This window comes from Rutidosis leptorrhynchoides, chromosome 2 (genome assembly GCF_046630445.1).
Source record: "Rutidosis leptorrhynchoides isolate AG116_Rl617_1_P2 chromosome 2, CSIRO_AGI_Rlap_v1, whole genome shotgun sequence".
Taxonomy (NCBI): domain Eukaryota; kingdom Viridiplantae; phylum Streptophyta; class Magnoliopsida; order Asterales; family Asteraceae; genus Rutidosis; species Rutidosis leptorrhynchoides.
The window spans coordinates 276,559,958-276,704,136 of NC_092334.1; the positions used below are offsets into that span (position 1 = coordinate 276,559,958).

Genomic DNA, 144,179 nt, shown 5'->3' on the forward strand with positions numbered 1-144,179 from the left:
ACTCGGGGTTCTGCACCAAATTTTGCAACAAGTGTAAAAGAAATGGTCATAGCGCGGCGAAGTGTGAGGTCTACGGACCAGGGGTTAATAGAACGAAAGGAACAAATGGTGTCGGAACGAGTAATGGCGGAGCAAGTAGTGTCGGAGCAAGTTATGCCAATGTAGTTTGTTATAAATGTGGAAAACCAGGCCACATTATTAGAAATTGCCCGAACCAGGAGAACACGAATGGACAAGGCCGTGGAAGAGTTTTCAATATTAATGCGGTAGAGGCACAGGAAGACCCGGAGCTTGTTACGGGTACGTTTCTTATTGACAATAAATCTGCTTACGTTTTATTTGATTCGGGTGCGGATAGAAGCTATATGAGTAGAGATTTTTGTGCTAAATTAAGTTGTCCATTGACGCCTTTGGATAGTAAATTTTTACTCGAATTAGCAAATGGTAAATTAATTTCAGCAGATAATATATGTCGGAATCGAGAAATTAAACTGGTTAGCGAAACATTTAAGATTGATTTGATACCAGTAGAGTTAGGGAGTTTTGATGTGATAATCGGTATGGACTGGTTGAAAGAAGTGAAAGCGGAGATCGTTTGTTACAAAAATGCAATTCGCATTATACGAGAAAAAGGAAAACCCTTAATGGTGTACGGAGAAAAGGGCAACACGAAGCTACATCTTATTAGTAATTTGAAGGCACAAAAACTAATAAGAAAAGGTTGCTATGCTGTTCTAGCACACGTCGAGAAAGTACAAACTGAAGAAAAGAGCATCAATGATGTTCCCATTGCAAAAGAATTTCCCGATGTATTTCCGAAAGAATTACCGGGATTACCCCCACATCGATCCGTTGAATTTCAAATAGATCTTGTACCAGGAGCTGCACCAATAGCTCGTGCTCCTTACAGACTCGCACCCAGCGAGATGAAAGAACTGCAAAGCCAATTACAAGTACTTTTAGAGCGTGGTTTCATTCGACCAAGCACATCACCGTGGGGAGCTCCTATTTTGTTTGTCAAGAAGAAAGATGGTACATTCAGGTTGTGTATCGACTACCGAGAGTTGAACAAACTTACCATCAAGAACCGCTACCCACTACCGAGAATCGACGACTTATTTGATCAACTACAAGGCTCATCTGTTTATTCAAAGATTGACTTACGTTCCGGGTATCATCAAATGCGGGTGAAAGAAGATGATATTCCAAAGACTGCTTTCAGAACACGTTACGGTCATTACGAGTTTATGGTCATGCCGTTTGGTTTAACTAATGCACCAGCTGTGTTCATGGACCTTATGAACCGAGTGTGTGGACCATACCTTGACAAGTTTGTCATTGTTTTCATTGATGACATACTTATTTACTCAAAGAATGACCAAGAACACGGTGAACATTTGAGAAAGGTGTTAGAAGTATTGAGGAAGGAAGAATTGTACGCTAAGTTTTCAAAGTGTGCATTTTGGTTGGAAGAAGTTCAATTCCTCGGTCACATAGTGAACAAAGAAGGTATTAAGGTGGATCCGGCAAAGATAGAAACTGTTGAAAAGTGGGAAACCCCGAATACTCCGAAACACATACGCCAGTTTTTAGGACTAGCTGGTTACTACAGAAGGTTCATCCAAGACTTTTCCAGAATAGCAAAACCCTTGACTGCATTAACGCATAAAGGGAAGAAATTTGAATGGAATGATGAACAAGAGAAAGCGTTTCAGTTATTGAAGAAAAAGCTAACTACGGCACCTATATTGTCATTGCCTGAAGGGAATGATGATTTTGTGATTTATTGTGACGCATCAAAGCAAGGTCTCGGTTGTGTATTAATGCAACGAACGAAGGTGATTGCTTATGCGTCTAGACAATTGAAGATTCACGAACAAAATTATACGACGCATGATTTGGAATTAGGCGCGGTTGTTTTTGCATTAAAGACTTGGAGGCACTACTTATATGGGGTCAAAAGTATTATATATACCGACCACAAAAGTCTTCAACACATATTTAATCAGAAACAACTGAATATGAGGCAGCGTAGGTGGATTGAATTATTGAATGATTACGATTTTGAGATTCGTTACCACCCGGGGAAGGCAAATGTGGTAGCCGATGCCTTGAGTAGGAAGGATAGAGAACCCATTCGAGTAAAATCTATGAATATAATGATTCATAATAACATTACTACTCAAATAAAGGAGGCGCAACAAGGAGTTTTAAAAGAGGGAAATTTAAAGGATGAAATACCCAAAGGATCGGAGAAGCATCTTAATATTCGGGAAGACGGAACCCGGTATAGGGCTGAAAGGATTTGGGTACCAAAATTTGGAGATATGAGAGAAATGGTACTTAGAGAAGCTCATAAAACCAGATACTCAATACATCCTGGAACGGGGAAGATGTACAAGGATCTCAAGAAACATTTTTGGTGGCCGGGTATGAAAGCCGATGTTGCTAAATACGTAGGAGAATGTTTGACGTGTTCTAAGGTCAAAGCTGAGCATCAGAAACCATCAGGTCTACTTCAACAACCCGAAATCCCGGAATGGAAATGGGAAAACATTACCATGGATTTCATCACTAAATTGCCAAGGACTGCAAGTGGTTTTGATACTATTTGGGTAATAGTTGATCGTCTCACCAAATCAGCACACTTCCTACCAATAAGAGAAGATGACAAGATGGAGAAGTTAGCACGACTGTATTTGAAGGAAGTCGTCTCCAGACATGGAATACCAATCTCTATTATCTCTGATAGGGATGGCAGATTTATTTCAAGATTCTGGCAGACATTACAGCAAGCATTAGGAACTCGTCTAGACATGAGTACTGCCTATCATCCACAAACTGATGGGCAGAGCGAAAGGATGATACAAACGCTTGAAGACATGCTACGAGCATGTGTTATTGATTTCGGAAACAGTTGGGATCGACATCTACCGTTAGCAGAATTTTCCTACAACAACAGCTACCATTCAAGCATTGAGATGGCGCCGTTTGAAGCACTTTATGGTAGAAAGTGCAGGTCTCCGATTTGTTGGAGTGAAGTGGGGGATAGACAGATTACGGGTCCGGAGATTATACAAGAAACTACCGAGAAGATCATCCAAATTCAACAACGGTTGAAAACCGCCCAAAGTCGACAAAAGAGCTACGCTGACATTAAAAGAAAAGATATAGAATTTGAAATTGGAGAGATGGTCATGCTTAAAGTTGCACCTTGGAAAGGCGTTGTTCGATTTGGTAAACGAGGGAAATTAAATCCAAGGTATATTGGACCATTCAAGATTATTGATCGTGTCGGACCAGTAGCTTACCGACTAGAGTTACCTCAACAACTCGCGGCTGTACATAACACTTTCCACGTCTAGAATTTAAAGAAATGTTTTGCTAAAGAAGATCTCACTATTCCGTTAGATGAAATCCAAATCAACGAAAAACTTCAATTCATCGAAGAACCCGTCGAAATAATGGATCGTGAGGTTAAAAGACTTAAGCAAAACAAGATACCAATTGTTAAGGTTCGATGGAATGCTCGTAGAGGACCCGAGTTCACCTGGGAGCGTGAAGATCAGATGAAGAAGAAATACCCGCATCTATTTCCAGAAGATTCGTCAACACCTTCAACAACTTAAAATTTCGGGACGAAATTTATTTAACGGGTAGGTACTGTAGTGACCCGAACTTTTCCATGTTTATATATATTAATTGAGATTGATATTTACATGAATAAATGTTTCCAACATGTTAAGCAATCAAACTTGTTAAGACTTGATTAATTGAAATAGGTTTCATATAGACAATTGACCACCCAAGTTGACCGGTGATTCACGAACGTTAAAACTTGTAAAAACTATATGATGACATATATATGGTTATATATATAGTTAACATGATATTATGATATGTAAACATATCATTAAGTATATTAACAATGAACTACATATGTAAAAACAAGACTACTAACTTAATGATTTTGAAACGAGACATATATGTAACGATTATCGTTGTAACGACATTTAATGTATATATATCATATTAAGATATATTCATACATCATAATATCATGATAATATAATAATTTAAAATCTCTTTTGATATTATAAACATTGGGTTAACAACATTTAACAAGATCGTTAACCTAAAGGTTTCAAAACAACATTTACATGTAACGACTAACGATGACTTAACGACTCAGTTAAAATGTATATACATGTAGTGTTTTAATATGTATTCATACACTTTTGAAAGACTTCAAGACACTTATCAAAATACTTCTACTTAACAAAAATGCTTACAATTACATCCTCGTTCAGTTTCATCAACAATTCTACTCGTATGCACCCGTATTCGTACTCGTACAATACACAGCTTTTAGATGTATGTACTATTGGTATATACACTCCAATGATCAGCTCTTAGCAGCCCATGTGAGTCACCTAACACATGTGGGAACCATCATTTGGCAACTAGCATGAAATATCTCATAAAATTACAAAAATATGAGTAATCATTCATGACTTATTTACATGAAAACAAAATTACATATCCTTTATATCTAATCCATACACCAACGACCAAAAACACCTACAAACACTTTTATTCTTCAATTTTCTTCATCTAATTGATCTCTCTCAAGTTCTATCTTCAAGTTCTAAGTGTTCTTCATAAATTCCAAAAGTTCTAGTTTCATAAAATCAAGAATACTTTCAAGTTTGCTAGCTCACTTCCAATCTTGTAAGGTGATCATCCAACCTCAAGAAATCTTTGTTTCTTACAGTAGGTTATCATTCTAATACAAGGTAATAATCATATTCAAACTTTGGTTCAATTTCTATAACTATAACAATCTTATTTCAAGTGATGATCTTACTTGAACTTGTTTTCGTGTCATGATTCTGCTTCAAGAACTTCGAGCCACCCAAGGATCCATTGAAGCTAGATCCATTTTTCTCTTTTCCAGTAGGTTTATCCAAGGAAATTAAGGTAGTAATGATGTTCATAACATCATTCGATTCATACATATAAAGCTATCTTATTCGAAGGTTTAAACTTGTAATCACTAGAACATAGTTTAGTTAATTCTAAACTTGTTCGCAAACAAAAGTTAATCCTTCTAACTTGACTTTTAAAATCAACTAAACACATGTTCTATATCTATATGATATGCTAACTTAATGATTTAAAACCTGGAAACACGAAAAACACCGTAAAACCGGATTTACGCCGTCGTAGTAACACCGCGGGCTGTTTTGGGTTAGTTAATTAAAAACTATGATAAACTTTGATTTAAAAGTTTTTATTCTGAGAAAATGATTTTTATTATGAACATGAAACTATATCCAAAAATTATGGTTAAACTCAAAGTGGAAGTATGTTTTCTAAAATGGTCATCTAGACGTCGTTCTTTCGACTGAAATGACTACCTTTACAAAAACGACTTGTAACTTATTTTTCCGACTAGAAACCTATACTTTTTTTGTTTAGATTCATAAAATAGAGTTCAATATGAAACCATAGCAATTTGATTCACTCAAAACGGATTTAAAATGAAGAAGTTATGGGTAAAACAAGATTGGATAATTTTTCTCATTTTAGCTACGTGAAAATTGGTTACAAATCTATTCCAACCATAACTTAATCAACTTGTATTATATATTATGTAATCTTGAGATACCATAGACACGTATACAATGTTTCGACCTATCATGTCGACACATCTATATATATTTCGGAACAACCATAGACACTCTATATGTGAATGTTGGAGTTAGCTATACAGGGTTGAGGTTGATTCCAAAATATATATAGTTTGAGTTGTGATCAATACTGAGATACGTATACACTGGGTCGTGGATTGATTCAAGATAATATTTATCGATTTATTTCTGTACATCTAACTGTGGACAACTAGTTGTAGGTTACTAACGAGGACAGCTGACTTAATAAACTTAAAACATCAAAATATATTAAAAGTGTTGTAAATATATTTTGAACATACTTTGATATATATGTATATATTGTTATAGGTTTGTGAATCAACCAGTGGCCAAGTCTTACTTCCCGACGAAGTAAAAATCTGTGAAAGTGAGTTATAGTCCCACTTTTAAAATCTAATATTTTTGGGATGAGAATACATGCAGGTTTTATAAATGATTTACAAAATAGACACAAGTACGTGAAACTACATTCTATGGTTGAATTATCAAAATCGAATATGCCCCTTTTTATTAAGTCTGGTAATCTAAGAATTAGGGAACAGACACCCTAATTGACGCGAATCCTAAAGATAGATCTATTGGGCCTAACAAACCCCATCCAAAGTACCGGATGCTTTAGTACTTCGAAATTTATATCATATCCGAAGGGTGTCCCGGAATGATGGGGATATTCTTATATATGCATCTTGTTATTGTCGGTTACCAGGTGTTCACCATATGAATGATTTTTATCTCTATGTATGGGATGTGTATTGAAATATGAAATCTTGTGGTCTATTGTTACGATTTGATATATATAGGTTAAACCTATAACTCACCAACATTTTTGTTGACGTTTTAAGCATGTTTATTCTCAGGTTATTATTAAGAGCTTCCGCTGTCGCATACTTAAATAAGGACAAGATTTGGAGTCCATGCTTGTATGATATTGTGTAAAAACTGCATTCAAGAAACTTATTTTGTTGTAACATATTTGTATTGTAAACCATTATGTAATGGTCGTGTGTAAACAGGATATTTTAGATTATCATTATTTGATAATCTACGTAAAGCTTTTTAAACCTTTATTGATGAAATAAAGGTTATGGTTTGTTTAAAAATGAATGCAGTCTTTGAAAAACGTCTCATATAGAGGTCAAAACCTCGCAACGAAATCAATTAATATGGAACGTTTTTAATCAATAAGAACGGGACATTTCATCATCATCATCATACCTAAGCATTATCATCTCGGCATCATCATCATCATCATCATATCTCGGCATCATCATCGTCATACCTAAGCATCATCATCTCGGCATCATCATCATCATACCTAAGCATCATCATTTCTGGTTCGTCATTATCTTCATCGTTACCCTCATCATGAATGAATAATCTTCATCATCACTCACGGCATCATCATCTTTGTATATCATCCCTCATCATTGTAATACCGTCTCTAATCATCTGTTACATTTATCACTGTGATTGTTAACATCACTGTCGAATCAACCCTATTTCTTCATCGTAATAGTGGTCATCACTGTCACTGTTCATCATCACCTTCGATGAATAGAAACAGTACAATAACAATGGTGCTCGAGGGGTTATAGTGTTTTGAGATGGGGGAGAAAGAATGAGATAGAAGAAGGAAGAAGTGGTGGTGAGGTAGATGGGTGACGGGTTATGGTTTCACGAAGAAGGAAAAAATCGAATTAAGAATGGTGGTGATCGGTGGTCTAGTGGCAACGGTTGTGATGGTTCTCATCTGGTTACAGCCGTCATAATATCATAATGATGGAAAATGCAAGTTGCAGAAAGAAAGTAAAGAAAGAGAGAAAGAAGGTGGCGGTTGAGATGGATGTTCATGGTGTAAAAATTCCGGTAGCAGGTGGTGGAGGTGGCTGCAACTGGCGGCGGCGGCTGAGGATTGCTGGTGGTAGTTTGTGTGTTCTCAAGCTCAACACTTGTTATATATAAATATACATATAATATAATCTGTTTATATATATACATAATATGAAAATAAGTAATTATAATTAATAATAATAAAGATATTATATTGACTAACTATGTGGTGGTGAATGAAGACATCAAACAGCAAAGCAGCCGTGTACCTAACTTATTTCTACCGACACTTCACGGGGTGTGTTCATTGCTAAACAGTTAACGTTTAAAAAAAGTCCCTAAAAATCTCAAATTTTTAGATTAAACATATTTAATTATTTCACTCATTACCTGTGTGAAACCTGATCAAAAAGGTTCAAAAATTATTTATTTTCTGTTCCGATTTATATGTACGGAGTACTAATATTTAAATTTAAAAAGTAAAAAATATTTTTATCAAATCAAAAATCTCCGTAATTAATTTACAGTCTAACTTTTATCTTAATCATTCCTGAACGTGCATTATATCTATATTAAAACTATCAAAACGTCAACCGAGTTTTACTGACGTTTACCAATTAAGCTCGAAATCATTCATTTTCCATTCTCTCTCTCTAAATATAATCAGTTTTAAATAAAAAATCTTTTCACATAAATATATATCATATAATTGTAAACAATTAAATTTAATATTATTTTAAATATTTACAAGTACTATTTATATACATAATTATATACATATATATTTTGTAGTAGTAGTTTTCATTATAACGCATATTATTTTACATATTTACTTAAATTGAATTTTTACTATTCCAAATTATTATATATACTTATTTTTATATAATAATAATATATATTTATTTACAAACAAATGTTCGTGAATCGTCGGACATAGTCAGTGGTCAATTGCATTCATGGAAAATAGTTCAAACATTTTGATACTCGATTTAAAAGACTTTGCTTATCGTATCGAAACTATATAAAGGTTAAGTTTAAATTTTGGTCGAAACTTTCCGGGTCGTCACAATGCATATCTTATACCTTATCTCAACCGCAAGTGTAACTAATTCAATATTCAACCTAACCTGTCTAAGGGCAATATCAAAAGTACAAGCATGCATAATCCTAAATACTCGAGCACTAGTCAGGGATACACTATTAGTATGTAAAAGTTAAATTATGAGTACTCACGTATCAATATTGAGATTCAATATTGCAGGAAAGGTACGTAGACGCAACGGAAATGATAAACACTATATTGACCTCACGAGCATACCCATGAACCATACTCAATCACCTCCATAGCTATAACCCATAATTTCCTTAATCCTATCCTACTCGAAAAACAATTTTGAAATCACTCGGACAGCACTCCGTCGTAATATCTTATGTATACTAATAATATCTTGTAATAATACGGAGTAAATATATATATGTAAATCGATTGAGAGAGTTTAGAGAAAAATATTTTCAAGTTTCTATGAAATAATAAAACCTATTGAATTCTATTTATAATAGATTTTTGAATTATTAAAGTGAATTATTAAAGTATGAATTATTAAAGTGAATTATTAAAGTATGAATTATTAAAGTGAATTATTAAAGTATGAATTATTAAAGTGAATTATTAAAGTTAAAGTAAAGTTAAAATAAAGTAAAGGTAAAGTTTAAGTATAGTAAAAGTATAAAACTATGTACGTATAATACGCGTATAAATATATATAATATTAATTTAAATCGTTATATATATTTAATAAAATAAACTATAAATATCGTTATCTTTATCATACTAGTTAAGTAATGAGTTGTCAAAAGTGGTTCTAGATATTTATAAAAGTTATATAGGTTTTAATAATAAAGTTCTTTTCAAAATGAAAACGTTTTTGTACGTTTAAAACTAAATAGATCAATCGAGTCTTTATGAGATTCAATCTTCCACTATCCTTTTTCTAGTTCTCAATGATTGACAATTTGTTCTTATTTATAAATCACTTTACCATTTTCCGAATATTGTTAAAACGGAAAGATTTCTCAAATCAACGTGGGCCTTTCAACAGAGACTTGTAATCATAATTCAATATATCTGATAATTCAATCATTTGATCTTATCTTCTAATTCCATTGATAAATATTTTGAAACAGATACAATCATATAAATTATTTAATCTAATATTTTGTTTACGTTTCAAGTTATAATATATATACACATATACATATATAATCATATTCGTTTAATGGTTCGTGAATCGTTGGAACTTGGTCGAGGTTGAATGAATGTATGAACATAGTTTAAAATTCTTGCAATTTAACTTAACAAATATTGCTTATCATGTCGGAAACATATAAAGATTAAAGTTTAAATTTGGTTGGAAATTTCCGGGTTGTCACAACATTAATGCTAGAACCAGTATCGGCTAATCCAATAATAGGAATTGGACCACGAATTAAGCAAGGAACTTAGAATTCCCCTAGATTAGTACGCATAACAGGAATTTCAGGTGCTGTATATGGGTCTACGGGATCAATTGTGAATGAATAAAAAGGGCGGAAACCTTTTTTTCTTCTTTCTTTCAACTATTTCATAGTATCAGCTAACCAATCATCTTTATCTTCACACTTCGATTTTTCAGATTTTTCACTAGTAACTTCATCACTTTCATCAGCCCTTTTATCAACCTCTTCTTCCTTCTCATCAAATAACTCATGCATAAAGATTACTTCATCACGATCAAGACCTCGAACTTTAGCATCTTTTAACTTATCTTCTTCATCAGTATTCAACATGTATATTTCTTGATCATATTCTTCTTCTACCATTTCAAACTCCCATAAGTACCTTAAACCAGGTTCATAAATATCAACCTTATTCACTTCTCTAATCACATTCACCTTTTCAAAACGACCTTCCTTAGAAACTTCAGATTCAGCAGGAACTTTTCCCTCGAAAAGTTTGAACAACTTAACAACATCGCGTTCTAAGTTTTGAATGGACTCTTGATGATTATTTTGCAATTGGGAAAGTTGAGCCTTTATGTTATCATTAGATTCATTTTGATTCTTGATGAAAGTTAGGATGCTTTCTTCAAGATTAGACTTTTTTTCAGTTTGAGCATTAGAAAATGAATTTGGAATGAAGGGTGTTCTAACAGGAAAGAAACCAGGTGGATTTTTATTATTAGTAGAATATGGAGTATTATAATTATTACGGTAGTTTGGGTTTCCTTGAAATTGATTCACATATGAAACGTTCTTAACTTGCTCCATACTAAGACTAGAAATACAATATTTAGTAGCATGAGGACCTTGGCATTTTTCACAACCTACCTTTATCATATGCATTTATTTGGTAAGCTTTTCAATTTTCCTTCCCAAATTACCTAACTGCACATTCATAGCCTTAACCATATCTTCAGAATCATAACTAACAGATTTAACCTAACGAAATGTATAAGTCTTGATGCCATTCGTGGGAATGAGCAGCTAACTTATTGATTAATGTTTTAGCTTCTTCGGCAATTTTACTCATGATGTTTCCTCCAACAGATGTATCAATCTCTCTTCTTGTAGCTATATCACAACCTTTATAGAAAGTAGTTACGTTTTTAAACTTATCCAAACCATGTTGTGGACAACCCCTAAGCATTTGACCAAATTGAACCCAAGCAGAATAAAGAGACTCGTTAGTTTTCTGATGAAAATTAGCAATTTCAGTTTGAAGGGTGAAAGTTTTGGATGCGAGAAAGAAACGAGTTAGAAATTTTTCAACCATAGTATCCCAACTAGTAATATCTCCTTCTGGTAACGAGTTTAACCATTCTTTAGCTTCATCATTTAGTGACCATGGAAAGAGACGAAGATAGATGACATTACTTTCCACATTATTAATGTTAAACAGATTACAAATATCTTTAAAATTCCGAATGTGAGCATTAACATCTTCCTTTTCAGTACCCCTAAATTGGTTATCCTTAAGCAAGTGAAAGATGGGACCTTTAATATCAAAGTTTTCTTTTATAAGAGTAATAGCGTGACCTAATCCTTCCCAACCTGCTTTCATTAACGCTTCCATTGAATCAGTAGTCATTTCAGTTTCTGAACCAAAAAGAGATACCAAATTAGAATCAGGACTAGACGGTGGACTAGATAATGAGTTATCATTAGAAGTAGTTCCTTCATCGAAATTTAATTTCTTAACAATATTCGAATTCTTAGAAGGTTTAAATAATATATCGGGATTTGGTAACATGTTTTGTAAGATGGATTTCTTGGATCAGGTATTCATGTGATCTAAAATCATAAAAAGAAATATTTTAGGAGAAAATGTTTTAGACCTAAAAGGACATATATAATTTAATTTTAAATTTATTCTAATTCCTTTCCTTAGATTTAGGAAATATGTTAGTTTACTAATAAATTTTAAATTGATAATAATAAATATTAAGGACATAATTAATAATATAAAAATTAAATAACAACTTTTATCGCATAACAACGAATAATCAAACATACATGGCCTATTGAATCTCTCAATACTTAAGTGACCCGTCAGCGTCTAGGTTCGAGCAGGAGCCTTTAAATCGGAACCTCAGCAACCCTCCCCTAAAGGAAGACAGTCATCACCCATTTTCAAGAAATATCAATAAACAAAGTATATCCAATTTTCGTATTTACCCCGCTCCCCGGCAGCGGCGCCAAAAAATTGATGTGTCAAAAATGCGTGCAGTGGTGCTTAACTTATCTTTCAACCTTTAAATTTATAAAACTTTTATTTAATACACTTTAACACCCTAACGAGCAACAAAACCCGATCAGATGTAGTATTTTAGGTTATCGTCCCAAGAGAGCGTAGATGCGGAAAATAGTTGTTTATTATATAGTTTAATCCTTATTAAAGAACTAAAGATAAATTTTTATGTCTTTTATAGGATAAATTCTTATCTCTTAGGAAAGAGATGATTTTAAAAGATAAAAAAATAATAAAACAAAACAAGGAATTGAAGATTCAAAATAAATAATTAAAAGTAAAAGCAGTTACATGAACGAATAACTCATACGGGAATCATATTAGGCAGGTTTCATAACTTATATTAACACAAAGCAGAATAAAAATCATAGACCAACTATTATCCCTTAATAGGCTAAGCTAAGTGTTGCATATCATTCAATAGGTAGGACTTAAAGCATATGCTAGACACGTGATGTGCATGACTAACATCTCAATTCTTCATTATTAATTCAATTAATTGATACATATTAATCTTGTGATGAGGATCAACATGCAAATAGACTGAAAAATTATATACGCTATTAAACACCAAGTAGATCAACTCAAGTTACTAGCTGAAAGTCAATTACTACTAAGTTCTCATGCTATCATTAATTAAACAAATCCAAACAAAGGTTCTTCGATTAATCCTAACAATATCAAACTCTATTATATAAGCGTAATCCCAATCAAACAAGTTTATCACTATTATGCTGTTTAACCTAGTTGCATGCAATTCAATATAAAAAGTTTGATGGACTAGATCTAAACAAGTAGCATGAATCGAATAATAGATCATCGGATCAAGTACTAATCAATCTTAAAAATATGTTATTTAATCATTAACCATGGCAAACAAGTATATTAAAGCCTAACATATTCAAAACTATTCAAATATCATCACAGAAACTTGACCATATAGATCTGGAACACAACCAAAAACTGTACGGATAAAGCACACGAAGTCGGCGGCTTTGTTCCAGCCAAGTCGGCGGCTTAGACTGGTGAAGCCGGCAGCTTCATCTGATTCCCAGATGAAATTTAGTTTTCGTGCACGTAACCACTATGAACGTTTAGCTCATAGCAGGAGACGAACAGAAACGATTAAAGTAAATAAAACATATTAAACAATAAAGTAAAGGCTGAATCATACCTTAAAAAGGTAGATGAAAAGAACTTGAATAATCAACTTGAATGATTCTTGATTACAATGAAAAATAAATCTAATCTGAGGGTTTTAGAGAAAACCCTAAAAAACGAAACTAAACTTAATTGTATAGAGTTGTACATTAAAAACTGTAACAGGAGCCCTCTATTTATACTGTTTAAAAATTGGTGGACAAGCCGGCGGCTTCCTTGGGTCGGTGACTCCTATTACAAGTAAACCTTGATCCGCAATCATAAAATGCATAACCGTCATAATTAAGCTTGCGTCTTTGATGGCAGGCCGGCTGATTTGATAACAGGCTGTCGGCTTTAGTGATCTGGTAATCTTTTTGATTTGTTTATATTTTAACTTGAACTTGGTCGACAAGTCCAAAAATCGGGTCCCTTAGGCCGGCGGCTTCAGGGTGAAGCCGATGGCTTTATCTGTATTTTGCTTGATCAACAAGTTCATCCAATTCTTGAGCAATTCTAGAAGATTCTGGCACATTCACTCCAAAGTTGGCAACTTCATTGAACCCTGGCCGGCGGCTTTATAGCCTTTTCTGCAATTTTCCTTGTTTTTGATCCCGTTTGATACATAAATTTGATAAAATTGTTAGAATACCTTTTTTCCTATTTTACCCATTTTAATGTGTTTTAGGACTTAAAATGTCTTTAAAATACTAAGTTAACTCCTTAAAATGTTATCAAAAAAACTGTATAATTTAGGAGTTAATTTTTGGGTTTTCTAGTTTGTAAGATAAAGTAAAGTAAATGCGATAAAATTTGTAATTCAGATAAGGTTAAAACAAGTGCATACTACTTCATTAGTTACTTTGCCGAGATTATGGAATGCTGGCTCATGAATAGGTAGTGACCTTGTACACATTATACTGTAAGACATGTCACTAGGTAATGCGTTATGTAATGACCCGAACTTTTCCATGTTTATATATATTAAATGAAATTGTTATTTACATTATTAAGTGTTTCCAACATGTTAAGCAATCAAACTTGTTAAGGCTTGATTAATTTAAATAGGTTTCATATAGACAATTGACCACCCAAGTTGACCGGTGATTCACGAACGTTAAAAATTGTAAAAACTTTATGATGACATATATATGATTATATATATAGTTAACATGATATTATGATAAGTAAGTATCTCATTAGGTATTTTAACAATGTGTTTTATACCTCAAATTGAGTTTATTGAATTAAGAAACTCGAAACGATATATATAACGATTATCGTTATAACAACGTCTTACTAAATACATATGAATCATATTAAGATATTGATACACTATGTTTAATCATGATAAATGATAAGTAAACATGTCATTAAGTGTATTAACAATGAACTACATATGTAAAAACAAGACTACTAACTTAATGTTTTTGAAACGAGACATATATGTAACGATTATCGTTGTAACAACATTTAACTATATATATATCATACTAAGATATATTAATATATTATAATATCATGATAATGTAATAATTTAACTTCTATTTAGATATAATAAACAATGGGTTAACAACATTTAACAAGATCGTTAACCTAAATGTTTCAAAACAACATTTACATGTAACGACTAACGATGACTTAACGACTCAGTTAAAATGTATATACATGTAGTGTGTAACATCCCGCCTTTTTCAGTCAACTTTTCCGTTTAACTATTTTAAACTCCGTTATATGTTTATAACATCTTCCGTTAATACGCGTTTCAATTATCTTGTTTTAGGTAATTTAACGCACCCGATTGCAACTTGAGGGACTTGTTTCGCCAAGACACCAAAGTGGTGACTAGCCACTTGACTAGTCAAACTCTTCCACCTCATTTCTTCATTTAATTTTTCCTTTTCATCTAATACTTCCACCATTCTTTAAATTCATCAAAAAGCAATTCCTCATCCAAATTCGTTCAAGAAGGATTCGATCAAAACAAATTACATATTTGAACTCCTCGTGATCTCCTCTTCGATTCCATACCGATTTCATCAAATTTGGGTAACTTTCTAAAATCACTAATATTATGTGTTCTTGAGATTTTTGAGTTAAAAGGTTGTTAATTAGTGTCTATGGCTCAAGTCTAGTATGATTATGTGTTTTGTATGCTTGTTCTTGCTATTTTGATGTAACTAGTTCATATTGAAAGTTCACATGCTTAATCTTGAATTTTGAGTGTTCATATGTTGTTTGATGCTAAGAGTTCATGTTTTAATCTTATTCCTAGTGTTACTAGCTTCGTTATGATGTATGGTTTGGTTAAAGAAACCTTCTAAACTTGATTATGAAATTTGGTGAATTTGAGTTAGGGTTTCATGAACTAGAAATGGACTTTTGATGCTTTAAATGACACGAAATGCTAATTGTAAGTGTTAGGTTGTGTTGTATGCTTAATTACCTTCGAAACGGCATATTGTTCATGTAATTTGGTTACCAAATTATTAAATGGAATTTATGACTTGTATGCATTGAATGAGGAACATTAATTGTGGTTTTTGGTTGTTGTAAGTGGAAATTTGATTGATGATATGTGTTTAGTTGCATCCCTCGTCAAAATACCTTTCCAACGATGTATGATAGGCATTATAAGTGTTTGCGGGTCAATTGTTGTGTTAGAATTGGTTTTGGCTCGTGCATACTTGTGGAAAAGCAGAAACAGACCTGCCCAGTGGGTGGCGCTGCGCGCCCCTATACCTGCGCGGCGCGCCAATAGGCCTGGCCAGAATCTGCTCAAATTGTCCCATTTCACGCGAAATGTTTGACTAGCTATTGACCTCCGATTCACATGAAACTTGTTTTAATACACTTGTATATGAATAATTAGCATAGAAAAATAGTCCGGGACCCGACCCGAACATGTTGACTTTTTCGTTGACTTTGACCCGACCAAGTTTGACTTTTTGTCAAACTTAACCAATTAATTATGCAATCTTTCTAACATGATTCTATACTTGTATCTTGCATGAAACTTGACAATTTGCTTCACATGCTACATAATCGAGTCGTGTCGAGCCATAGGACAAATTGAACATCTTTGACCCTTCGTGACTATCGTTATTGATACAACCTATTTGTTTAGGTCGAGACTAGAATTGTTCTTTGCACGTTTACTTGTTGAAGTACTATTACACTCTTGCAATCAAAGGTGAGATCATAGCCCACTCTTCAAACACTTTTATACTTTAAAAATCGTGGGATGAGAAAACATATACAATACATACTTACATATACTTTTCATACTTTAACGTTTTGAATACTATACAAAAGCAAAGATACATACGAGTTAGAACGAAAAGCCTCAAGTCCAATTATCATTAGTTACACTTGTAGGGTGTAAGCGAGAAATTATGTTGTGTGGCCATGCGGGTTTAACGAACCCTCATTCGAAGGAATGAAACGTTCTTTCAATGTATAGTGTAGGTTCTAACACTATTATGCAGAAGTAAGATTCAGTTAAGCTTGATAATTGGGTGCTCGTGATACAAACACATCTTTTGAGATGTATACGCTTGATAAACGTTTTATACTAAACCTTGTGATACAAATATACTTTATGCATACAACTATGATTTCACCAACGTTTTCGTTGACAGATTCTCTATGTTTTCTCAGGTCCTTGAACTTAGGTGATGCATGTTTCCGCACCTACTTTTTGATACTTGCATTGGATGTCGAGTATATTGCATACGTGGAGCGTATTTTGGCTACTTTAAATTGTGTCGCATGTGTTTCAAACAAACTTTAACCATTGTTATGTACTCGTTATGGGAACTTCTTTTGTAAACATTGAAACATCCTTTTATGAAATGAATGCGACATATTTTCGGTCAAACTTTGTTATAAAGACCTACGACACATGTAATGGGACCATACGTAGATGACGCCGTCATTTGACGATTTGTCGGGGTCGCTACAAGTGGTATCAGAGCCTTGGTTGTAGGGATTTAGAGTTCATTGGTGTCGACCCTGAGTCATAGGGTACATTGGTGAGTCTAGACTACAACCGGCATATAGACTTGACATAGGAATTACTTGGCAAATTGTGCATTTATACTCTAACTCTTCTACTCATATCTACTCTTATTCTATCTAAATCTTGCGTTGTATAATTTAATTGACACGCCACCTTGACTATATGATGTAATGTCGAATGCACATATGAATTAGGGTAATATAATTCCCGGAAATTATATTACGGTGACTCATATGAACATACCGACATTATGACATAAAGAATTTAAGGCGAGTCAAGGATAATTTTCTCTTTATCTTTATTCCATATCACGGTTAGTATTATTTAGAATACTAACCAACGGTATTCTTTTGTTTTGAAGGAACAATGCCTCCTCGCCGTGTACGGCGCAATGAAACTCCCGAACAAGCTTTGCAACGCATGATAGCCACCGCCGTGGATGCGGCCATGGCCGGTCACTCGTCTAACAACAACAATAACAACAACCATGTCATAACCCGTCCTTAACCATAAGAACGTGTTAGATAACGTATGATTTCATTGCGAGGTATTGACCTCTATATGCGACATTTTTAAAAGAGAAACTGCATATATTATACATTACAAACCATAACCATTATTTTTGTTACAAGCTTTAGACAATAAAAAGATGATTATCGTTTAGCGATAATCTTCGACTTACAAACTTTACATATAATGATAACAACACGATTTCGAGCATATTTTACAACACAAATCCTTGGGTATGCAGTTTTATTTTTGACACAAATATGCGTACGCAAGATCCTGCTCAAATTCAACATTATGCAGCGGAAGCTTTAGTAATCTCCTGAGAATAGACATGTTTTAAAAGGTCAACATAAAGTTGGTGAGATATAGGTTTAGTGCCGGCAGCAATATATATATATATAGACCACAAGATTTCGTATATAAACAGTTTAATAAAAATATTCTAAGTGGTTGAGCACTTGGTAACCATACTTAACATTTAATCACGTCGCATATTCCCTTTATTATGAAATCTTACTACACCGTACCAAGTGTAGTCACGAAACGAAGTACTGTGCAACCGTTGAATACTGGTCGTCCAGTCCGGTTGGGGTTGTCAGGCCCGATAGATCTATCAACAGGATTCGCGTTTACAATACCGCTGTAAATAACAGTTACCAAGCTACAGGGAAGTATGCCAGTGGTACAACTCAATGTAGAATATATTTTTCAGTTACTTGTGTCCATAACGTAAAACATAAAATACATGTATTCTCATCCCGAAATATTTAGAGTTTAAAAGTGGGACTATATACTCACTTTCGTCTTGAAGATATATATATAATTTGACTTGGTCTCCGGTTGATATCACGAACCTATCCATATATAATATATCAATACCTTTTCTTTTTAAACAAACATCACATATATATACTTGTTATACTTTTAATACTTTGAATAATTCCTTAGTCCGTAGTTAGCATTTCGTTGTTAGTAATTCAATTTTAATGGTTCATTTGTAGATGTTTAATATACCCGCAATGAAATAAATAAAACCCCCAACGAAATAAATAAAACCCCATCGTATATGTATTGGTCGAGATTAATCTTGACCCACGGTACCGGTGTTGTCAAATGACGTGTTGCGTACATAAAGTACCGGTGTTGTCAAATGACGTGTTGCGTACAAACATGGGATCTTATGATTAATCTTCTCGTATTGTTTATGGGTGATCCTGAACCATATAAAATTGAATTATAAGTACATATATATAAAATATCATGTTATCTTAGAAAGATGTGATTTTATTTAATTTTTCCCAATTAATCCCGAAGTTAAACAAGTCTTGGATAACCAATTTTGTTTCGGTCATAGTTTCTTCGTTACCAATCTGTTTTCGTTGATTCAACTTGCCATCTCCTTGGATCGAGTTCCTCTTTAAGACTATGAACTGAAAATACCTTGGTTTGTATTCAAAATCACACGGCATAGGTGAAACTTTAGTGAAACTTATGAAGTTAAACATTTTCCTTTATGTAAACAACCTTAAATGATTATTTTTCTAAAAATACTTATACTTTGAATTAAATCATGAAATTTTTATGTGTTATCATATTCATATTAAAAATCATTTTTCCAGAAGATAAACTTCCAATTCAAAGTTTAAGATGGTTTTTAATTATCCAACCCAAAACAGTCCCCGGTTGCACTCCGACGTCGTAAAAACAGTTTTTAAGGTGTTCTTTGAAAAACCAAGTTATACCTTGTTAAATTAGCATGTAATTAAGTTATATTACAGGTCTTGAAGTATTTTAAAAGTTAAGTTAGAAGGATCTATTTAGTTTGCAAACAAGTTTGAAAACTTTCAAACTATGTTCTTGTTGTTAAAATTTTATACCACAAAATAAGATAGCTATATATATATGAATCGAATAAGGTTATGAACATAGTTACTACCTCAAGTTCCTTGGACAAGGTTGCTGTAAAAGAGGAGTAAGAACCTAGAACCAAAAGGGTGATGGAAGTGGATGAAAGATTGGAAGTAAGTTGGTGTTCTTGGAAGGATTTCTTGAAGTGTTTTTGTAAGGTTTTCTTATGAGGTTTAAGTGTTGTTTTTGAAGCTAAATGATGGGAAAAATGCTTGGAGATGATCAAGTATGAAGTTAAGAGTATTTTGAGAGAGAAATGGAAGTGTAAGTATGAGAAAATGGGGTGAAGAAATGGTGTGCATGCATAAAAACGTTTTTAGGTTATAAAGGAAAAAAAAGATACCTAACTTTGTTTTCTTGCTAAATAATTCATGCTACTTGACAAATGGTTGGTTCCACATGTTTCTTAATCATTTAAGGCTGCTAAGGAGCAGATTTTTATTGGTATATACCAATAGTAAATACATCTAGAAGCTGCGTATAATACGGGTACATATACTCTAGGTATACGTATAGAAATCTTTGAGGAAACGGAACGAGGATTCAAATATAGCTATCTTTTGTAAATATACTTATATTGTTTTATGTATGTAAGCCCTTTAAAAGTGATAAAATACATATCTATACGATGCATGTATAAGTAATATAGGTTATAAGTATTTACGTCGAAAAACATTACGTATAGTTATCGTTTTGAAAACTTAAGTTAGTAGTTTTAAAATATACTTATAACTTATTGTTATTAATACAAAATGAGATATTAAAACATTCTTAGATCATGTTAAATATGTATATATACATATATATACACAAACGCATAATTATCATATGTTATATGGTTCGTGATATCATCGGTCAAACTAGACGGTCAAACGTTGTGTAAACTCTTTTCGGAAATATAAATCTCGACAATTTGGATTGCTTATCATGTTGGTAAGGTTTAATTTATGTAAATATTAATCTTATAAGTATAGAACGATCGAAAAAGTGCGGGTCGTTACATTACCTCCCCGTTAAATAAATTTCGTCCCGAAATTTTAAAATTGTACCTATTTTGCGTCATCGAGAAACAAGTGTGGATACTTTTGTTTCATCTGATCCTCTCGTTCCCAAGTAAACTCAGGACCTCTTTGAGCATTCCAACGAACCTTAACGATCGGTATGTTGCTCTGCTTGAGCTGTTTAACTTCACGGTCCATGATTTCGATTGGTTCTTCGATGAATTGTAGTTTCTCATCGACATGGATTTCTTCAAGAGGAATGGTGAGATCTTCCTTTGCAAGACACTTCTTAAGGTTCGAGACGTGAAAGGTATTATGTACTCCGGCGAGTTGTTGCGGTAACTCGAGTCGATAAGCTACCGGTCCAATGCGTTCGATGATCTTGAACGGGCCTACATATCTTGGGTTCAGTTTACCCCTTTTTCCAAAACGTATCACACCTTTCCAAGGTGACACCTTTAGCATAACCATGTCACCGATCTGAAACTCTAATGGTTTCCTTCGGACATCGGCGTAGCTCTTTTGGCGACTACGGGCTGTTTTCAATCTCTCCTTGATTTGTACAATCTTCTCAGTCGTTTCGTGTATGATCTCGGGACCCGTTAATTGTCGATCTCCTACTTTATTCCAACAGATAGGAGATCTACACTTCCTTCCATACAATGCTTCGAATGGCGCAGCTCCAATGCTCGCATGATAACTATTATTATACGAGAATTCTGCTAACGGTAGATATTTATCCCATCCGTTTCCAAAATCGATCACACATGCCCTGAGCATGTCTTCAAGAGTCTGAATTTTTCTTTCACTCTGCCCGTCGGTTTGCGGATGATATGCGGTACTCATATCCAAACGAGTTCCTAGTGCCTCCTGTAGTGATTGCCAGAACTTTGAGGTAAATCTACTATCACGATCAGATATAATGGAAATAGGTATTCCATGCCTTGAAACAATTTCCTTTATATACAATCGTAATAGTTTCTCCATTCTATCTGTTTCCTTTATAGGCAAGAAGTGTGCAGACTTGGTGAGACGATCAACAATCACCCAAATGGTGTCGTATCCCCAGGCAGTCTTTGGTAACTTCGTGATGAAATCCATGGTAATACCATCCCATTTCCATTCTGGGATTTCTGGTTGTTGAAGTAATCCTGACGGCTTTTGGTGTTCTGCTTTGACTTTGGAACAAGTTAAACACTCCCCAACATATGTTGCAACGTCTGTCTTTAAATTAGGCCACCAATAATGCGTCTTAAGATCTTGATACATCTTTCCAACTCCAGGATGTATCGAGTATCTTGTCTTATGTGCCTCGTTCAATATCAACTTCCTTAATCCACCCAACTTCGGTACCCAAATACGGTTTGCAAAATATCGAATTCCATCTTCCCGTATAACGAGTTGCTTCTCATACTTCTTCATTATTTCATTTCCTATATTTTCTTTAGTAAGTGCTTCTCGTTGAACTTCTTTGATTTGTGAGTTGAGATTCATGCGAATTTTTATGTTCATCGCTCGTACTCGAATTGGTTCTCGTTCCTTTCTGCTTAAAGCATCGGCCACCACGTTCGCCTTCCCGGGATGATAACGAATTTCACAATCATAGTCGTTTATTAACTCGACCCACCTACGTTGCCTCATGTTCAGCTGTTTCTGATCAAAAATATGTTGAAGACTTTTATGATCAGTAAACACAGTGCATCTAACCCCATATAAGTAGTGTCTCCATATCTTTAACGCAAACACGACTGCTCCCAGTTCTAGATCATGCGTCGTATAATTCCGCTCGTGAATCTTCAATTGTCGAGATGCGTATGCAATAACTTTCTTTCGTTGCATAAGAACACAACCAAAACCTTGTCGCGAAGCGTCACAATATATTTCAAAATCATCGTTCCCTTCAGGTAACGATAAAATAGGCGCCGTAGTTAACTTCTTCTTTAGTAATTGAAATGCACTCTCCTGCTCAGAAGTCCATTCATATTTCTTCCCTTTTTGCGTTAACGCTGTCAACGGCTTAGCTATTCGGGAAAAATCTTGAATAAACCTTCTATAATAACCGGCTAAACCCAAAAATTGATGTATCTGCGTTGGTGTCTTAGGAGTCTCCCATTTTTCAATGGCTTCAGTTTTTGCTGGATCAACCTGAATTCCTTTGCTACTAACAACGTGGCCAAGAAATTGAACTTCTTTCAACCAAAAAGCACACTTAGAAAATTTAGCATATAGTTGTTCTTTTCTCAACAACTCTAATATCAACCTTAAATGCTCTTCATGCTCTTGCTCACTCTTGGAATAGATAAGAATATCATCAATGAAAACGATAACAAACTTATCTAAATACGGACTACAAACTCGATTCATGAGGTCCATGAATACAGCTGGCGCATTCGTCAATCCAAACGGCATAACCAAAAATTCGTAATGACCATAACGTGTCCGAAAAGCAGTTTTCGGTATATCTTCTTCTTTGACACGTAATTGATGATAGCCCGACCTTAAGTCAATTTTTGAGTACACACATGATCCTTGGAGTTGATCAAATAAGTCGTCAATTCTCGGTAGTGGATACCGATTCTTGATAGTTAACTTATTTAATTCACGATAATCTATACACATTCGGAAAGATCCGTCTTTCTTCTTGACGAATAAAATTGGAGCTCCCCACGGTGAAGTACTTGGTCGTATGAATCCACGATCCAGTAATTCTTTTAACTGACTCTGAAGTTCTTTTAACTCGGACGGTGCAAGTCTATATGGAGCACGGGCAACCGGTGCATGTAACGACCGCACTTTTTCGATCATTCTATACTTATAAGATTAATATTTACATAAATTAAACCTTGCCAACATGATAAGCAATCCAAATTGTTGAGACTGATATTTCCGAAAAGAGTTTTACACAACGTTTGACCGTCTAGTTTGACCGATGATATCACGAACCATACAATATATGATAATTATACGTTTGTGTATATATATGTATATATACATATTTAACATGATTAAGGAATGTTTTAATACCTCATTTTATATTAATAACAACAAGTTATATGTGTATTTTGAAACTACTAACTTAAGTTTTCAAAACGATAACTATACGTAACGTTATTTGACATAAATACTTAAGACATATAATGTTTATACATATATTGTATAAGTAATGTATTTAATCACTTTTAAGAACTTAAATACATAAAATCATATAAGTGTATTCACAAAAGATAGCTATATTTGAATCCTCATTCCATTTTTCACAAAATTTCTATACGTATACCTAGAGTATTTGTACTCGTATCATACCAAGCTTCTATACGTATTTACTATTGGTATATACACATCAAATCACCACCTAACCAGCCCTTATTCATGCCTTATGTATAAGGTAATTACTTTTGAATCATTGCAAGACTAATTACAAAAATACAAACTAGAATTTTGTCATGTTATCCTTAAAGATCACATTTTTAGGAGTATATATGTATCATCATTTTTGATTCATTTTTACTTCAATCTCTTAACTAAAAACACACACTCTTTCTTACTCTCTAAACTCCATAACAATCCAGCAAAGTTCCATAAAGATCTAGCTTCAAAAACCATACTAAAACACCATAAGAAAACCATACAAAAACACTTCAAGAAAACCCTCCAAGAACACCAACTTACTTCCAATCTTTCATCCACTTCTATCACCCTTTTGATTCTAGCTTCTTACTTCTCTTTTACAGCAACTTCATCCAAGGAACTTGAGGTAGAATCTATGTTCATAACCTTATTCGATTCATATATATATAGCTATCATATTTTGTGGTATACAAGTTTAACAACAAGAACATAGTTTGAATGTTTTCAAACTTGTTTGCAAACTAAATAGATCCTTCTAACTTAACTTTTAAAATACTTCAAGACATGTAACATAACTTATTTATATGTTAATTTAACAAGGTAAAACTTGGTTTTTCAAAGTATAAGTATTTTTGGAAAAATGGTCATTAAATGATTTTGTTGTAACAAAAATGTTTAACTTCATATGTTTCACTAAACTTTCACCTATGCCGTATGATTTTGAATACAAACCAAGGTATTTACAGTTCATAGTCTTAAAGAAGAACTCGATCCAAGAAGATGGCAATTTGAATCAACGAAAACGGACTTGTAACGAAGAAACTATGACCGAAACAAAATTGGCTATCCTAGACATTTTCAACTTCGGGATTCATTGGAAAAATTTACATAAAATCACATACTTCTAAGATAACATGATATTTTATATATATGTACTTATAATTCAATTTTATATGGTTCAGGATCACCCGTAAACAACACGAGAAGATTAATCATAAGATCCCATGATTGTACGCAACACGTCATTTGACAACACCGGTACTTTATGTACGCAACACGTCATTTGACAACACCGGTACCATGGGTCAAGATTAATCTCGACCAATACATATACGATGGGTTTTTATTTATTTCGTTGGGGGTTTTATTTATTTCATTGCGGGTATATTAAACATCTAAAAATGAACCATTAAAATTGAATTACTAACATCGGACTGCTAACTACGGACTAAGGAATTATTCAAAGTATTAAAAGTATAACAAGTATATATTTATAACGTTTGTTTAAAAATGAAAACATATTGATATATTATATATGGATAGGTTCGTGATATCAACCGGAAGACCGAGTCAAATTATTTATATCATCAAGACAAGAGTGAGTATATAGTCCCACTTTTAAACTCTAAATATTTCGGGATGAGAATACATGTATTTTATGTTTTACGTTATGGACACAAGTAACTGAAAAATATATTCTACGTTGAGTTGTACCACTGGCATACTTCCCTGTAGCTTGGTAACTAATATTTACAGCGGTATTGTAAACGCGAATCCTGTTGATAGATCTATCGGGCCTGACAACCCCAACCGGACTGGACGACCAGTATTCAACGGTTGCACAGTACTTCGTTTTGTGACTACACTTGGTACGGTGTAGTAAGATTTCATATTAAAGGGAATATGCGACGTGAAAATGTTAAGTATGGTTACCAAGTGCTCAACCACTTAGAATACTTTTATTAAACTGTTTATATACGAAATCTTGTGGTCTATATATATATTGCTGCCGGCATTAAACCTATATCTCACCAACTTTATGTTGACCTTTTTAAAACATGTCTATTCTCAGGTGATTTCTAAAGCTTCCGCTGCATCATGTTGGATCTAACCAGGATCTTGCGTACGCATGTTTGTGTCAAAAATAAAACTGCATATCCGAGATGTTGTATTGTAAAATATGCTAGAAACCGTGTTGTTATCATCATTTGTAAAGTTTGTAAGTCGAAGATTATCGCTAAACGTTAATCTTCTTTTTATTGTCTTAAGCTTGTAACAAAAATAATGGTTATGGTTTGTAATGTATAATATATGCAGTTTTCTTTCAAAAATGTCTCATATAGAGGTCAATACCTCGCAATGAAATCATACGTTATCTAACGCGTTCTTATGGTTAAGGACGGGTTATGACATGTGGTATCAGAGCGGTGGTCTTAGCGAACCAGGTTTGCATTAGTGTGTCTAACCGATAAGTCGTTAGGATACATTAGTAAGTCTGGACTTTGACCGGGTCTGATTTAAAAACCATTGCTTATCATTGTTGCTTAAAATTTATATGTAAATATTATGTAGTACTAATGGGTTAGTTGTTGTATGATAGATGTCGGGCTCAAAACTTGTTATCACATTCAGCGACTCCGAACCAGAATCTTCAGATGGTGTTCCAGTCATTAACCTATCCGATGACGAAAATAATATCTTTGGGGAAGACTCACAAATTCCGGATGAACCAACTATAGAGAACCCGGAAAGTGAACCCGAGGAGGAAAGTGAACCCGAGGAGGAAAGTGAACCCGAGGAGGAAAGTGAACCCGAGGAAGAAATACAGGAAATTACAAAGGACGAGTTCGAACTAGGAAAGAAACGAAAAGCTAGTGAATTAGAAAATCCAAATCCCGAGTTTAATGAGAATGAAGTGGCACCAATTCCACTCAACACTACCACCCCTATCCCCGCTATTCCTATTAGTGCTATCCCCGCATCTAGTTCTTCGGCACCTCAGCCAAAACGTAGGGAGACAGCTAGGATTCGCGTTGGGGGATTCCCTGGACATAAATGTTTTGGGAAATAGACCAAACGATGCGCTGCCAAATTAAACCATGGAATCAAATAATGTTTTGTATAATATTATTAGTGTGGTTTGTTTAATGTTCGATGTAAGATAAGCATATGTAAAATAGCGAAGTATGAAATGCAATAATTTTCCATGGTTAAGTATTATTTAGATTGTAGTAATTGGTTCTGTACTAAGCTATTAAGTATGAACATTAACGGGTAGGTACTACCCTAGATATAATTATAAAACGCTAATAAGAAGAAAAGGCTTTTATAATAATACCTGGTTCATATTATTAACAAGCTATAAATGTACTATAAATACACACTACATCTATAATATTCCATGTGAATAATTATTTTCTTTCATTAGGAAATGGCGCGATTGAATCGAATGACGGAACAAGAACTCGAGGAACTCATCAACCAGCGAGTGAACGACAGAATGTTATGGGTTGAGGCTGCAAGAGCTGCTGCAGTTAACCCAAATCCTCGTGTAGGATGCTCCTACAAGACGTTTCAAGCTTGCAAGCCCTCATCATTCAGTGGAACGGAAGGACCGATCGGTTTAACCCGATGGATAGAAAAGATGGAGACGGTGTTTAAAATCAGTGGTTGTGATGAAAAAGACATGACCAAGTTTGCATCGTGCACTTTACAAGATAGTGCACTCACATGGTGGAAGAATTATGTGAAGGCGGTAGGAGGAGATGTAGCTTATGATACTCCATGGGAAGAATTCAAAGCGATGATAATCACCGAGTATTGTCCAAGGAATGAGGTTATTAAGTTAGAAGATGAGTTACGAAGTTTGAAGGTGGTTGGTACTGAAATCACCAACTACAATCAGCGATTCATGGAATTGGTTTTACTATGTCCTGAATTGGTTCCAACCGAAGCACGGAAGATTGAAATGTACAAAAGTGGTTTGCCCAAGAAGGTCAAGGCAAACGTTACGGCGTCGAAACCTAAGACAATTCATGAAGCTATAACCATGGCGAACGAGTTAATGGATCAGGTCATTCTGGATAAGAATGCATTCACTACTGAGGTGAAGGTATCAAGTAACAAAAGGAAGTGGAACGGAAATTATGATCGAGGTTACCAACAGCAATCTTTTAAGAAACCAGAAACCCCGAAAGGTGCGGGTAGCGGTTCAGGCTTTGGTTACAAAGGACAAAGTCCTTTATGCAACCGTTGTCACAAACATCACTTTGGTTACTGTAGTGTGTTGTGCACCAATTGCAATCGACAGGGACATCTTGCTGAAGATTGTAAGGCTCTCGTTACAAATGCAAATGGTAACAAGACTCCTGCCACCAACGCAAATAGAACTGCTTTGGCTAACATTACTTGTTTTGGGTGTGGAAAACAAGGTCATTATAAGAGTCAGTGCCCGAATCCAGAAAAGAATGGCGGACCTGCACGTGGAAGAGCGTTTGTTATTAATGCTAGAGAGGCACGAGAAGACCCGGAGCTTGTTACGGGTACGTTTACCATTAATAACTTATCAGCATCTATTTTATTTGATACTGGCGCCGATAGAAGTTATGTGTGTAGAAATTTTTACACTAAATTGAATTGTTCATCATTACCTCTAGATGCTAAGTACTTGATTGAGTTAGCTAATGGTAAACTAATTAAAGCCGATAAAATTTGTCGTGGTTGTGAAATAAATCTAGCCGGAGAAACGTTTAAAATCGACTTAATACCCGTAGAATTAGGAGGTTTTGATGTAATAGTCGGCATGGACTGGATGTCCAAAATAGGAGCGGAAGTTGTTTGTGCCAAGAAGGCAATTCGTATTCCTGGTAAGGATAAAATACCGGTGATGATTTATGGAGAGAAGGGTAATTCAAAGCTAAAACTCATTAGCTGTTTGAAAGCCAAGAAGTGTTTAGAAAAGGGATGTTACGCTATTTTAGCACATGTTAATAAAGTCGAAAAGAAAGAAAAGTGCATCAACGACGTGCCTGTGGCAAGAGATTTTCCTGAAGTTTTTCCGGAAGAATTGCCGGGATTACCTCCATTTAGATCGGTAGAATTTCAAATAGATTTAGTACCAGGAGCTGCACCAGTGGCTCGTGCTCCATATAGACTTGCACCGTCCGAGTTAAAAGAACTTCAAAGTCAGTTAAAAGAATTACTGGACCGTGGATTCATACGACCGAGTACTTCACCGTGGGGAGCTCCAATTTTGTTTGTTAAGAAGAAAGATGGATCTTTTAGGATGTGTATAGACTATCGTGAATTAAATAAGTTAACTATCAAGAATCGGTATCCACTACCGAGAATTGATGACTTATTTGATCAATTGCAAGGATCATGTGTTTATTCAAAAATCGACTTAAGATCGGGCTATCATCAACTACGCGTCAAAGAAGAAGATATTCCGAAAACTGCTTTTCGGACACGTTATGGTCATTACGAATTTTTGGTTATGCCGTTTGGATTGACGAATGCGCCAGCTGTATTCATGGACCTCATGAATCGAGTTTGTAGTCCGTATTTAGATAAGTTTGTTATCGTTTTCATTGATGATATTCTTATCTATTCCAAGAGTGAGCAAGAGCATGAAGAGCATTTAAGGTTGATACTGGAGTTGTTGAGAAAAGAACAACTTTATGCTAAATTTTCTAAGTGTGCTTTCTGGTTGAAAGAAGTGCAATTTCTTGGTCACGTTGTTAATAGCGAAGGAATTCAGGTTGATCCAGCAAAAATTGAAGCCATTGAAAAATGGGAGACTCCTAAGACACCAATGCAGATACGCCAATTTTTGGGTTTAGCCGGTTATTATAGAAGGTTTATTCAAGATTTTTCCCGCATAGCTAAGCCGTTGACAGCATTAACGCAAAAAGGGAAGAAATATGAATGGACTTCGGAGCAGGAGAACGCATTTCAAATACTGAAAAAGAAGTTAACTACGGCGCCTATTTTATCATTACCTGAAGGGAACGATGATTTTGAAATATATTGTGACGCTTCGCGACAAGGTTTTGGTTGTGTTCTTATGCAACGAAAGAAAGTAATTGCATTTGCATCCCGACAATTGAAGATTCACGAGCGGAATTATACGACGCATGATCTAGAATTGGGAGCAGTCGTGTTTGCATTGAAGATGTGGAGACACTACTTGTATGGGGTTAAATTCACTGTGTTTACTGATCACAAAAGCCTTCAACATATTTTCGATCAAAAACAATTGAACATGAGGCAACGTAGGTGGGTCGAGTTAATAAACGACTATGATTGTGAAATTCGTTATCATCCCGGGAAGGCGAATGTGGTGGCTGATGCTTTAAGCAGAAAGGAACGAGAACCAATTCGAGTACGAGCAATGAACATAAAAATTCGCATGAATCTCAACTCACAAATCAAAGAAGTTCAACAAGAAGCACTCAATAAAGAAAACATAAAGAATGAAATAATGAAGAAGTATGAGAAGCAACTCGTTATACGGGAAGACGGAATTAGATATTTTGCAAATCGTATTTGGGTACCGAAGTTGGGTGGATTAAGGAAGTTGATATTGAACGAGGCACATAAGACAAGATACTCGATACATCCTGGAGTTGGAAAGATGTATCAAGATCTTAAGACACGTTATTGGTGGCCTAACTTAAAGACCGACGTTGCAACATATGTTGGGGAATGTTTGACTTGTTCCAAAGTCAAAGCAGAACATCAAAAGCCGTCAGGGTTACTTCAACAACCAGAAATCCCAGAATGGAAATGGGATGGTATTACCATGGATTTCATCACGAAGTTACCAAAGACTGCCTGGGGATACGACACCATTTGGGTGATTGTTGATCGTCTCACCAAGTCTGCACATTTCTTGCCTATAAAGGAAACAGATAGAATGGAGAAACTATTACGATTGTATATAAAGGAAGTTGTTTCAAGGCATGGAATACCTATTTCCATTATATCCGATCGTGATAGTAGATTTACCTCAAAGTTTTGGCAATCACTACAGGAGGCACTAGGAACTCGTTTGGATAAGAGTACCGCATATCATCCGCAGACCGATGGGCAGAGTGAAAGAACAATTCAGACTCTTGAAGATATGCTCAGGGCATGTGTGATCGATTTTGGAAACGGATGGGATAAGTATCTACCGTTAGCAGAATTCTCGTATAATAATAGTTATCATGCGAGCATTGGAGCTGCGCCATTCGAAGCATTGTATGGAAGGAAGTGTAGATCTCCTATCTGTTGGAATGAAGTAGGAGATCGACAATTAACTGGTCCCGAGATCATACATGAAACGACTGAGAAGATAGTGCAAATCAAGGAGAGATTAAAAACAGCCCGCAGTCGCCAAAAGAGCTACGCCGATGTCCGAAGGAAACCATTAGAGTTTCAGGTCGGGGACATGGTTATGCTAAAGGTGTCACCTTGGAAAGGTGTGATACGTTTCGGCAAAAGGGGTAAACTAAACCCAAGGTACGTAGGCCCGTTCAAGATCATCGAACGCATTGGACCGGTAGCTTATCGACTCGAGTTACCGCAACAACTCGCCGGAGTACATAATACCTTTCACGTCTCAAACCTTAAGAAGTGTCTTGCAAAGGAAGACCTCACCATTCCTCTCGAAGAAATCCATGTCGACGAGAAACTACAATTCGTCGAAGAACCAATCGAAATCATGGACCGTGAAGTTAAACAGCTCAAACAGAGCAATATACCGATTGTTAAGGTTCGTTGGAATGCTAGAAGAGGTCCCGAGTTTACTTGGGAACGAGAGGATCAGATGAAACGAAAGTATCCACACTTGTTTATCGATGACGCAAAATAGGTACAATTCTAAAATTTCGGGACGAAATTTATTTAACGGGGAGGTAATGTAACGACCGCACTTTTTCGATCATTCTATACTTATAAGATTAATATTTACATAAATTAAACCTTGCCAACATGATAAGCAATCCAAATTGTTGAGACTGATATTTCCGAAAAGAGTTTTACACAACGTTTGACCGTCTAGTTTGACCGATGATATCACGAACCATACAATATATGATAATTATACGTTTGTGTATATATATGTATATATACATATTTAACATGATTAAGGAATGCTTTAATACCTCATTTTATATTAATAACAACAATTTATATGTGTATTTTGAAACTACTAACTTAAGTTTTCAAAACGATAACTATACGTAACGTTATTTGACATAAATACTTAAGACATATAATGTTTATACATATATTGTATAAGTAATGTATTTAATCACTTTTAAGAACTTAAATACATAAAATCATATAAGTGTATTCACAAAAGATAGCTATATTTGAATCCTCATTCCATTTTTCACAAAATTTCTATACGTATACCTAGAGTATTTGTACTCGTATCATACCAAGCTTCTATACGTATTTACTATTGGTATATACACATCAAATCACCACCTAACCAGCCCTTATTCATGCCTTATGTATAAGGTAATTACTTTTGAATCATTGCAAGACTAATTACAAAAATACAAACTAGAATTTTGTCATGTTATCCTTAAAGATCACATTTTTAGGAGTATATATGTATCATCATTTTTGATTCATTTTTACTTCAATCTCTTAACTAAAAACACACACTCTTTCTTACTCTCTAAACTCCATAACAATCCAGCAAAGTTCCATAAAGATCTAGCTTCAAAAACCATACTAAAACACCATAAGAAAACCATACAAAAACACTTCAAGAAACCTTCCAAGAACACCAACTTACTTCCAATCTTTCATCCACTTCTATCACCCTTTTGATTCTAGCTTCTTACTTCTCTTTTACAGCAACTTCATCCAAGGAACTTGAGGTAGAATCTATGTTCATAACCTTATTCGATTCATATATATATAGCTATCATATTTTGTGGTATACAAGTTTAACAACAAGAACATAGTTTGAATGTTTTCAAACTTGTTTGCAAACTAAATAGATCCTTCTAACTTAACTTTTAAAATACTTCAAGACATGTAACATAACTTATTTATATGTTAATTTAACAAGGTAAAACTTGGTTTTTCAAAGTATAAGTATTTTTGGAAAAATGGTCATTAAATGATTTTGTTGTAACAAAAATGTTTAACTTCATATGTTTCACTAAACTTTCACCTATGCCGTATGATTTTGAATACAAACCAAGGTATTTACAGTTCATAGTCTTAAAGAAGAACTCGATCCAAGAAGATGGCAATTTGAATCAACGAAAACGGACTTGTAACGAAGAAACTATGACCGAAACAAAATTGGCTATCCTAGACATTTTCAACTTCGGGATTCATTGGAAAAATTTACATAAAATCACATACTTCTAAGATAACATGATATTTTATATATATGTACTTATAATTCAATTTTATATGGTTCAGGATCACCCGTAAACAACACGAGAAGATTAATCATAAGATCCCATGATTGTACGCAACACGTCATTTGACAACACCGGTACTTTATGTACGCAACACGTCATTTGACAACACCGGTACCATGGGTCAAGATTAATCTCGACCAATACATATACGATGGGTTTTTATTTATTTCGTTGGGGGTTTTATTTATTTCATTGCGGGTATATTAAACATCTAAAAATGAACCATTAAAATTGAATTACTAACATCGGACTGCTAACTACGGACTAAGGAATTATTCAAAGTATTAAAAGTATAACAAGTATATATTTATAACGTTTGTTTAAAAATGAAAACATATTGATATATTATATATGGATAGGTTCGTGATATCAACCGGAAGACCGAGTCAAATTATTTATATCATCAAGACAAGAGTGAGTATATAGTCCCACTTTTAAACTCTAAATATTTCGGGATGAGAATACATGTATTTTATGTTTTACGTTATGGACACAAGTAACAGAAAAATATATTCTACGTTGAGTTGTACCACTGGCATACTTCCCTGTAGCTTGGTAACTAATATTTACAGCGGTATTGTAAACGCGAATCCTGTTGATAGATCTATCGGGCCTGACAACCCCAACCGGACTGGACGACCAGTATTCAACGGTTGCACAGTACTTCGTTTTGTGACTACACTTGGTACGGTGTAGTAAGATTTCATATTAAAGGGAATATGCGACGTGAAAATGTTAAGTATGGTTACCAAGTGCTCAACCACTTAGAATACTTTTATTAAACTGTTTATATACGAAATCTTGTGGTCTATATATATATTGCTGCCGGCATTAAACCTATATCTCACCAACTTTATGTTGACCTTTTTAAAACATGTCTATTCTCAGGTGATTTCTAAAGCTTCCGCTGCATCATGTTGGATCTAACCAGGATCTTGCGTACGCATGTTTGTGTCAAAAATAAAACTGCATATCCGAGATGTTGTATTGTAAAATATGCTAGAAACCGTGTTGTTATCATCATTTGTAAAGTTTGTAAGTCGAAGATTATCGCTAAACGTTAATCTTCTTTTTATTGTCTTAAGCTTGTAACAAAAATAATGGTTATGGTTTGTAATGTATAATATATGCAGTTTTCTTTCAAAAATGTCTCATATAGAGGTCAATACCTCGCAATGAAATCATACGTTATCTAACGCGTTCTTATGGTTAAGGACGGGTTATGACAGTGCAGCTCCTGGTACAAGATCTATTTGAAATTCTACAGATCTAAATGGAGGTAATCCCGGCAACTCTTCCGGAAATACTTCAGGAAAATCTCTTGCCACAGGCACGTCATTGATGCACTTCTCTTTTTCTTTCTTTTCGACTTTATTAACATGTGCTAAGATAGCATAGCACCCTTTCTTCAAGCACTTTTGAGCTTTCAAATAACTAATGAGTTTTAGCTTTGAGTTACCCTTCTCTCCATAAATCATTACTGGCGTTTTATTCTTACGAGGAATGCGAATTGCCTTCTTGGCGCACACAACTTCGGCTCCTATTTTGGACATCCAGTCCATGCCGATTATTACATCAAAACTTCCTAATTCTACGGGTATCAAATCAATCTTAAATGTTTCTCCGGCTAAATTTATTTTACAATCACGGCAAATTTTATCGGCTTTAATTAGTTTACCATTAGCTAACTCAATCATGTACTTAGCATCTAGAGGTAATGATGAACAATTCAATTTAGCGTAAAAGCCTCTACTCACGTAACTTCTATCGGCACCAGTATCAAATATAATAGATGCGGATAAGTTATTAATGGTAAACGTACCCGTAACAAGCTCCGGGTCTTCACACGCCTCTCTAGCATTAATAACAAATGCTCTTCCACGTGCAGATCCATTATTCTTCTCTGGATTCGGGCACTGGCTCTTATAGTGACCTTGTTTTCCACACCCAAAACAAGTAATGGTAGCCAAAGCAGTTCTATTTGCATTGGTGGCAGGAGTCTTGGTACCATCTGTATTTGTAACGAGAGCCCTACAATCTTCAGCAAGATGACCCTTTCGATTACATTTGTTGCATACCACATTACAGTAACCAGAGTGATGTTTGTGGCATCGGTTACATAAAGGATTTTGTCCTTTATAACCAAAGCTTAAACCACTACCCGCACCTTGCGTGTTTTCTTGTTTCTTAAAAGATTGTTGTTGCTTACCTCGATCATAATTTCCATTCCACTTTCTTTTGTTACCTGATACCTTCACATCAGTATTGGATACTTTCTTATCCATGATGACCTGATCCATTAGCTCGTTTGCCATGGTTATAGCTTCATGAATTGTCTTAGGTTTCGATGCTGTAACATTTGCCTTGACCTTTTTGGGCAAACCATCTTTGTACATTTCAATCTTCCGTTCTTCGGTTGGAACCAATTCAGGACATAGCAAAACTAATTCCATGAATCGCTGATTGTAGTTGGTGATTTCAGTACCAATAACCTTCAGACTTCGTAACTCATCTTCCAACTTCCTAACCTCGTTCCTTGGACAATATTCGTTGATTAACATTGTTTTGAATTCTTCCCACGGAGTATCATAAGCTACATCTCCTCCTACAGCCTTCACATAATTTTTCCACCACGTGAGTGCACTATCTTGTAAAGTGCACGATGCATACTTGGTCATGTCCTTTTCAACACAACCACTGATTTTAAACACAGTCTCCATCTTTTCTATCCACCGGGTTAAACCGATCGGTCCTTCTGTTCCACTGAATGATGAGGGCTTGCAAGCTTGAAAAGTTTTGTAAGTGCACCCCACACGAGGATTTGGGTTAACTGCAGCACCTCTTGCAGCCTCGACCCATAACATTCTGTTGTTCACTCGTTGATTGACGAGTTCCTGGATTTCTTGTTCCGTCATTCGGTTCAATCGCGCCATATTCTTCTATAAGAATGAAAAGAAAATAATTATTCACATGGAATATTATAGATGTAGTGTATATTTACAGTACATTATAGCTTATTAATAATATGAACCAGGTATTATTATAAAAGCCTTTTCTTCTTATTAGCGTTTTATAATTATATCTAGGGTAGTACCTACCCGTTAATGTCCATACTTAATAGCTTAGTACAGAATCAATTACTACCATCTAAGTAATACTTAACCATGGAAAATTATTTCATTTCACACTTCACTATTTTACATATGCTTATCTTACATCGAACATTAAGCAAACCACACTAATAATATTATACAAAACATTATATGATCCCATGGTTTAATACGGCAGCGCATCGTTTGGTCTATTTTCTAGAACGTTTAGGTTCAAAGAATCGCTTAACGCTTATCCTGGCTGTCTGCCTATATTTTGGCTGTGGGGCTGAAGAACTGGATGCCTGGATAGAACGAATAGGAATAGCGGGAATAGGGGTGGTAGTGTCTAGTGGAGTTGGTGCCACATCATCCTTACTAAACTCGGGATTTGAATTTTCTAATTCATTAGCCTTTCGTTTCTTTCCTAGTTCGAACTCGTCTTTTGTAATTTCCTGTATTTCTTCCTCGGGTTCACTTTCCTCCTCGGGTTCACTTTCCTCCTCGGGTTCACTTTCCTCCTCGGGTTCACTTTCCTCCTCGGGTTCACTTTCCGGGTTCTCTATAGTCGGTTCATCCGGAATTTGTGAGTCTTCCCCAAAGATATTATTTTCGTCATCGGATAGGTTAATGACTGGAACACCATCTGAAGATTCTGGTTCGGAGTCGCTGAACGTGATGATAAGTTTTGAGCCCGACATCTATCACACAACAACTAACCCATTAGTACTACATAATATTTACATATAAATTTTAACCAACAATGATAAGCAATGGTTTTTAAATCAGACCCGGTCAAAGTCCAGACTTACTAATGTATCCTAACGACTTATCGGTTAGACACACTAATGCAAACCTGGTTCGCTAAGACCACCGCTCTGATACCACATGTCATAACCCGTCCTTAACCATAAGAACGTGTTAGATAACGTATGATTTCATTGCGAGGTATTGACCTCTATATGCGACATTTTTAAAAGAGAAACTGCATATATTATACATTACAAACCATAACCATTATTTTTGTTACAAGCTTTAGACAATAAAAAGATGATTATCGTTTAGCGATAATCTTCGACTTACAAACTTTACATATAATGATAACAACACGATTTCGAGCATATTTTACAACACAAATCCTTGGGTATGCAGTTTTATTTTTGACACAAATATGCGTACGCAAGATCCTGCTCAAATTCAACATTATGCAGCGGAAGCTTTAGTAATCTCCTGAGAATAGACATGTTTTAAAAGGTCAACATAAAGTTGGTGAGATATAGGTTTAGTGCCGGCAGCAATATATATATATATAGACCACAAGATTTCGTATATAAACAGTTTAATAAAAATATTCTAAGTGGTTGAGCACTTGGTAACCATACTTAACATTTAATCACGTCGCATATTCCCTTTATTATGAAATCTTACTACACCGTACCAAGTGTAGTCACGAAACGAAGTACTGTGCAACCGTTGAATACTGGTCGTCCAGTCCGGTTGGGGTTGTCAGGCCCGATAGATCTATCAACAGGATTCACGTTTACAATACCGCTGTAAATAACAGTTACCAAGCTACAGGGAAGTATGCCAGTGGTACAACTCAACGTAGAATATATTTTTCAGTTACTTGTGTCCATAACGTAAAACATAAAATACATGTATTCTCATCCCGAAATATTTAGAGTTTAAAAGTGGGACTATATACTCACTTTCGTCTTGAAGATATATATATAATTTGACTTGGTCTCCGGTTGATATCACGAACCTATCCATATATAATATATCAATACCTTTTCTTTTTAAACAAACATCACATATATATACTTGTTATACTTTTAATACTTTGAATAATTCCTTAGTCCGTAGTTAGCATTTCGTTGTTAGTAATTCAATTTTAATGGTTCATTTGTAGATGTTTAATATACCCGCAATGAAATAAATAAAAACCCCAACGAAATAAATAAAACCCCATCGTATATGTATTGGTCGAGATTAATCTTGACCCACGGTACCGGTGTTGTCAAATGACGTGTTGCGTACATAAAGTACCGGTGTTGTCAAATGACGTGTTGCGTACAAACATGGGATCTTATGATTAATCTTCTCGTATTGTTTATGGGTGATCCTGAACCATATAAAATTGAATTATAAGTACATATATATAAAATATCATGTTATCTTAGAAAGATGTGATTTTATTTAATTTTTCCCAATTAATCCCGAAGTTAAACAAGTCTTGGATAACCAATTTTGTTTCGGTCATAGTTTCTTCGTTACCAATCTGTTTTCGTTGATTCAACTTGCCATCTCCTTGGATCGAGTTCCTCTTTAAGACTATGAACTGAAAATACCTTGGTTTGTATTCAAAATCACACGGCATAGGTGAAACTTTAGTGAAACTTATGAAGTTAAACATTTTCCTTTATGTAAACAACCTTAAATGATTATTTTTCTAAAAATACTTATACTTTGAATTAAATCATGAAATTTTTATGTGTTATCATATTCATATTAAAAATCATTTTTCCAGAAGATAAACTTCCAATTCAAAGTTTAAGATGATTTTTAATTATCCAACCCAAAACAGTCCCCGGTTGCACTCCGACGTCCTAAAAACAGTTTTTAAGGTGTTCTTTGAAAAACCAAGTTATACCTTGTTAAATTAGCATGTAATTAAGTTATATTACAGGTCTTGAAGTATTTTAAAAGTTAAGTTAGAAGGATCTATTTAGTTTGCAAACAAGTTTGAAAACTTTCAAACTATGTTCTTGTTGTTAAAATTTTATACCACAAAATAAGATAGCTATATATATATGAATCGAATAAGGTTATGAACATAGTTACTACCTCAAGTTCCTTGGACAAGGTTGCTGTAAAAGAGGAGTAAGAACCTAGAACCAAAAGGGTGATGGAAGTGGATGAAAGATTGGAAGTAAGTTGGTGTTCTTGGAAGGATTTCTTGAAGTGTTTTTGTAAGGTTTTCTTATGAGGTTTAAGTGTTGTTTTTGAAGCTAAATGATGGGAAAAATGCTTGGAGATGATCAAGTATGAAGTTAAGAGTATTTTGAGAGAGAAATGGAAGTGTAAGTATGAGAAAATGGGGTGAAGAAATGGTGTGCATGCATAAAAACGTTTTTAGGTTATAAAGGAAAAAAAAGATACCTAACTTTGTTTTCTTGCTAAATAATTCATGCTACTTGACAAATGGTTGGTTCCACATGTTTCTTAATCATTTAAGGCTGCTAAGGAGCAGATTTTTATTGGTATATACCAATAGTAAATACATCTAGAAGCTGCGTATAATACGGGTACATATACTCTAGGTATACGTATAGAAATCTTTGAGGAAACGGAACGAGGATTCAAATATAGCTATCTTTTGTAAATATACTTATATTGTTTTATGTATGTAAGCCCTTTAAAAGTGATAAAATACATATCTATACGATGCATGTATAAGTAATATAGGTTATAAGTATTTACGTCGAAAAACATTACGTATAGTTATCGTTTTGAAAACTTAAGTTAGTAGTTTTAAAATATACTTATAACTTATTGTTATTAATACAAAATGAGATATTAAAACATTCTTAGATCATGTTAAATATGTATATATACATATATATACACAAACGCATAATTATCATATGTTATATGGTTCGTGATATCATCGGTCAAACTAGACGGTCAAACGTTGTGTAAACTCTTTTCGGAAATATAAATCTCGACAATTTGGATTGCTTATCATGTTGGTAAGGTTTAATTTATGTAAATATTAATCTTATAAGTATAGAACGATCGAAAAAGTGCGGGTCGTTACAAACCACAACAACAATAACCAAGGAGCCGGTAACGCTAGCGAAGGGTGCTCCTACAAAGCTTTCATGGGGTGCAAACCCCACACTTATGATGGAACCGGGGGACCGGTTGTGCTTACTCGTTGGTTTGAACAAACCGAGGCCGTCTTTAGCATAAGCGGTTGTCGAGATCAAGACAAGGTCAAATACTCCACCCACACTTTCTCCGGAATTGCTCTAACATGGTGGAACACCTATGTTCAATCGGTGGGTACCGATGAAGCTCATGCCCTCTCTTGGGCCGATCTAAGGGAAAAGATGATTGTTGAATATTTTCCGCGCGAAGAAACCCGAAAGCTTGAGGAAGAACTAAGAGCTTTGAAAGCGGTCGGAAACGATCTTAAAGCTTATAATCAACGCTTCGCCGAACTATCCTTGATGTGTCCTAATCTTGTTAACCCCGAATCTCAAAGGATTGAGCTCTACATGATCGGTCTTCCAAAAAGCATCAAACAAGGGGTGATGTCATCCAAACCCGCTACTCATCAAGCCGCTATGAACATGGCCCGCCAATTAATCGAAACGGTTGACGAAATCGTAGTGCCGGCTCCTAAGGCCGAGGACAAGTCGGGTGGCAACAAAAGGAAATGGGAAGCCACTCCATCAACCAACTACAACAACACCTCCACCAAGAAGCCTTACAACAACGACGGCAAGAAGGGTTATTCCGGATCTTTACCGTTCTGCAACAAGTGCCACAAACATCATTTGGGTGAGTGTGGAAGGCCGTATTGCGTCAAGTGTCACAAGAGTGGCCATTCGGCCCATGAATGTAGAAACACCGCTCCCGTTGCTTAAAAGGGACCCAATGCACCAAGACCAGGTGTTTGTTATGAATGTGGCCAACCAGGTCACTATAGAAATGCATGCCCAAAGAAGAAAGCCAACCCCAACAACCGAGGCCGAGCCTTCAACATCAACACCGAGGAAGCCCGGGATGATAATGAACTAGTCACGGGTACGTTTCTTCTCAACAACACTTATGTTACTTGCTTATTCGATTCGGGTGCCGATAAATGTTTTGTGTCTAAGACTTTGGCTCCTACTCTTTGCACTCCACCACACCCCTTAGATACTACTTATTCCATCGAAGTGGCCGACGGAAAACTCTTAAGTGCCGACACATATTACCGGGGGTGTACTTTAAACATTTTGGGTAATGAATTTGAAATTGACTTGATACCCATGGAACTATGGAGTTTTGATGTAATAATCGGTATGAATTGGATGGTCAAAAATAAATCTCACATTCTTTGCGATCTTCACGCAATCCGAATTCCTATCGAGAATGGTGAACCATTGATTGTCTATGGCGACAAAAATTGCACCGGACTCAATCTCGTTTCGTGCCTTAAAGTTAGAAAACTACTACGTAAGGGTTGTTTCGCAATTCTTGCTCACGTTAAGAAAGTCGAGGCCGATGAAAAGCACATCGATGATGTGCCGATTGTTAGTGACTTTTCTGATGTATTTCCCGACAAATTACCGGGTCTTCCACCTCATCGACCGGTTGAATTTCAAATCGATCTTATTCCAGGAGCCGCACCCGTAGCGCGTGCACCGTATAGACTCACTCCATCCGAATTACAAGAATTGCAAAGTCAAATCCAAGAGCTACTTGACCGTGGTTTCATTCAACCTAGCCATTCACCATGGGGCGCTCCGATTTTGTTCGTCAAGAAGAAAGACGGATCCCTACGAATGTGCATTGATTATCGTGAACTAAACAAATTGACGGTTAAGAACCGATATCCCCTTCCTCGCATCGATGATCTCTTTGATCAACTACAAGGTTCTCGTGTATATTCAAAAATCGATCTCCGTTCGGGTTATCATCAACTAAGGGTTAAGGGGGAAGATGTCTCCAAAACCGCTTTCCGGACTCGTTATGGTAGTTGTGAATTCCTTGTCATGCCTTTCGGTCTCACTAACGCACCGGCGATGTTCATGGATCTCATGAACCGCGTGTGCAAACCTTACCTCGACAAATTCGTTATCGTGTTCATCGATGATATTTTGGTCTATTCTAAAAGCGAAGAGGAACACAAAGAACATCTCCGACTCGTGCTTGAACTCTTAAGAAAAGAACAACTCTATGCCAAGTTCTCCAAGTGTGAATTTTGGTTGAAGGAAGTTCAATTCCTCGGTCATGTTGTAAGTGATCAAGGCGTTAAAGTCGATCCCGCGAAAATCGAAGCCATTAGTAAATGGGAGGCTCCTACTACTCCTACTCAAATTCGTCAATTCTTGGGTCTCGCCGGATACTATCGTAAATTCATCAAGGACTTTTCCTTAATCGCTCGCCCTTTAACCGCGTTAACTCACAAGGACCGAAAGTTCATTTGGTCATCCGAACAAGAAACCGCTTTTCAAATCTTGAAAACTAAGCTAACCACCGCTCCTATCTTGTCACTTCCCGAAGGCAATGATGATTTTGTTGTATATTGTGATGCCTCGAAAAACGGTTATGGGTGTGTACTAATGCAACGAAAGAAAGTCATTGCTTATGCCTCTCGATAACTCAAGGTTTACGAACGAAACTACACGACACATGATCTTGAACTCGGTGCCGTCATCTTTGCACTTAAGCTATGGAGACATCATCTTCTTGGTACCAAGAGTACCATCTTTACCGATCACAAAAGTCTCCAACATATCTTCGATCAAAAGCAACTAAACATGAGACAACGAAGGTGGATTGAGACCTTGAACGATTATAATTGCGAGCTTCGTTACCACCCCGGGAAGGCAAATGTAGTGGCCGATGCCTTAATTAGAAAGGAAAGAGCGGTGCCTCTTCGTGTCCGAGCTTTGAATATCACCATCCACTCCAACCTTAATAGCCAAATTCGGGTAGCCCAAGATGAAGCTCTTAAGGACAACAACATCGCATGCGAACTTTTAAACATTCTCGTCTCCCGATTCAAAGTTAAGGAGACCGGACTTCGATATTACGCCGGAAAAATTTGGGTGCCTAGATATGGCGATCTACAAAACCTCATCCTAGACGAAGCCCACAAATCGCGATACTCGATTCATCCCGGCGCCAATAAGATGTACCATGACCTTAAAGAACAATATTGGTGGCCGAACATCAAAAAAGAGGTTGCTAGATACGTCGCCAAATGTTTGACTTGCGCTAAAGTCAAAGCCGAACACCAAAGACCGTCCGGGTTACTTCAACAACCCGAGATCCCGCAATGGAAGTGTGAAAGGATCACGATGGATTTTATCACCAAACTACCGAAAACGTCGGGTGGTTATGATACAATTTGGGTCATTGTTGACCGCCTCACCAAATCCGCGCACTTTCTCGCCATGAAAGAAACCGACAAAATGGAGAAACTTGCACGAATTTACATTAAAGAGATTGTAGCCCGACACGGAGTACCGTTATCGATTATCTCCGACCGAGATGGTCGTTTCGTTTCTAGATTTTGGCGTACGTTACAAGAAGCGTTGGGAACGCGTTTGGACATGAGCACCGCATATCATCCCCAAACCGATGGGCAAAGTGAACGTACAATACAAACCTTAGAGGATATGTTACGAGCCTGCGTTGTTGATTTTGGAAAAGCTTGGGACAAGCACTTACCTCTCGCCGAGTTCTCTTATAACAATAGTTATCACGCGAGTATTAAGGCCGCACCTTTTGAAGCGTTATATGGTCGAAAATGTCGCTCTCCTCTTTGTTGGGCCGAAGTGGGTGACGTGAAAATTTCCGGGCCCGAACTCATTCACGAAACCACCGAGAAGATTCTTCAAATCCGAGATAGGCTTCGGACGGCCCGGAGTCGTCAAAAATGCTATACCGACAAAAGACGCAAAGACCTCGAATTTCAAGTCGGTGACCGCGTCATGTTAAAAGTCGCACCTTGGAAAGGTGTCATCCGTTTTGGGAAACGTGGGAAACTAAATCCGCGGTACGTTGGTCCTTTCGAAATCTTAGAGCGTGTTGGAACCGTTGCGTATCGTTTGGATCTTCCGCCTCAATTAAGCTCCGTCCATCCTACTTTTCATGTATCTAACTTGAAGAAATGTCTTGCCGAGCCCGATATCGTCGTTCCTCTCGAGGAACTTACTATTAATGACAAACTCCATTTTGTGGAGGAACCGGTTGAAATTGTGGACTACGTCGAGAAGGAATTGAAACAAAGCCGGATCCCGATTGTTAAGGTCCGTTGGAACGCCAAAAGGGGACCCGAGTTTACTTGGGAAAGAGAAGATCAAATGCGAAAGAAACACCCTCATCTATTCCCGGTTCCGAAAACGTCAGATTCCGAGGAAGAAACAACGACCACTACGCCTACCTAACTTTCGGGACGAAATTTCTTTTAAGGTGTAGGTAATGTAACATCCCGCCTTTTTCCGTCAACTTTTCCGTTTAACTATTTTAAACTCCGTTATATGTTTATAACATCTTCCGTTAATACGCATTTCAATTATCTTGTTTTAGGTAATTTAACGCACCCGATTGCAACTTGAGGGACTTGTTTCGCCAAGACACCAAAGTGGTGACTAGCCACTTGACTAGTCAAACTCTTCCACCTCATTTCTTCATTTAATTTTTCCTTTTCATCTAATACTTCCACCATTCTTTAAATTCATCAAAAAGCAATTCCTCATCCAAATTCGTTCAAGAAGGATTCGATCAAAACAAATTACATATTTGAACTCCTCGTGATCTCCTCTTCGATTCCATACCGATTTCATCAAATTTGGGTAACTTTCTAAAATCACTAATATTATGTGTTCTTGAGATTTTTGAGTTAAAAGGTTGTTAATTAGTGTCTATGGCTCAAGTCTAGTATGATTATGTGTTTTGTATGCTTGTTCTTGCTATTTTGATGTAACTAGTTCATATTGAAAGTTCACATGCTTAATCTTGAATTTTGAGTGTTCATATGTTGTTTGATGCTAAGAGTTCATGTTTTAATCTTATTCCTAGTGTTACTAGCTTCGTTATGATGTATGGTTTGGTTAAAGAAACCTTCTAAACTTGATTATGAAATTTGGTGAATTTGAGTTAGGGTTTCATGAACTAGAAATGGACTTTTGATGCTTTAAATGACACGAAATGCTAATTGTAAGTGTTAGGTTGTGTTGTATGCTTAATTACCTTCGAAACGGCATATTGTTCATGTAATTTGGTTACCAAATTATTAAATGGCATTTATGACTTGTATGCATTGAATGAGGAACATTAATTGTGGTTTTTGGTTGTTGTAAGTGGAAATTTGATTGATGATATGTGTTTAGTTGCATCCCTCGTCAAAATACCTTTCCAACGATGTATGATAGGCATTATAAGTGTTTGCGGGTCAATTGTTGTGTTAGAATTGGTTTTGGCTCGTGCATACTTGTGGAAAAGCAGAAACAGACCTGCCCAGTGGGTGGCGCGGCGCGCCCCTATACCTGCGCGGCGCGCCAATAGGCCTGGCCAGAATCTGCTCAAATTGTCCCATTTCACGCGAAATGTTTGACTAGCTATTGACCTCCGATTCACATGAAACTTGTTTTAATACACTTGTATATGAATAATTAGCATAGAAAAATAGTCCGGGACCCGACCCGAACATGTTGACTTTTTCGTTGACTTTGACCCGACCAAGTTTGACTTTTTGTCAAACTTAACCAATTAATTATGCAATCTTTCTAACATGATTCTATACTTGTATCTTGCATGAAACTTGACAATTTGCTTCACATGCAACATAATCGAGTCGTGTCGAGCCATAGGACAAATTGAACATCTTTGACCCTTCGTGACTATCGTTATTGATACAACCTATTTGTTTAGGTCGAGACTAGCATTGTTCTTTGCACGTTTACTTGTTGAAGTACTATTACACTCTTGCAATCAAAGGTGAGATCATAGCCCACTCTTCAAACACTTTTATACTTTAAAAATCGTGGGATGAGAAAACATATACAATACATACTTACATATACTTTTCATACTTTAACGTTTTGAATACTATACAAAAGCAAAGATACATACGAGTTAGAACGAAAAGCCTCAAGTCCAATTATCATTAGTTACACTTGTAGGGTGTAAGCGAGAAATTATGTTGTGTGGCCATGCGGGTTTAACGAACCCTCATTCGAAGGAATGAAACGTTCTTTCAATGTATAGTGTAGGTTCTAACACTATTATGCAGAGGTAAGATTCAGTTAAGCTTGATAATTGGGTGCTCGTGATACAAACACATCTTTTGAGATGTATACGCTTGATAAACGTTTTATACTAAACCTTGTGATACAAATATACTTTATGCATACAACTATGATTTCACCAACGTTTTCGTTGACAGATTCTCTATGTTTTCTCAGGTCCTTGAACTTAGGTGATGCATGCTTCCGCACATACTTTTTGATACTTGCATTGGATGTCGAGTATATTGCATACGTGGAGCGTATTTTGGCTACTTTAAATTGTGTCGCATGTGTTTCATACAAACTTTAACCATTGTTATGTACTCGTTATGGGAACTTCTTTTGTAAACATTGAAACATCCTTTTATGAAATGAATGCGACATATTTTCGGTCAAACTTTGTTATAAAGACCTACGACACATGTAATGGGACCATACGTAGATGACGCCGTCATTTGACGATTTGTCGGGGTCGCTACATAGTGTTTTAATATGTATTCATACACTTTTGAAAAACTTTAAGACACTTATCAAAATACTTCTACTTAACAAAAATTCTTAAAATTACATCCTCGTTCAGTTTCATCAACAATTCTACTCGTATGCACCCGTATTCGTACTCGTACAATACACAGTTTTTAGATGTATATACTATTGGTATATACACTCCAATGATTAGCTCTTATCAGCCCATGTGAGTCACCTAACACATGTGGGAACCATCATTTGGCAACTAGAATGAAATATCTCATAAAATTACAAAAATATTAGTATTCATTCATGACTTATTTACATGTAAACAAAATTACACATCCTTTATATCTAATCCATATACCAACGACCAAAAACACCTACAAACATTTCATTCTTCAAATTACTTCATCTAATTGATCTCTCTCAAGTTCTATCGTCAAGTTCTAAGTGTTCTTCATAAATTCTATAAGTTCTAGTTTCATAAAATCAAGAATACTTCCAAGTTTGCTAGCTTACTTTCAATCTTGTAAAGTGATCATCCAACCTCAAGAAATCTTTCTTATTTATAGTAAGATATCTTTCTAATACAAGGTAATACTCATATTCAAACTTTGATTCAATTTCTATAACTATAACAATCTTATTTCGAGTGAAAATCTTACTTGAACTTGTTTTCGTGTCATGATTCTGCTTCAAGAACTTTCAAGCCATCCAAGGATCCTTTGAAGCTAGATCTATTTTCCCCATTTCCAGTAGGTTTATCCACAAAACCTGAGGTAGTAATGATGTTCATAACATCATTCGATTCATATATATATAACTACCTTATTCGAAGGTTTAAACTTGAAATCACTAGAACATAGTTTAGTTAATTCTAAACTTGTTCGCAAACAAAAGTTAATCCTTCTAACTTGAGTTTTAAAATCAATTAAACACATGTTCTATATCTATATGATATGCTAACTTAATGATTTAAAACCTGGAAACACGAAAAACACCGTAAAACTGGACATACGCCGTCGTAGTAACACCGCGGGCTGTTTTGGGTTTGATAATTAAAAACTATGATAAACTTTGATTTAAAAGTTGTTCTTCTGGGAAAATAATTTTTCTTATGAACATGAAACTATATCCAAAAATCATGGTTAAACTCAAAGTGGAAGTATGTTTTTCAAAATGGTCATCAAGAAGTCGTTCTTTCGACTGAAATGACTACCTATTACAAAAACGACTTGTAACTTATATTTCCTACCAAAAACCTATAATTTTTATATTTAGATTCATAAAATAGAGTTCAATATGAAACCATAGCAATTTGATTCACTCAAAACGGATTTAAAACGAAGAAGTTATGGGTAAAACAAGATTGGATATTTTTTGATTGTTGTAGCTACGGGAAATATTGTAACAATTCTATACAAATCATATCCTAGCTAACTTATTGATATTGCTTTAAACATACATATATTTCGACACAATATCATTTTATATTTCATCGACTTTTACCGAAACGAAGACATTCAAATGCATAATTCACGAGAAAGACGGCAAAAGTAAACGCGAGCTTGAAGTTTGAAGAAATGATAATAAACGACGGGTTTTAACCAAATATATATCTAGATAATGTTTATCCGAATGAAAGTCCAAAATGATCGAAGAAAAAGAGTTCAAATGAAAGTTCCAAGTCAATATACGTCAACATGGGATCAACAAAGAACAAACGCAAAAATAAAAAAATAAGAAAAGTTCTGTTTCAACTTACGCGGATCGCGTATATAGCCACGCAAAATGCGTAATGTTTTTGCTCCTACGTGGACCATGTACCACCTTACGCGAAACGCGTAATGTCAAGACCAGATTCAGATTCAATTTCACATGGGACGGTTGCTTTTTGGATTTAATATTACAACTTTACACTTTACAGAATTAAAAGAGGAATATTACAGTGCAAGGATTGGCCACCTACGACTTCTCAAGGATATACATACGGAGTACTGTTACACAAGAGAGTATGCAAAAATAATATACAGAATGGTCAGTACACAAATTCATACAACATACAGATACACATATTTTGAAAAGTACACAGAGAGAAGAGAGGGATCATCATATAAATTAAATTACTAGTGTTTTTAGTTCTTTAAAAGTACTCATATCATTTTTATTTTCAGTTCCAAGGTTCACTATTTAGGATAGTTTCAATATTAAGGGTGTATTGTTCGTGATTAAGAGTATTATTGTGCGAGTGCAAGGGTGTTGTTATTGTAATTTTTCTACCGTTTGAAGTTAATGAAAGTGAAGATTTTCGTAAGTTTATCCTATTAAAATTATCGTTATCAATTTTTATCGTTATTATGATGTTTGCATATTTATATTTTTATGTTTACCCTAGTATAATGAGCAGCTAAATTTCCCTAGTGTTTGCTTAGATGTAGAGCCCCTAGTGAAATGGATTGTTATCAATTGTAAAAATTAAAATGTAACTTAAATATTTTTAACATTGAGCCTAATTAAAAGAACCATTATTATGTATTTGGATATTTAACCCTTGTCACTTAATTTATTAGATTCCAATAACGAAAGTTATTTTTATTTATATAAGTTAGGCTTCAACATTAACAGTGATTTAGACGAACTTATGAATAATTTACTAACACTAAATTAGAAATAAAGTTCGGTGGTTTGGGTAATATCACTAGTTACATAATAGTGAAATTGTAAAAAGGGAAACCGTTATGATTTGGGTTTTGGCGAAAGTCAAAACTGGGTTGGGTCTTAATTTAAATACTTGGGAAATAGTAACTATTTAAATAAGATCCGATGAAAATTAGACTTAATTTAGCTAGTTGAAACTTCATTTATTCGAAAGAAAAATATAAAGTTTTATACTAAACATTTTAATAGTGCTTAAACTTAAAACAATCCATGGATTTAGAGGTGAAACATTTAAGTGAACACTCCTACTTATATATTGCAAATAATTATATTTGTTATTTATTTACGTATTATTATTATACAGCAAAAATAGAAAAAATATAGTCAATGTACATCAGTTTAATAGTTACTGTTTTGTCACATCGAATTTAACATACGCGGACCGTGTAGATATATACACGAAACGCGTAGCTTCTAAAATATACGCGAAACGCGTATATAAATACGCAAAATGCGTACGTATTGTTATACACTGTTACAAATTTTTAATTAAATTCCAAAGTTTAAATCAAATCTTTTATTATTATTTTAAAGTAATTAATTTACAATTAGTTTAATTATTATAATTATCTTTAATCCACCTTTAATTTAATTAAAACTTATTATTTAGTTAATTTAAGTTAATTTGTATTTTATTTTATTGTTTAAAATAAATTCTTAATCATTTAGTTTTATAAAAAATTATTGTTATACTTATTACCATTTAATAAAATATTTCTATCACAAATAATATAGTTTCAATTAGTTCACTTTTAAGTTAATAATTATAAATCATGTAATCTTGTAATTTTAATTAATATGTAGTTCAATTAAATTAAGATTAAGTTATATTCTATTATTATTATGCTAAATATAAATTCCTAATCCAAAACCCCCTTTAAATAAGTTTAACTTCAAAGACTATTAAAAACCATTAACACTCCATCTCCCTGTGGAACGAACCGGATTTACCAGCAAACTAAACTACGCGGATAGGACTAGTTGCCTATATATGTGTGAAATCAACCTGAATTCATTAAAACACCATATATACAATAAAACAATTCGTGTAACAAAATAACTCAAATCCGTTCATAAAATAAAGGTATTGTTTCACCACATCAACTTTTTGGCGCCGCTGCCGGGGAGTTGGCAGTTAAATAAATAGATAATTTTTCTGATTCGTAGTAGTAGTTGGATTTGTACGTGGACTGGTTATTGGAGCCAAACAGTACTCAATTATATTGGGACCAAACGAATCATGCCCCTCTGCTGCATTTTTTGGCTATTCGAAACGTTAGCAAAAACAGAAGGAAAATCTTTTTGTTTAAAGGTTTTTATCATTGTTTTTATGTTATTCGATCCTTTTGAAGGAATTCAATTCTTAAAAAAAACTTTAGGTGTTGTGATTCCATAATAGAAATTAATGCATTAATTTACGTTCATCCAACACTGAATTAACTCCTTCATATCCTGAACCCGAAAGAGAATTTCACGAACACTTAAGAGCTCAAGAAGTAGAATCTCTTGCTGAGGATTTAGAATCACTTTTATTGGATTCTAACTCTGAACCAGTTATTCAACCAATCATAGAGCCAGTTATTAAAGAATAAGAAGAAGAAGAGATGACTGCTACAAATCAAACGATGGAAGCATTAATGAAAGCAACAAGAACAGGTCAAGGCCATGCAATTATTCAATCTACGATGACTGACGGTTTTGAAATAAAAGGTCAATTCTGTGATGACCCGGGAATTTCTGACCAAATTTAAAACTTAATCTTACTATGATTTCGACACGATAAACAAGGTTTGAAAAGTGGAGTCTTAAGAATTTTGAAATGTTTTCATATATTCATTTGACCTTCGACTGTTTTCAACGATTCACGAACAACTATTTGTAAATAGATACATATATATATAGTGTATATATATTCAAGTGTATATTATATAGTTAGTAAAACATTACGTAAGTAACAAATTGTAACATTAAAAATATTAAAAGTAACTACAACTTAAAATATAGTTACTATATTATTGTTATTATTATTACCTTCATTATGATTAAAAATAAATATTAATATTAATATGAATATTAGTATTATTAATATTATTATATAATATATAGATATAAAATTTTACACATTTAAATTTGTTATATTATTATTAATAACATTATTGTTATCTTTATTAATATCATTATTATTAAGCATTATTATTAATGTTATTAATAATATTATTATTACTAAAATTATTAAAATCATTAAAATCATTGTTATTGTCATTAAAATACAACTAATATTATTAACATTAATATTATTAATATTATTATTAACATTATTATTAATAATTATCACTAGCTTGTTAAATAATATTATCATTACTATTTTTAGTATTATATTAAAAGTATTATCTTATTAATATACTTTTATATTTACTAATATTTAAAATCAAGACAGATAATTACATGCTTGGTTTGTCTCACATCTTTGTCAATTTTTATTCTTTCTTCACTATCTACTACAATCCAATATGAAATCAAACAGATACCTATGCTGGAATTCATTACCTATCAACATCTCTATCTATCAATCACTTTATTATGTACGATTTACATGCATACACTGCATTTGACAAACATATAAATATCATCCAATATTTCTTGTTATCCGTCTCTTTCTCTATCTTTTTTTAAACCCACTTGCAAATGTAACTTTCATTTATGTTTCACCATTTAGCCATCCCCTAAATTATACATATACACTTATGCACAAAGATTAAAAACCACAACTTACATCCTACATCTATTATTCAATCACAACCCACTAGAGAGCATTTCATCTCATCTCAATTATTGTCCAAGGGACCAACACAAACTTATCATCTTTAATTAGTTTTGTTTCAAGTTGTGAACCATCATCACCATAACTTCCCTTTTACTTCCTTCATCTCCCTCTGTTGTGATACAGTGACCTCCACTGCAACTCATTATCACCACCATATCCATCAACCATAACTACCACCTCCAACCATCGATATCTTAAAACCACCATCTCATCCCCTTTAGTCACCACCCTCATCATTACTCAGAGACACCACTCAGTTACCTTCTGCTTTACTTCTGTCTCGAACAAAATTGCTGCAGATTGTTGCAGCCATACTGTGTCATCACCATCCAGCCAACAATCCAAACACCCAAAACGTCAAATCCTTTTACTACTACTTCTAATTTTTCTGTTTACAGACCGAAACCCACTTGTACTAGGCTGCTGCAGTTAGTTTCTGTTACAGCTATTATAATTGTTTTACAACGGCTGTTATTTTGATCATTATACGATGGTTACCCCTTCCATGATCCCCATTCTAACGAGTCAAGCCAAACACCACCACAAACCAATCATTGTGTCTATTGCACACTTGTTCTTGTGGACCAACAACTTCTAAACCAAACTCACTAGGTGAATTGCCACTACCTTATTTCCTTAATTGGTCGATAGGTAATAAACAAGAAAACCCACCTTTTTGTTTTCACTTAATTCACGAAACTAAACAACTGTTTTTTTTTGTTTTTTTTTTTGGACCGTGTTATATCCTATGAATCAAACCGACACCCATTTAAATGTTGGTGGTAATCACAGCTAAAAGATTGATTGAGTAAAATGATAATGATGATGGGACGACGTACATGCTGCTACTGCTATTATTTCTGTTTCAGCTACAATCCACCGAAACCATTTAACTGTTGTTGCTTCCTCTCGTGACCTCAACAACCACCTGCAAACAACCATCGGTGAGCTACTATACTCTCATTTCACTGTTTCCTAATCACAACACCAATCTATCCCCTCAAATACAATCAATTTGTATAATTCAACAAAATCAACAAAATTGTAACCATGTATATAAAATTCAACATAATCAATTCAAATACGAATAAATTAAAAATTACTCGAATTATGTACATAGATCTGTAATTGTATATATTAATTGAAAAAGAGAATCAAACCCTGCGTTTACTGATGATGAATGATGATGATGATGGTAACAACGATGTTACGATGATGATAAGATGAGATTAACGATGTTACGATGGTCGATGATGAGAAAAATTACGCGTGATTAGGGTTGTTTGCTGCTAAAAAAAATATTAGGTTTCATCGAATGAAATTGGTTTATGTTCCGTATGAACTCCAGTACCCTTTGTATCGATCAGTTAATTAAAACATAGAGTGGGCTGGTGGATCTAATTACCTACAGTAATGGATATTTAAACTTGGACTCCTTTAACACATAAATAGGCTAAACTATTGGACTCCTTAAAAACGTTAATGGACTTAATTGACATTTAAGGTATTATTATTATTATTATTATTATTATTATTATTATTATTATTATTATTATTATTATTATTATTATTATTATTATTATTATTATTATTATTATTATTATTATTATTATTATTATTATTAGCTCTACCATTATTAATATTATTATCATAACTATTACTATTATTATTATTATTATTATTATTTCTAAATCTAATTATTATTATTATTATTATCATTACTTTAGTATTATTATTTTTTTACAAACAAAAGATATCTAAATAAAAAATACATATTTTTTTACATATAACATAAGTATACTAATATCAGATTTTTAAAATATTAACTAATATTATCTACATTAATATCACATTTATTAAAGTATATATCTCATATAGGCATTATGACAAATAATAAAGATTAATATAATGAAAAATAAGGATATTAATCTATATATATCTATTATGAAAAGTATATATATATATATAAATATATATATATATACTTGTTGATCAATATTACAAAGTTGTAATATATACATGAATATGAATAATATAGGTTCGTGAATTTGAGGCCAACCCTGCATCGTTCAATATCGTCATGTGTATTTTTACTACAAAATACAATACTGTGAGTTTCATTTGCCCTTTTACTCTTTACAGTTTTGGGCTGAGAATACATGCAAATGCTTTATTAACTGTTTTACAATATTTTTATGCGTGAGTTTCATTTGCTCCCTTTTTACTCTTTATATTTTTGGGCTGAGAATACATGCGCAATTTTTATAAATGTTTTACGAAATAGACACAAGTAATCGAAACTACATTATATGGTTGAATTATCGAAATCGAATATGCCCCTTTTTATTAAGTCTGGTAATCTAAGAATTAGGGAACAGACACCCTAATTGACGCGAATCCTAAAGATAGATCTATCGGGCCCAACAAGCACCATCCAAAGTACCGGATGCTTTAGTAATTCAAAAATTATATCATGTCCGAAGGAGGATCCCAGAATGATGGGGATATTCTTATATGCATATTGTTAATGTCGGTTACCAGGTGTTCAATCCATATGAATGATATTTTTGTCTCTATGCGCGGGACGTATGTTTATGAGAAATGGAAATATGAAATCTTGTGATCTATTAAAAATTATGAAATGATTATTTATGTTAAACTAATGAACTCACCAACCTTTTGGTTGACACTTGAAAGCATGTTTATTCTCAGGTATGAAAGAAATCTTCCGCTGTGCATTTGCTCATTTTAGAGATATTACTTGGAGTCATTCATGACAAATTTCAAAAGACGTTGCATTCTAGTCGTCGCGTTCATAAAGTTTATTATTAAGTCAACTATAGTTAGATGTATTATGAAATTGTATGCATGCCGTCAACTTTCGATGTAAAGGAAAGATTGTCTTTTTAAAAATGAATGCAATGTTTGTAAATGTATCATATAGAGGTCAAGTACCTCGCGATGTAATCAACTATTGTGAATCATTTATAATCGATATGGAATTCGTCCGGATGGATTAGGATGGGTCTTCACAGTTGGTATCAGAGCGGTGGTCGTAGCGAACCAGGTCTTGCATTAGTGTGTCTAACTAGGAGTTGTTAGGATGCATTAGTGAGTCTGGACTTCGACTTAATAGTTGTTAGGTTACTTTAAGGAGTCTGGACTTGAACCTGGTCTGCATGTCAAAAGTTTTGCTTATCATTTCGTGTCGAAAATTACCTGCTTATCATTCTTATAGAATCACTTGCTTATCATTCTTACTCTAGACACGTTTTACTGCATTGACTGCATGAATAGTGTATAGACAAAATTCATATCTTAGCATATTTGCTACTTCATATCTTAGCGTATCTGTTACTGTAACTTTGTCTGACATATTCCTTAGATTCCTCCGTAACTTATGGGATTTTAGTATTATATATGCATATGTAAATTATGTATTGCAAGGTACTAATCTACATCCTATAATCTATTTCTTATCAAAAATTCTTCATCTGATTGTACGAGATAAATCCCTAAACTAGTTCGAGTCCCTCAGATTCGATAGCTATTCCGATAGTTATTCCGACAGCTATTCCGACATGGATATTCACCTAAGCTCTGAAAGCGATGTCACCAGAATGAATCAATCAATCAGCCATTCACAATTCATCTGATGCATTCGTAGTTGACTTAATCAATGGAGACACGAAGAAGGCGATCCTTTTCACTAACCAAATTTATCTCTTGGCAATGAACCTGAGGCACTTATCAGGGAACCAGTTCGAAACACCATATTTACCCTCAATTCCTGGATACCTCGCAATGATTATATGATATCCCAAAATCCCCAACCTTATTCATCCGCTTGTTCCAACCGACAATCATCTCGGAGTAATAAAAGAAGCCAAGGAGCTTCGCGCTTGAGTAATCAATCTAAAAAATATGGTGCAAAACGTACCAGCTTCAGCAACATCACCGACACCCACAGTACCACCAACATCAATACCAGTACCATCAATGATCCACGTCTCAACATCTCCTTCTTTACTTTAAGTATGATCTTCGTTCTACGTATCGTTCTACCTCATTTATCTTCGTTCGACATGGCGAATATGTAATCTCTAAAGTTTTAGAGATTATTTACTCTAGTTCCAACCAAAAAGCAAATGAGTTTAATATCATATTAACTCATTAAATCCATGAATACATCTGAAGAAAATATATATGTATATATGTTTTCATAAAGTTTGTAATTAAAAATTCTCTTGTACAAACTGTTAATGGTGAAAATATTTTAACGGGTAGGTAATACCCGAAGAATATTTAGATATCGCATTAATAAGTTACACTGTATATTCTTCGAATCTGATTTAACAGTCATTTACTATCCTACTTGCAACCACATCTATATGAATCCGTTCATCACATAATAACCATTTTCATTCAATTTCATATTTGGATTTTGACCTATCCGAATCCGACAAGTGGCATAATGAAGAAAACATTGGACAAAATAAAATTTGTTAGAAATAAACAAATTAACTATGAGAAATTTTGTTAAGAATCCACGCTAACTGTTCCTAGCTAATTGTTCCCAGCTAAATGATTACACTTTATATATCGCAATTTAATTATCGCAATTTACATTCTCGCAATTTTTATTTATCGTTATTTAATTTCTGTTATTTATTTTACGCACTTTAACTATCGGGACACGTATACAAGGTTTTGACATATCATATCGACGCATCTATATATATAATTTGGAATCACCATAGACACTCTATATGCAGTAATGATCGAGTTCTCTATATAGGGTTGAGGTTGATTCTACAATAATATATATAGTTTGAGTTGTGATCGAGTCTGAGACGTATACGGGTCACGATACGTATTAATTAATTCGAATATTATATATTAAAATATATATGAATTATTGGACTGTCAACTGTGGACTAACGATTGTGGACTAATAAAATTGGACAATTAAAATGAATTAAAATATTGATTATGATATATGAAACTAAACAATTCTTCAAGTTGCCACTTGATTTCATCTTAAACCTTAATTGTGTCTTGACTATTCCAATCTACATTCAAACTTTCATAATTCTTAAAAACACCTCAATCGATAGGATGAATCAACCGCACTTCATCTACGGAAGAAAAGATTTACGCATATAGTTATGCACCTGAAAAATTCTAAGAACCTGTATAAATGTATAACACGTATATGTGCTAGCTCCTTTGGCATTGTTATTACCGAAAATATTTTTCAAACTCTTTCCAAATTGGCCAATTTTGTCACAGCTTCAACAAGGCAACCTCGAATTTTCGTTCAAAATAACCTTATTAATACCGTGATATATGTAGTGACCCGAACTTTTCCATGTTTATATATATTAATTGAGATTGATATTTACATGATTTAATGTTTCCAACATGTTAAGCAATCAAACTTGTTAAGACTTGATTAATTGAAATATGTTTCATATAGACAATTGACCACCCAAGTTGACCGGCGATTCACGAACGTTAAAACTTGTAAAAATGACATGACGATATATATATATGGATATACATATGGTTAACATGAGATTATGATAAGTAAGTATCTCCATAAGTATATTAACAATGAGTTATATACATATAAACAAGACTACTAACTTAAGGATTTCGAAACGAGACATATATGTAACGATTATCGTTGTAACGACATTTAAATGTATATATATCATATTAAGATATATTAATATATCATAATATCATGATAATATAATAATTTAACATCTCATTAGATATAATAAACAATGGGTTAACAACATTAATTGAGATCGTTAACTTAAAGGTTTCAAAACAACACTTACATGTAACGACTAACGATGACTTAACGACTCAGTTAAAATGTATATACATGTAGTGTATTTAGATGTATTAAAATACTTTTGGAAGACTTCAAGACATATATCAAAACATTCATACTTAACGAAAATGGTTACAGTTACTTTCCCATTCTTTTCTTTCATCAAGAATTCTAGTCGTATTTTTACCCGTATTATACACAGCTTCAAAACGTACTTACTATGGGTATATACCAATAGGAACTAGCATGGGATTCCACTCTTGATTATGTCATGTATGACTAATCAATTTTAACTTCTACCATGAGCTAGTCAACTAACTAGAACTCCTTTTAACCCCACTCACCACTCACCAATTAACACTCATCATTCACTCCATTTCACTTTCAATTCTCTTTCTAATTCTCTCTCAACACACCCACACTATTATGAACGTATTTTTCCAGTAGTTAATCATCATCTTCATCAAAAATCACTTCAAGAATCAAGCTATAATCATCATAGGAAGAACACTTCAAGAACACTTCAAAAATCCCTTCAAGTTTACTAATTTACTTCCAAGCTTTCTAATCCATTCCAAGTAATCATCTAAGATCAAGAAACCTTTGTTATATACAGTAGGTTATCTTTCTTATTCAAGGTAATATTCATATTCAAACTTTGATTCAATTTCTATAACTATAAACTATCTTAATTCGAGTAAAAATCTTACTTGAACTTGTTTTTGTGTCATGATCCTACTTCAAGAACTTTCAAGCCATCCAAGATCCTTTGAAGCTAGATCATTTCTTGTCACTTCCAGTAGGTTTAACTACTAAACTTTAGGTAGTAATGATGTTCATAACATCATTCGATTCATATATATAAAACTATCTTATTCGAAGGTTTAAACTCGTAATCACTAGAACATAGTTTAGTTAATTCTAAACTTGTTCGCAAACAAAAGTTAATCCTTCTAACTTGACTTTTAAAATTAAGTAAACACATGTTCTATATCTATATGATATGCTAACTTAATGATTTAAAACCTGGAAACACGAAAAACACCGTAAAACCGGATTTACGCCGTCGTAGTAACACCGCGGGCTGTTTTGGGTTAGTTAATTAAAAACTATGATAAACTTTGATTTAAAAGTTGTTATTCTGAGAAAATGATTTTTATTATGAACATGAAACTATATCCAAAAATTATGGTTAAACTCAAAGTGGAAGTATGTTTTCTAAAATGGTCATCTAGACGTCGTTCTTTCGACTGAAATGACTACCTTTACAAAAACGACTTGTAACTTATTTTTCCGACTATAAACCTATACTTTTTCTGTTTAGATTCATAAAATACAGTTCAATATGAAACCATAGCAATTTGATTCACTCAAAACGGATTTAAAATGAAGAAGTTATGGGTAAAACAAGATTGGATAATTTTTCTCATTTTAGCTACGTGAAAATTGGTAACAAATCTATTCCAACCATAACTTAATCAACTTGTATTGTATATTATGTAATCTTGAGATACCATAGACACGTATACAATGTTTCGACCTATCATGTCGACACATCTATATACATTTCGGAACAACCATAGACAATCTATATGTGAATGTTGGAGTTAGCTATACAGGGTTGAGGTTGATTCCAAAATATATATAGTTTGAGTTGTGATCAATACTGAGATACGTATACACTGGGTCGTGGATTAATTCAAGATAATATTTATTGATTTATTTCTGTACATCTAACTGTGGACAACTAGTTGTAGGTTACTAACGAGGACAGCTGACTTAATAAACTTAAAACATCAAAATATATTAAAAGTGTTGTAAATATATTTTGAACATACTTTAATATATATGTATATATTGTTATAGGTTCGTGAATCAACAGTGGCCAAGTCTTACTTCTCGACGAAGTAAAAATCTGTGAAAGTGAGTTATAGTCCCACTTTTAAAATCTAATATTTTTGGGATGAGAATACATGCAGGTTTTATAAATGATTTACAAAATAGACACAAGTACGTGAAACTACATTCTATGGTTGAATTATCGAAATCGAATATGCCCCTTTTTATTAAGTCTGGTAATCTAAGAATTAGGGAACAGACACCCTAATTGACGCGAATCCTAAAGATAGATCTATTGGGCCTAACAAACCCCATCCAAAGTACCCGATGCTTTAGTACTTCAAAATTTATATCATATCCGAAGGGTGTCCCGGAATGATGGGGATATTCTTATATATGCATCTTGTTAATGTTGGTTACCAGGTGTTCACCATATGAATGATTTTTATCTCTATGTATGGGATGTGTATTGAAATATGAAATCTTGTGGTCTATTGTTACGATTTGATATATATAGGTTAAACCTATAACTCACCAACATTTTTGTTGACGTTTAAAGCATGTTTATTCTCAGGTGAATACTAAGAGCTTCCGCTATTGCATACTAAAATAAGGACAAGATTTGGAGTCCATGTTTGTATGATATTGTGTAAAAACTGCATTCAAGAAACTGATTTCGATGTAACATATTTGTATTGTAAACTATTATGTAATGGTCGTGTGTAAACAGGATATTTTAGATTATCATTATTTGATAATCTACGTAAAGTTTTTTAAACCTTTATTTACGAAATAAAGGTTATGGTGTTTTAAAAATGAATGCAGTCTTTGAAAAACGTCTCATATAGAGGTCAAAACCTCGCAACGAAATCAATTAATATGGAACGTTTTTAATCAATAAGAACGGGACATTTCAGTTGGTATCCGAGCGTTGGTCTTAGAGAACCAGAATTTTGCATTAGTGTGTCTTATCGAGTTTGTTAGGATGCATTAGTGAGTCTGGACTTCGATCGTGTTTACTTGAAAAATGATTGCTCAACAAATTTTGTTGGAACTATATATTTTTAACATGTGAATATTATGTGATATATTAATCTCTTAACGCGTTTGATATTATGTGATAGATGTCTACCTCTAGAACAAGTCCCATTGACTCACCTAATAATAATGAAGAGTCAAATGTAAATTGGAATGATTCGTGGACTGATTCACAAGTTCCCGAAGAGGAACCGGAAGAAGAGTCGGAACCAGAAGAAGAATCAGAACCGGAAGAAGAATCGGAACCGGAAGAAGAAATAGAACCGGTGGGGGAAATAATAAAACGGTTAAGTAAAAGAAAATCCTCAACCAACCGACCAAGGTTAATTATGGTCAATGGTGTTTCCGCTAAGGAAGCAAAATATTGGGAGGATTACCAATTCTCCGATGAATCGGATTCTGACGAGAATTCCGATGATGTTATAGAAATTACCCCAACTGAATTTAAAAAGGCAAAAGAAAATAATAAGGGAAAGGGCATAAAAATAGAGAAATCTAATTCCAACCCCGACGAACTTTATATGTATCGTCAACCCCCGAAGTCCTTAAGTTGTAACAATGACCCGGGAACCTCTAAACCACCAGGTTTTTCTAAACCAATGTGGAAAATAACAGCTAGTATTAGGGGAACATCATATATCCCTAGAAACTTGGCAAAACGAACCAAAACCGAAGAAGAAGAAACGAGCGAGTCGGAATAAGATAGTTGTATTCGTGTGGTGTAATATATGTAATATAGTGTGCTTATGCTTTATGATATATGTAAAAATTGCTTGTATTAATAAGTATTTTTTTTATGAATCTAACTCTTGTCTATTTTACAGTAAAAAAACACAAAATGGATAGACAACCCAATATTTTAAGAGACTTACCCGGAGACATGATTGATGAAATCTTGTCTAGAGTCGGTCAGAATTCTTCGGCACAACTATTTAAGGCGAGATCAGTTTGTAAGACATTCGAAGAACGTTCCAAGAATGCCTTGGTTTATAAAAGGCTTTCGTTCAAAAGATGGGGGATATCACATTGGGAAATCCATAAGTTACGATGTGTTTACTTTGACGCATATATTGCGGGGAACCCAAATGCTATTTTACGCAATGGGTTAAGAAATTATTTTGACTCAATATATCAGAATATTGGACTTCGAGATTTAGAAAAAGCGGCTAACATGCAACATAAAGAAGCATGTTATGCTTACGGATTAGTAATGTTCGCTTCTCACCAAAGTGAGAACAAGAACATCGGCCTACAACTATTAAACAAAACGTTCCCACAAGTGACGGAGTGTAGTGACCCGAACTTTTCCATGTTTATATATATTAATTGAGATTGATATTTACATGATTAAATGTTTCCAACATGTTAAGCAATCAAACTTGTTAAGACTTGATTAATTGAAATATGTTTCATATAGACAATTGACCACCCAAGTTGACCGGTGATTCACGAACGTTAAAACTTGTAAAAACTATACGATGACATATATATGGTTATATATATAGTTAACATGTTTTTATTATAAGTATGTATCTCATTAGGTATTTTAACAATGAGTTATATACATAAAAATGAGACTATTAATTTAAGAAACTCGAAAACGATATATATAACGATTATCGTTATAACAACGTCTTACTAGGTACATATGAATCATATTAAGATATTGATACACTTGGTTAATTATGTTAAATGATAATTAAATATATTATTAAGTGTATTAACAATGAAATACATATGTAAAAATAAGGCTACTAACTTAATGATTTCGAAACGAGACATATATGTAACGATTATCGTTGTAACGACATTTAACTGTATATACATCATACTAAGATATATTATATATCATAATATCATGATAATATAATAATTTAACATCTCATTTGTTATAATAAACAATGGGTTAACAACATTCAACAAGATCGTTAACCTAAAGGTTTCAAAACAACATTTACATGTAACGACTAACGATGACTTAACGACTCAGTTAAAATGTATATACATGTAGTGTTTTAATATGTATTCATACACTTTTGAAAGACTTCAAGACACTTATCAAAATACTTCTACTTAACAAAAATGCTTACAATTACATCCTCGTTCAGTTTCATCAACAATTCTACTCGTATGCACCCGTATTCGTACTCGTACAATACACAGCTTTTAGATGTATGTACTATTGGTATATACACTCCAATGATCAGCTCTTAGCAGCCCATGTGAGTCACCTAACACATGTGGGAACCATCATTTGGCAACTAGCATGAAATATCTCATAAAATTACAAAATTATGAGTAATCATTCATGACTTATTTACATGAAAACAAAATTACATATCCTTTATATCTAATCCATACACCAACGACCAAAAACACCTACAAACACTTTCATTCTTCAATTTTCTTCATCTAATTGATCTCTCTCAAGTTCTATCTTCAAGTTCTAAGTGTTCTTCATAAATTTCAAAAGTTCTAGTTTCATAAAATCAAGAATACTTTCAAGTTTGCTAGCTCACTTCCAATCTTGTAAGGTGATCATCCAACCTCAAGAAATCTTTGTTTATTACAGTAGGTTATCATTCTAATACAAGGTAATAATCATATTCAAACTTTGGTTCAATTTCTATAACTATAACAATCTTATTTCAAGTGATGATCTTACTTGAACTTGTTTTCGTGTCATGATTCTGCTTCAAGAACTTCGAGCCATCCAAGGATCCGTTGAAGCTAGATCCATTTTTCTCTTTTCCAGTAGGTTTATCCAAGGAACTTAAGGTAGTAATGATGTTCATAACATCATTCGATTCATACATATAAAGCTATCTTATTCGAAGGTTTAAACTTGTAATCACTAGAACATAGTTTAGTTAATTCTAAACTTGTTCGCAAACAAAAGTTAATCCTTCTAACTTGACTTTTAAAATCAACTAAACACATGTTATATATCTATATGATATGCTAACTTAATGATTTAAAACCTGGAAACACGAAAAACACCGTAAAACCGGATTTACGCCGTCGTAGTAACACCGCGGGCTGTTTTGGGTTAGTTAATTAAAAACTATGATAAACTTTGATTTAAAAGTTGTTATTCTGAGAAAATGATTTTTATTATGAACATGAAACTATATCCAAAAATTATGGTTAAACTCAAAGTGGAAGTATGTTTTCTAAAATGGTCATCTAGACGTCGTTCTTTCGACTGAAATGACTACCTTTACAAAAATGACTTGTAACTTATTTTTCCGACTATAAACCTACACTTTTTCTGTTTAGATTCATAAAATAGAGTTCAATATGAAACCATAGCAATTTGATTCACTCAAAACGGATTTAAAATGAAGAAGTTATGGGTAAAACAAGATTGGATAATTTTTCTCATTTTAGCTACGTGAAAATTGGTAACAAATCTATTCCAACCAAAACTTAATCAACTTGTATTGTATATTATGTAATCTTGAGATACCATAGACACGTATACAATGTTTCGACCTATCATGTCGACACATCTATATATATTTCGGAACAACCATAGACACTCTATATGTAAATGTTGGAGTTAGCTATACAGGGTTGAGGTTGATTCCAAAATATATATAGTTTGAGTTGTGATCAATACTGAGATACGTATACACTGGGTCGTGGATTGATTCAAGATAATATTTATCGATTTATTTCTGTATATCTAACTGTGGACAACTAGTTGTAGGTTACTAACGAGGACAACTGACTTAATAAACTTAAAACATCAAAATATATTAAAAGTGTTGTAAATATATTTTGAACATACTTTGATATATATGTATATATTGTTATAGGTTCATGAATCAACCAGTGGCCAAGTCTTACTTCCCGACGAAGTAAAAATCTGTGAAAGTGAGTTATAGTCCCACTTTTAAAATCTAATATTTTTGGGATGAGAATACATGCATGTTTTATAAATGATTTACAAAATAGACACAAGTACGTGAAACTACATTCTATGGTTGAATTATCGAAATCGAATATGCCCCTTTTTATTAAGTCTGGTAATCTAAGAATTAGGGAACAGACACCCTAATTGACGTGAATCCTAAAGATAGATCTATTGGGCCTAATAAACCCCATCCAAAGTACCGGATGCTTTAGTACTTCGAAATTTATATCATATCCGAAGGGTGTCCCGGAATGATGGGGATATTCTTATATATGCATCTTGTTAATGTCGATTACCAGGTGTTCACCATATGAATGATTTTTATCTCTATGTATGGGATGTGTATTGAAATATGAAATCTTGTGGTCTATTATTATGATTTGATATATATAGGTTAAACCTATAACTCACCAACATTTTTGTTGACGTTTTAAGCATGTTTATTCTCAGGTGATTATTAAGAGCTTCCGCTGTCGCATACTTAAATAAGGACGAGATTTGCAGTCCATACTTGTATGATATTGTGTAAAAACTGCATTCAAGAAACTTATTTTGTTGTAACATATTTGTATTGTAAACCATTATGTAATGGTCGTGTGTAAACAGGATATTTTAGATTATCATTATTTGATAATCTACGTAAAGCTTTTTAAAACCTTTATCTATGAAATAAAGGTTATGGTTTGTTTTAAAAATGAATGCAGTCTTTGAAAAACGTCTCATATAGAGGTCAAAACCTCGCAACGAAATCAATTAATATGGAACGTTTTTAATCAATAAGAACGGGACATTTCAGTTGGTATCCGAGCGTTGGTCTTAGAGAACCAGAAAATTTGCATTAGTGTGTCTTATCGAGTTTGTTAGGATGCATTAGTGATTCTGGACTTCGACCGTGTTTTCTTTAAAAATGATTGCTTAACATTTTTGTTGGAAACTATATATTTTTAACATATGAATATTATGTGATATATTAATCTCTTAACGTGTTTGATATTATGTGATAGATGTCTACCTCTAGAACAAGTCCCATTGACTCACCTAATAATAATGAAGAGTCAAATGTAAATTGGAATGATTCATGGACTGATTCACAAGTTCCCGAAGAGGAACCGGAAGAAGAGTCGGAACCGGAAGAAGAATCGGAACCGGACGAAGAATCGGAACCGGAAGAAGAATCGGAACCGGTGGGGGAAATAATAAAACGGTTAAGTAAAAGAGAATCCTCAACCAACCGACCAAGGTTAATTATGGTCAATGGTGTTTCCGCCAAGGAAGCAAAATATTGGGAGGATTACCAATTCTCCGATGAATCGGATTCCGACGAGAATTCCAATGATGTTATAGAAATTACCCCAACTGAATTTAAAAAGGCAAAAGAAAATAATAAGGGAAAGGGCATAAAAATAGAGAAATCTAATTCCAACCCCGATGAACTTTATATGTATCGTCAACCCCCGAAGTTCTTAAGTTGTAACAATGACCCGGGAACCTCTAAACCACCAGGTTTTTCTAAACCAATGTGGACAACGACGGCTCGTATTAGGGGAACATCATATATCCCTAGAAACTTGGCAAAACGAACCAAAATCGAAGAAGAAGAAACGAGCGAGTCGGAATAAGATAGTTGTATTCGTGTGGTGTAATATATGTAATATAGCGTTCTTATGCTTTATGATATATGTAAAAATTGCTTGTATTAATAAGTATTTTTTTATGAATCTAACTCTTGTCTATTTTACAGTTTAAAAACACAAAATGGATAGACAACCCAATATTTTAAGAGACCTACCCGGAGACATGATTGATGAAATATTGTCTAGAGTCGGCCAGAATTCCTCGGCATAACTATTTAAGGCGAGATCAGTTTGTAAGACATTCGAAGAACGTTCCAAGAATGTCTTGGTTTATAAGAGACTTTCGTTTGAAAGATGGGGGATATCACATTGGGAAACCCATAAGTTACGATGTGTTTACTTTGACGCATATATTACGGGGAACCCAAATGCTATTTTACGCAACGGGTTAAGAAATTATTTTGACTCAATATATCCGAATATTGGACTTCGTGATTTAGAAAAAGCGGCTAACATGCAACATAAAGAAGCATGTTATGCTTACGGATTAGTAATGTTCGCTTCTCACCAAAGTGAGAACAAGAACATCGGGCTACAACTATTAAACAAAACGTTTCCACAAGTGACGGAGTCGGTAATTGGGGTAAGAAATGAGGTTTTTAGATTATTACGGGACTGTTGGACATTACGTAACCCTCGTCCCTTTGACGACGTTACAACACGCTGTCTTATCAACGGCCATAACGGTTATGTTGCACAAGACCAAGGATGGGAAGTAGTCCTAGTAAAACCAGAATGCATGACTTGTTTCTGGACGTATGAATTACGTGTCTTTATTGCCTTTGCTGAACGACTTGTGTACTAGCTAGAATTATCTTCACAACTATCTTGTATCAAAGTTATTGTGTGCTATATTTCATGCTTTATGTAAAATAAGCGGTATTGTAAGTTTGTAAAATATTGTATAAAAGTTTGAACGCGAAATATTATTATAATCAGTTTTTCATATAGAATTGTAGTAGTTGAATTGTATATTAGCTACTAAGTATGAACTTAACGGGTAGGTACTACCCGAATTTAAACTTATAAAATGCTAATATGAAGAAAAAGCTTTTATAAATGAGTTCATATTATGCTACGAAATACTATTAACTACTCTTAATATTCTGTATGATTAACTTGTTCCATTTGACTATTTTGAAGGAAATGGCACCGACTACTCGACACACCGTGAATATGAATGAAGAGGAATTCCGTACTTTTCTAGCTTCAAACATAGCCGCAGTACAGGCTGCGCTACATACCAACAATAACCTTGGATCTAGCAGTACAGGAAATCGTGTAGGATGCACCTACAAAGAATTCACTGCCTGCAAACCTTTGGAATTTGATGGAACCGAAGGACCGATCGGATTGAAACGGTGGACCGAGAAGGTCGAATCGGTGTTTGCCATAAGTAAGTGTACTGAAGAGGACAAAGTGAAGTACGCTACGCATACCTTCACAGGTTCTGCGTTAACATGGTGGAATACCTATCTAGAGCAAGTGGGACAAGACGATGCGTACGCACTACCGTGGTCAGCATTCAAGCACTTGATGAACGAGAAGTACCGTCCCAGAACCGAGGTCAATAAGCTCAAGACAGAACTTAGAGGGTTACGAACCCAAGGATTTGATATTACCACGTACGAAAGACGATTCACAGAATTGTGCCTATTGTGTCCGGGAGCATTCGAAGATGAGGAAGAGAAGATTGACGCATTTGTGAAAGGATTACCGGAAAGAATCCAAGAAGATATAAGTTCACACGAGCCCGCCTCTATACAACAGGCATGTAGAATGGCTCACAAACTAGTGAACCAGATTGAAGAAAGAATTAAAGAACAGACTGCTGAAGAGGCCAATGTGAAGCAAGTCAAAAGAAAGTGGGAGGAAAACGGGGATAAGAATCACCAATACAACAACAACAGCAATTACAACAATAATCGCAACAATTATCCCAACAATCGCAACATCAATCGCAACTACAACAAACGGCCCAACAATAACAACAACAACAACAGCAACAGCAACTACAACAATCATCCCAACAACAATAATAACCGCAACAACAACAACAATCAGAAGCAGCTATGCCAAAGGTGTGAAAAGTATCACTCGGGGTTCTGCACCAAATTTTGCAACAAGTGTAAAAGAAATGGTCATAGCGCGGCGAAGTGTGAGGTCTACGGACCAGGGGTTAATAGAACGAAAGGAACAAATGGTGTCGGAACGAGTAATGGCGGAGCAAGTAGTGTCGGAGCAAGTTATGCCAATGTAGTTTGTTATAAATGTGGAAAACCGGGCCACATTATTAGAAATTGCCCGAACCAGGAGAACACGAATGGACAAGGCCGCGGAAGAGTTTTCAATATTAATGCGGCAGAGGCACAGGAAGACCCGGAGCTTGTTACGGGTACGTTTCTTATTGACAATAAATCTGCTTACGTTTTATTTGATTTGGGTGCGGATAGAAGCTATATGAGTAGAGATTTTTGTGCTAAATTAAGTTGTCCATTGACGCCTTTGGATAGTAAATTTTTACTCGAATTAGCAAATGGTAAATTAATTTCAGCAGATAATATATGTCGGAATCGAGAAATTAAACTGGTTAGCGAAACATTTAAGATTGATTTGATACCAGTAGAGTTAGGGAGTTTTGATGTGATAATCGGTATGGACTGGTTGAAAGAAGTGAAAGCGGAGATCGTCTGTTACAAAAATGCAATTCGCATTATACGAGAAAAAGGAAAACCCTTAATGGTGTACGGAGAAAAGGGCAACACGAAGCTACATCTTATTAGTAATTTGAAGGCACAAAAACTAATAAGAAAAGGTTGCTATGCTGTTCTAGCACACGTCGAGAAAGTACAAACTGAAGAAAAGAGCATCAATGATGTTCCAATTGCAAAAGAATTTCCCGATGTATTTCCGAAAGAATTACCGGGATTACTCCCACATCGATCCGTTGAATTTCAAATAGATCTTGTACCAGGAGCTGCACCAATAGCTCGTGCTCCTTACAGACTCGCACCCAGCGAGATGAAAGAACTACAAAGCCAATTACAAGAACTTTTAGAGCGTGGTTTCATTCGACCAAGCACATCACCATGGGGAGCTCCTGTTTTGTTTGTCAAGAAGAAAGATGGTACATTCAGGTTGTGTATCGACTACCGAGAGTTGAACAAACTTACCATCAAGAACCGCTACCCACTACCGAGAATCGACGACTTATTTGATCAACTACAAGGCTCGTCTGTTTATTCAAAGATTGACTTACGTTCCGGGTACCATCAAATGCGGGTGAAAGAAGATGATATTCCAAAGACGGCTTTCAGAACACGTTACGGTCATTACGAGTTTATGGTCATGCCGTTTGGTTTAACTAATGCATCAGCTGTGTTCATGGACCTTATGAACCGAGTGTGTGGACCATACCTTGACAAGTTTGTCATTGTTTTCATTGATGACATACTTATTTACTCAAAGAATGACCAAGAACACGGTGAACATTTGAGAAAGGTGTTAGAAGTATTGAGGAAATAAGAATTGTAAGCTAAGTTTTCAAAGTGTGCATTTTGGTTGGAAGAAGTTCAATTCCTCGGTCACATAGTGAACAAAGAAGGTATTAAGGTGGATCCGGCAAAGATAGAAACTGTTGAAAAGTGGGAAACCCCGAAAACTCCGAAACACATACGCCAGTTTTTAGGACTAGCTGGTTACTACAGAAGGTTCATCCAAGACTTTTCCAGAATAGCAAAACCCTTGACTGCATTAACGCATAAAGGGAAGAAATTTGAATGGAATGATGAACAAGAGAAAGCGTTTCAGTTATTAAAGAAAAAGCTAACTACGGCACCTATATTGTCATTGCCTGAAGGGAATGATGATTTTGTTATTTATTGTGACGCATCAAAGCAAGGTCTCGGTTGTGTATTAATGCAACGAACGAAGGTGATTGCTTATGCGTCTAGACAATTGAAGATTCACGAACAAAATTATACGACGCATGATTTGGAATTAGGCGCGGTTGTTTTTGCATTAAAGACTTGGAGGCACTACTTATATGGGGTCAAAAGTATTATATATACCGACCACAAAAGTCTTCAACACATATTTAATCAGAAACAACTGAATATGAGGCAGCGTAGGTGGATTGAATTGTTGAATGATTACGACTTTGAGATTCGTTACCACCCGGGGAAGGCAAATGTGGTAGCCGATGCCTTGAGTAGGAAGGACAGAGAACCCATTCGAGTAAAATCTATGAATATAATGATTCATAATAACCTTACTACTCAAATAAAGGAGGCGCAACAAGGAGTTTTAAAAGAGGGAAATTTAAAGGATGAAATACCCAAAGGATCGGAGAAGCATCTTAATATTCGGGAAGATGGAACCCGGTATAGGGCTGAAAGGATTTGGGTACCAAAATTTGGAGATATGAGAGAAATGGTACTTAGAGAAGCTCATAAAACCAGATACTCAATACATCCTGGAACGGGGAAGATGTACAAGGATCTCAGGAAATATTTTTGGTGGCCGGGTATGAAAGCCGATGTTGCTAAATACGTAGGAGAATGTTTGACGTGTTCTAAGGTCAAAGCTGAGCATCAGAAACCATCAGGTCTACTTCAACAACCCGAAATCCCAGAAGGGAAATGGGAAAACATTACAATGGATTTCATCACTAAATTGCCAAGGACTGCAAGTGGTTTTGATACTATTTGGGTAATAGTTGACCGTCTCACCAAATCAGCACACTTCCTGCCAATAAGAGAAGATGACAAGATGGAAAAGTTAGCACGACTGTATTTGAAGGAAGTCATATCCAGACATGGAATACCAATCTCTATTATCTCTGATAGGGATGACAGATTTATTTCAAGATTCTGGCAGACATTACAGCAAGCATTAGGAACTCGTCTAGACATGAGTACTGCCTATCATCCACAAACTGATGGGCAGAGCGAAAGGACGATACAAACGCTTGAAGACATGCTACGAGCATGTGTTATTGATTTCGGAAACAGTTGGGATCGACATCTACCGTTAGCAGAATTTTCCTACAACAACAGCTACCATTCAAGCATTGAGATGGCGCCGTTTGAAGCACTTTATGGTAGAAAGTGCAGGTCTCCGATTTGTTGGAGTGAAGTGGGGGATAGACAGATTACGGGTCCGGAGATTATACAAGAAACTACCGAGAAGATCATCCAAATTCAACAACGGTTGAAAACCGCCCAAAGTCGACAAAAGAGCTACGCTGACATTAAAAGAAAAGATATAGAATTTGAAATTGGAGAGATGGTCATGCTTAAAGTTGCACCTTGGAAAGGCGTTGTTCGATTTGGTAAACGAGGGAAATTAAATCCAAGGTATATTGGACCATTCAAGATTATTGATCGTGTCGGACCAGTAGCTTACCGACTTGAGTTACCTCAACAACTCGCGGCTGTACATAACACTTTCCACGTCTCGAATTTGAAGAAATGTTTTGCTAAAGAAGATCTCACTATTCCGTTAGATGAAATCCAAATCAACGAAAAACTTCAATTCATCGAAGAACCCGTCGAAATAATGGATCGTGAGGTTAAAAGACTTAAGCAAAACAAGATACCAATTGTTAAGGTTCGATGGAATGCACGTAGAGGACCCGAGTTCACCTGGGAGCGTGAAGATCAGATGAAGAAGAAATACCCGCATCTATTTCCAGAAGATTCGTCAACACCTTCAACAGCTTTAAATTTCGGGACGAAATTTATTTAACGGGTAGGTACTGTAGTGACCCGAACTTTTCCATGTTTATATATATTAATTGAGATTGATATTTACATGATTAAATGTTTCCAACATGTTAAGCAATCAAACTTGTTAAGACTTGATTAATTGAAATATGTTTCATATAGACAATTGACCACCCAAGTTGACCGGTGATTCACGAACGTTAAAACTTGTAAAAACTATACGATGACACATATATGGTTATATATATAGTTAACATGTTTTTATTATAAGTATGTATCTCATTAGGTATTTTAACAATGAGTTATATACATAAAAATGAGACTATTAATTTAAGAAACTCGAAAACGATATATATAACGATTATCGTTATAACAACGTCTTACTAGGTACATATGAATCATATTAAGATATTGATACACTTGGTTAATTATGTTAAATGATAATTAAATATATTATTAAGTGTATTAACAATGAAATACATATGTAAAAATAAGGCTACTAACTTAATGATTTCGAAACGAGACATATATGTAACGATTATCGTTGTAACGACATTTAACTGTATATACATCATACTAAGATATATTATATATCATAATATCATGATAATATAATAATTTAACATCTCATTTGTTATAATAAACAATGGGTTAACAACATTCAACAAGATCGTTAACCTAAAGGTTTCAAAACAACATTTACATGTAACGACTAACGATGACTTAACGACTCAGTTAAAATGTATATACATGTAGTGTTTTAATATGTATTCATACACTTTTGAAAGACTTCAAGACACTTATCAAAATACTTCTACTTAACAAAAATGCTTACAATTACATCCTCGTTCAGTTTCATCAACAATTCTACTCGTATGCACCCGTATTCGTACTCGTACAATACACAGCTTTTAGATGTATGTACTATTGGTATATACACTCCAATGATTAGCTCTTAGCAGCCCATGTGAGTCACCTAACACATGTGGGAACCATCATTTGGCAACTAGCATGAAATATCTCATAAAATTACAAAATTATGAGTAATCATTCATGACTTATTTACATGAAAACAAAATTACATATCCTTTATATCTAATCCATACACCAACGACCAAAAACACCTACAAACACTTTCATTCTTCAATTTTCTTCATCTAATTGATCTCTCTCAAGTTCTATCTTCAAGTTCTAAGTGTTCTTCATAAATTTCAAAAGTTCTAGTTTCATAAAATCAAGAATACTTTCAAGTTTGCTAGCTCACTTCCAATCTTGTAAGGTGATCATCCAACCTCAAGAAATCTTTGTTTCTTACAGTAGGTTATCATTCTAATACAAGGTAATAATCATATTCAAACTTTGGTTCAATTTCTATAACTATAACAATCTTATTTCAAGTGATGATCTTACTTGAACTTGTTTTCGTGTCATGATTCTGCTTCAAGAACTTCGAGCCATCCAAGGATCCGTTGAAGCTAGATCCATTTTTCTCTTTTCCAGTAGGTTTATCCAAGGAACTTAAGGTAGTAATGATGTTCATAACATCATTCGATTCATACATATAAAGCTATCTTATTCGAAGGTTTAAACTTGTAATCACTAGAACATAGTTTAGTTAATTCTAAACTTGTTCGCAAACAAAAGTTAATCCTTCTAACTTGACTTTTAAAATCAACTAAACACATGTTCTATATCTATATGATATGCTAACTTAATGATTTAAAACCTGGAAACACGAAAAACACCTTAAAACCGGATTTACGCCGTCATAGTAACACCGCAGGCTGTTTTGGGTTAGTTAATTAAAAACTATGATAAACTTTGATTTAAAAGTTGTTATTCTGAGAAAATGATTTTTATTATGAACATGAAACTATATCCAAAAATTATGGTTAAACTCAAAGTGGAAGTATGTTTTCTAAAATGGTCATCTAGACGTCGTTCTTTCGACTGAAATGACTACCTTTACAAAAACGACTTGTAACTTATTTTTACGACTATAAACCTATACTTTTTCTGTTTAGATTCATAAAATACAGTTCAATATGAAACCATAGCAATTTGATTCACTCAAAACGGATTTAAAATGAAGAAGTTATGGGTAAAACAAGATTGGATAATTTTTCTCATTTTAGCTACGTGAAAATTGGTAACAAATCTATTCCAACCAAAACTTAATCAACTTGTATTGTATATTATGTAATCTTGAGATACCATAGACACGTATACAATGTTTCGACCTATCATGTCGACACATCTATATATATTTCGGAACAACCATAGACACTCTATATGTGAATGTTGGAGTTAGCTATACAGGGTTGAGGTTGATTCCAAAATATATATAGTTTGAGTTGTGATCAATACTGAGATACGTATACACTGGGTCGTGGATTGATTCAAGATAATATTTATCAATTTATTTCTGTACATCTAACTGTGGACAACTAGTTGTAGGTTACTAACGAGGACAGCTGACTTAATAAACTTAAAACATCAAAATATATTAAAAGTGTTGTAAATATATTTTGAACATACTTTGATATATATGTATATATTGTTATAGGTTCCTGAATCAACCAGTGGCCAAGTCTTACTTCCCGACGAAGTAAAAATCTGTGAAAGTGAGTTATAGTCCCACTTTTAAAATCTAATATTTTTGGGATGAGAATACATGCATGTTTTATAAATGATTTACAAAATAGACACAAGTACGTGAAACTACATTCTATGGTTGAATTATCGAAATCGAATATGCCCCTTTTTATTAAGTCTGGTAATCTAAGAATTAGGGAACAGACACCCTAATTGACGCGAATCCTAAAGATAGATCTATTGGGCCTAACAAACCCCATCCAAAGTACCGGATGCTTTAGTACTTCGAAATTTATATCATATCCGAAGGGTGTCCCGGAATGATGGGGATATTCTTATATATGCATCTTGTTAATGTCGATTACCAGGTGTTCACCATATGAATGATTTTTATCTCTATGTATGGGATGTGTATTGAAATATGAAATCTTGTGGTCTATTATTATGATTTGATATATATAGGTTAAACCTATAACTCACCAACATTTTTGTTGACGTTTTAAGCATGTTTATTCTCAGGTGATTATTAAGAGCTTCCGCTGTTGCATACTTAAATAAGGACGAGATTTGGAGTCCATACTTGTATGATATTGTGTAAAAACTGCATTCAAGAAACTTATTTTGTTGTAACATATTTGTATTGTAAACCATTATGTAATGGTCGTGTGTAAACAGGATATTTTAGATTATCATTATTTGATAATCTACGTAAAGCTTTTTAAAACCTTTATCTATGAAATAAAGGTTATGGTTTGTTTTAAAAATGAATGCAGTCTTTGAAAAACGTCTCATATAGAGGTCAAAACCTCGCAACGAAATCAATTAATATGGAACGTTTTTAATCAATAAGAACGGGACATTTCACGGAGTCGGTAATTGGGGTAAGAAATGAGGTTTTTAGATTGTTACGGGACTGTTGGACATTACGTAACCCTCGTCCCTTTGACGACGTTACAACACGCTGTCTTATCAACGGCCATAACGGTTATGTTCCACAAGACCAAGGATGGGAAGTAGTCCTAGTAAAACCAGAATGCATGACTTGTTTCTGGACGTATGAATTACGTGTCTTTATTGCCTTTGCTGAACGACTTGTGTATTAGCTAGAATTATCTTCACAACTATCTTGTATCAAAGTTATTGTGTGCTATATTTCATGCTTTATGTAAAATAAGCGGTATTGTAAGTTTGTAAAATATTGTATAAAAGTTTAAACGCGAAATATTATTATAATCAGTTTTTCATATAGAATTGTAGTAGTTGAATTGTATAATAGCTACTAAGTATGAACTTAACGGGTAGGTGCTACCCGAATTTAAATTTATAAAACGCTAATATGAAGAAAAAGCTTTTATAAATGAGTTCATATTATGCTACGAAATACTATTAACTACTCTTAATATTCTGTATGATTAACTTGTTCCATTTGACTATTTTGAAGGAAATGGCACCGACTACTCGACACACCGTGAATATGAATGAAGAGGAATTCCGTACTTTTCTAGCTTCAAACATAGCCGCAGTACAGGCTGCGCTACATACCAACAATAACCTTGGATCTAGCAGTACAGGAAATCGTGTAGGATGCACCTACAAAGAATTCACTGCCTGCAAACCTTTGGAATTTGATGGAACCGAAGGACCGATCGGATTGAAACGGTGGACCGAGAAGGCCGAATCGGTGTTTGCCATAAGTAAGTGTACTGAAGAGGACAAAGTAAAGTACGCTACGCATACCTTCACAGGTTCTGCGTTAACATGGTGGAATACCTATCTAGAGCAAGTGGGACAAGACGATGCGTACGCACTACCGTGGTCAGCATTCAAGCACTTGATGAACGAGAAGTACCGTCCCAGAACCGAGGTCAATAAGCTCAAGACAGAACTTAGAGGGTTACGAACCCAAGGATTTGATATTACCACGTACGAAAGACGATTCACAGAATTGTGCCTATTGTGTCCGGGAGCATTCGAAGATGAGGAAGAGAAGATCGACGCGTTTGTGAAAGGATTACCGGAAAGAATCCAAGAAGATATAAGTTCACACGAGCCCGCCTCCATACAACAGGCATGTAGAATGGCTCACAAACTAGTGAACCAGATTGAAGAAAGAATTAAAGAACAGACTGCTGAAGAGGCCAATGTGAAGCAAGTCAAAAGAAAGTGGGAGGAAAACGGTGATAAGAATTACCAATACAACAACAACAGCAATCGCAACAATTATCCCAACAATCGCAACATCAATCGCAACTACAACAAACGGCCCAACAACAACAACAACAACAACAACAACAGCAGCAACTACAACAATCATCCCAACAACAATAATAACCGCAACAACAACAACAATCAGAAGCAGCTATACCAAAGGTGTGAAAAGTATCACTCGGGGTTCTGCACCAAAGTTTGCAACAAGTGTAAAAGAAATGGTCATAGCGCGGCAAAGTGTGAGGTCTACGGACCAGGGGTTAATAGAACGAAAGGAACAAATGGTGTCGGAACGAGTAATGGCGGAGCAAGTAGTGTCGGAGCAAGTTATGCCAATGTAGTTTGTTATAAATGTGGAAAACCGGGCCACATTATTAGAAATTGCCCGAACCAGGAGAACACGAATGGACAAGGCCGCGGAAGAGTTTTCAATATTAATGCGGCAGAGGCACAAGAAGACCCGGAGCTTGTTACGGGTACGTTTCTTATTGACAATAAATCTGCTTACGTTTTATTTGATTCGGGTGCGGATAGAAGCTATATGAGTAGAGATTTTTGTGCTAAATTAAGTTGTCCATTGACGCCTTTGGATAGTAAATTTTTACTCGAATTAGCAAATGGTAAATTAATTTCAGCAGATAATATATGTCGGAATCGAGAAATTAAACTGGTTAGCGACACATTTAAGATTGATTTGATACCAGTAGAGTTAGGGAGTTTTGATGTGATAATCGGTATGGACTGGTTGAAAGAAGTGAAAGCAGAGATCGTTTGTTACAAAAATGCAATTCGCATTATACGAGAAAAAGGAAAACCCTTAATGGTGTACGGAGAAAAGGGCAACACGAAGCTACATCTTATTAGTAATTTGAAGGCACAAAAACTAATAAGAAAAGGTTCTATGCTGTTCTAGCACACGTCGAGAAAGTACAAACTGAAGAAAAGAGCATCAATGATGTTCCCGTCGCAAAAGAATTTCCCGATGTATTTTCGAAAGAATTACCGGGATTACCCCCACATCGATCCGTTGAATTTCAAATAGATCTTGTACCAGGAGCTGCACCAATAGCTCGTGCTCCTTACAGACTCGCACCGAGCGAGATGAAAGAACTGCAAAGCCAATTACAAGAACTTTTAGAGCGTGGTTTCATTCGACCAAGCACATCACCGTGGGGAGCTCCTATTTTGTTTGTCAAGAAGAAAGATGGTACATTCAGGTTGTGTATCGACTACCGAGAGTTGAACAAACTTACCATCAAGAACCGCTACCCACTACCGAGAATCGACGACTTATTTGATCAACTACAAGGCTCGTCTGTTTATTCAAAGATTGACTTACGTTCCGGGTATCATCAAATGCGGGTGAAAGAAGATGATATTCCAAAGACTGCTTTCAGAACACGTTACGGTCATTACAAGTTTATGGTCATGCCATTTGGTTTAACTAATGCACCAGCTGTGTTCATGGACCTTATGAACCGAGTGTGTGGACCATACCTTGACAAGTTTGTCATTGTTTTCATTGATGACATACTTATTTACTCAAAGAATGACCAAGAACACGGTGAACATTTGAGAAAGGTGTTAGAAGTATTGAGGAAGGAAAAACTGTACGCTAAGTTTTCAAAGTGTGCATTTTGGTTAGAAGAAGTTCAATTCCTCGGTCACATAGTGAACAAAGAAGGTATTAAGGTGGATCCGGCAAAGATAGAAACTGTTGAAAAGTGGGAAACCCCGAAAACTCCGAAACACATACGCCAGTTTTTAGGACTAGCTGGTTACTACAGAAGGTTCATCCAAGACTTTTCCAGAATAGCAAAACCCTTGACTGCATTAACGCATAAAGGGAAGAAATTTGAATGGAATGATGAACAAGAGAAAGCGTTTCAGTTATTGAAGAAAAAGCTAACTACGGCACCTATATTGTCATTGCCTGAAGGGAATGATGATTTTGTGATTTATTGTGACGCATCAAAGCAAGGTCTCGGTTGTGTATTAATGCAACGAACGAAGGTGATTGCTTATGCATCTAGACAATTGAAGATTCACGAACAAAATTATACGACGCATGATTTGGAATTAGGCGCGGTTGTTTTTGCATTAAATACTTGGAGGCACTACTTATATGGGGTCAAAAGTATTATATATACCGACCACAAAAGTCTTCAACACATATTTAATCAGAAACAACTGAATATGAGGCAGCGTAGGTGGATTGAATTATTGAATGATTACGACTTTGAGATTCGTTACCACCCGGGGAAGGCAAATGTGGTAGCCGATGCCTTGAGCAGGAAGGACAGAGAACCCATTCGAGTAAAATCTATGAATATAATAATTCATAATAACCTTACTACTCAAATAAAGGAGGCGCAACAAGGAGTTTTAAAAGAAGGAAATATAAAGGATGAAATACCCAAAGGATCGGAGTAGCATCTTAATATTCGGGAAGACGGAACTCGGTATAGGGCTGAAAGGATTTGGGTACCAAAATTTGGAGATATGAGAGAAATGGTACTTAGAGAAGCTCATAAAACCAGATACTCAATACATCCTGGAACGGGGAAGATGTACAAGGATCTCAAGAAACATTTTTGGTGGCCGGGTATGAAAGCCGATGTTGCTAAATACGTAGGAGAATGTTTGACGTGTTCTAAGGTCACAGCTGAGCATCAGAAACCATCAGGTCTACTTCAACAACCCGAAATCACGGAATGGAAATGGGAAAACATTACCATGGATTTCATCACTAAATTGCCAAGGACTGCAAGTGGTTTTGATACTATTTGGATAATAGTTGATCGTCTCACCAAATCAGCACACTTCCTGCCAATAAGAGAAGATGACAAGATGGAGAAGTTAGCACGACTGTATTTGAAGGAAGTCGTCTCCAGACATGGAATACCAATCTCTATTATCTCTGATAGGGATGGCAGATTTATTTCACGATTCTGGCAGACATTACAGCAAGCATTAGGAACTCGTCTAGACATGAGTACTGCCTATCATCCACAAACTGATGGGCATAGCGAAAGGACGATACAAACGCTTGAAGACATGCTACGAGCATGTGTTATTGATTTCGGAAACAGTTGGGATCGACATCTACCGTTAGCAGAATTTTCCTACAACAACAGCTACCATTCAAGCATTGAGATGGCGCCGTTTGAAGCACTTTATGGTAGAAAGTGCAGGTCTCTGATTTGTTGGAGTGAAGTGGGGGATAGACAGATTACGGGTCCGGAGATTATACAAGAAACTACCGAGAAGATCATCCAAATTCAACAACGGTTGAAAACCGCCCAAAGTCGACAAAAGAGCTACGCTGACATTAAAAGAAAAGATACAGAATTTGAAATTGGAGAGATGGTCATGCTTAAAGTTGCACCTTGGAAAGGCGTTGTTCGATTTGGTAAACGAGGGAAATTAAATCCAAAGTATATTGGACCATTCAAGATTATTGATCGTGTCGGACCAGTAGCTTACCGACTTGAGTTACCTCAACAACTCGCGGCTGTACATAACACTTTCCATGTCTCGAATTTGAAGAAATTTTTTGCTAAAGAAGATCTCACTATTCCATTAGATGAAATCCAAATCAACGAAAAACTCCAATTCATCGAAGAACCCGTCGAAATAATGGATCGTGAGGTTAAAAGACTTAAGCAAAACAAGATACCAATTGTTAAGGTTCGATGGAATGCTCGTAGAGGACCTGAGTTCACCTGGGAGCGTGAAGATCACATGAAGAAGAAATACCCGCATCTATTTCCAGAAGATTCGTCAACACCTTCAACAGCTTAAAATTTCGGGACGAAACTTATTTAACGGGTGGGTACTGTAGTGACCCGAACTTTTCCATGTTTATATATATTAATTGAGATTGATATTTACATGATTAAATGTTTCCAACATGTTAAGCAATCAAACTTGTTAAGACTTGATTAATTGAAATATGTTTCATATAGACAATTGACCACCCAAGTTGACCGGCGATTCACGAACGTTAAAACTTGTAAAAACGACATGACGATATATATATGGATATACATATGGTTAACATGAGATTATGATAAGTAAGTATCTCCATAAGTATATTAACAATGAGTTATATACATATAAACAAGACTACTAACTTAAGGATTTCGAAACGAGACATATATGTAACGATTATCGTTGTAACGACATTTAAATGTATATATATCATATTAAGATATATTAATATATCATAATATCATGATAATATAATAATTTAACATCTCATTAGATATAATAAACAATGGGTTAACAACATTAATTGAGATCGTTAACTTAAAGGTTTCAAAACAACACTTACATGTAACGACTAACGATGACTTAACGACTCAGTTAAAATGTATATACATGTAGTGTATTTAGATGTATTAAAATACTTTTGGAAGACTTCAAGACATATATCAAAACATTCATACTTAACGAAAATGGTTACAGTTACTTTCCCATTCTTTTCTTTCATCAAGAATTCTAGTCGTATTTTTACCCGTATTATACACAGCTTCAAAACATACTTACTATGGGTATATACCAATAGGAACTAGCATGGGATTCCACTCTTGATTATGTCATGTATGACTAATCAATTTTAACTTCTACCATGAGCTAGTCAACTAACTAGAACTCCTTTTAACCCCACTCACCACTCACCAATTAACACTCATCATTCACTCCATTTCACTTCCAATTCTCTTTCTAATTCTCTCTCAACAAACCCACACTATTATGAACGTATTTTTCCAGTAGTTAATCATCATCTTCATCAAAAATCACTTCAAGAATCAAGCTATAATCATCATAGGAAGAACACTTCAAGAACACTTCAAAAATCCCTTCAAGTTTAATAATTTACTTCCAAGCTTTCTAATCCATTCCAAGTAATCATCTAAGATCAAGAAACCTTTGTTATATACAGTAGGTTATCTTTCTTATTCAAGGTAATATTCATATTCAAACTTTGATTCAATTTCTATAACTATAAACTATCTTAATTCGAGTAAAAATCTTACTTGAACTTGTTTTTGTGTCATGATCCTACTTCAAGAACTTTCAAGCCATCCAAGATCCTTTGAAGCTAGATCATTTCTTGTCACTTCCAGTAGGTTTACCTACTAAACTTGAGGTAGTAATGATGTTCATAACATCATTCGATTCATATATATAAAACTATCTTATTCGAAGGTTTAAACTCGTAATCACTAGAACATAGTTTAGTTAATTCTAAACTTGTTCGCAAACAAAAGTTAATCCTTCTAACTTGACTTTTAAAATTAAGTAAACACATGTTATATATCTATATGATATGCTAACTTAATGATTTAAAACCTGGAAACACGAAAAACACCGTAAAACCGGATTTACGCCGTCGTAGTAACACCGCGGGCTGTTTTGGGTTAGTTAATTAAAAACTATGATAAACTTTGATTTAAAAGTTGTTATTCTTAGAAAATGATTTTTATTATGAACATGAAACTATATCCAAAAATTATGGTTAAACTCAAAGTGGAAGTATGTTTTCTAAAATGGTCATCTAGACGTCGTTCTTTCGACTGAAATGACTACCTTTACAAAAACGACTTGTAACTTATTTTTCCGACTATAAACCTATACTTTTTCTGTTTAGATTCATAAAATACAGTTCAATATGAAACCATAGCAATTTGATTCACTCAAAACGGATTTAAAATGAAGAAGTTATGGGTAAAACAAGATTGGATAATTTTTCTCATTTTAGCTACGTGAAAATTGGTAACAAATCTATTCCAACCATAACTTAATCAACTTGTATTGTATATTATGTAATCTTGAGATACCATAGACACGTATACAATGTTTTGACCTATCATGTCGACACATCTATATACATTTCGGAACAACCATAGACACTCTATATGTGAATGTTGGAGTTAGCTATACAGGGTTGAGGTTGATTCCAAAATATATATAGTTTGAGTTGTGATCAATACTGAGATACGTATACACTGGGTCGTGGATTGATTCAAGATAATATTTATTGATTTATTTCTGTACATCTTACTGTGGACAACTAGTTGTAGGTTACTAACGAGGACAGCTGACTTAATAAACTTAAAACATCAAAATATATTAAAAGTGTTGTAAATATATTTTGAACATACTTTAATATATATGTATATATTGTTATAGGTTCGTGAATCAACAGTGGTCAAGTCTTACTTCTCGACGAAGTAAAAATCTGTGAAAGTGAGTTATAGTCCCACTTTTAAAATCTAATATTTTTGGGATGAGAATACATGCAGGTTTTATAAATGATTTACAAAATAGACACAAGTACGTGAAACTACATTCTATGGTTGAATTATCGAAATCGAATATGCCCCTTTTTATTAAGTCTGGTAATCTAAGAATTAGGGAACAGACACCCTAATTGACGCGAATCCTAAAGATAGATCTATTGGGCCTAACAAACCCCATCCAAAGTACCGGATGCTTTAGTACTTCGAAATTTATATCATATCCGAAGGGTGTCCCGGAATGATGGGGATATTCTTATATATGCATCTTGTTAATGTTGGTTACCAGGTGTTCACCATATGAATGATTTTTATCTCTATGTATGGGATGTGTATTGAAATATGAAATCTTGTGGTCTATTGTTACGATTTGATATATATAGGTTAAACCTATAACTCACCAACATTTTTGTTGACGTTTAAAGCATGTTTATTCTCAGGTGAATACTAAGAGCTTCCGCTGTTGCATACTAAAATAAGGACAAGATTTGGAGTCCATGTTTGTATGATATTGTGTAAAAACTGCATTCAAGAAACTGATTTCGATGTAACATATTTGTATTGTAAACTATTATGTAATGGTCGTGTGTAAACAGGATATTTTAGATTATCATTATTTGATAATCTACGTAAAGTTTTTTAAACCTTTATTTACGAAATAAAGGTTATGGTGTTTTAAAAATGAATGCAGTCTTTGAAAAACGTCTCATATAGAGGTCAAAACCTCGCAACGAAATCAATTAATATGGAACGTTTTTAATCAATAAGAACGGGACATTTCAATATATATGTGTGTTCTTTTATTGTTACCGGAGAACCTTTTATATTACACCATATTACCATCAACGTTTAATCATCTAAAAACACAATTTTCCTGAAACCACATCGGATTAATAACCGATGATTCAGATATCATAGCATTAAATGCAGAGGAAACAGAAAAATGATAGATGGTCTAAACAACTAAAAGTTTGATCATAAAGAAAGGAGTGTTAGGAACGCTCGATAGAAAATTGGGTATTGAAAAACAGATTGAGCTACCCATGAAGGAGACCTAGGACAAATACAAGGACCAAACCCTATATTCAAAGGATTCAGGTAATTCTGGATCCGTTGAAATCTTTAGAGAATATCTTGCTCCGAAGTCATGTTAAAATCTTGCGAAAAATCCTTCTACATCAACCATCGAACATAGAAATTCCAAAATATCATCATCAATATCTTCGATATTTCTGAGGATATTTTGATAAATATTCTCGTTCAAAATTATATACCTCCTCGTGCTTCCTGTGTATCATTATATTGGAAACATTCAATAGAAAATTTAGTACCGCAAAGCGGATTATGCGAAACTATGAAAGAAGCCGTGGACAAATCACAAAGAATAAGTTTGACTTCAAAGAATCTAAATGATTCAATGTCTGCTGAAGTCTTTAGCGAATACTTTGCTCATTACTCTAAACCCTTGCGGATAATAGTCTCCATCATCCTCTGATCTTAGATATTCAAAGATATTATCGTATCTTTCATTATAAATATCCTCGATATTTTTGAATATATTTTTATAACTAATATTATTTGAAATCATTTACCTCTTCATGCTATCAGTGTTACATCATATAGAAACCGTTAGTTTCTATATTCTAAAAACTTTTGAGCTTAAAATATGAATGGTATTGAAGTAATGTTGGGAACTGATGTATGAATTAGTATAATATAATGACACTTGATCAACGTGATTATATTACAGTAAGTCATGCTGAGTTCTAATGAGACATGATGGTTCACAGTAGATCATACCACCATCATGTGTCATGTTACATAACTCTTTCATTCTAATTAACTTCTGAACATATCAAGAAAGTATATTCTTGATAGCTCTATTCTCAATGATTCTGGTAATTTGACGAATCAAATCGTGCTATTACGTTCTTTCTTGATTATAACATTAAATTCATTCGAAACTCCGTACTTACAAATTCTAGACCATTACTCGTTTTACTAGAGATTGAGAGGAGATTAAAAAGACGAAGAGCTCCGAAACATAAAGGAAGATATAAAACTCGACAACGACACTGAAATTACAATAATTAAAAATTAAAACATCACGACAATTAAAAATTAAAAGATTACAATCAAACTACTCGTCGTCGTCAATTGTCATCTGCAAAGTAGCGTTCACCAGTCATTTCACCATCCGTGAGGTACTCTGGAGACATCGGTATTTCTCTTGATGCCTCAACTACTGCTTCAGCTGATTCATCGAGGTAACGATAACCCACCGTCTCTTCATCTTCAAGACCCGCATACAAGGAAATGCGTTTACCGCGATCTTCAATTGTATCTTTTATAAAGTACCATTGATCATCGGTACACAGAAAACTTGCCCTACAATCCGCATCATAATCGTCTTTATAAAAGAACACAGACGTGAATTCACTCGGAACTTTTTCCTTCAGAAAGGATATCAAATCTTGTAAACCAACATCACGAATGTCGATATCTTCAAACGAAATACTGTCGCCCCACTTATATTCCTTCATTTGATTACGGAAATCACCTCCGTAATGAACATCGAATGAAATAATCATTGGGGGAAGTGTTAACATTTTGCAATTTGGGAGTGTTTCATGTTGATTTTGAGAAAGGTGGAAATATAAAAGAAATATATGTTTGAGTGTATAAAATGAAGTATATGGTTGGTGTTTTTATAGTGTAAAAGTGACCGTTGGGATAGCCGTTGGAAATTTTTTTTACTAACGGCTTAAAATTTGGGCAAGTTTTTGGGCGAAGTTGGACGATGCCCGTTGGGACCTCTCTCATGATAGTTTCATTCGTGCTCTTCGAATAATCGAATTATTTTATCTGTATTATTCTGTAATGATGAAAACTCTATTTATCAGCTCATATTCGTCAAGAAAAACATTCTCATCATTAACCATGACGACCTCACTCAAATTTCGGGACGAAATTTCTTTAACGGGTAGGTACTGTGATGACCCGGGAATTTCTGACCAAATTTAAAACTTAATCTTACTATGATTTCGACACGATAAACAAGGTTTGAAAAGTGGAGTCTTAAGAATTTTGAAATGTTTTCATATATTCATTTGACCTTCGACTGTTTTCGACGATTCACGAACAACTATTTGTAAATAGATACATATATATATATATATATATATATATATATAGTGTATATATATTCAAGTGTATATTATATAGTTAGTAAAACATTACGTAAGTAACAAATTGTAACATTAAAAATATTAAAAGTAACTACAACTTAAAATATAGTTACTATATTATTGTTATTATTATTACCTTCATTATGATTAAAAATAAATATTAATATTAATATGAATATTAGTATTATTAATATTATTAATATTATTATATAATATATAGATATAAAATTTTACACATTTAAATTTGTTATATTATTATTAATAACATTATTGTTATCTTTATTAATATCATTATTATTAAGCATTATTATTAATGTTATTAATAATATTATTATTACTAAAATTATTAAAATCATTAAAATCATTGTTATTGTCATTAAAATACAACTAATATTATTAACATTAATATTATTAATATTATTGTTAACATTATTATTAATAATTATCACTAGCTTGTTAAATAATATTATCATTACTATTTTTAGTATTATATTAAAAGTATTATCTTATTAATATACTTTTATATTTACTAATATTTAAAATCAAGACAGATAATTACATGCTTGGTTTGTCTCACATCTTTGTCAATTTTTATTCTTTCTTCACTATCTGCTACAATCCAATATGAAATCAAATAGATACCTATGCTGGAATTCATTACCTATCTACATCTCTATCTATCAATCACTTTATTATGTACGATTTACATGCATACACTGCATTTGACAAACATATAAATATCATCCAATATTTCTTGTTATCCGTCTCTTTCTCTATCTTTTTTTAAACCTACTTGCAAATGTAACTTTCACTTATGTTTCACCATTTAGCCATCCCCTAAATTATACATATACACTTATGCACAAAGATTAAAAACCACAACTTACATCCTACATCTTTTATTCAATCACAACCCACTAGAGAGCATTTCATCTCATCTCAATTATTGTCCAAGGGACCAACACAAACTTATCATCTTTAATTAGTTTTGTTTCAAGTTGTGAACCATCATCACCATAACTTCCCTTTTACTTCCTTCCTCTCCCTCTGTTGTGATACCGTGACCTCCACTACAACTCATTGTCACCACCATATCCATCAACCATAACTACCACCTCCAACCATCGATATCTTAAAACCACCATCTCATCCCCTTTAGTCACCACCCTCATCATTACTCAGAGACACCACTCGGTTACCTTATGCTTTACTTCTGTCTCGAACAAAATTGCTTCAGATTGTTGCAGCCATACTGTGTCATCACCATCCGGCCAACAATCCAAACACCCAAAACATCAAATCCTTTTACTACTACTTCTAATTTTTCTGTTTATAGACCGAAACCCACTTGTACTAGGCTTCTGCAGTTAGTTTCTGTTACAGCTATTATAATTGTTTTACAACGGCTGTTATTTTGATCATTATACGATGGTTACCCCTTCCATGATCCCCATTCTAATGAGTCAAGCCAAACACCACCACAAACCAATCATTGTGTCTATTGCACACTTGTTCTTGTGGACCAACAACTTCTAAACCAAACTCACTAGGTGAATTGCCACTACCTTATTTCCTTAATTGGTCGACAGGTAATAAACAAGAAAACCCACCTTTTTGTTTTCACTTAATTCACGAAACTAAACAACTGTTTTTTTTTGTTTTTTTTATTTTTGGACCGTGTTATATCCTATGAATCAAACCGACACCCATTTAAATGTTGGTGGTAATCACAGCTAAAAGATTGATTGAGTAAAATGATAATGATGATGGGACGACGTACATGCTGCTACTGCTATTATTTCTGTTTCAGCTGCAATCCACTGAAACCATTTAATTATTGTTGCTTCCTCTCGTGACCTCAACAACCACCTGCAAACAACCATCGGTGAGCTACTATACTCTCATTTCACCGTTTCCTAATCACAACACCAATCTATCCCCTCAAATACAATCAATTTGTATAATTCAACAAAATCAACAAAATTGTAACCATGTATATAAAATTCAACATAATCAATTCAAATACTAATAAATTAAAAATTACTCGAATTATGTACATAGATCTGTAATTGTATATATTAATTGAAAAAGAGAATCAAACCCTGCGCTTACTGATGATTAATGATGATGATGATGGTAACAAAGATGTTACGATGATGATAAGATGAGATTAACGATGTTATGATGGTCGATGATGAGAAAAATTATTCGTGATTAGGGTTGTTTGCTGCTAAAAAAAATATATTAGGTTTCATCGAATGAAATTGGTTTATGTTCCGTATGAACTCCAGTACGCTTTGTATCGATCAGTTAATTAAAACATAGAGTGGGCTGGTGGATCTAATTACCTACAGTAATGGACATTTAAACTTGGACTCCTTTAACACATAAATAGGCTAAACTATTGGACTCCTTAAAAACGTTAATGGACTTAATTGACATTTAAGGTATTATTATTATTATTATTATTATTATTATTATTATTATTATTATTATTATTATTATTATTATTATTATTATTATTATTATTATTATTATTATTATTATTATTATTATTATTATTATTATTAGCTCTACCATTATTAATATTATTATCATAACTATTACTATTATTATTATTATTATTATTATTTCTAAATCTAATTATTATTATTATTATTATCATTACTTTTGTATTATTATTTTTTTTTTACGAACAAAAGATATCTAAATAAAAAATACATATTTTTTTTACATATAACATAAGTATACTAATATCAGATTTTTAATATATTAACTAATATTATCTACATTAATATCACATTTATTAAAGTATATATCTCATATAGGCATTATGACAAATAATAAAGATTAATATAATGAAAAATAAGGATATTAATCTATATATATCTATTATGAAAAGTATATATATATATATATATATATATAAATAAATATATATATATATATATATATATATATATATATATATATATATATATATATATATATATATATATATATATACTTGTTGATCAATATTACAAAGTTGTAATATATACATGAATATGAATAATATAGGTTCGTGAATTCGAGGCCAACCCTGCATCGTTCAATATCGTCATGTGTATTTTTACTACAAAATACAATACTGTGAGTTTCATTTGCCCTTTTAATCTTTACAGTTTTGGGCTGAGAATACATGCAAATGCTTTATTAACTGTTTTACAATATTTGTATGCGTGAGTTTCATTTGCTCCCTTTTTACTCTTTATATTTTTGGGCTGAGAATACATGCGCAATTTTTATAAATGTTTTACGAAATAGACACAAGTAATCGAAACTACATTATATGGTTGAATTATCGAAATCGAATATGCCCCTTTTTATTAAGTCTGGTAATCTAAGAATTAGGGAACAGACACCCTAATTGACGCGAATCCTAAAGATAGATCTATCGGGCCCAACAAGCCCCATCCAAAGTACCGGATGCTTTAGTAATTCGAAATTTATATCATGTCCGAAGGAGGATCCCGGTATGATGGGGATATTCTTATATGCATATTGTTAATGTCGGTTACCAGGTGTTCAATCCATATGAATGATATTTTTGTCTCTATGCGCGGGACGTATGTTTATGAGAAATGGAAATATGAAATCTTGTGGTCTATTAAAAATTATGAAATGATTATTTATGTTAAACTAATGAACTCACCAACCTTTTGGTTGACACTTGAAAGCATGTTTATTCTCAGGTATGAAAGAAATCTTCCGCTGTACATTTGCTCATTTTAGAGATATTACTTGGAGTCATTCATGACATATTTCAAAAGACGTTGCATTCGAGTCGTCGCGTTCATCTAGTTTATTATTAAGTCAACTATAGTTAGATGTATTATGAAATTGTATGCATGCCGTCAACTTTTGATGTAAAGGAAAGATTGTCTTTTTAAAAATGAATGCAATGTTTGTAAATGTATCATATAGAGGTCAAGTACCTCGCGATGTAATCAACTGTTGTGAATCGTTTATAATCGATATGGACTTCGTCCGGATGGATTAGGACGGGTCTTCACAAATTCCTTCACATGGTGACTAATACATGCCAATTCAGTGGAGCTCCAAATGAGGATGCTAACGAGCATGTTCATAAGTTTGTAAGCATTTGCAAACTATTCAAGATCAAAGATGTCTCCGATGAAGTCGCATGTTTACAAATCATTCATGGTTGTTAAAGGATGATGCAAGAGATTGGCTAGACTCATTACCGGAGGGTTATATTGAAGATTGGAATGATATGATGGACAAGTTTTTGTCAGAATTCTTCCCTGCTTCAAAAGCAGTAAAATTGCAAAGTGATATAAATCACTTCAAGCAAAAGTCTAATGAGACTCTTTATGAAGCTTGGACCCGATTCAACAAAATGCTTAGGGTATGTCCTCAACACGGGTTGAATACATTCCAAAAAGTCCAAATATTCTATAAAGGAGTAAATGTGGCTACTCGTAAAGATATCGATGTTGCAGCAGGAGGATCAATCATGAAGAAAACACCGAAAGACACTCATACAATCATTGCCGATATAGCAGCACATTCTCATAATTGGCATCAAGAGATGGAATTCTCTAGATCATCAACCATTGCTAGTATTGAAGGCAACGATGAAATCGCTGCTTTAAAAGTTCAAATGGCAAATCAAGCAAGGCAAATTGAGAAAGTAACCAAGGAAATGCATGATATCAGCGTAGGATGTGAACTGTGCCAAGGTCCCCATCTTACTAGAGACTGTGATAAAACAACGATGGAAGAGCAAGCGAATTTCTTAGGTTACTTGCGAAAAGGTGAAATGAATTTCAACGATTTTCCAGCAATAGAAGCAAATAACCAAAAATATCCTCCTATCAACAACTACCAAATAGGAGGACCTTCAGGTTTAAACAATAATTACCAAGGAGGAAATCCAGTTTACCAAAATAATCTGAATTTCCCAAATCAAAATCAAAGAAATGCACCACCAGGTTACAATAACCTAAACAACCGAAATCAACCTCAACGAATTTATCAAAATAATTTCCAACATAATCAACCACCACCACAAGCACTTATACAACCACAACCCAAGAAGAAATCCGGTTTAGAAGATCTCTTGAGAGATTTTATGGTTAAGCACGAGCAAACTACGGAACTTCAAACTCAGCATATTCGAAATCAACAAGCTACGATACAGAATTTAGAAAGAGATGTTGGAAGGATCTCACAGTTACTATCAGAGAGACCACCAGGCGCTCTCCCCTCAAATACTCAAGTGAATCCCACCAACAATCAAACAAGGAATGAGCATGTAAATGCTATAACTACTAAAAGTGGTTTAACTATTAACCCGAAAACTAGTAAGTCCTCAGAAGTTCCTTTGTCTCCTTCTATTTTACAAGTACCCGTTAATATAGATGAGCATGTTGAGAAAGAACAAGAAAAAGATGATCCACCGGAGATCATATCGAAGAAAAGTGAAGAAACACCAGTGAAGGTGCACAAGGCACCTATTCCATACCCAAAGGCATTAAAGAAAGACAAACTCGCGAGCCAATATCAGAAATTTGCAGATATGATCAAGCAAATTAGCATTAACATGCCACTCGCGGAAGTTCTTAGAGGTATGCCAAATTATGGAAGGTTTATCAAGGATCTCATAGCCGATAAAGGTAAATATGAAGAAGTTTCAACCACATTCCTCAATGAGGAATGCTCAGCAATTTTGCAAAAGCAAAAGATGCCACCGAAACTCGGAGATCCTGGTAGTTTCATTATTCCGTGTCTGATGGGAGATTCAGTAATGTACAATGCATTAGCTGACTTAGGCGCAAGTATCAATCTTATGCCACACTCCTTGTACTTAAAACTAAATCTAGGTGATCTAAAACCAACTAGGATGTGTATACGCCTAGCCGATAGAACTTTTAACTATCCTATTGGTATTACCGAAAACCTACCGGTTAAAGTTAATCATTTAATCTTTCCTGCCGATTTCGTTGTCCTTGAAATGGAAGAAGATAGTAAGGTTCCCCTAATTCTAGGGCGACCTTTTCTAAATACCGCCGACGCGATTGTGCGTGTTAAAGATAAAAAACTTAGTCTAGGTGTAGAGGAAGATAGAGTTACCTTAAACATAGATAAAGCTATGAAACAACCTATCTCTTCTGATGATGAATGTTATAAAGTAGACGTCGTTGATTGTTGTGTCGAAAAAGAATTGCAAGAATTACTAAATGTAGACACCTCGAACTTCAACCCAATGAGTGAAAGTGATGAATTTGATGTAGAGCTTGAACTTGATGAATTGTTGAAAGTAGTCATCGATGAAGATTACTGTGAGGAAGAAATTCCCAAGGAAGATGAAACCTTTGAAGAAATTGCCGATGGTAACAGGTTCCGGATAAAATCTTCCTTGGAAGAACCACCAACCTTGGAAGTTATAGAACTCCCGGAACATTTGGAGTAAGCTTATCTCCAAGGTATGTCACAATTACCTGTTATAATCTCATCAAAACTCTTCGATAACGAAAAGAGTAGGTTAATGTCCGTTCTAAAAAATCACAAGAAAGCAATTGCTTGGAAAACAACCGATATTCTAGGGATTAACCCCGCTTATTGTACTCATAAGATTCTAATGGAAGAAGATTTTAAACCCGTGGTACAAAGACAACGAAGGTTAAAACCTAACATGAAAGAAGTTGTCAAAAAGGAGGTTATCAAGTTACTTGATGCCGGGTTAATATACCCTATATCCGATAGCCCATGGGTTAGTCCTGTTCAAGTTGTACCCAAGAAAAGGGGTACAACTGTCATCCTTAATGATAAGAATGAACTCGTTCCTATAAGAACAGTCACTGTTTGGAGAGTCTGTATAGACTACCATTGTTTAAATGACGCCACAAGGAAAGATCATTTCCCACTTCCTTATATTGATCAAATGCTAGAATGTTTAGCGGGAAAAGAGTACTATTGTTTCCTTGATGGATTCTCCGATTATTTTCAAATTCCCATTGACCCAAAAGACCAAGACGAGACAACTTTTACTTGTCCATTTGGTACATTCGCATACCGACGAATGCCGTTCGGATTATGCAACGCGCCAGGCACCTTTCAAAGGTGTATGATGGCAATCTTTCACGACATGATAGAAGGAAGTATGGAAGTCTTTATGGACGATTTCTCTATTTTTGGAGACTCCTTTGATTCATGCCTTTCCAACGTCGAGCGAATGTTAATTCATTGTGAGGAATCGAATCTTGTTTTAAATTGGGAAAATGCCACTTCATGGTGAAGGAAGGCATTGTTTTAGGACACAAGATTTCTCGAGATGGAATGGAAGTAGACAAAGCTAAGATCGATGTAATCTCAAAGCTTCCTCCTCCAACTAACGTTAAAGGAATTCGTAGTTTCTTAGGTCATGCTGGATTCTATCGACAATTCATAAAGGACTTTTCCAAAATCGCTCGACCCATGACTAAACTTCTTGAGAAAGACAGTACATTCGACTTCAATGACGAATGCTTACAAGCTTTCTCCATTCTAAAAGATAAAATTACGAATGCACCTATCATAGTATCTCCCGATTGGTCCAAACCATATGAACTAATGTGTGATGCTAGTGATTTCGCACTAGGGGCCATTTTAGGACAACGCCAAGATAACAAATTTCAACCAATATATTATGCAAGTAAAACACTAATAGGAGCACAATTCAACTATACAACTACAGAAAAAGAACTCCTTGCAATTGTATTTGCTTTTGATAAATTTAGATCATATCTTGTGCTATCCAAAACGATTGTTTTTACCGATCATTCAGCCCTAAAGTACTTGTTCAAGAAACAAGATGCAAAACCTAGATTGATACGTTGGATTCTTCTCTTACAAGAATTTGATATAGAAATCAAGGATAAAAAGGGTGCTGAAAATCTCGCTGCTGATCACTTGTCTCGTCTTGAGAATCCCGACCTAGAAAAACTAGATGAGTCAGTTATTCATGACACTTTTCCCGGTGAGTTTCTAATGAGAATAGAAACCGAATTTGAAGTTCCATGGTTTGCAGATTTTGCAAACTATCTCTCCGCATGAGTATTAATTAAAAACCAAACGTACCAGCAAAAGAAGAAATTCTTTGCTGATTTAAAATTTTACTTCTGGGAAGACCCTAATCTTTTTCGAATAGGAGCGGATCAAGTTATCCGTCGATGCGTATATGGTACAGAAGCTCAACAAATATTGGAGCACTGTCATCAAGGCCCAGCGGGTGGTCATTTCGGACCTAGCTATACAGCTAAGAAGGTCTTTGACGCTGGTTTTTATTGGCCAACCATCTTCAAATATGCACACCACATGGTTAAAACATGTGATGCATGTCAAAGATCCGGTAACATCTCAAAAAGGGACGAAATGGCACAAAAAGGCATTCTTGTATGTGAAGTATTTGACATTTGGGGTATTGACTTCATGGGTCCATTTCCCACATCGAATAAATGCAAATACATCCTTGTGGCAGTTGACTACGTTTCTAAATGGGCCGAAGCAATAGCTTTACCCACAAATGATGCCCGTGTTGTTGTGAACTTCCTAAAAAACCTATTTTCACGTTTTGGGATTCCAAAAGCATTAATCAGTGATCGTGGAACTCATTTTACAAATCAATTACTCGAGAAAGTACTTAAAAAGTATGGAGTTAATCATCGTTTCTCAACTTCTTACCACCCTCAAACGAGTGGCCAAGTTGAAAACACAAATCGAGGTCTTAAATGAATTTTAGAAAGAACGGTTAAAAATAATCCAAAAATCTGGCATCGAAAGTTAGATGATGCGCTTTGGGCATTCAGAACTGCATTCAAAATGCCCATTGGTACTACACCTTTCCGATTAATTTATGGTAAGGTGTGTCATCTACCTGTCGAAGTTGAACACAAGGCATATTGGGCTCTAAGAGAATGTAACACCGACCTTGTGGAAGCCGGAGAAAACCGATTCTTATAACTTAATGAATTAGACGAGTTAAGACTACAAGCTTATGAAAACTCTTAAACATACAAAGAGAAAACTAAGAGATCGCACGATGCACGATTAAAAGAAAGAAAAGAATTCGAACAAGGGGATAAAGTATTAGTTTTCCAATCACATTTTAAGTTTTCACCTGGGAAACTTAGATCCTGGTGGACTGGGCCATATATAATAAAACAGGTTTTTCCATCTGGATATGCAGAGCTATATAGCAAAGACGGTGGAACTTTTAAGGTGAACAGTCATCGACTCAAGTTATACTTTGACGGAATCAACACTACGGAAAGAGACGAAATCACCTTCTACCCTAAGGACAAGTAAATTCGGGGTAACTTTAAAGTTTTTCAACTCCATTCTCGATCTTTAGTTTTATCTTTAAGAGTGGGGTTTGTTCGGTCTTTCCTTAGCAGACACTAAAGAACTAGTCTTCTCCCTCCATTCTACCTTTTTATTTTCTTTTCATTTTTATTTATAGTTTATTTTCAAGATGCGCAATCAATATGCCTACAACCACTTCTTTTTGATGTGCGATAAAATTTTACCGAGAGATGTGGTATTAGATATAAAAAGAAGATGCGATCAGGCGAGTAAAGAAATAAGGCAAGAACTTAACGAGAAAAATTATGCCAAAGGCAAATCAAAATCAGCTAAGAAGCGTTGAGCACGTCATTTGGGCAAATGTGTAAAATGTGGAAAACCGACTCATTACGGAAATTGCCCAAAGAACCAGACGGACTCTAATTACGAGTACGTAACCTTGTGCCGAGAAGGGCCTTTTAAATGTTCAAAGGAAAACCTCTTAAATCAAGGAGGTTACGCCTACGAAGCCATGGGGGGCGAAATGGTACGACTCTACTATGAAGCGAGTCAATGCGGTTTTACCATCTAAATCTTTTTCTCGCCAATTGTGTGTTTGTGCATTTTTGTGTGTTTGTGAATTTTTGTGTTTTATGTTTTGGTGTGTTTTAATTTGTAATTGTTTGTTATTTGTTTTTATTAAAAAGGTCTACCATTTAAAATTGATAAACCTTGAATTTAACATGTTTTCATTGAAAACGATAATGTTAAGTGTAACAACTGAATTGTCGTTCTTCAAATTGCACGAAATTTATTGTTGGATTCATAATATATCTTTTAAATAGTAAACCACAAAAACAAAAGAAAAATTAAAACTACTAAAAATATACTTTTTTATCAATAACCGTAAAAATATATAATTTGTAAACTTTGTCGTGGGTAATGATAGGTGTAACAACCGAGATTATCTCTACCTAGTTGATAGGAAACAAAGTTTTAAGTTTGAAAATTAGTTGGTTGAAGGTATATATATATAAAAAAATATATAGAGTGCATTTTAAATTCATTTAATTTTTATTTTTCATGTACTTTTTTTTAAAATTTTAAATATTAATTTTCTTTTAATTTTAAAAATTTAAAAAGAAAAAAATAAAAAAAATATGATTGTATTTAAATTCATTTAATTTTTATTTTTCATGTACTTGTTTTTAAAATTTTAAAATATTAATTTCCTTTTAATTTAAAATTTTAAAAAGAAAAATAGAGTGTTTTGTTTTTAAGTTGTTTTTGAAAAATATTAAAAACTTTAACTTTTAATGATTTAAATTTTATAAATTGAATTTAAAATTTATAAACGAATAAAGACTAGGTATAAAAACCGAAATTTCCGTTACAACAAATATAAATTTATAAAACATATTTTAAAATGTTAATTACTTATAAAGTTGAAAAAAAAGGGAAATATAACTTACGCGAAACGTGTGGTAGGCCACGCGAACCGCGTATAATCGAAAACTACGCGAAAGGCGTAGTTCTACGCGAAACGCGTAAGTATTAAAGACAGAATACATATCAGTCGACCTGCACTTGTTCTTCACACTTATTAATTTTTTTTTTCTTGCTGTGAACGAGAGGGGTACCGAAAAATCACAAAAATCACACCCAAAAATTTAATTAACACTATCAATCTCCTCCAATTCATCCATCTTTCAACATGCCGAGATTGGTAAGGGTCCTAAACCCGTTTTTACCACTTGTTCTTCAACTTTTTCATTTATTATTTTTATAGCTTTAATCCGAATTAATGCATGATATTGTTGAATTTTGCTTGATTAATGCTATAATTAGGTATTAAACTCGATTAGCATGAGAATTTGATGTTTGATTAATAATTTCAAAGTTAGGGTTTATACATATTGGGGAAAAATTGAGGAATTGCTATTAAAGTGTGTTATTGTGGTTATAATTTTATGTTTTTAACTGTTTTGATAGTAGTAGAACCTTTGAACATGAATTTGATTGTTTTGATTTTGTGATTTCATTTTTTTTTGTCTAAATTTAATAATTTTTGTTATTGTCATGAATCAAGTATGAGATGTAATGATGTTAAGGGTTATTTAGAAGCTGGAATTATTTAGAAGCTGGAATTATTTAGAATGACGACTTTCTTGTTTTAAAATGTTATGCAGGGATTATTTAGAATGAGGGCTGTAAACCAACAGCAAGAAGAGGAACAAGTAACACTACAAATGGAACAACTCCAAACCTTACACCCGAACCTGAGATTCCCTAATGATTTACCTCAACGGGTGCAAAAGGTTAAGGACTTACTTTCTCTGATCAATAGAAACACCTCTCCAGTATATGTTGTGGACTGGGCTCCCTTAGGACACCCAGTCAACTTAGATACACAAATAAGGGAAATTTTAAACCAAAGTTTCACAAACGAATTTGGGATGAATTTGGTTTTTAATGATTTTGAGAGGTTGTTTAGTTTAAATAGTCCTGTATATAGAGAATGGTGCTTAGAATTCTATTCTACTGTTAGAATGAGCATACACCCAGAAACTATCGATGATACTAATTTTTTACAATTTAGACTGGGTGGGGTAGATAGAAGAATGTCCCTAAGCAACGTGACTAACGCGTTGGGGATTTACACCGTTGAGGAGATGTTGACTCCCGGTTTTAGGGAGTATATTTTTACTGGGGCTAGGTATACAGGTAATTATGATTCTGGGAGAGTTTGGCAATCTTTTACTAATAGAAATAGATATGAGGCTGTCCAAGAATCATACCTAAAGATCACTGATGTTCGGTTTAGAATAATTCATAAATTTATAGCGTACACAATAAACCAAAGGTCATTTGGTAATACAGATAAAATTAATTATATTGACCTTTAGTATTTAGATGTGATCAGAGATTGGGATACTTTTGTTAGTATACCCTATGGAGTTGCCTACTTCTTGGCTCATGTAGGTAAGGGTGCTAAAGGATCAAGTGACATGTCGGGGGTTACAATATCACTTGTTTAGGAAACTGGTTCGGACTCGACCCGAGTCAATCAGAACCTCCAATCATACCGGTAGATCAAGCCGTTAAAACTTTAGGATTAGATGTATATAAAACTGCAAAAGCTATACAAGTGAGGGGTGGGGTAATTAGTTTAAGACTACAAGAAGTTGTTGCTCCTGCTCCTATGGAGGAAGATGATGAACCTGAGCGAGATACTAGGAGAAGACGGAGACAGCCAGATCAGGCTAGTTCGTCTAATGTAGGTACTTCTGATTTCGATATGTTGCAAAATTCGTTTAATTCACTGAGTTTAGATGTAAGGGACTCATATGAAAATTGGGGACAGAGATCAAAAAACCAGTACACTAGTTTGTCTCGGCAATTAGGGGACATTAGGAATACCCAACTAGCTCAGGGTAATTTGTTAGAAAATATCCGATATGATCAAAGGGGCCAGGGAGCACAACTTGAGTGGGTACATCATCAGGCATATCTATACGCAGCTAACCCACAGCATTACGCACCCTCAGCCTTTCCTTCATACACCCCTTGGCAAGCACCCGGTGATCCTATACCTCCACCTTATGATCCCAACGCTGCTCTAGCTGCAAGTCAGGATACCTATCGGCGTTTTTACGAGGAACAATGCCAAAATGAACAGTGGCAGTAACAACAATAGGAACAGGAAGATCAAGGAGGCCCTGTATGGCCATTTTTCTATTTTTTAGTTTTTATTTTTTTTCTTTTATTTTTTATTTTTTTTTATATTGTTTGTAAAAAAATGATTTTTATGATGCGTTTTAAGTATTTACTTTTACTTTTATATATTTTATATATACAAAAACTTTTAGTGTGGGGTAAAATTTTTGTACTACTAAAGTACAACCCCATCTCGTGTGTGATTAACATATTTGTTGACAAGTACTTACGATGATGAGATATGACATAACGAAACACGAAAGTATTATTGTGATATGAGGATTGGATATGTTCATACAATAAGCATTTTACAATGTCCAATTACTTAACAAAGGAAGTTCCATATACTTTACACTTTTTGTCCTCTCAAATTTATACGTTTAATCTGATTTTATGTAATGAGAACATTACATAATCTGAAGTGTGGGGTGGGAATATATAAATTCTCGATAACTTATAAATTGGAGGTCTTTATGAAAATTTTGAAAATTTTTAAACAAATATATCTAGTCAATTTTTAAGGTAATTACGAGCAATTAAAAATTAAGTGTCAAAAACCGAAATTATTGCCTCCATACATTAAAAATACATAAGATTATTTGATTAAAACCTATAAAAGAAAACCAAGTATAACAGAATTTATAAACCCATATTTTAGGAACCATTTATCACATGTTTCTACGAATTTTATTGCAGATATCATTGCTTTGGAATGTATAAACATGAATATCCCATTAAGGAAGTAAAGTCTTCCAAACTGACACACTTTCTAACCTATGTTAGAAGATGTAGTCCAGAACAGCTGTAGGTTGACGAAAAATCTTGAAAAGTCATCTCTATCATCGGCTGGAAATCCACCTCACCTCAGCATCAAATAGGGTTTTTGGTGGTCAGACTTATCCTAACCATGAGATGGATCTGTCTCGTACAATGGGGGGGCACATTGCAAATTAGCTTTTAAGACTAATGAATCTAATCCCCAGATGGATGATCTCCGTAAAGATCAACCGCATCTATGTTTGACCACGGTCAACATACATATGCCATAACAAATTGAGGTGTGCAAACTCATGGTTCACCGATGATTTTTGGACACGATATAATTTTATTGTAAAACTTATGCTATTTTATGAATTATATTGTGTAAAACCATTTTTAGGACATTCGGTTTTAAGTTCCATGATACTTCAATCATGGAGGCGGATAGCTTGCTAATCGCCGACTGAGACTACGGTTTTCAGTTACCCTCGACCGGAATTTGTGGTTAAAACCGAAAAACGAGTCTAGTGTAAAAACTAGCGTGCCATTTTATAAAATCATAAAACATTTTCACAAGGTCCAATTTTCCCTAAGGATCCAAATTTTTAAAACCTTAATCACGAGTTTCAACTTTGTTTCTGTTGTCAGAATTTCATTTTGTGTGGTGTGCGTGTGATCCAATAAATATTGTGTAGTGTTTCCGACTTATTCCATATAGCATGTGTTTTCATTTCGTGTGGCGTGTGTTGTATGATTTAATGTTCGACATGGAAAATATGTAATGTTCCGATTCTATTTAGAAGATGTAATTGCTTGAGGACAAGTAACGTTCAAGTGTGGGGTATTTTGATATTTCTTTAAACATACATATATTTTGACGCAATATCATTTTATATTTCATCAACTTTTACCGAAACGAAGACATTCAAATGCATAATTCACGAGAAAAACGGCAAAAGTAAACGCGAGCTTGAAGTTTGAAGAAATGATAATAAATGAAGGGTTTTAACCAAATATATATCGAGATAATGTTTATCCGAATGAAAGTCCAAAATGATCAAAGAAAAAGAGTTCAAATGAAAGTTCCAAGTCAATATACGTCAACACGGGATCAACAAAGAACAAAAGCAAAAATAAAAAAATAAGAAAAGTTCTGTTTCAACTTACGCGGATCGCGTATATAGCCACGCGAAACGCGTAATGTTTTTGCTCCTACACGGACTGTGTACCACCTTACGCGAAATGCGTAATGTCAAGACCAGATTCAGATTCAATTTCACATGGGACGGTTGCTTTTTGGATTTAATATTACAACTTTACACTTACAGAATTAAAAGAGGAATATTTCAGTGCAAGGATTGGCCACCTACCACTTCTCAAGGATATACATACGGAGTACTGTTACACAAGAGAGTATGCATAAATAATATACAGAATGGTCAGTACACAAATTCATACAACATACAGATACACATATTTTGAAAAGTACACAGAGAGAAGAGAGGGATCATCATATAAATTAAATTACTAGTGGTTTTATTTCTTTAAAAGTACTCGTATCATTTTTATTTTCAGTTCCAAGGTTCACTATTTAGGATAGTTTCAATATTAAGGGTGTATTGTTCGTGATTAAGGGTATTATTGTGCGAGTGTAAGGGTGTTGTTATTGTAATTTTTCTACCGTTTGAAGTTAATGAAAGTGAAGATTTTCGTAAGTTTATCCTATTAAAATTATCGTTATCAATTTTTATCATTATTATGATGTTTGTATATTTATATTTTTATGTTTACCCTAGTATAATGAGTAGCTAAATTTCCCTAGTGTTTGCTTAGATGTAGAGCCCCTAGTAAAATGGATTGTTATCAATTGTAAAAATTAAAATGTAACTTAAGTATTTTTAACATTGAGCCTAATTAAAAGAACCTTTATTATGTATTTGGATATTTAACCCTTGTCACTTAATTTATTAGATTCCAATAACGAAAGTTATTTTTATTTATATAAGTTAGGCTTCAACATTAACAGTGATTTAGACGAACTTATGAATAATTTACTAACACTAAATTAGAAATAAAGTTCGATGGTTTGGGTAATATCACTAGTTACATAATAGTGAAATTGTAAAAAGGGAAACCGTTATGATTTGGGTTTTGGCAGAAGTCAAAACTGGGTTGGGTCTCAATTTAAATACTTGGGAAATAGTAACTATCTAAATAAGATCCGATGAAAATTAGACTTAATTTAGCTAGTTGAAACTTCATTTATTCGAAAGAAAAATATAAAGTTTTATACTAAACATTTTAATAGAGCTTAAACTTAAAACAATCCATGGATCTAGAGGTGAAACATTTAAGTGAACACTCCTACTTATATATTGCAAATAATTATATTTGTTATTTATTTACGTATTATTATTATACAGCAAAAATAGAAAAAATATAATCAATGTACATCAGTTTAATAGTTACTGTTTTGTCACATCGAATTTAACATACGCGGACCATGTAGATATATACACGAAACGTGTAGCTTCTAAAATATACGCCAAACGCGTATATAAATACGCGAAACGCGTACTTATTGTTATACACTGTTATGAATTTTTAATTAAATTCCAAAGTTTAAATCAAATCTTTTATTATTATTTTAAAGTAATTAATTTACAATTAGTTTAATTATTATAATTATCTTTAATCCACCTTTAATTTAATTAAAACTTATTATTTAGCTAATTTAAGTTAATTTGTATTTTATTTTATTATTTAAAATAAATTCTTAATCATTTAGTTTTATAAAAAATTATTGTTATACTTATTACCATTTAATAAAATATTTCTATCACAAATAATATAGTTTCAATTAGTTCACTTTTAAGTTAATAATTATAAATCATGTAATCTTGTAATTTTAATTAATAAGTAGTTCAATTAAATTAAGATTAAGTTATATTCTATTATTATTATGCTAAATATAAATTCCTAATCCAGAACCCCCTTTAAATAAGTTTAACTTCAAAGACTATTAAAAACCATTAACACTCCATCTCCCTGTGGAACAAACCGGATTTACCAGCAAACTAAACTACGCGGATAGGACTAGTTGCCTATATATGTGTAAAATCAACCTGAATTCATTAAAACACCATATATACAATAAAACAATTCGTGTAACAAAATAACTCAAATTCGCGTAGTTTAGAATTCACCACATCACTTATATTGTATTATACATGTATTCTAATATAATATGTAATCTTGGGATACCATAGACACGTATACAAATGTTTTGACATATCATATCGACCCATCTATATATATTATTTGGAACAACCATAGACACTCTATATGCAGTAATGTTGGAGTTAGCTATACAGGGTTGTGGTTGACTCCAAAAATATATATACTTTGAGTTGTGATCTAGCCTGAGACGTGTATATACTGGGTCGTGGATTGGGTCAAGATAATATATATCAATTTATTTCTGTACATCTAACTATGGACAACTAGTTGTAGGTTACTAACGAGGACAGCTGACTGAAAAATATTTAAAACATTAAAACGTATTAAAAATGTTGTAAATATATTTTGAACATACTTTGATATATATGTACATATTTGTTATAGGTTCGTGAATCGACCAGTGGCCAAGTCTTACTTCCCGACGAAGTAAAAATCTGTGAAAGTGAGTTATAGTCCCACTTTTAAAATCTAATATTTTTGGGATGAGAATACATGCAGCTTTATAAATGTTTTACAAAATAGACACAAGTACATGAAACTACTTTCTATGGTTGAATGATTGAAGCTGAATATGCCCCTTTTGCTTGGTAGCCTAAGAATTAGGGAACATCACTAATTTTGAGAATTAGTGCACGCCTAATTGACGCGAATCCTAAAGATAGATCTATTGGGCCTAACTAACCCCATCCAAAGTACCAGATACTTTAGTACTTCGAGTTTTATATCATGTCCGATGGATGTCCCGGAATGATGGGGATATTCTTATATGCATCTTGTTAATGTCGGTTACCAGGTGTTCACCATATGAATGATTTTTATCTCTATGTATGGGATGTATATTGAAATATGAAATCTTGTGGTCTATTATTACAATTTGATAAATATATAGGTTAAAACTATAACTCACCAACATTTTTGTTGATGTTTAAAGCATGTTTATTCTCAGGTGATTATTAAGAGCTTCTGCTGTTGCATGCTAATATATGGACAAGATTTGGAGTCAGCATGCTTGTATAATATTGTTTAAAACTGCATTCGAAATTTACTTTGCTGTAACATATTAATATTGTAAACCAATATGTATTGGTAGTGTGTAAGTGTGATATTTTTTATATTATCATTTCTGATAATCTAGGTGGTGTCCTTTTAACCTTGTCGATAAAATAAAGGTTATGGTTTGTTTTTAAGAACGAATGCAGTCTTTGAAAAACGTCTCATATAGAGGTCAAAACCTCACAACGAAATCAATTAATATGGAACGTTTATAATCAATATGAACGGGACATTTCACGTTAGGCTTGAAGATTTTGAATAGACAACAATGTCTCTTACCCCCGACGCCTGTGCAGTCTGACTACAGGTGTACACGTTCAGAAGGCTCATCCAACTGAGCGACTCGGTTGGGTGACGTATTAACATTCCATAATGGTCTAAACTTTCTTAAGCATAATTGTCTACATGGTTTACCATATCCGAGAGGCGTGATATGTTTTCATCCTTTCGTTAATGATTGGGTTTAAAAGATAGTTAGGACCTTAAAAGAGTTCAACCATAAAGAACACCATGGCCAAGTTAGGATTGTCTTTCATGAACACGTTTTGTTATCCTAACGGTCCAATCCTTTATGTGTTTAAACAAACAGTTCCTTGATTAACTAAGAATCCCTCAAGCGGGGTACAATGCTTGAGATCGCGTTATGGTGAAGTGTACTAATCAGCACTGATCGGGTTCCATGGCCTTACGTAGCAGAGGTACAGCTTACAACAACTGTTGTGCTTCAGCATGCGCGTACGAAGTTTATATGCTTGGTGGACTTACTACAACCGGTGTGCCTCAGCTTACTATGATGGTCTAGGCTCGACAATGTACTAGGGGTCTAGTTAGATGTTTTACTACGAAAGAGTCCTCAGTCAGAATCCAAGACTCGGTGGACTTACTACAACCGGTGTGCCCCAGTCAAACTTACATTGTTTTCGATAGACTTCTCATACCAAGGGGTGACACACACAGTGTACTCTGAATCGGGGTTCGTGACTTCTCAATAACAGAGCCAATAACTATGTTCTATTATTTGGAAAAGCGATTGAGTTTAAAGCATAATCGAAAAGCATCTTGACAACATACACAACCCATAATATTATTTTAGCATTATAACTGACTACATCATAGTATACACTAAAGATAACTACTCGCTAATTATGGAAACAATATCACAAAGCATAATAATGGAAGATATTGTATAAGGACAAAGGATAGAAGTACCAGTAGATTAAACAAGTTTTGAATACAAAAGTGACAACTTCAAACTCCAGATCACTCCTAATTCAATCTTCGGCGTTCTTCTCCAGGTACTAGGTTTCTTGCACGGAGTCGAAGACCTTGAAAGTATGAATAGTATTGTAGAAAGAGTGAGAAAGAAGTAAATTGCAGTGTATGTGAAAATGGATGACAATGACCCTTTAAATAAAAGTAAATTTTTCCTGCAAACGGCTGGCAGGCCGTTTGGCAAGCCGTTTGCAAGGTCCGTTTGATAAGGCAGCCCATTTTTATGGCCGTTTGCTTGGCCCATTTGGCAAGCCGTTTCTCACAGTGGCAGGCCGTTTGGCTTCCCCTGGTTTTCTGAATTCACTGGATCGTAACTTGTTTTCCTTGATCATAGCTTGGTTTCTTGTCTTTCACCATTTTCGCTCTAGAATCTTCGTTTTAGCTCCGATTCTCTTGATTCGTTTTGCATTATCTTCGTAATCACTTGATCTTTAATTTTAACCGACAAAGCGCGCATTTTGGCAATAAAGCTCGGAACTTTGTTGTTTTTGGGATTTAATACCAAGGTGAAAACGTGACTTTTTAGCCGATATCAAATATCCCACACTTAGACTTTGCTTGTTCTCAAGCAAACTTCTCGTTTTTACCTTAAGAAATATTTTCAGAGTTTCTTTTCTAATAGCCTAAGCGGTTTGCTTTTTATTATAAGGGCAAAAAATAAGGTGAGTTATCTATGTTAGGGTTGAAATTATCTCTGCAAGCATGCGAGGAGGTTACATGACTTAAGCTAACTTTCACGGGTCACTCAAATCACACAAGTGTTTAGGGTTCCCTATAGATCTAAGAAATGAATTCACTCATAGCCAGTCATGTTGCACCCATCATCATAGGCTTGATAAAGACTCAAATCATTACTATTAATGTGAAAGTGTTAACAACCATAGCTTCCAGGTCATTTGTGAATTTGGAATGATTGGGGGGGGATTTTGGATTGGTGGTGAAGTTACGAGAAGAGGGTAATATAGTCTTTTTAAAGACTTTTATTCGGAAATTTAGAAAACATAAGATAGATAGGAGTGCTGATACTTTTTGAGAAGCACTTCTGAACTTTTCTCCTTTAAAGTGATAAGCATTTGTGGTTGAGTTCTTCTTTGGTGTTTCTCTTTATAAGTTCTACTCCTTTCCTCAGAACTTTGAAAATACATATAATTTTTTTTTATAGACTTCATCTTGAGAAACTTTCTGCCGGTAAACTTTTTCAAGAACTTTTCCATGATACTTGAGGGGCTTATAGCATCGGGTTTTTTGGAAGGAATCTCATTTTCTGGATTTTTCAAGTGATAGTAAAGATGATGTGGATGAGGGTTTTGATGTGGTAGAAGTGGTGACAGTGTGAGAGGCTTATTTTGACAAATGGCTAGCTCTTCTGATTATACACGAATCACATTTCATTACTCGAAAATGCAGATCTAAAGCAAGTTCTGATTCTGAGTACAGACATCAGCACTCTTAATGGAAAATAGCGAAGCATTAAAGATGAATGTTGGTCTTAATTGGTGCCTCACCATAATCAATTTAGGTCGATAATTCCTAGTCATGCAATGCTCTATTAGAGATTCGGTTCGTCCCAAAAAGATTTCCACCTTACTTAAGCCTTAATTTTATTTACAAACGTTTCAGGTTTTCGAATGTATTTTTTCGAAAAGGCTTTCTCTTGCTAAAATCTTTTGAAATTTGTCTTAAGAACTTGGAATCTTTGTAATGGGTTATTTTAATATAGCAAAAGATTATACCAACATCCCACACTTACCAACATCCCACACTTAGATGAACATTGTCCTCCATGTTCCTAGTATATCCAACACTTAGGAGTTTTAGTTAAAGATTTGGGAGTGTCTGTCTAGTGTTTATTTAGGTTGGAATCCTACTCTTAGTGATAAGCTAGGATGTAACATAATTAAAGGTTGAGCTAATAACGAGGAGAAAGGAGTACCCCCAGCAGATGGTCTTAGTTGCTTGTGAAGAAACTGGCTAGCAATCTTGGAAGTTACGTCCTTTATTGATCGGCTCATTTTTCATCCTTTATTCTGTGAAGCCCCGTCCTAATCCTTTCGGACGAAGTCCATATCGATTATAAACGATTCACAACAGTTGATTACATCGCAAGGTACTTGACCTCTATATGATACATTTTACAAACATTGCATTTGTTTTCGAAAAGACAATCTTTCATCACATCAAAAGTTGACGGCAGGCATACCATTTCATAATATTTCTAACTATAATTGACTTAATAATAATCTTGATGAACACGACGACTCGAATGCAACGTCTTTTGAAATATGTCATGAATGACTCCAAGTAATATCTCTAAAATGAGCAAATGCACAGCGAAAGATTTCTTTCATACCTGAGAATAAACGTGCTTTAAAGTGTCAACCAAAAGGTTGGTGAGTTCATTAGTTTAACATAAATAATCATTTCATAATTTTAATAGACCACAAGATTTTATATTTCCATTTCTCATAAACATACGTCCCGTGCATAGAGACAAAAATATCATTCATATGGATTGAACACCTGGTAACCGACATTCACAATATGCATATAAGAATATCCCTATCATTCCGGGATCCTCCTTCGGACATGATATAAATTTTGAAGTACTAAAGCATCCGGTACTTTGGATGGGGCTTGTTGGGCCCGATAGATCTATCTTTAGAGTTCGCGTCAATTAGGGTGTCTGTTCCCTAATTCTTAGATTACCAGACTTAATAAAAAGGGGCATATTCGATTTCGATAATTCAACCATAGAATGTAGTTTCGATCACTTATGTCTATTCCGTAAAGCATTTATAAAAGCAGCGCATGTATTCTCAGTCCCAAAAATATATATAAAAAAGGGAGTAATGAAAACTCTCCTAATGTATTTTGTAGTAAAAATACATATGACGACATTAGACAAACTGAACAATGCAGGGTTGGCCTCGGATTCACGAACCTATATCATTTGTATAATTATTAATATTCAGGGTTATAATCGAATAAATATATATATAAATTTATTAGTTAAATCCTTTTTATGATAATAATATATATATGTTTCGTATATTCATTTTGTACCTAAAAATATCAATTTTTTTGTTATGTTAAATGTATTAGACATATTTATATATAAATATCATTTGTTTGTTAGTACTATGATAATATGTTAAGTGATAACAATAATAGTAATAATAGTATTAATATTATTAATAATGATAATAGTATTAATAATTCTATAAATGATAATACTAACGATATCTTTTATAATAAGTCTCATAATAATGATAATAATGATACTAGTAGTAAATAATAATTTTAATAATAATATAGTTGTAAAAATAATAATTTTTAATAATAACAATACTTATGTTAATCAAAATCAAAATCTTCATGTTAAATTTCTAAACTAATAACTAAAGCTTCTATAACATCAATTTGTAATCCTAATCATAATAATAATATATTTATCGTACTTATATTAAATTTACATTTACATAATAATCATACTTGTAATTAATTTATAATTGTAATTTAGTCATTATTATTTTTAACATGCATACCAAAATATATTTGTAAATAAAATCTATAATAGCTTATATCATAATCCTATTAATAATAATACTTATATTAATAAAATAAATAAAAAATTCTAAGATTTTATAATAATACATTTAATGATAACGAAAATGATAACAACAATAATAATAACAATAATAATAATAATAATAATAATAATAATAATAATAATAATAATAATAATAATAATAATAATAATAATAATAATAAAAGTGTATATACCCTTTAAAAAGCTTTTCCAATAAAAATTGCCCTAGAACAAGCTCGAACCCGCGACCTCTCGCTCGCCCACAAACACGCCTAACGACTCCACTACTAGTAAATTCTTTGAATTATTTTCTTCACTTAATTATTCTACACCAAATCTCGTCCCACAAAAGAAGAAGGGATTCAGCCCAACTCAAGATAAGGAATTCGGCCCAAATGCAATTCAGTCCAACAGCAACAGGGCCCAACAGAAAACTTGATCCAACAGACCACACTCTTAAGGTAGCTTTTATAAAAACAATTATTATGCAGCTTCCAGGTTTCGAACCCATGACCTCTTGTTTAATCCCAACACTCCTAGCCACTCATCTGTTACTTCATTACTGACTTTATTCCCAAATTAAAGTATATGACTTATGTATCTATCGGTCAGTTTTCCTTCTTCTTCATTAAAAAAAATTAAACGTCATCACTCATCATCATTTTCACATTTCATTATTGCCATTCACGAATCATCATCATATCTTAATCATCATCTCATCATCTTCAAATCATAATCATATCATAATTATAATCATAATATGATTAATATCATCATTATTTAAATCGCTAAACTTCATCTATATATAATTTACCTTCATCTTCTTCGTGATTTATCACCAACAACGTATTCACTGTACACGACCATCCTTAACCGTACAGTTCGGCCGAGTAGTTTAGGGTGACATTTGGGTTCGAATAAAATAAGAAAAGAAAGAAAACGAAATAACAGTAGCATTAACAAACGTATAATCATCGTTTGAATTACAATACGACTGTTTCCTCACCATGGTTGTCTACTAGCAACAGGATCCTCCGGTGAGTTGCCAAGTCAAGATACGGGGCTCACTGTTGTGACTCACTCATGTCATCATCATTATTTTTCGTGATCAACCTCATCTTTATCTTCTTGTACAGAATCATCATCATCATTCGTACTTACCATCATCTTCATTCCATCGTAAAACTTTCATCATCATACGGTATCATCATCGGTTTTACTCATCATCATTATCATTAAATAATCATATTATCATCTTCAATACCATACCCATCGTCATCCTAGCCATCATCTTCTCTTATCATCATCATCCTTATTACATCATAACATCGTCATAATTAAACCATCATCATCGTTTCTGTTCCATCATAATCATCATCTCGTCATTGTATCAAAAAGAGAAGTCGAAAGAAGAAAAAAAATTATTGTAGTAGCAGTTGTAACTCACGATGATATTTCGATGGTGATGGTTTACGGTTGTTAAGACAACAAGTAGTAGCAGTTCTCGGTTAGCTATGGTGGTCGGGTGTGGAGGTGGTTTCCATAAGAGGGAAAGAAAGAGGAGAGAAGGAGAGAGAAAGATGGTATGTCGATGAGTGGGTATGGTGGTGCAATTGGTCACGGTGGTGATGGCCAGGAGTGGGTTTCGATGATGGTAGGGTGGTGATCTGTCCGGTGGTGAGGATGGTGGCGATGAGTGGGTATGGTGGTTTTTGGCTCAAGATTATGACTACATGTGTGTTAGAAAGTAACATATTTATGTAAACATTTAATTCATATTGTGGACAAAAAGTACCTACAGTAATCTCATTCAATTATTTGAATTATCACGGGTGTTTGAATATCTCTCTGCCGACACTCTATCACGGATGACGATATCGTGTCTATTGCTAAACAGTTGACGTATAAAAGTGTCCCTAAAAATCTCAAATTTTTAGATTAAACATATTTAATTATTTCACTCGTTAACAGTTTGAAACCTGTTCAAAAAGGTTCGATAATTATTTATTTTCTGTTCCAAATTTATATGTAAGGAGTACTAATATTTAAACTTAAAAATGTAAAAATATTTTTAACAAAACAAAAATCTTCGCAATCAATTTACAGTCAAACTTTTATCTTAATCATTAATGAACATGTATTATATCTATATTAAAACTAATGAAACGTTAACCGAGCGTCACTGACGTTTACTAATTAGGCTTGAAATCATTTATATTCCATTTTCTCTCTCTATATAAATAGGCAGTTTTAAATAACAAGTTTTACTACATAAATGAAAATACTATTTTTAATATTATAATATATTTACAAGTAATATTAATATACATATATATATATATATATATATATATATATATATATATATATATATATATATACATATATAATTAAATATGTATGTATCTATTTATATATAGTTGTTCGTGAATCGTCGAGAATGGTCGAAGGTCAATTGAATATACAAAACAGTTCAAAGTTTTTGAGACTCAACATTACTGACTTTGCTTATCGTGTCGGAATCATATAAGATTCAAGTTTAAATTTGGTCGGGAATTCCCGGGTCATCACAGTACCTACCCGTTAAAGAAATTTCGTCCCGAAATTTGAGTGAGGTAGTCATGGTTGACAATAAAAATGTTTTCATGACGAATATGAGTTGATAAATAGAGTTTTATCATCATTGAGTAATATAGATAAAATGATTCGATTAATCGAAGCGTATGAATGAAGCTATCACAAAATAGTGAAATGAAAAAGATAAGTTTCATCATACTTTTGACTAGTCATGGTTGAATTTAGAAAATAAGGTTCGTTTTAACTTTTGACGTCATCTTGGTTGAATTCTGGAATTCAAGGGATTTTAAGAAAATTTTTGAAATCTCAAAGATTTGATTCTTCGGCGAATAAGGGAATTAAGATCTCTATAATTAAATACAGTGATCTGCCTCGATTACTCTGTCTGATATTTGTATTATAAATTTACCTTTTCCGTTCCATTAGTTTTCACCACTTCTATACCTTCTTTCTCAGTTCGTATATCTAAAAGATCATAATAATGCTTAATCCGGTTCTAATCCTTGTTCTTATTCTGACTATCGCAACAATCGTTCTTCTTTTCCAACTCCCATCTAAAGAATCTGTTTATTTCTACTATGCTCCAGGGAATATTATATTTATAATCCTCCCGTGTCTTTATATTGCTATACGCACTGATATCCACAGTTTGTAATTTCAGTGTTGTTGTTGGGCTTTATATTCTCCCTTATATTTTGGATCTCTTTGCCTTTTTATTACCCTCTCGACCTCTAGTAAAGCGAGCAACGGTCCAGAATTCATAGATATGAACTTCGAAATGAACATAGTTAATGTTCTAAGAAAGAAATGGTAATAGCACGATCTTGATTCGTCAAATTATCAGAATATCCGGAAAAGATAGAACTGTCAAGAAAATATGTTCTTGATATGTTTATATATCAGATAAAATGTAAGAGTCGTGTAACATGGCACATGATGACGTTATAATCTGTGAATCATCATATCCCATGTAGAAACTCAGCATGACTTTCTGTAATATAATCACGTTGATCAAGTGTCATTATATTATACTAACTCATGCATCAGTTCCCAACATTACTCCAATAACATTCATATTTTAAGCTCGAAATTTTACAGAATATAGAAACTAACAGTTTCTATATGATGTAACACTGATAGCACGAAGAGATTAATGATTTCAGATAAGAATAGTTATGAAAATATCTTCAGAAATATGGAGGATATTTATAATGAAAGATACGATGATATCTTAGAATTTCTAATATCGATGGATGATGAAGAAGATTTATCCGTAAGGGTTTAGATTCGGAAGCAAGGTATTCGCTAAAGATTTCATCAGAAACAGAATCATTTAGATTCTTTGAAGTCAAACTTATTCTTTGTGATTTGTCCACGGCTTCCTTCATAGTTTTGCATAATCCGCTTTTCGGTACTAGATTTTCTATTGAATGTTTCCAATATAATGATACACAGGAAGCACGAAGAGGTATATAATTTCGGACGAGAATATTTATGAAAATATCCTCAGAAATATCGAAGATATTAATGATGATATTTTGGAATTTCTAAGTTCAATGGTTGATAGAGAAAGATTTTCCGTAAAATTTTAACATGACTTCGGAGCAAGATATTCTCTAAAGATTTCAAAGGATCCAGAATTATTTGGGTTCTTTGAATATAGTGTATGGTCCTTGTATTTGTCCTTGGTCTCCTTCATGGTTAACTCTATCCGTTTTCCAGTTCCAACATTTCTGAGCTTTTCCAACATATTATTCTTTATCATCAAACTTCCGATGACTAAGGTCGTTTACGATTGTCTACAGTTTCTGCTGTTTCATTCAGCTTTTTCAACATTCAAAGTATCAATTCGTAAACTGAGTGCCTTTTCAAAATTTTGAAATTGAAGATCGTAATTCTAGGAGATAATTGTTATATGTATACATATAACTATTGATGTAGAAATGCTACGAGATTTGAAATACTGATTGCTGATTCTCGGTAATTGGTATGACAATTATTTTTACAGGGTATAGATGAATACACGATGGAGTTTCTATGAATATATTGATTTTTCGAAAAATCCAAATTCATTGAAATTGCTGGTAAGTTTACTGCTAATGTGGTGGAATATAACCGATTTCCCGGTAACGATGACGACAGGCAAACTTATATATCGAGGTTATAATAAGGTTAATTCGAATAGAAGTCGAAGTTGATTTGTTGAAGCTGTGACTAAATTGACTAATTTGAAAAAGAACTGCAAAGTTATTTTGGGTAATAATAACACTAAAGGAATTAACACAGCTACGTGTTAAATGTTTACTCAGTTTCCGAGAGTTTTTCAGGTGCATAACTATATGTATCAATCTTTTCTTTCGTAGATGAAGTGCGGTTGGTTCATCCTCTCAATTGAGGTGTTTTCAAGAATCATGAAAGGTTTGAAAGCAGATTGTAATCGTCAAGATACAAATGAGATTTAAGATGAAATCAAGTGGCAACTTGAAGAATTTTTTGTTTCATATGTTATAATTAATATTTTAATTCATTTTAATTGTCCAATCTTATTAGTCCACAGTCGATAGTTCACAGTTGACAGTCCAATTATTCATTTATAGTTTAATATATAATATTTGAATTAATTAATACAATTCGTGTCCCGTGTACATGTCTCAGACTCGATCACAACTCAAACTATATATATTATTGTAGAATCAACCTCAACCCTGTATAGAGAACTCGATCATTACTGCATATAGAGTGTCTATGGTGATTCCAAATAATATATATAGATGCGTCGATATGATATTTCAAAACCTTGTATACGTGTCCCGATATATAAAGTGTGTAATATAAATAACAGAAATTTAAATGACGATAAATAAAGTGCGTAAAGTAAATAACATAAATTAAATGACAATAAATAAAATTGCGAGAATGTAAATTGCGATAATTAAATTGCGATAAATAAAATGTAATCAGTTAGCTAGGAACAGTTAGCTAGGATTTTGTTAGCGTGGATTCTTAACAGAATTTCTCATAGTTAATTTGTTTGTTTCTAACAGATTCTATTTTGTCCAATGTTTTCTTCATTATGCCACTTGTCGAATTCTGATAAATCAAAATCCAAATATGAAATTGAATTTGAATGAAAATAGTTATTCTTTGGTGAGCGGATACGCATATCAGTGGTTGTAAGTAGGATAGTAAATGACTGTTGAATCAGCTTCGTCGAATGTACAGTGTAACTTATTAAAGTGAAATCTAAATATTCCTCGGGTATTACCTACCCGTTAAAATATTTTCACCATTAACAGTTTGTACAAAAGAATTTTTAATTACAATCTTTATAAAAATATACTTGTATAGATATTTTCTTCAGATGCAATCATGGATTTAATTAGTTAATATGATATTAAACTCATTTAATTTACGTTGGAACAAGAATATATAATCTCTAAAACATTAGAGATTACATATTCGCCATGTTGAATGAAGATAAATGCTGCATAACGTCATGTAGAAAGATAATTATGCTCGGTGTACCAATTGTGATGTTGAGGCGTGTGTTGTTGTGGTTTGTGTTGTTGCTGGTGGTACAGTTGATACCGTTGAGTGTGTTGAAGCCGGTACATTTTGCACCATACTTTCCAAAGCTATAACTCGGGCGCGAAACTCGTTGACTTCTTCTATTACTCCGGGATGATCGTTGGTCAGAACGAGTGGATGAATAAGGTCTAAAATGTGAGACAATATATAATCGTGATGAGATACTCTGAGAGAGAAGATGATGCTTCAAATAGGTTCACCGGTAAGTGTTTCAGGTTTTTCGCCAAGAGCGCAGGTTGGTGAGTGGAAAGGATCGCCTTCTTCTTGTCTCTATCAGTTAAGTCGACTACGAACCCTTCAGATGAATTAAGGATGGATGATTGGTTGGTTCATTCTGGTGACATTGTTTTCGAAGCTCGAGTGGAACTCTATGTCGGAATAGGTGTCGGACTGAATCTAAATTACTTGAACTGGTTGAGGGATTCATCTCGTACGATTAGATGAAGGATTTTCGATAAGAAATAGATTATAGAATGTAGATTAGTACCATGCAATACATAATTTACATATGTATATATAATACTAAAATCCCATAAGTTACGGTACGGAAGCTGTCAGGCAAAGGTAACAATAACAGATACGTTAATATGTAAATTAGTAGATACGATAAGATATGAATTTTGTCTATACATTATACATGCAGTCGATGCAGTAAAATGTGTCTAGACTAAGAATAATAAGCAAGTGATTCCCTAAGAATGATGAAAGGACCCATTCATATACATTATAAACGATTCACAATAGTTGATTACATCACGAGGTATTTGACCTGACCTCTATATGATACGTTTTACAAACATTGCATTCGTTTTTAAAAGACAAACTTTCTTTACATCAAAAATTGACGGCATGCATACCATTTCATATTACATCCAACTATAATTGACTTAATATTAATCTTGATGAACTCAACGACTCGAATTCAACGTCTTTCAAAGTATGTCTTGAATGACTCCAAGTAATATCCTTAAAATGAGCTAATGCACAGCGGAAGATTTCTTTAATACCTGAGAATAAACATGCTTTAAAGTGTCAACCAAAAGGTTGGTGAGTTCATTAGTTTATCATAATCCATCATTTCCGTAATAGTAATAGACCACAAGATTTCAGTTTCTATAAATATCCGTACACTCGCAAGTGTATAAAAGTATTCTATAAGTTGTAGGCACCCGGTAACAAGCCTTAACGTTCATGTTTTACCCTCTGAAGTACACCAGATCAGGTGTGTTTAAAATAACCTCGAAGTACTAAAGCATCCCATAGTCAGGATGGGGGTTGTCAGACCCAATAGATCTATCTTTAGGATTCGCGCCTACCGTACATAGACAAGTAGTTTAATGTTACCAAGCTAAGGGTATATTTCTGGTTTAAACCCACATAGAATTAGTTTTAGTACTTGTGCCTATTTCGTAAAACATTTATAAATCAGCGCATGTATTCTCAGCCCAAAAATATATATAAAAAGGGAGTAAATGAAACTCACAATACTGTATTTCGTAGCAATTATGTATATGACGGCACTGAACAAGTGCAGGGTTTGTCTCAGATTCACGAACGTATCAATATTGTGATTCAATATTGCAGGAAAGCACGTAGACGCAACGAAAATGATAAACGTTAGGTTGACCTCGCGAGCAATACCCTCGATCAATACCCATAACCTTCATAGCTATAACCCATAATTTCCTTAGCTATATCCCATTTGAAAACTTATTTTGAAATCGTCTGAATATAACTCCGTCGTAGTATTTTATGTATACTAATAATATCTTGAAATAGTACTAAGTAAATATATATATATATATATGTAATTCGATTGAGAGAGTTTAGAGAAATATATTTTCAAGTTTCTATGAAATAATGAAACCTATTGGATTCTATTTATAATAGATTTTTGAATTATTAAAGTGAATTATTAAAGTATGAATTATTAAAGTGAATTATTAAAGTATGAATTATTAAAGTGAATTATTAAAGTATGAATTATTAAAGTGAATTATTAAAGTATGAATTATTAAATTGAATTATTAAAGTATGAATTATTAAAGTGAATTATTAAAGTATGAATTATTAAAGTTAAAGTAAAGTAAAAGTAAAGTAAAGGTAAAGTTAAAGTATAGTAAAAGTATAAAACTGTGTACGTATAATACGCGTATAAAAATATATAATATTAATTTAAATCGTTATATATATTTAATAAAATAAAATATAAATATCGTTATCTTTATCATACTGGTTAAGTAATGAGTTGTCAAAAAGAATAGATTTCTTAAATCACAGTGGACCTCATAACATAGGCCCGTAATCATATCATAATGTATCTGATAATTCAATCATTTGATATTATCTCTTAATTCTGTCGATGAATGTATCGAAACGAATATGTTCATGTAAAGTATCATATATCTAATACTTTGTTAATGTTTTCAGTTAATATTATATATTATATATACATATCTATATACACATAATTGTTCGTGAATCGTCGAACACGGTCAAAGGGTAATTAATTACATGAATGTAGTTCCAAACTTTTTAAGATTCAACATTACAAATTCTGCTTATCGTGTCGGAAACATATAAAGGTTAAGTTTAAATTTGGTCGGAAATTTCCGGGTCGTCACAGTACCTACCCGTTAAAGAAATTTCGTCCCGAAATTTGATCGAGGTCGTCATGGCTAACTATAAAAATGTTTTCATGATGAATATGAGTTGATAAATAGAGTTTTATCATCATTGAGTAATATAGATAAAATAATTTGATTACGCGAAGAGTATAAGTGAAGCTATCGCAAGAGAGTGAAATGAGTAAACGTATATTCGTTTTAACCGATGACGTAGTTATGATTGATTTTCGGAATTCATGGGATTTAAAGAAAATTTTTGCAATAAGATTTGGTTCTTCGGCGATTAAGGAAATCAGGATCTTCTTTGATTAAATGCGATAATCTGTCTCGATTTCTCTGTCTGATATTTTACTATAATTCCACCCCCTTCGTTTCTTTATTTCCACATCTCACACCTTCTAGTCTTTCTCCCCAATTCATACTTTAAAGCATTCGTTAATATGCTTCATCAAGTATTGATTCTTGATATACTCTTAACTTTCATATATGTCATTCTTCTTTTTCATCTACTACCGGAGGAAGTTATTTTCTTCTACCATTACCTTGGGGTTATTGTGTTTTTCATTCTCCCGTGTCTTTATATTGCTATACGCATTGATATACACAGTTTGTAATTTCGGGGTTGTTATCGGGCTTTATATTCTCCATTATATTTCGGAGCTTCATGCTTTCGTTTTCTCTTTCCGACCTTAAGTCAAGCGGATAATGGTCCAGAATTCATAGATATGAATTTTTGGATGAACATAGTTAATGTTCCAAGAAGAAAATCATAATGGCACGATCTTGATTTGGCAAATTACCAGAATATACGAAAATATAGAGCTATCAAGATGATATGTTCTTAATATGTTTGGAAATTGTGTAGAATGTAAGAGTCGTGTAAACAGTACATGATGACAGTATGTTCTGTGAATCATCACGTTCCATTAGAAACTCAGCATGACTTACTGTAATATAATCACGTTGATCAAGTGTCATTATATTATACTAACTCATGCTTCAGTTCCCAACACTACTTCAAAAACATTCCTATTTTAAATTCAAATTTTAATTTTTTTTTAGAATTTAGAAACTAACACAGTTTCTTTTTATGTTGTAACGCAGATATTGCGAAGAGATAAAAGATTTCAGATAAGAATAGTTGTGAAAATATCTTCAGGAATATCGAAGATATTATAATAAAAGATACGATAATATGGATGATGAAGAAGATTTGTCTGTGAAGGTTTAGAATAAGAAGTAAGTTGTTTGCTAACGATTTCAGTAGACACTGAATCATTTGGATCCTTTGAAGGCAGGTTTAGTCTTTGTGATTGGTCCACAGCCTCCTTCATGGTCTGCTCAATCCTTTTTCCAGTTTCAAACCTTCTCTTTTTCTCAGCTTTACCACCATACTATTCTTTATCATCAAACTTTTGACTGTTAAAGTCGTTTACAGTATTTGCTGCTTCATCAGCATTTTTCCAATTTCGGAGAACTAGTTCATGGTTTGGGATGTTTTTCAGAAAATTCACATTCGAAGTATGTAAGTCTAGGAGATAGACGTTATATGTATAACTTTTGACGTAAAATTGTCGCGAAATTCAAAATACTGATTGCTAATTCCCAGTAGTTGGTGTGACAATTATTGTTACAGGATGTAGGTGAGTACATGATGGGGTTTTAATGAATAAGTATAGTGGCTTTTCGAAGAGGCTTAAGTCGAAGGTTAATGAATTTGTTGATAAGTTTACTGCTAATGTGGCGAGATATGAAAGGTTCCCCGGTAACAATGATGAAGGGGTAATTGTTATAATAAGGTTTATTCGTATAAACAAATGAAGGTGATTTGCTGGAGCTGTGACAAAACTGTCTATTTTGGAAAGAGATTGAAAAATTATATTTGGTAATAAATATCAAAGGATCTGACACGGATACGTGTTAAACTATAACTTTGGTTTCGAGAGCTTTTCAGATGCATGACAGTGGGTAATATGTGGTTGGATCATCATTTCGCATGTCTTTAGGAATTTCGAATTGTTTGAACACATATTGTAATTGTTAATATACATATGATGTTCTAAGATTTTGAATGATACAAATATTTTTGTGAGTTCCATGAATAGAAATGAGGTTCTATGACAGTTTTGAAGTCAAAGTATAGTTTTGAAAGATGTAGGAATCTAAGAGTGACGATTTCGGTTATATCTTGAATCGAATTCTGAGATTTCAAAATCAGAATATGTAATTAGATTTTGAATGAGTATGGTTGTTTTGATTTTTATAAAAGAATGTATATTGTTGTGAAAGTAGGGAGTATAATGGATGATTTGCTGAATCAGATTCGAAGAATGTAACATATTAATTGTGAATTTATATATCTCTCAGGTATTACCTACCCGTTTAAAAAAAAATTCACAATTAATATTTTGTACAAAAGAATTTTATTACAGTCTTTATGGAAATATATATGTGTATATTTCTTCAGATGTAATATTGATTTAATGAGTTAATATTAAATTAAACTCATTTGATTTATGGTTAAGGCGAGGATAGATAATTTCTAAACTTTAGAAATTACATAATCGCCATAGAATGTTTCCCCAATGAAGTTATGAATCAATACTTCATCGTTGTGGTATTCCTTGGTATCTACATGGCGTATGACGTCGATGCTCGTGTGACAGATTGTGAAGTTGAGGTTTGCGATGCGGTTGTTGTTGGTAGTGGTAATGGTACTGTTGATGTTGTTGATGGTGGTACTGGTTATGCTGTTGGTGCTGCTGCTGGTGTTTGTAACCTTTGCACCATATTCTCCAAAGCCACTACCCGAGCGCGAAGCTCGTTGACTTCTTCTATTACACCAGGGTAATTGTCGGTTCGGACGAGCGGATAAATAAGATCTAGAATTTGGTGTAGTATACAATCATGACGAGATACTCTGGAAATGAGAGAGAAAATGGTGTTTCGGACAGGTTCGCCGGTAAGTGCTTCAGGTTCATTGCCAAGAGGGCAATGTGGTGGATGAAAGGGATCGCCTTCTTCTTGTCTCCAATGGTTAAGTAGATTACGAACCCATCCCTAATTCATCCAGAATAGATGATGGCTAATTGGTTGATTCATTCCGGTCACGCTGCTTTCGGAGCTCATGTGGAAATCCATATCGGCATAGCTGTCGGAATCCGAGAAACTCGAACTGGTTGAGGGATCCATATTGTATGATCAGGGAAAGAATTTTTTGGTATGAAATAGATTGTAGAATTTAGATTTGGTATTCTTCAATACATAATTTACATATGTATATATAATACCAAAATCCCATAAATTACGGAGGAATCTTTGAAAGATGTCAGTCAAAGTTCACAGTAACAGATATGCTAAGATAAGAATTTGTCTATACACTATTATGCAATAAATGTAGGAAAACGCGTCTAGACTTAAGAATGATAAGCAGGTAATTTCCTAAGGATGGTAAGTAGATGATTTCCGACTAAAAATGATAAGCAAAAATTTTGACATGCAGACACGGTCGAAGTCCAGACTCACTAATGCATCTTAACAACTATCAGTTAGACACACTAATGCAAGACCTGGTTCACTAAGACCACCGATCTGATACCAACTGAAAGGACCCGTTCATATACATTATAAACGATTCACAATAGTTGATTACATCGCGAGGTATTTGACCTGACCTCTATATGATACGTTTTACAAACATTGCATTCGTTTTTAAAAGACAAACTTTCTTTACATCAAAAATTGACGGCATGCATACCATTTCATATTACATCCAACTATAATTGACTTAATATTAATCTTGATGAACTCAACGACTCGAATGCAACGTCTTTCAAAGTATGTCTTGAATGACTCCAAGTAATATCCTTAAAATGAGCTAATGCACAGCGGCAGATTTCTTTAATACCTGAGAATAAACATGCTTTAAAGTGTCAACCAAAAGGTTGGTGAGTTCATTAGTTTATCATAATCCATCATTTCCGTAATAGTAATAGACCACAAGATTTCAGTTTCTATAAATATCCGTACACTCGCAAGTGTATAAAAGTATTCTATAAGTTGTAGGCACCCGGTAACAAGCCTTAACATTCATGTTTTACCCTCTGAAGTACACCAGATCAGGTGTGTTTAAAATAACCTCGAAGTACTAAAGCATCCCATAGTCAGGATGGGGGTTGTCAGACCCAATAGATCTATCTTTAGGATTCGCGCCTACCGTACATAGACAAGTAGTTTAATGTTACCAAGCTAAGGGTATATTTCTGGTTTAAACCCACATAGAATTAGTTTTAGTACTTGTGCCTATTTCGTAAAACATTTATAAATCAGCGCATGTATTCTCAGCCCAAAAATATATATAAAAAGGGAGCAAATGAAACTCACAATACTGTATTTTGTAGCAATTATGTATATGACGGCACTGAACAAGTGCAGGGTTTGTCTCAGATTCACGAACGTATCAATATTGTGATTCAATATTGCAGGAAAGCACGTAGACGCAACGAAAATGATAAACGTTAGGTTGACCTCACGAGCAATACCCTCGATCAATACCCATAACCTTCATAGCTATAACCCATAATTTCCTTAGCTATATCCCATTTGAAAACTAATTTTGAAATCGTCTGAATATAACTCCGTCGTAGTATTTTATGTATACTAATAATATCTTGAAATAGTACTAAGTAAATATATATATATATGTAATTCGATTGAGAGAGTTTAGAGAAATATATTTTCAAGTTTCTATGAAATAATAAAACCTATTGAATTCTATTTATAATAGATTTTTGAATTATTAAAGTGAATTATTAAAGTATGAATTATTAAAGTGAATTATTAAAGTATGAATTATTAAAGTGAATTATTAAAGTATGAATTATTAAAGTGAATTATTAAAGTATGAATTATTAAAGTATGAATTATTAAAGTGAATTATTAAAGTATGAATTATTAAAGTTAAAGTAAAGTAAAAGTAAAGTAAAGGTAAAGTTAAAATATAGTAAAAGTATAAAACTATGTACGTATAATACGCGTATAAAAATATATAATATTAATTTAAATCTTTATATATATTTAATAAAATAAAATATAAATATCATTATCTTTACCATACTGGTTAAGTAATGAGTTGTCAAAAAGAATAGATTTCTTAAATCACAGTGGACCTCATAACATAGGCCCGTAATCATATCATAATGTATCTGATAATTCAATTATTTGATATTATCTCTTAATTCTGTTGATGAATATATCGAAACAAATATGTTCATGTAAAGTATCATATATCTAATACTTTGTTAATGTTTTCAGTTAATATTATATATTATATATACATATCTATATACACATAATTGTTCGTGAATCGTCGAACACGGTCAAAGGGTAATTAATTACATGAATGTAGTTCCAAACTTTTTAAGATTCAACATTACAAATTTTGCTTATTGTGTCGGAAACATATAAAGGTTAAGTTTAAATTTGGTCGGAAATTTCCGAGTCGTCACAAATGATAAGCAGACGATTCCCGACAAAAATGATAAGCAAAACTTTTGACATGTAGACACGGTCGAAGTCCAGACTCACTAATGCATCCTAACAACTATCAGTTAGACTCACTAATGCAAGACCTGGTTCGCTAAGACCAACGCTCTGATACCAACTGTGAAGCCCCATCCTAATCCTTCCGGACGAAGTCCATATCGATTATAAACGATTCACAACAGTTGATTACATCGCGAGGTACTTGACCTCTATATGATACATTTTACAAACATTGCATTCGTTTTTGAAAAGACAATCTTTCATCACATCAAAAGTTGACGGCAGGCATACCATTTCATAATATATCTAACTATAATTGACTTAATAATAATCTTGATGAACGCGACGACTCGAATGCAATGTCTTTTGAAATATGTCATGAATGACTCCAAGTAATATCTCTAAAATGAGCAAATGCACAGCGGAAGATTTCTTTCATACCTGAGAATAAATATGCTTTAAAGTGTCAACCAAAAGGTTGGTGAGTTCATTAGTTTAACATAAATAATCATTTCATGATTTTAATAGACCACAAGATTTTATATTTCCATTTCTCATAAACATACGTCCCTTGCATAGAGACAAAAATATCATTCATATGGATTGAACACCTGGTAACCAAAATTCACAATATGCATATAAGAATATCCCCATCATTCCGGGATCCTCCTTCAGACATGATATAAATTTCGAAGTACTAAAGCATCTGGTACTTTGGATGGGGCTTGTTGGGCCTGATAGATCTATCTTTAGAGTTCGCGTCAATTAGGGTGTCTGTTCCCTAATTCTTAGATTACCAGACTTAATAAAAAGGGGCATATTCGATTTCGATAATTCAACCATAAAATGTAGTTTCGATCACTTATGTCTATTCCGTAAAGCATTTATAAAAGCAGCGCATGTATTCTCAGTCCCAAAAATATATATAAAAAGGGAGTAATGAAAACTCACCTAATGTATTTTGTAGTAAAAATACATATGACGACATTAGACAAACTGAACAATGCAGGGTTGGCCTCGGATTCACGAACCTATATCATTTGTATAATTATTAATATTCATGGTTATAATCGAATAAATATATATATATAAATTTATTAGTTAAATCCTTTTTATGATAATAATATATATAAGTTTCGTATATTCATTTTGTACCTAAAAATATCAATTTTTTTGTTATGTTAAATGTATTAGACATATTTATATATAAATATCATTTGTTTGTTAGTACTATGATAATATGTTAAGTGATAACAATAATAGTAATAATAGTATTAATATTATTAATAATGATAATAGTATTAATAATTCTATAAATGATAATACTAACGATATCTTTTATAATAAGTCTCATAATAATGATCATAACGATACTAGTAGTAAATAATAATTTTAATAATAATATAGTTGTAAAAATAATAATTTTTAATAATAACAATACTTATGTTAATCAAAATCAAAATCTTCATGTTAAATTTCTAAACTAATAATTAAAGCTTCTATAACATCAATTTGTAATCCTAGTCATAATAATAATATATTTATCGTACTTATATTAAATTTACATTTACATAATAATCATACTTGTAATTAATTTATAATTGTAATTTAGTCATTATTATTTTTAACATGCATACCAAAATATATTTATAAATAAAATCTATAATAGCTTATATCATAATCCTATTAATAATAATAATACTTATATTAATAAAATAAAATAAAAATTCTAAGATTTTATAATAATACATTTAATGATAATGAAAAGGATAACAACAATAATAACAATAATAATAATAATAATAATAATAATAATAATAATAATAATAATAATAATAATAATAATAATAATAATAATAATAATAATAATAATAATAATAATAAAAGTGTATATACCCTTTAAAAAGCTTTTCCAATAAAAATTGCCCTAGACCAAGCTCGAACCCGCGACCTCTCGCTCGCCCACAAACACGCCTAACCACTCCACTGCTAGTAAATTCTTTGAATTATTTTCTTCACTTAATTATTCTACACCAAATCTCGGCCCACAAAAGAAGAAGGGATTTGGCCCAACTCAAGATAAGGAATTCGGCCCAAATGCAATTCAGTCCAACAGCAACAGGGCCCAACAGAAAACTTGATCCAACAGACCACACTCTTAAGGTAGCTTTTATAAAAACAATTATTATGCAGCTTCCAGGTTTCGAACCCATGACCTCTTGTTTAATCCCAACACTCCTAGCCACTCATCTATTACTTCATTACTGACTTTATTCCCAAATTAAAGTATATGACTTATGTATCTATCGGTCAGTTTTCCTTCTTCTTCATTAAAAAAAATTAAACGTCATCACTCATCATCATTTTCTCATTTCATTATTGCCATTCATGAATCATCATCATATCTTAATCATCATCTCATCATCTTCAAATCATTATCATATCATAATTATAATCATAATATGATTAATATCATCATTATTTAAATCGCTAAACTTCATCTATATATAATTTACCTTCATCTTCTTCGTGATTTATCACCAACAACGTATTCACTGTACACGACCATCCTTAACCGTACAGTTCGGCCGAGTAGTTTAGGGTGACATTTGGGTTCGAATAAAATAACAAAAGAAAGAAAACGAAATAACAGTAGCATTAACAAACGTATAATCATCGTTTGAATTACAATACGACTGTTTCCTCACCATGGTTGTCTACTAGCAACAGGATCCTCCGATGAGTTGCCATGTCAAGATACGGGGTTCACTGTTGTGACTCACTCATGTCATCATCATTCTTTTTCGTGATCAACCTCATCTTTATCTTCTCGTACAGAATCATCATCATCATTCGTACTCACCAACATCTTCATCCCATCGTAAAACTTTCATCATCATACGGTATCATCATCGGTTTTACTCATCATCATTATCATTAAATAATCATATTATAATCTTCAATACCATACCCATCGTCATCCTAGCCATCATCTTCTCTTATCATCATCATCATCCTTATTACATCATAACATCGTCATAATTAAACCATCATCATCGTTTCTGTTCCATCATAATCATCATCTCGTCATTGTATCAAAAAGAGAAGTCGAAAGAAGAAAAAAAAATATTGTAGTAGCAGTTGTTGTAACAACCCGACTTTTTCCGTTAAAAACTTAACAACTGTCTGTCAAATTCAACGTTTTTCCACGCTAAATTTGTTTTAAAAAAAATATATATATATTATTACATAAGTTTTATAGGTGTTAAATAAAACACTACAATTAGTGTAACAAGAAAAAAAAAATAATAATAAAATAAAATTTTTTTTTTCCAGAGAACGAAACGTATGAGTACTTAAAATAAATATTATATTTTACAATAATTGAGTTCTAAAATCATTTTAATTAATTAGTATACTCTTAAATTAAACTCGGGGGATTATTTTAAACACTTATATCGTAAATAAAAAGACATATATTATTTAGTTTAAAAATATATTAAATAAGTATTTATGAAAAACACCAACTAGGTACGATGTCTAGAATTTAAAAGGTTTCGAACAATATATATGTAAATGTATTTTATAAATATAAAAATTTACCAATTATTGAATCATATTAAAATAAAATACATTGGGTTTTAGATATCGAATAAAAATTTAATTATAACCCGTGATTACATAGTAATACCCGTGTTTAATTATTATACCCGTGACTACACATTATTACGTCCGTGATATCAATAATTGAGATAGATTTATCACCCGTGACTCTTTATCCCATCCATATTATTAAACCTAATTCATTTCATCTAACACACACGTACATAGACTCTCTCCTTAAAACACCCATTACTATTTATCATCATCATCGATCTTCTTTCCTTATAAACACCTTTAAAAAATCACTTGATCATAAAATCGTTTACATATTCGGACTCCTCTCGAAGAGCTCTACTCAGCCATACCAACAATTTCTTGATTTGTGTAAGTTTTAAAAACTCCAATTTTCTAGTTTTCATATTTTTGTTACATATTAGGGTAGATATAGTGTCTAGTGCTCAAGTCCTTGTTTGTATGCATGATATTGTTTGTTAATTTGATCATTTGTTGACTTGTTGATGAATCACGAATTTGAATGGTATGCTACTGATATGAACATGATATTTTCAGTTTATGAAATACTTATAAATGAAATCCTTGTGAAAAATTATTAATTTTAGGCTCAAGAATCACTTGATTTCGTTTAGAATTGCTTCCGGTATGATTAATTGAAGTTTAACATGATATTACATGAAATCTGAATTGTTTTGCCATGTTTCTGGAATTTTGACTTTTTTATCTGTAAATATAAGAATGTAGATGGATTACTATTGAAAAACTATTAATTTTAGGCTCAAGAATCAATTGATTTCGTTATCGTATGCTCCCGATATGTTAAATTGAAGTTTTCATGTGATCTTGCTATGAATCCGAATTCTCTGAGATGAATGCTTTATGATTGAGTTTGTGAACTGATGTTAGATGTATAGATAATTGAAAAACACCCAAGATAGACTTAAGATTCATGTTAATCGGATATGTATAGCCCTCGTTATGGTTAATTAAAGGTTTGTGATTTTGATGCTTAAAAATTTATTTCGGTTTAAAAATTCGTAATTGAAACTGTGAATCTGGGAAAGTATGCTATATATTCAGGTCCGGAGAGGTATGTAGTTGTATTGCTTGCGAAAAAAAACATTTGGTTTTCATTTAGATATTGTCCAATTCCGATAAAAGAGTCAAAATCTATGGCCAAATCAAAGTTAGAATTTTATATTATTTAAAACCGGACAGAACAGTTTCATTGGGATGCGTGCAACCTGATCTCATAATTCTGGGTTCACGGTTGCGTGCGTATCGAAAAATTAATAAGTTTAGACTCCAGAAACGCGTCATTTGGATACTTTTTGAATTTGATATGATTTTTCAAAGTGTATACATGAGTACCGAAACGATTCAGCATTAAAGCCTGGTACGTTTTTAGTCACTGCAAGCTTTCTGTTTAGGGTTAGAGGTTGTGCTTCGGATATGTTATAGTCGACTAAATTTCCGAGATTTTGACGTGTATTTCAAGTCAAATGGACCTGTACTTATTTTTATAAAAATTCTGGAAGTTGACTACATTATTTAAGCTAAATAATATGTGCAATTGACTTTGTTTGACCAAATGGGTTTAATGGGTCAAAATGGGTAACGGTCAGTGTAGAAAAGTGCCAAATGTCGATTTAAGTAAGTTTAAAGGTTGTGGTATTTAAAAAATAAGTTGTGGCATGTTTTGGTCAAAATGAGTGTTTATGACTCATTTGGGTCATACGAGCCTACTTTGAGTCATATGCGAAATTTTGAGAACCAAAGGTATGTAACTGATAATGCTAAAAACGAACATATATTTCATAGCATTATTCCTCAAGAAAGACAAGCTTTTAGTTGCAATTGTTCTATTTACAAGTGATATTCGTTTAAATAATAAAAGGTGAAGACAAAAGACAGATTCGACGAATTGAAGACGCAAACGACCAAAAAGCTCAAAAGTACAAAAGACAATAAAAAAGGTTCCAATTATTGACAAGAAACGTCTCGAAATTACAAGAGTACAAGATTCAAAACGCAAAGTACAAGATATTAAATTGTACGCAAGGACGTTCGAAAATTCGGAACCGGGACATGAGTCAACTCTCAACGCTCGACGCAACGGACTAAAAATTACAAGTTAACTATGTATATAAATATAATATAATATATAATTAATTATATTAATTATATATATATTATATTTATAAATAAATCGTCGGCAAGAAAGACTCCAAAAGCTGGTGAGCTGTATTTTCAATCTCCGCGACTCGCGGAATTTGAAGGCCAAAAATGCCGCGAGTCGCGGAGCCCCAAGTTTTGAAAGTCCCTATAAAAGCAACCGAATTCTGAGCATTTTTAATCCATCATATATCATTCTCTCTATCTATATACGTAAAATATATATATATAATTTATATTTTAATTTGAATTTTAATTTTAATCTTAATAATAAGGGTATGTTAGCGAATGTTGTAAGGGTGTAAGTCGAAATTCTGTCCGTGTAACGCTACGCTATTTTTAATCATTGTAAGTTATGTTCAACCTTTTTAATTTAATGTCTCGTAGCTAAGTTATTATTATGCTTATTTAATCCGAAGTAATCATGATGTTGGGCTAATTACTAAAATTGGGTAATTGGGCTTTGTACCATAATTGGGGTTTGGATAAAAGAACGACACTTGTGGAAATTAGACTATGAGCTATTAATGGGCTTTATATTTGTTTAACTAAATGATAGTTTGTTAATGTTAATATAAAGATTTACAATTGGGCGTCCCTATAAATTACCATATACACTCGATCGGACACGATGGCGGGTTATTTATATGTACGAATAATCGTTCATTTAACCGGACACGGGAATGGATTAATAGCCACTAGAATAATTAAAACAGGGGTGAATTACATTCAAGGGTAATTGGTGTAATTGTTAACAAAGTAGTAAAACCTTGGTTTACACGCAGTCGATAACCTGGTGTATTCATTAAACAAAATATTAAAACCTTGTTACAATTCGAATCCCCAATTAGTTGGAATATTTGACTTCGGGAATAAGAATAATTTGACGAAGGCTTTCGCTCTTTATATTTATGACTGATGGACTATTATGGACAAATCCGTATGGACATATTAAATAATCCAAGACAAGGGACAATTAACCCATGGGCATAAAACTAAAATCAACACGTCAAACATCATGATTACGGAAGTTTAAATAAGCATAATTCTTTTATTTCATATTTAATTTCCTTTATTTTATATTTAATTGCACTTCTAATTATTGCATTTTTATTGTTATTGTATTTAATTGCACTTTTAATTATCGTACTTTTTAATTATCGCAAGTTTATTTTATCGCACTTTTATTATTCACAATTTTATTATCGTTATTTACTTTACGCTTTAAATTAAGTCTTGTATTTATTTATTTTACATTTGGTTTTAACTGCGACTAAAATTTTAAAATCGACAAACCGGTCATTAAACGGTAAAAACCCCCCTTTATAATAATAATATTACTTATATATATATTTGTATTTTTATAAAAGTAAACTAATATAGCGTTAAGCTTTGTTTAAAAAGATTCCCTGTGGAACGAACCGGACTTACTAAAAACTACACTACTGTACGATTAGGTACACTGCCTATAAGTGTTGTAGCAAGGTTTAAGTATATCCATTCTCTAAATAAATAAATATCTTGTGTAAAAATGTATCGTATTTAATAGTATTTCCTTGTAAACTTTAATAGTATTTTATATACATCTCGCGAAACATCAAGTTATTTTTGGCGCCGCTGCCGGGGAACTCTTAAAAGCCGAAAGCGCAACGCTAATAAAAAAAATATATTTTATTTTACTTTTATTAAAATTCGTTTTTAATAAAAATTCGTTTTAAATATTCGAAAATATAAAAAGAAAAACAAAAATATAAATATTTTTAGGAGTTTGATAAATATTTAAGTTTTATAAAGTTTCTTTAGTTTGTAAAAATGTAAGTTTTATTTAATTTATTTTATAAATATATTTTATAAATATAAAAACTGAAAAAAAAATATATATATATATAAATCTAGTTTTACGATTTTTATTTATAAAATTATAAAGTAATTCTATTTTTATTTTAGTTTTTAAATATAAGTTTTTATTATATATAAATTTTAGATTATAAAACAGAAAAATTTAATCTAAAAAAAAAGAAAAAAAAAACGCGTCAGTTTTAAACTGTTCCAGGTTTGAATTTTGAAACCCCGCGACTCGCGGGGTTTGCTGTTTAAAATACCGCGACTCGCGGAGCTTTTTCTGACACGCCTGCCAGAAACCCTAACTGCAATTAATACGGAGTAATAATTATTATTATTAATTAATTAAGATTTAGGTTTTTAATTAAATTAATATTTAATTTTAATCATTTAGTTATATTAAGTTTTAATTAGTTTTATTTATATATTTAAATTAATACTTTTATAAAATAATATAAAAATAATATTTTTATAAAAAATTGTACTTTTTACAACTTTTTGTATATTTTTATATTTTGTCCATTTTTAATTGTTTTAGCGTAATATTTGTATTTTTCGCTCATATTTAGTTTTAAACTTAGTTTTTGCCATAGTTATTTTTACTTCTAGATTTTTAGTCTTTGCCGTAAAATTCCTTAAGTGCTTTTTCTTTAGACTAAGATTTAGGTACTTTAGAATTTTGCGACGCCTTTTTAAGTTTTAGTTTCTTTTTAAGTTATTTCCATTTGGGATTTAGTTTTTCCTGTAAGCTTTAATATTTTAGACAACTTTTACCTATGTTTCAATTATCATTCCAATTAGTAATCTCAATTTGCGATTATAATTTTAAGTTAGTTGTAGTAATAAGGTTAGGTTAGTCAAGTATTTTTAAGTTTTATAAGTTTCTTTTATTTTTCCGTCACCTTTATTTTTCAACCATTTTTCTTTTTCGACCTTTTTCGACGAACTCTTTTTCTTTCCTATTTCTTGCTATTCTAGTTTTAGGACATAGATTTTTATTCTACTTCTTATCTAAATTTCTTAAAATTACGAAAATTTATTTTAAGTGGTTAAATTGATAGACATCAAAATTTTATGGTTCGTAGTAATAGTTGGATTTGTACGTGGACCGGGTTATTGGAGCCAAACAGTCCTCAATTATATTGAGACCAAACGAATCCTGCCCCTCTGCTGCATCTTTTGGCTATTCGAAACGTGGGCAAAATCAGAAAAGTCTATTGATTGGATAACTTATTATAATTTTTCTTTCCTTTTAAAAACTAATAGGATATTCAGTGAATGCACCGAGCAAGACGTTCACCACCTTTTGTACGTTCACCACCTGTAACTAGATCAAGACATTTAGCAAATATTACTGCCGTTGATTTTTCTTTAGAATCGTCATCCAGTCGACCAAGTACTTCAGTTCAAATTTCCGATAATCCATTTTTTGAACCCGACCTCACAATTGAGAATCAGGAGAATATTCAGGAACGATTCGTAGATCCTGAACCACTAAACTTTCCTCCGGAACCACCAATCATTCAAACAGAGATTGTTGAGGAACGAACCATTAAATCAGAATCCTCTAGTGATTCTGATTCAACAAATTCAATTATGGAGAATCTGGAACCTTTAAGTATGGAAGACCGAATGAGAGCTAAACGCACTGGCCAAGGTCACGCAATTACTCATCCAGACATTAATGCGCCAGATTATGAAATCAAAGGACAAATTCTACACATGGTGACTAATCAATACCAATTTAGTGGTGCACTGAAGGAAGATCCAAATGAACATCTACGTACCTTTAATAGGATCTGCACACTATTTAAAATCCGAGAAGTGGAGGATGAACAGATATATCTCATGTTATTTCCCTGGACTTTAAAGGGAGAAGCCAAAGATTGGTTGGAATCGTTACCTGAAGGGGCGATTGATACATGGGACGTTTTAGTTGAAAAATTTCTTAAACAATTCTTTCCTGCATCTAAAGCCGTAAGACTTCAAGCAGAAATTGTTACGTTCACACAGAAACCAAATGAAACTCTATATAAGGCGTGGACTAGATATGGAAAGTTATTAAGAGGATGTCCGCAACATGGTTTAGACACCTGTCAAATAGTACAAATATTCTACCAAGGATGCGACATCACTACAAGAAAAATATAGATATAGCAGCTGGTGGTTCTATTATGAAGAAAACCGAAACTGATGCTTACAAAATTATTGATAACACTGCTTCCCACTCACATGAGTGGCACCAAGAAAAAGATATCGTTAGATCATCTAAAGCAGCTAGAGTCGATTCTAGCCATGACTTAGATTCCATTTCCGCAAAGATAGATGCTGTGGAGAGACGAATGGAAAAGATGACTAAAGATATTCACTCAATACGAATTAGTTGTGAGTAGTGTGGAGGACCACATTTGACAAAAGATTGTCTCAGTATTGAATTAACAATGGAACAAAGAGAGAATATTTCATACATAAACCAAAGGCCTGGAAATAATTATCAGAATAATTATCAACCGCCAAGACCAATTTACTATCAAAACCAGAATTATAATCGAAATATTCCATACAACAACCAACAAGGTCCTAGCAATCAACAAGTATCTAATAATACTTACAATCAGCAAAGACCTAATTTTCAAAACAAACCACCCCAACAAACCGATGATAAAAAGCCGAATTTAGAAGATATGATGACGAAACTAGTTGAAACTAAAACGCAGTTTTTCACATCTCAAAAACAAACCAATGAACAAAATGCTCAAGCATTTAGAAATCAACAAGCTTCCATTCAAAACTTGGAACAAGAAGTAAGTAACCTAGCAAGGTTAATAGGTGAAAGAAAACCGGGAAGTCTACCTAGTGATACAAATGCTAACCCCCGGAATGAAACAGCTAAAGCCATTACCACAAGAAGTGGTACAACACTTAAACCACCTGAAATACCTGTAACTTCTGATGAAGCTATTCCTACTCCACAAGAACCACAAACTGATCAAGATAAGGAAAAAGAACCGGTAGTTGAAAAGGTTAATGAAGATAACACAGCTAAGGCTAAACCTTATGTTAAACCATACCAACCACCACTTCCTTACCCGAGTAAAATGAAGAAAGAGAAACTTGAACCCGAGCAATCCAAATTCTTGGATATGTTTAAACAGATAAATGTAAATCTTCCTTTCATTGATGTGATTTCAGGAATGCCTAGATATGCTAAATTCTTGAAAGATCTAATCTCAAATAGAAAGAAAATGGAAGAACTCTCGGCTGTTACTATGAATGCTAATTGTTCAGCAGTACTGTTGAATAATATACCAGAAAAACTATCTGATCCAGGAAGTTTCACAATTCCATGTTTTCTGGGTAGTCTTAATTCAATAGAAGCATTAGCAGATTTAGGTGCTAGTATAAATCTAATGTCGTATTCACTATACGCTAAACTAGACCTTGGAGAATTGAAACCAACCAGAATAAGCATACAACTAGCCGATAGATCAATAAAATATCCTAGAGGGATAATGGAGAACATGCTAGTTAAAGTTGGTACTTTAGTATTTCCAGTAGATTTTGTTGTTTTGGACATGGAAGAAGATTCTCAAGTTCCTCTCATATTAGGAAGACCATTCTTAAACACGGCTAAAGCAATGATAGACGTGTTCGGTAAGAAACTGACCCTAAGTATAGAGGATGAGAGTGTTACCTTTTCAGTTGATAGAGCAATGCAACAACCGCAATCTGCAGATGATACATGTTATTATATTCAAACTATAGATGCACATGCAGAATTATTAGAAGAATTTCCAGAATTACAAGGAACAGGAGAATGTTCTTTAGGAGAAGGTAATGAACAAATTGATGAAGCTGAAATGTTAGCTACACTTATAGCTAATGGATATGAACCAACAACAGAAGAAATTCAAATGCTAAAAGAAGAAGACAGATATCAATACAAATCATCGATAGAAGAACCTCTGAAATTAGAGTTAAAGCCACTTCCAAACCATTTGGAATACGCTTATTTACATGGTGAATCTGAATTACCTGTAATAATATCGTCTTCTCTTACTAAAAATGAGAAATCACAACTCATTTCTGTGTTGAAAGCTCATAAACCAGCCATTGCATGGAAGATTCATGATATTAAAGGAATAATTCCTTCGTATTGCACACATAAAATCCTTATGGAAGAAGGTCATAAAACGTATGTGCAACGCCAACGAAGACTAAATCCTAATATGCAAGATGTAGTTAAGAAAGAGATTATTAAACTGCTAGACGCAGGTTTGATATATCCAATTTCTGATAGTCCATGGGTAAGCCCAGTTCAATGCTTGCCTAAGAAGGGTGGCATGACTGTCATTACAAATGAGAATAATGAGCTTATTCCTACTAGGACTGTAACAGGATGGCATGTATGTATTGATTATAGAAAATTGAATGACGCCACCAGAAAAGATCACTTTCCCTTACCTTTCATAGATCAATTGTTGGAAAGATTAGCCGGAAACAGTTATTATTGTTTTCTAGATGGATTTTCCGGATATTTTCAAATTCCAATAGCACCCGAAGATCAAGAGAAAACCACATTCACGTGCCCTTATGGTACTTTTGCTTACAAACGCATGCCATTTGGACTGTGCAACGCCCCTGCAACCTTTCAAAGGTGTATGATGGCGATTTTTCACGACATGATAGAAGAATGCATGGAAGTTTTCATGGATGACTTTTCAGTCTTCGGTGATGCATTTGAATCATGTCTAGTTAATCTGGAACGAATGCTTATTAGATGCGAACAATCAAATCTAGTTCTTAATTGGGAGAAATGCCATTTCATGGTTAAAGAAGGCATCGTTCTTGGTCATAAAATTTCAAAAGAAAGAATTTAACCCCTTCCCACACTAAAGTGGATAGAGCTAAAGTAGATGTAATTGCTAAACTTCCACATCCCACCAATGTTAGAGGAGTTAGGAGTTTTCTAGGGCATGCCGGTTTTTACCGACGTTTCATAAAAGATTTTTCAAAAATTGCCACTCCTATGAATAAACTCCTAGAAAAGGATGCTCCATTCATCTTTTCAGATGAGTGTATCAAATCTTTTAATATTCTTAAAGAGAAACTCACTAATGCGCCGATCATGATAACACCAAATTGAAATCTACCATTTGAACTAATGTGCGATGCAAGTGATTTTGCAATGGGAGCCGTTTTAGGACAAAGGATTGAAAAACGATTTCAACCTATATATTATGCTAGTAAGACGTTACAAGGAGCACAAACGAACTATACAACTACTGAAAAAGAACTCATTGCTATTGTCTTTGCTTTTGACAAATTTCGATCATATCTCGTTCTAGCAAAAACGGTGGTCTATACCGACCATTCTGCTCTTAGATACCTATTTTCAAAACAAGATGCTAAACCAAGATTAATCCGTTGGATCTTACTCTTACAAGAGTTTGATATTGAAATCCGAGATAAAAGAGGAGCAGAAAATCTCGCCGCTGATCATCTTTCTCGTCTTGAAAATCCCGAATTAGAAGTTCTAAATGAATCGGCCATACAAGACAACTTTCCTGATGAATATCTATTTAAGATAGATTATAAAGAAATTCCATAGTTTGCAGACTATGCAAACTATTTAGTATGTGGATTCCTTGAAAAAGGATTATCGTACCAAAGACGAAAGAAATTCTTCAGTGATATAAAACACTATTTTTGGGAAGATCCACATCTGTTTAAAAGTTGTCCCGATGGAATAATACGCCGATGTGTATTTGGAGATGAAGCTAGTAAAATATTAAACCATTGTCACACAGGACCAACAGGAGGGCATTATGGGCCTCAACTAACAGCAAGAAAAATTTATGATGCTGGATTCTATTGGCCTACAATTTACAAAGACGCACACCTTCTTTGCAAATCCTGTGATGCATGTCAAAGGGCCGGAAAAATAAGTCAACGTGATGAAATGCCACAAAATGTCATCCAAGTATGTGAAGTATTTGACATTTGGGGTATTGACTTTATAGGTCCATTTCCAAAATCTCATAATAATCTATATATACTCGTAGCCATTGATTATGTATCTAAATGGGCGGAAGCACAAGCTCTCCCAACTAACGATGCACGAGTTGTAGTCAATTTTTTAAAACGTCTTTTTGCAAGGTTTGGAACACCGAAAGCTTTAATAAGTGATCGGGGTACTCATTTCTGTAATAATCAACTTGAGAAAGTTCTTAAAAGATATGGAGTAACGCATAAAATCTCCACCGCATATCATCCACAAACAAGTGGACAAGTTGAAAATACAAACCGAGCTTTAAAACGTATTCTAGAGAAAACCGTAGGATCAAATCCGAAGGAATGGTCCATTAAATTGGAGGATGCACTCTGGGCTTTTAGAATAGCCTACAAAACTCCAATTGGAACCACACCTATTAGACTTGTTTATGGAAAATCATGTCATCTTCCAGTAGAAATTGAACACAAAGCATTTTGGGCTTTGAAGACATGTAATCTTGATTTACATGAAGCCGGACGTCTACGATTAAGTCAACTAAACGAATTAGAAGAATTAAGACATGAAGCATACGAAAATTTGTTAATCTATAAAGAAAGAACGAAGAAATGGCATGATAAAAGAATCAGAAGTTCAAAAGAATTTAAAGAAGGAGACAGAGTTCTTCTTTTCAATTCATGATTCAAGCTATTTCCTGGAAAATTGAAATCAAGATGGTCTGGACCATTCATAGTCAAAAGAGTTTTCCCATACGAAATAGTAGAATTGATAAATTCAAATGGGATTGAATTTAAAGATAATGGTCACAGAGTTAAACATTACATACATGGTCCGATGGAAGTCGACAACGAAGTTAATCACAATTTCGACACCACAACTAACTAAGTGTGGGGAGAATCTAGGGGTTTATGTATTTATGTTAGAGTTAGATTGTCTGTTTTCGTGTAGTTCTCGAAAATGGAACCCGAATGGTCTTTCCCTAGCAGACCCTAAAGAACTAGTCTTCTTCCCCCATTCTGAATTTTTATTTTTTTTTAGGAAATGAAGACTGCCTGTGAACTAAACCATGGTCTAATGCTACACGCTTTGATCACTAAACGTAATAATGACACACTACCGAGTGAAATAGTATCAGTAATCAGAGAAAGAATGGACGGAGTTAGAAAAGAATCCAGATGCGAAGATAATAAGTTACAATTTGGTAAAGGAAAATCAAAATCTGCAGCGAAAAGAAGAGCACGACACCTAGAAAGATGTCACAAATGCGGAAAATGGTCACATGGAGGTAAATGTTCAAATAATCAAACCTATTCAAATACCGAATTTGTTACTTTATGCAGAGACGGACCGCTCATATGTTTAGAAAAAAAGACACTGAATGCTCGAGGTTACGCCTATGTAGCTATGGAAAACCAATTAAACCGACTATCTTATGAATGGGATAGATCATATAACTAAGAAATCTATTTCACAGGTATGTCTGTACAGTTTTTATTTTATTTTTTTATTTTTTTTAACCTTTTGATAATAAACGCTAATTTGTTCGCTAAAAAGTATTAAATTGGTATTGAATAAAATTAGGTTTGGCGACCGAAATTATTGATATCATTCAAAAATTTATTACATCACTGCGAAATTTAACGTTTATTCTTAAGGTATAAATATCTTTAATCAATCAACCCAAAATATTTCAAAAATTCGTCATGAGTTAAATTAGGTTTTGGAACCGAAATTACTTTACCGAAAAAAGGGGCGCATATTTTTGATAATAGTTGATTGATTAAAGTGAGATAAAAAGTCAAAAAGATTTTTAATTTTATTTTTACCATGTTTTTAAAATTAATATTTAAATCTTAAATTAATATTGTAAACTTTGTAAAAACAATATATGTAAAATTGTAAATATTTGAAAAAATTAATATAAGTTTGGTGTGAATTTATAATATGAATTTTTAAATTAAGTTTGGTGTGAATTTTTAATTTTTAAAAATATGAATTTTATTTTTATGCATTTTAAGTTGTAAGTTTAGTGTGAATTTTTAATATTAATTTTGAATTTTATATTTAAATTGTGTGAATTTAAAAACAAAAATTTACTTTATCTCATTAAGTTAAAAATATGATTTTTAAAATTCGTCGTAACTTGAAGACTAGGTCATTGAACCGAAATTGCTTTACCCAAGGGAGGGACGAGAACTTTTAATATCATTATTTTTAATCTTATTGAATTAAAGTATGCCAAAACATTAAAAAACCCAAAAATCTTAGCTTTTAAAACAATCGCTACAAAAAGACAAATTTTAAAATTTTGTCGAGGGACGGACAAGGACATCGATCCGAAACGACCTCGTCCTAAATAACAAGGGAAACAAAATTTTAAAATTAATTACTTAATTGTTTTAATTATTATAAGATATATAAAAAAAAAAAAAACTCCGCGACTCGCGGAGTTTGAAGGCTTAAATGCCACGACTCGCGGAGGGACCAAGACCCAGAAAAAAATAAAACGTAAAAAAACAGATCAGTTCATTCCCCACACCACAAAACACAAAACTGCCGAAAAACCTGCGCGAAAAACCCGAAAAATACACCCCAAAATCACAATTTTTAACCGTTAATCACCAAATTTTTTACTAAAATCATGTTGAGAAGGATGCTATCAAGGAATTACTCAAGAAAAACGGTAAATTTCTACACCTAAACACCATTTAATCCGAAATTTGGTGTTCTTGAGCAATTTTTTCCCCAATTTGATTTTGATGCTTTTTAGTGTAATTATGCTTAAATTGTTTATGTATTATGCTTGTATAACCTAGATTGATGCTATTTAACATGATTAGAAACCTTAAACTTCAAATTTTGAGTAATCTAGGGTTTGTGTTCTTGTGCAAATTTGGGGCTTTTTGATATAAACAGGTTATGGCCGATTTTTGTCATGAATTGTTGCTAAATTAAGTAGTGTAACATGTCTAGGTAGTTAAATGATCCAAACTTTGAGCCTAAACATGATTTTGAGAATTAAAGTGGACTTTTTCAAGTCTAAAATTCATGAACTTGATTTTTGAAAGATAATGCCATTTGAAACTTGTTTAATTGCTAGTAATGATTATTTTGACATGTTATTTGAGTTGAATGCTTATGAATTTGGCGAACATTTTCGTATATGCTTATTTGAAAAAGTGTAGATTTGATAAAAATGTGAAAATGAGCTTAAGTTTGATATAAATTGATCATGTCATTGTAATTATTTTGATTGATGATTTTGCTGACACTAATGCATATTTGGATGCACAAAAAATTGTGTTTGATGTGTTTTGCAGACTGAAAGGGGTGAATCTTCATCTCAAGCTCGCAATGCTCCTGCTGAGAATGCGGAACAATAGGAGGTGGATAACTACTACAAGCAAGATATACCTCATCCAGTCATGACCTTTTCTGATATGCACTTGGAAGATTTGCACCCGAACCTGAGATTTGACAGACTTTGGATAGATTATCCAAAATACCAAAGGGGTTTGCATACTCTTCATTCCAAAGTTGTTGAGGTACCAAGGGTCATAGAATGGGGACCCTTAGAAGTTGTAGAATTGGCCGGGCCAATTAGAGAATTACTTGTACAGAGGTATGGTAATTCTACTTTTAATGACTGGGTACGTTTATTCACCATGCGTAGACCTGTATATAAAGTATGGTGTGAAGAATTATTGTGTAGTATAGAGTTGAATGATCGGGTAGCTAGTTTAACCGATCGATCTTTTATTAGATTTTTGTTAGGCGGTTCGATGCGCCACATGTCTTTACTAGACATGGCTCAGGCTTTACGTATATATACGCCTGAGGAGTTAGCATCTGCCGATTGTAGAGGATTGATACTAAATGGTAGAAAGATAGATGAAAATTTTGATACACACGGTGTATGGAGTCAAATGACAAGCCATCACCGTTTCAAAGGGGGAAATTACTCTTATTTGGATATAGATAGAGCAGAATTAAGAGTGATTCATAGGTTTTTAGCTAATTCGATTACACAAAGAGTTAAGAACAAGGAAAAGGTAAATGAACAGGATTTGTTTTACCATATGTGTATTCGAGACCCACAAAGCGCTGTAAGTATACCTTATTGTGTGGGTTATTATTTATCAGCTATGGTTAGGGGGATGAGACCGCATAGTATAATAGGAGGTGGTATTTTTATTACTTTGATTGGTGAATATCTCGGTGTGGATATAAGTCGGGGGGGATTATTATTAGAAGAACCAGAACCCCGCGATACTATAGGTTTAAATGTATACCATGGTGCGAAAGTTTTGAAGAGGCAAAATAACGCCGCAGTACAATACCATGGTAGACATCCACAGGTTGAGAGAAACCAACAGCAAGGTAATGTAGGAGGGGGAAATGAGATGCAAGAAATGCAAAGGTTTATAGCTTCACAGGAGTACGAAAATGCTAGACAGAGAGCATTTGAAGATTGGCAAGTTTATCAGAACCAAATCATAGCTCATTGCCAACATATAGGTAGAAACTATATTCCTACACCGAAACCAATCTTCCCTCCCTGGTCTATAGAGATGCAACCACCGTATCCTACGTATAACCCTGCCGAAGAATTCTATAGCACCTATGGTTATGCCTGGAACCCCTATTGGTACCAGTATCATCCCTAGTCTACTTAGTTTTTTTTTTTTTTTTTTTTTTATATTTTGTAATTTGTAATGTTGATACGTTTAATACTTATGTTAATATTGTAATAGTTTTTATAATTTTCTAACTTTTATTCTTAGATTTTAATAATTTTTGAATGTGGGATAATATTCCAAACTTCAAAAATATGTATATATGTTTGCAGTTTATCTTATGTACAGAACAGGGTAAAACAACGCATTTTCAAAGACTGGCATTAAGTTCAGCAAAAGCAACTAATTTTGACGACAAGATGCAAAATATATGTGAAATAACAACGAGACTAAATGAACAAATGATGTGCACCATTTATCATTCAGTAAACAAACGCCAATATATTTGGAAACTTAGGTAAAAATTTAATCATTTTCACACAAATCACCCTCAATAATTTAAATTGTTACTGATTTCTTGCAAATGAGGGCATTGCAAGATCTTAAGTGTGGGAAGGGGTTAAATTCTTTCGGATTTTAAAATTTTTATCTTAAACACTTGGTTACCATTAAAAATACTAGTAAAGCAGTAGTTGTATTAGAATCTAGTGCTCTCTGATAATAAAGAACAGCCCTAGTCTTATATACTGACTACCCAATTCTAGTAAAATTTTTCAAAATTTTCAATTAAATGAACTCAAAATCATGTTTATACATATTTATGAACGATAAAACTAGGTTTTAACACCGAAATTATTATTACCTCAGAAAGGACATAAATTGAGAAACAAACCAAAATGTTAAAATTCATTTAAAATGGAATAGAGGACGATAAAAAGGAAAATAAAAGCCAAGTGTGGGAAAATTTACCAACTTATCTTAAACATATGTCACATATATCTGTAACAAATAACTGAAAATACTTTTGCTTTGAACTAAACTAAACTGTTTTACCCGATGAAAGAAAAGAAGAGATGGATCTACACGATGAATCAATTCCATCATTAAAAGGAAGTAAAGTCTTCCGAAAAAACACGCGCTTCTTGATTTAGGTCATGAAGTTGTCGTCCAGACCAGCTGTAGGTTGACGAAAAATCTAGAAAAGTCATCACTAAAATCAGCAGGAAATCCACGGACCTCAGCATTAAACAGGGTCGCCAAGTGGTCAGATTTATCCTAACCATGAGAAGGATTTATCTCGTAAAATGGGCGGGCACCATGCAAATTAGCTTGATAAGACTAATGAATCAGATCCCCAGAAAGGATAATCTCCTTAAAAGATCAAAAATCAGCTTTTAAGACTGATATTACTCAATCCTAGAGATTGACCTTAAAGATTGAGAATTACAAACTCATGGAATTCAATGATATCTAAACTCGAGCTTGAACGAGAAAATATTTTGATCAAAATTATAAACCGATTTGTTTTCTGAAAACCCTATTTTCAATGCGTTCATTACCATTGAACGTAAAATCCTAGGAATTTACCTGGAATTCATTAGGTCACCTGAACTAAATCGGGTGTCAGCCGTAAGAACGGTGGTTGCATAGCATGGTCAAAGACAGGACCTTGTGCCAGACCGAAAAATCATAAGGGTGAGCTTTACTATTGCTCCTACCAAGGATACTAATTACGTCCAACACGTTATAGACCATAATTAAAAGCATGTCAGGGGACATTGCCTTAACAGTTGCTTGTTCAACGCTTTCCTTTACAACCGGACGGTAGTTTACCAA

The 144,179-nt window shown here is 33.6% G+C and overlaps 1 long non-coding RNA gene across 1 annotated transcript; it reads left to right on the forward strand.

Moving 5' to 3' along the window:
• Positions 1–44,881: 44,881 nt before the first annotated feature.
• On the forward strand, positions 44,882–47,002 carry LOC139891790 (uncharacterized). The gene is made up of 3 exons (XR_011773839.1): positions 44,882–45,141; positions 46,220–46,285; positions 46,753–47,002. It is a non-coding gene; the product is annotated as an uncharacterized lncRNA (long non-coding RNA).
• The last annotated feature ends 97,177 nt before the right edge of the window (positions 47,003–144,179 follow it).